This window comes from Microtus pennsylvanicus, chromosome 15 (genome assembly GCF_037038515.1).
Source record: "Microtus pennsylvanicus isolate mMicPen1 chromosome 15, mMicPen1.hap1, whole genome shotgun sequence".
In the NCBI taxonomy this organism is placed as follows: Eukaryota; Metazoa; Chordata; class Mammalia; order Rodentia; family Cricetidae; genus Microtus; species Microtus pennsylvanicus.
Window position 1 is genome coordinate 9,519,661 of NC_134593.1, and position 135,420 is coordinate 9,655,080.

General features: G+C 43.3%; 3 protein-coding genes and 1 non-coding gene across 4 annotated transcripts; 2 read left to right on the forward strand and 2 right to left on the reverse strand.

The window, feature by feature from the left end:
• Nucleotides 1–16,552: 16,552 nt before the first annotated feature.
• Nucleotides 16,553–33,032, reverse strand: Mapk1ip1l (mitogen-activated protein kinase 1 interacting protein 1 like). Its single transcript, XM_075949933.1, has 4 exons — nucleotides 32,897–33,032; nucleotides 25,366–25,388; nucleotides 23,496–24,188; nucleotides 16,553–19,189 (listed from the first exon to the last, which is right to left on the reverse strand). Exons 2-4 carry the CDS (start codon nucleotides 25,381–25,383, stop codon nucleotides 19,181–19,183), a joined length of 720 nt encoding a protein of 239 aa, XP_075806048.1. The 5' UTR covers nucleotides 25,384–25,388; nucleotides 32,897–33,032; the 3' UTR covers nucleotides 16,553–19,180.
• Nucleotides 33,033–41,458: 8,426 nt separating this feature from the next.
• Socs4 (suppressor of cytokine signaling 4) lies at nucleotides 41,459–53,959 on the reverse strand. The gene is made up of 2 exons (XM_075949934.1): nucleotides 53,827–53,959; nucleotides 41,459–42,996 (listed from the first exon to the last, which is right to left on the reverse strand). Exon 2 carries the CDS (start codon nucleotides 42,901–42,903, stop codon nucleotides 41,596–41,598), a length of 1,308 nt encoding a protein of 435 aa, XP_075806049.1. The 5' UTR covers nucleotides 42,904–42,996; nucleotides 53,827–53,959; the 3' UTR covers nucleotides 41,459–41,595.
• Nucleotides 53,960–54,158: 199 nt separating this feature from the next.
• On the forward strand, nucleotides 54,159–93,005 carry Wdhd1 (WD repeat and HMG-box DNA binding protein 1). The gene is made up of 25 exons (XM_075949482.1): nucleotides 54,159–54,495; nucleotides 59,174–59,285; nucleotides 60,880–61,031; nucleotides 61,805–61,916; nucleotides 62,081–62,131; nucleotides 63,113–63,208; nucleotides 66,235–66,327; nucleotides 68,050–68,156; nucleotides 68,610–68,751; nucleotides 70,848–71,058; nucleotides 72,082–72,263; nucleotides 73,958–74,142; nucleotides 75,698–75,939; nucleotides 76,876–77,013; nucleotides 78,579–78,735; nucleotides 81,759–81,873; nucleotides 82,486–82,617; nucleotides 86,324–86,541; nucleotides 86,638–86,753; nucleotides 87,103–87,156; nucleotides 88,680–88,723; nucleotides 89,018–89,188; nucleotides 89,341–89,468; nucleotides 90,455–90,593; nucleotides 92,194–93,005. Exons 1-25 carry the CDS (start codon nucleotides 54,419–54,421, stop codon nucleotides 92,383–92,385), a joined length of 3,366 nt encoding a protein of 1,121 aa, XP_075805597.1. The 5' UTR covers nucleotides 54,159–54,418; the 3' UTR covers nucleotides 92,386–93,005.
• Nucleotides 64,346–64,450, forward strand: LOC142836220 (U6 spliceosomal RNA). Its single transcript, XR_012908021.1, has one exon. It is a non-coding gene; the product is annotated as a U6 spliceosomal RNA (small nuclear RNA).
• Nucleotides 93,006–135,420: the final 42,415 nt, after the last annotated feature.

Consider the following 135,420-nt stretch of genomic DNA (forward strand, 5'->3'; position numbering starts at 1 on the left):
ATGTTGGTAGCAGACGTCTTTAATCTTTAATCGCAGCACTCTAGAGGCAGAGGCTGGCTGATGTCTGAGTTCCCAGCGTATACAAACATTCATCGCTAATGGACACCGGAGACAGCCATAAAGAGAGTGAGAGTCTATTTTTTGATAAGGGAAAGAACACAGAGCAAGCATCAGGCCCCAGATTTTTGGTCACCTCCCAGGCTTTGCTCACAGAAAGCCAAAGCAAACCACTCACCCTCTGCGTCTCCCCAGCTGTAAACTGGAAGTAATTAGTGCCGTCTCTCCTTGTTATGTGTGCGGAGCCCTCTGCAAGTACTCACATAGCACAAACGTAAGCTATCATTAACATGGAAGCTTTTAATTATCAATGAAAGCCAAGGGGCTACTGTCCTTGTGTGGGTTTCCATTTCTAATTAAGAAGCCAGATTAGATGTGGCAGCTTGGCTAAGCAGGGCTGCACTGCCTGGCACCACGGGGGAATTCCCACACACACCCTCAGTCTGAGCTAGAAGGTTCCTCTCTGTTTCTTCTTTCAGTTGCCAAATACTCCAGCTTTCTCCTTCCTCTAGTGCCAGCATGAGTTTGCTTAGACTGGAAAAGCCATCTGGCTGGGGTCTGCCTGGTTGGACCAACTGCATCTCTCTGGGAAAGAAAGCCGCAGGGCAGGGTTGGTCCATGCCTTCATGCACTATTAACGCAGTGACTCATTATTGCCCATGAGGTGCTTGGAGCAACAGTGAAATATCAAAGGTTATATGATACACTGAACCAAGAGTAATAAAAAATAATTAATTGTAAGCATCATCAACATCTCCTGAGATGTTGGTTCCCAGGAGGGTAGTTACAGGCAGGAGACAGCACCCCCTTCTGACCGGTGTTATACTTGCACGGCTGTGGCAGGGATTTGCAGCTCACTGGATTGGCTGACTTTTCCCTTGGGGACACCCAGCCGGAAGTTATTAGCAACCCTGAATAAACCATTTTTTTTGTTTCCTTCTGCCCTTTCCTCTTTAAGCAAGAAAACCTGTGACGGATAATTTCACGAATCAGCATGGATAGGCAATGGTGTCCAGCTGTTTGATCAAACACATCTGTCCATTGCTGTGAAGATATTTTATTTTAATTAATTAATTAAGTGGTTTCCATTATTCACTTTCATTCAATACCAGCCTATTGTAAAATAAAATGATCCATTTTCTATTATAAAAAAGAATTGCAACTATAACAACATACCTTAAATTGGAACAAAAACCATTCATTATGATGGTTTTATTGATGTTTGCTGCTGTTTGACACAGGGTCCCAAGTAACTGAGGATGACCATGAGCACCTGCTTTTCTTGCCTCCTTCTTCCCAGTCCTGGAAGTGCTAGCAAGCCCCAACAGACCCAGACAGTTTTTTTAAAAATAAGTTTAATTAGTTATTATGTACACAATGTTCTGTCTGCATGTAAGCCTGCAGGCCAGAGGAGGGCATCAGATCTCATTACAGATGGTTGTGAGTCACCATGTGGTTGCTGGGAATTGAACTCAGGACCTCTGGAAGAGCAGTCAGTGCTCTTAACCTCTGAGGCACCTCTCCAGCCCCAGTTTTTTTTTAATGGAATTGTGAAGAAAACAAAGCAAAACAACAAAACCCAGCAGCAACAGCACCCCTGAGGGACCAAAGCCGTAGGCACTGCGCACCCTTACCCAATACCTAGCTCCTGATGAGTGGCTGCCATGCACAGAGGGAAAGCTAGAGGGGAGGTTGAGCCCTGTGAAGACAAGAAAAGATGGACCACAAAGATGACCCTCAGGCTTGTCTGCTAACACTGCCCTCCAAAGCCAGAGTCCACGCCTGAAACGGCCCCTTTAAAGAAAGAAGCAAGGGTGTCCCAAGAGGAGGAGGGCGAAGCCGATGCTGACAGGGATGGCAGTAACCCTGCCCAACATGGAGATGCCACGCAGGCCAGGCACGCACAGAGGACGGGAGGTGCTGCAGATGCCAAGTGGAAGGTGTGCATTTTGAGGAAGTGCATAATGCTGGCTCCTAACCACATTTTAAATCCCAGTGTTACGTAAGCGTTGGGTTTCATTTTACCTTCCCCTAAGCTATGTTATGATGTCAGCATGCAGGACACTTCCTGGTATTATTTATTTATCTATTCGTTCATGTGTTATTTATTTATTTAAAGTAGCCCTAGGTCTGGCTGTCTTGGAATTTTCTGTATAGACCAGGCTGGCCTCGGACTCACAGAGATCCACCTGCCTCTGCCTCCAGAGTGCTGGGATTAAAGGTGTGCACCAAAAGCAGACCACTTTCTTAGTTTTTTTAGTGGAGGGGAAGTAGGTGCCTCTAACACAGTGGTTCCCGAGCTGGATAGGGAGGTTGGGGGAGGTGCCTTTCCTTACTAGTTTTGAGGTCCTGGTTCCCAGATAGGATCCCTGATGGCACATATATCCACGGTAGCCCAAACACCTTGTGGTGTGGGAAAACTCAGATCCAATTTTGTGTTCTTTTCTCAACTCCCTTAAACTCCGCTGGTCTTTGTGGTGGTTTGAATAAGAGAGTCCGCCATACCAGGTGCTGGTGGCACACACCTTTAGTCCCAGCACTCGGGAAGCAGAGGCAGGTAGATCTCCAGGAGTTCAAGGCCAGCCTGGTCTACACAGTGAGTTCTAGGACAGTCAAGGCTACACAGCGAGAGCCTAGCTCTCTCTCCTTTCCAAGCCCCCCCCAAAAGAAAAAGAATTCCCTCCATAGGTTCATATATCCGAATGCTTGGTCATCGAAGAGTGGCACAATTCAAGAAGGATTAGAAGGTGTGACATGCTGGAGGAAGTGTGTCACTGTTTCACAAGCCCACATCAGGCCCAGCCTCTTTCTCTACCTTCCAATCAGGGGCCGCTCTCAGAATTTCTCCAGCACCACCCCTGCCTGGACCACACTCCCCGTCATGATGATAATGGGCTAAATCTTTAAAATCGTTAACAAGCTCCAATTAAATGCCTTTTTAATAAGCGTTTCCTTGGTCATAGTGTCTCTTTATCTCCACAGAACAGTAAGTAAGGCAGACCTGATTTTCTAAATTTGGTTTTGTGTCAGGGGAAAGGGACCTGACCTTCGATATGACATCACTGAGATGGCATGCCTCAGAAGAGCAGCCATTCCCTGTCTAGATGACAGTGGACCTTCATAAGGATAACTGTCGTTATTTCATTTCCTGAAAGTCACGTAGCTGTGCAAAACGTTCAACAGCATGCTTGCCCTAAAACTGCCTCATCAGAGCACCAAATAATTTCATGGATTCCGTAGTGGATTCTTGGTGTTTGTGGTCTACACAGCAACGTCATTTGAACATTGTATGCTGTTGATGGCTGCCACCTACGTCTTACTTGAAATGCCATGATTGCTCAGGAAAGTCAACTTTAGTAAAGCTGAGTAGAGTTTGAAACAACATTTAAGTCAGTAAGTAGACTCTGAATCCAGCATTCTGCCCTCCACGATGACGGTGGGCCTCTTACAGTCAGTTGAAGGTCTTAGGACCGAAGACTGAGGCTTCCTGATGCAGAATTGCCTTAGGATGTTGGGATGAAACACTATGACCAAAGTGAGTTGGGGAGGAAAGTATTCATCATCACAGGAAGGCAGGGCAGGAACCTGGAGCCAGGAGTTACAGGAGCCACTGAACATGTGGGCTCTGTACGCATCTCAGGGCCTCCGTAAGGGCAACAAGTGCTCTTACCCGCTAAGCCAACCCTCCAAATCCTCCTCCTTTCATGTCTCTCTGTGTGTGGCTGTATTTAATTAGGGTTGCCTGCACAAGCTGGGTTGGGGCTATTTGCTTGAGTTGGGCAATATGCCACTGGCAACCCCTCTGAGGAACATGACTTTCGTGCTTGCTGAAATCTACACCAACAAACCCTAATCTATTTTCCCTGCTTGTGGAGGAATATTAAGGTGTGTGACTTATGTTTACACTGCATTTGTTTAACTCTGTGAAGCTGTGATTCTTTGCCTGTCTAAAACACCCGATGGTCTAATAAAGAGCTGAATGGCCAATAGTGAGGCAGGAGCAAGGATAGGCGGGGCTGGGAGGCAGAGAGGATAAGTAGGAGGAGCAATTAGAGAACAAGGGGAAGAGGCCACCCAGCCACCCAGACAGCCACCCAGACAGCCACCCAGCCAGGCACCCAGCCACCCAGCCAGCCACCCAGACAGCCAGACAGCCAGCCAGACAGCCACCCCGCCAGCCACCCACCCAGACAGCCACCCACCCAGACAGCCAGCCACCCAGCCAGTCAGCCACCCAGCCAGCCACAGAGTAAGAGTGATGTACAGAAGTACAGAAAGGAAAAAGCCCAGAGGCAAATGTTGTCAGGGATAATTTAAGAAAAGTTGGCAAGAAATAAGCCAAGCTAAGGCTGGACATTCGTGAGTAAGAATAAGCCTTTCTGTGATTATTTGGGAGCTGGGTGGAGGGAGCCTCAAGAGAATAAAGAGTAAATCAACCAACACCACCTGCTAAAAGTTATTATTCATTGCCTATTGGGCAAAAATATCAGGAAAAAGGTGGACATCTTTTGGATTCAGACAGACTCAATGTTGGCTTCCAAAGCTCTTCCTTCAGGCAAGTCACAAAAGCATCCTTGTTTGCGCTGTTCTGCAAAGACAGATGTCCGATGCCTTTTTGCCCATGGAGGTCTGTTGAAGTCTCATCTATAGTCTACGACCGTTCAGCTGGTGTTCCTAGGCATCGTCTGCTCTGCGCCCAGCCATGGCAGCTAAACTTGGGCCTCTCTCATGATGAGATCATGTGTCTATCAGGAGCCGTGGTGTGTGCAGAAAGCGATCCTGACTAACTAACTACTTTAACAGAGGCAAGAGTCACTAACAAAAGTCACCCAACAGCTTCAGTGTCAGCGCCTGCCCAAGCCCTTGCTCGTGGATCTCTCAGATATGTGCAAGGTAAAAGCAAGCTAAGTTGTTCTTAACTCTTCTCTCACAGTCTGCATTTTCTACGATGTCTATAATTAACTTTATCTATTAACTTTATAGTCATAAAAGGAGCTGCTAATATAAAGGCATCCAGAGTTAATGATTTTCTTTTTAGTTACCTGATGATGTTTTTCTTGTAGTCAGCATAGCTGCTGTGAGCATCCCACAGATTCCCATGGGTCTTTTTCTCCTTTGGGGAAACTGTAAGTTCAAGCACAAAGGAGCACGTGAGACCCAGGAGGAAGCCACCCAACATCTGGTTTGGCTTCTCCATTTTATAGACGAGGAAATGAGTACTTGGAATTATTGCCTGTTCTGTTGCTTTTGTTGCTGTTGCTGGTGTGTGTCTCTGTGTGGCTTTTAAAGACAGGGTAGTAGTGATACATAACCTTGGTTGGCCTCGAACTCACAGAGATCCACCTACCTCTGCCTCCTGAGTATTCTGATTAAAATTGTATGTTACTGTGCTTGGGTTGTTCAGCTGCTTTTGAATGCCTTTACCTCGGGCAGGGTGATGATTAATATTAACTCTCAACAGGGATCTAGAATTTTAAGAGTCATGTGGAATTGTCTCCACTAGGTTAAGCAAAGGAAGAGGACCCTCTGTAAATGTGGGGCCCGCCATTGCATGGCCTGGGTATGCTAGTATAATACTTTGCAGGAAAAGGAGGAGGGGAGTTGAGAACCAGCTTTGTCATTTCTCTCTGTTGACACCAAACGAAAGATGCCGCACCTTCCTGCCTCCATGCCTTCTCCACCATGATGGACTGTGTCTCCTCCAACTGTGAGCCAAAAAGTCCTTCGTGTCTGTCTTCATGCCTTCCTTCCTCCTCCTTTCTTCTCTTTTTGAGACAGGGCTTCTGTGTATTCCTAGATGTCCTGGAACTCACTTTGTAGACCAGGCTGGCATCAAAATCAGAGGCCCACCTGCTTCTGCCTCCTGAGTGCTGGGATCAGAAGTGTGTACCACTATGACACGCAGATGTAATTTTTTGGTTTTCCAAGACAAGGTTTCTCTATATAGCAGTCCTTATCTTTTATTGTAGTTCTTATATTAGAACTTAAGGTTATAAAGACTTTTCTATTTCCTCCTAGAAGTTTTACTTTTAGGTATATAATCCATTTTTAGTCTCTTTTTTCCCTTTTATTAATCATAACATTTTTAGTCTCTTAATTGTAATGCCTGCATTATGGGATGGAACGCGAGCTGGGAACTAGAATGGAGACTTAAAAACACACATAGACAGACAGACACAAGGACATGGGTCATCCTTGATACAAGAATGCCAACTTTATTGTGCTCCAGGCAAGCTTATATAGGGATTCTTAACTGATAGCCACCCCCCAGCTCTCAGGTTCTTTCAGCTGCAGGCCTCATCAGAACCCACTCTCTTTCCATCAAGGTCGTGTGCTCAGAGCAGCTACAGGCACAGGTAAACAAGTTGTTTTGCTGAGTTCACTCCAGCAGGCAAAGGGTCTGAGGCAGGCAAAGGGGCCAGGGGTCTGCAGCCCCCAACACTTAATATGTATCAAGTATAGATCAAAATTATTATTTTGCCCATAGGTATTAACATAGGGTTTTAACATTCGGAAAGATTGCTCTTTTGGGTGCACTGAAGTATGCCTATAATCCTAGCACTTGATTCAGGAGGATCTCAGGTTCTGGTATGAGGCTAGCTTAGCTGGATGAATCTGTGCACGGAAGTGCAACGCGGAGGCTAGAAGAGGGTGTCAGGCCTCCTGGAGGTGGAGTTCCAGTGCCGTAAATCCAGGGGCGCTGGGAACCCTGTTCAGGTCCTATGCCAGAAGAGTACCGGCTGTAAACTGCTGAGCTATCCCTGCGACCCGTCTGTTTTTCTTCAAAGTCTTTCTGTGTACCCTGACTTGCTCATCTGTCTGGCCTTGAAATGGTGATCCCCTCCCCCTACCTCTGCCTACAGAGTGCTGGAACGACAGGGACGGGCCACAAAGACCACCTTCTCTTTTCTGTTGCCCTTCCTCCTTTCATCTTGTCCTGGCCTGGCTCCTATCCCCCTGGCTTTAGCCTTAGTAAGAACTGGACTCCAGCTCGTCTCAGCTTCAGATTTTTAGCACTTTAGTCGGCCTGAGACTTGGATGAATAGTTCCTGCGTTTCCCAACCCCAGCAAGAAAGGATGGTGTAACTGCTTGTACGGCAGCTGCTGATTTTATGGGGATGCTGCAGGGAAAGCCGTAGGCAACGTGCCAGTCTCTGGTCTGTGTGGAATGCCCCCACTCAGGTCAAATGGCTCTGGTAGACTTGGTGGGTCCTTGGACAGAGCATCTGCCTGCTTGGTCACATCGCCCTAAAATCCACACCTGGACCTGTGCTTCCGGTCTATCCCTCCTATCTAACAGCACATGGATTTGATTCAGAGAACAAGGGCAAGGACTAAGCAGTTTAAAGTGTTCTCTCCCTGAAACGGGATTTTCTGAAGGGCCCATTCTGACCACCTCACTTCTGTGCGTGGAGGACTTGGTGAGAAAGTGTTAACATTGTTCAGAGGCTGTTTGACTGTTAGTGCCACAAGCAGTAGCTGAGCAATAGAGGGTCATCAGGTGAGTTTGTTTCCCACGCGAGTGACGTCACACCAGACAAGAGGCTCTGCTCTCACTTATTTCCCTGGCTCGACATTCTACAAGCCTGAGGCAGCAACACCCTCCAGGCCTCAGGAAGAGCTCACATAAAACCTGACATTCAGCGGGTCATGCGGCTCATTAACTCTCAGAACTCCACGCAGTTAGGGATTTGCTGCAGCCTGAGCTTTAGAAGCAGGACAAATGAAGGGTGTAATGCGCGGAGAGGCTCATTCAATGGCATTTATCCCGTTAGCAGGGAGACCAGGGGTTAAACCAGGCAGATGGTTCTGGCTGCGGTTTCTGTTTTCCTCCACTTACCTTAACACGGCAAAGAAAATCATCACCCCATTGTTTCCTGTGTTTGAGGGGCTACATCCAGTCTCTGGTCTCTCCAACACTAGGCCTGACAGGATGGACTGTTTCACAATGATCTCCCCGTTTGTCCAGGGCTGGGCGTGACAAACTGGATTATGACTCATTTATGCTCTGCCTGAAGAACATGTTTTGGTGGGTGGTAGTGGACACCAGGCTGAGGGAATCACTGGGGAGAAGACCTGCATGCTTATATTCTTAAATTCAACTGTTTTCTAAAGCAGTTAAATTTTCCCCCTCAAGACAGGGTTTCTTTTTTTTTAAAATATTTATTTATTATGTATACAATATTCTGTCTGTGTGTATGACTGCAGGCCAAAAGAGGGCGCCACACCCCATTACAGATGGTTGTGAGCCACCAAGTGGTTGCTGGGAATTGAACTCAGGACCTTTGGAAGAGCAGGCAATGCTCTTAACCTCTGAGCCATCTCTCCAGCTCCAAGACAGGGTTTCTCTGTGTAACTCTGGCTGTCCGGGAACTTGCTCTGTAGACCAGGATGACTTCGAACTCACAGAGATCCTCCTGCCTCTGCTGGGATTAAAGGCGTGTGCCACCAGTGCCTGGCTAAAGCAACTAAAGTAAAAGAACAATCCTAGGCATGGACTCAGGCTACTACTGCCTGCTCAACAGTCAGTCACTACTGAAGGTGTTTATTTGCCTTTTCAGTTCAAGAGAAATTGAGGCTTTGTGGTGTGACTTACTGTTTCTGGAGACAGGCTCTTGCTGTGTAAACCAGGCTGCCCTTGAATTAACGATCCTCCTAGATACTGGGATTGCAGATATGCACAGGTTCTTTTCAAAATTAAGTGTCCATATACTTTATTATGTGTGTGTATGGGTGCCTGTGCGACTCTATGACCCCAAGTGCCTGCAGATGTCACAAGAGGATACCAGGTCCACGGGACCAAAATCACAGATGGTTGTGAGCTGCCTGCCCTGTGCTGGGAACTCAATCTGGATCCTTGCAAGAGTGGCCAAGTGCTTTTAGCTGTTGGGTTATCATCTCTATCACCTCCACACGCTTTTTAAAATCATGCCAGGTGTACAGCCGCAACCCACTTGACGGCACATCACACCAAAGCCTTCAGGTCCTCTGTACTTCTCCCTGGCTGCAAACCTCTCCTCCCACTGCCGATGCTCAGCCTGTGAGAGGCTTCTCCTGACCAATCAGGTGTGATTTCTGAGCACCATCCATGAAAGGCCCTGGCAGCTAATGGATAGCCAGGCTTGGAGGAGCGTGGGGTGCCACTTTGCATGCAAATCAACATCATTGAGCTGCTTCTGATGTCACAGACACATGCAGTCTGCACTGAGAACAGATGTCATTCACTACACAGAGGTCTATGTGAACAATTAACCATTCTGGAATGTTCTACGAGCAGATGCTGCAGATAGGAAAGAGTAGAGAGCAAATGGTGGGTATGAAGGGGTCAACTGTGACAGCGACAGTAGCCTAAAGCAAAGCCAGTCGGCTTCCCACTGCCCCGGAACCGTGAGATAGCGGTGGCAGTCTGCTTCCCACTGCCCCGGAACCGTTAGATGGTCGCGGCAGTCTGCTTCCCACTGCCCCGGAACCGTGAGATAGCGGTGGCAGTCTGCGTCCCACTGCCCCGGAACCGTGAGATGGTCGCGGCAGTCTGCTTCCCCGTGTGTGAGAACGCTGCCCCGGAACCGTGAGATGGTCGCGGCAGTCTGCTTCCCCGTGTGTGAGAACGCTGCCCCGGTACCATGAGATGGTCGCGGCAGTCTGCTTCCCCGTGTGTGAGAACGCTGCCCCGGTACCATAAGATGGTCGCGGCAGTCTGCTTCCCCGTGTGTGAGAACGCTGCCCCGGAACCGTGAGATGGCCATGGCAGTCTGCTTCCCCGTGTGTGAGAACGCTGCCCCGGAACCGTGAGATGGCCGTGGCAGCGATAGGAATACAGCAGACAGCCTAAGGACTACATCAATGTGACAACTCAGACATTTGATTCTTCCTGAGGACCACAGGCTGTAGAGTTGACAAAGATGCTGAGGCAGCTAATGCCTTGCTGTTCCGGGCCACTGAGGGGTCCTGTGGAGTAACTCTGCGGCACCTCCCTTCTTCCTTCCAATTAAACTCTCAGGGCTGGAGGAAACGAGAGGCGATTTTACCGCACACTGGGCCTTATTTGCGTGTGGCAGCTACCAAAGGTCAGAACTGAGAACACAGGTGTTTTTGAGGAACGGACACCCAGTGAAATGAGAACTTCCTACCCAGCAGATTTCAAGCCACCCTTCTCTATAAGCTTGTCCATCCTAACACGTATGGCTTCCAATTCTGCGTCTCAACCGGAATATACTCTGCTAGTGAGTTATCAAGGAGAATGCGGCTGCAAAGCATGACTTGGTTATTTTCCCTCAGTTTTCTTTCTTTTTTTTAAAGATTTTTTTTATTATGTATACAACATTCCTTCCATGTATGCTTGCATGCCAGAAGAGGGCACCAGATCTCATTACAGATGGCCGTGAGCCACCATGTGGTTGCTGGGAATTGAACTCAGGACCTCTGGAAGAGCAGTCAGTGCTCTTAACCTCTGGGCCATCTCTCCAGCCCCTTTCCTCAGTTTTCTATGCAACAGAATGAATAGTATCCTAACTACTATATATGAAGTTCACTTTCTATGCTCATAAATGAGTTGGAAGGGCATTTTTTTCCCAAGGTGACCATGAAAACAGTCTACACTGGTTGTGTGGATTGTGTGTTTGTGAGAGGGAAAGAGAGAGAGAGAGCACATGCTACACTTAGGATAACCCTAAAACTCATTCTTTAAACAGGATACGTTCAGCTGGGCGGTGGTGGCGCACACTTTTAAACCCAGCACTTGGGAAGCAGAAGCAGGAGGATCTGAGTTCAAGACCAGCCTGGTCTACACAGTGAGCCCCTACCTTGAAAAAAAACAAAACTCAAGGCACCCCCGCCCCACCAAACAGGATCTTTTCTCCCTAGTACTGGGACCTGCAGCCAGGGCCTCACACATGTGAACTACAGGCCCAGCAAAAAGATGGCTTTGAGAATACAAAGCAGAGGTATAGGTGAATAACGAAGTTTTAAATTATTCCAGACAGGCATATATGATCACTTCCGTACAGTGCACTCTAGTTTTTAATCTAATATGATATGCAGCATATTAGATAGACATTACTTTGGTTATTCTAACGTAGCAGTGATCTCTGGCCAGAGGGAAGAATGTTCCACCTTTTTCTTCTCAAGTCTGTGGACACTGTCTTATGGATAAGCACAGGAAGTGACCAACTGTTCCAAATCTCCGCAAAGCTCAAAGTCTGAAATAAACTCAGCCTGTGTTTAGCAGTTATGTAGCTTACTGAATCAAAAAGGGTCGCCTTCTGGGTTCTGTCAGATTTGTATTACAGGGATCCCAATGTAGCTCTTCCTCATCCTTGGGTCACGAGAGATTTACACCGCACCCCCCAACCTTCTCAACCCCTTAGCTTTTTTTTTTTTTTTTTTTTTTCTTTTTTTTTTCGAGACAGGGTTTCTCTGTAGCTTTGGAGCCTGTCCTGGAACTAGTTCTTGTAGACCAGGCTGGCCTCGAACTCAGAGATCCGACTGCCTCTGCCTCCTGAAGGCTGGGATTAAAGGTATGTGCCACCACTACCCCGCTCCCCTTAGCTTCTTTGCAGCTTATACAAAGTCAAGACTTTAGTAGGGCCAGAAGCCTGGATATTCCAAGATTCTGTCACACCATTCCTAGGACCTGCAGTTAGGATTCAGGCAAACCCCAACCAGGAGCCAGTGAAGTAATGTACGACGTCAGTTTTCACAACTGAAAGTGGAAGTACGCACACTGTTTCGGCTTCTAATGGAACTGTTTTAAAGTTCTAGAATGATTAAGCCAAATTATTTTTCAAAAAAAAAAAAAAAGCTTAATAAAAATTGTTATTTAAACATTTGGGCAGTGTCAGTGTGTCATTCAGCAACCATTAAGATGTCTTAGTACGTCCTGTACTGGCGAGATTAAATGAAAAATCATCGAGCCATATGGCAGAACTGTCCTCTGTGGTCTACGTTCCATCCGCTAGGTCAACTTTGGCCTAGCCCTTAGCCCTGGATATCCACTGCGCTTCTAAAGACTGGTGACTATGGACGGGAACAAGTGGGTCTGACCCTTTGTTGCCTTTTATACGCTGTTCTCAGATGCACGTTTTAAAAGGCGTTCAACGCCGATACCTTTGAGCATTATTTGTCTTCACAGACACAGCTTTGGTTATAAATCGGCACTAGAGGCACCGCAACTCAGTATGCGCTTCAATACCAGTGCTTTCTATAATCAACGAAACCCAGAAAAGGGATGTGTGCAAGGTGTGCTACTCACTAAATACTAGATGGACTGACCTGCTGGGAGTTCTTCAAGACAGCTCTAGGCAGCCAAGGAAGGCAGCGACAGAACACAGAAACTCACCTCTGGAAAACAGCATCCTACTAGGACATAATCTTCAAACAGTCATGCCCAGGACTTTAATCCTGGTCCCACAACACAGGATCTGTGAGAGCCTTCATTTTCTCATCTATAAACAAGGCAAGAACCTTTTTGTCTTCACGTGCGGCGCTAAGTGGGATCCTGCATGTGAACTGCAGAGGTGGTGTTTCTCTTCCAAGGCGTTACAGTGACCAAAGGTTTGATTGGCAGGCAGAGAGCTACCATTGGCTCCCAGGATAGGAAGCAGAGCGTGAGGGTAGTATGGGAAGAAGCTCCAGACTCTGGTCTCTTCCCTGAAAAGCATCCCCAGAGCTTTGGCATCCATACAAGGTCCTCTAAGGACAACATGAAGACAGAATGGTGCATGGCAAACATCAAGTTAACTGTCTATGAAGGAATCATATGAAAGGTTAGTGCATAGCTGAGTGGCTAACCCAGCCGGCAGGCTGTCTCCCTGACAGGACTGCTGACTCCAGCCTTGAGGGATGGCCTTGGGGCTTTCCTCACTCCCCTTGCCCCCGACGGGGTTTCTCTGTAGCTTTGGAGCCTGTCCTGGAACTAGCTCTTGTAGACCAAGCTGGCCTTGAACTCTCAGAGATCCACCAGCCTCTGCCACCCCAGTGCTGGGATTAAAGGCGTATGCTACCACTGCCTGGCTTTTACCTCACTTCTGTTAAACTTGGATTCTTAGCTCTAAAGTAGCTTCCCTCTTCTTTTAACTGCTTATTTTTATGTGTCTGGTGCCCACGGAAGTCAGAAGAGGATATCAGAACACTTGAGACAGGAGTTACAGATGGTTCTGAGCTGCTACATGGGTGCTGGGAACTGAACTAGGCCCTCTAGATGGGCAATCAGAGCTCTTTAACTGTTGAGCTACCTCCAGCCCCCCAAAAGCTACCTTTAAAAACTACCTTAAACCATCTTTAAGCAATACTAGCCTAAATAACTGCTACATAAAATGACGCTTAAAAGAATACAAACACAGTAACGAACTTAAATTTCCCAGTGCCTTAAGGTTTGTGTGCATGCATTCGTGTGTAAATGTATGAGTGTCATGATGCGCACGTAGGTGTCAGAGGACAAGCTTGGATGTCCATCACCTTCCATCTTGAAAGTCTCTTGGGCCTAGCTGCTGCTGTGTGTCCCGGGGTAGCAGGCCCACAAGGTTCCAGGTATTCTACTGCATCCCAGTAGGTTCCATGAGATTACAGAGCATGCATTTCCACACTGCCTTTCTAGGTCCTAGGGATTCCAACTCGGATCCTCCTCATGCTTAGGTGGTGAGAGCTTTACCACCCCAACCCCCATTCTCAACCCCTTAGCGTCCTTACAGCTTATACAAAGTCAAGACTTCAGTGGGGCTAGAAAGCTGGATAGTCTAAGATTCTATCACACTGTGACTCCTAGGACCTGCAGTTAGGATTCAGGCAAATCTCAACCAGGAGTCAGGGTTCACAACCTAAACATATTCACTTTGCTCCCACTATGAAGAATTTATGGGCAAGTACTTCTTCCCACATCTATGGAACGCCAGCGCGCCACAGGGTATCAGGAAAAACAGCTTCATTCACTCAATTAAGAAAAGATATGTAAGGGCTGGAGGGACAGCCTGGTGACGAGGAGCGCTGGCTGCTCTTCCAGAGAACCCGAGTTTGATCCCCAGCACCCACATCAGGTCGTTCAGTTATAACTCTAGTTCAGGATCTGATGCTCTCTTCTGGCTTGCACAGGTATACACTCACGCAGGTACGAGCATACATATATATATAAAAGCAAATAAAACATGCAAATACCACAGAAATAAACTTCAGGGGATGGCTCCCATAGTTGTGGCACTAGATTCTACTGTGTGTCACGTGAACAAACGTGCTCATGCTAGGACTGAATCCTGCTCTGGACGTCTACTGCAGAGAGATGACCAGTCAGGAGTACTAGCACGGTGGTGAAGGGACCTGCCTGGCCAGGAAACTTAGCATGTGCTTGTTAGAGCAATGCCATCTCACAACAAGAAAGTCAGTCAACCACCTGGGCTCACCCCAGGGCGGTCTTACATTTCAATTTCACTATTTCTTAGCAGATTTCAGGTGGGCACTTTCAGGCATACACAATATCTGAAGTAACCCTAAAATTTAATTTAAAAGGTAAAGACTGCAATCTTTCCCCAAATTTTCATTCTCAGCTCACTCACACAGGAGCTGTAAGGCTGGCTAACTCCCATGACAGGGTCAACCTCATTAACCTTAATGTGACCCTCACCACGTGTGACAGTTTATAAGAGTGAGGGTGGCGGGCCGCAGGGTGGAGGATGATCCCCTGACTTCAGGAAGAGATAACCTGGTTACAGAGTGGCCTAGCCGTGGGGGCAGTCCTAGGCAATCAGGTGGAATTCCTGCAGGTCACATGCAAGCAGGAACTGCAGTCCCTTGCTTTCTTTAGGACTACAAACAGGAACTTAATGGGTCTAGACTTTGGGGAGAAGCCTAGAATTGGGCCCCAGGAAGAAAATACATGAAGAAACCATGAAATCATGAAAATAAGTTTTCCCTTCCTTTCCTTTCCTTCTTTCCTTCCTTTTCTTTTGAGACAAGAGTTTCTCTGTGTATCTCCGGCTGTCCTGGAACTCACTCTGTAGACCAGGCTGGCCTCGAACTCAGAGGTCCGCCTGCCTCTGCCTCCCGAGTGCTAGGATTAAAGGCGTGCGCCGCCACCACTACCCGGCGAAAGTAAATTTCTTAAAAAGGCTTTCAGGTATTACACACAAAAACTACTTTACATTAAAAATATCAAGTATCACATCCATAGCCGACTTCTAAATATAATTACTACTTCAAGCAACACTTGTCTTTGTTTGCAAATACAGGAGCAGGTGATAAAACCTCCGCTGCTTACAAAGTTCACAGTACCAATGTGTATGTCTCAAACCACAGGACAGGCAGCTGAAGTTAAATGCATAAGGCTGTAAAACACACCAAATTTATCAATATTCAATAAATGGAAAACCACAATCTCAAAAAAAGTGTTACAAAAAACCTTTATGGAGCACATATCAGTCAAATCTACTCAATGGCAACCAGCCCATGTCTGCCATGAGTGACAGGCTGGGCAAGCCCATTTATCCAGACAAGCAGAGGAAAACATCCTGCTACTTCCATACTTGAATAGTTGCACTGATCAGCACTACAATCTCGAAAGATATTCTTTGGCTTTTATTGTTGTTTTTTGAGACAGGGTTTCCCTGTATAACCCTGGCTGTCCTGGAAATCAGAGATTCCAATGCCTTTGCTTTGTAAATGCTGGGATTAAAGGTATGCACCACCACTACCCAGCTCTTGAAAGAAATTCATATATATATGAATATCTATGTACACACATTAACAAACCAGGGATATGCTTTAACATCAGCATTTGGTAAGCAGAGACAGGAAGATTTTTGTGAGTTCCTCATTTACATTAAAGAGCTCCAAGCTGAAGCTGAGTGGTGGTGGTGCACACCTTTAATCCCAGCACTTAGGAGACAGAGGCAGGCGGATCTGTGGGAGTAAAAGGCCAGCCTGGTCTACAAAGCAAGTGCCAGAACTGTTATACAGAGAAACGCTGTCTTGTGGGGAAAGGAAAAGGGGGTAAGGAGATGCGGGGCAAGGGGTAGGGAAAAAGCTCCAGGCTAGCCAAAGTTATAAAGTGAGACCCTAACAAAAAAGAAAAAGATCCAATGCCCCAGATCTCTTAATTACGTTTTATCAGGTGCCTGGTATGGGTGTGGCCAACTCTCCAGCACGGAGCCCATCACGGATGTGCACAGGGGACGGACTCAGTCCTCAGGCTACAGGTGTGCACACAATCCCAGTCCCCGTCACTATTACCCATCTTGTTTGGGCAGAATTCTGAAGATAAAGGGTGACATTTGCTCCTCTAAGATTGGTCTTCCCTAGGGCACCACTGCTCTCAGCAGCTCCTTCTGTTAGGCTTTCTCATCTCTAAAAGACAGTGTGAGGTGCATCATGTTTTCTAGAACATTCTGCTGCCTGCCCTCTCACCCTCTACTGGCAGTACGATGAACAGAGGCGGGAGTCCTTGGATAAAGAGGTGCACATGGTACACCTAAGACCTCAGCGTCAGAAACACTACTCTTGCACACACCTCGCTGTTTTTGCTGTATTTATTTAGACATTGTCAACCCACGTCAACAAATTGTCATTTGAACCAACCACTTATTGACAAATTGTTTTTTTTTTAGTTGACCAGTCCTGGCCCAGCATGGACTGTCCTGAAAACAGTATTATTCTTTTCTTGGGTTAAAACAAAAACATAAAACCTTTTCCAGATTCTTTTCCTCATTTGGCTACCTTTTGTTTTTTTATTTAATTTTGCTTTTCCTGTTTCTATCTAGAACCCAGAAATACTCTATCCTGAGGGCAACAGCAGAAATGTTCAGAAAAAAATAAAAATAACAGAAAATTCTGCTATCCCTTTGAAGTCTGCTCTTCCATTAGACAACAATAAATTCACTAAGTTCCCATTATCAGTCGGAAAGTCCATAAAGCAGGGGTTAAAATGGAAGTGCCGGCCATTGCACACCATGTGGGATGGACCATTAGATTCTCTTAAACGACACTCCCCAAAACATTATCATCAACACAACATACTAGTTGATGAACTTGGCAGCTGATAAGTATTGGCTTAAAATTTCATAGGTAGGCAGGGCAGTGACGGTATATTCCAGGGCCCAGGTGCCCAGACTGGCAGGGCGGGCTCCAGACCCAAGAAGCCCTGGGAGAAGAATCAGAAATTGTTTTGTGATTAAGCTTAATCCAATTATTATACCCAGTTCTGCCAAAATAACAAAACGTTCCTTTCAAAATTGCATTACACTCTAAGGACAGATTTCCCGCTCAGCCAGAGCTCTAGAAAACTGTTGGCACCGAATGCACCTAACGGTTATGAGGCTTTAATGCAGAAGATATCTTTGGTGAATCAATGTTTGAACCCACCTGGCAAAACTAGGGACATTTGAGGTCACCAGTCACTGCCACGGCACCCCTGCACACCCAGCACACGGTCAATGTGCTTCACCAGCTTTGCTGTGTGAAGCCAAAGACTCTAAAATCTGACCCAAAGCTGGACAAACCTGGAGCAGCAGAGCAGACGAAGGGAAGGTCCACACTGAGAAGCTAAAGCCCGCAACTACATCTGACAATCAGGAGCTCAGGCTGGGGCCGCGACCTCCCCATTATAAGGTTTTGAACCCACTAGGAGGCAAATACAGCATCTCTCTTCTTTCTCCCCAAGATAAGATTTCCCTGTGTAACTGTGACTGTCCTGAAACTTCCTTTGTAGACCTGGCTGGCCTCAAACTCACAGAGATCCGCTTGCCTCTGCCTCCCGAATGTTCCATCACCTCTGTACAGGAACCCTGTAAGTTGAGGTGGATGAGGGTCTGTCATACATGTGGGACTGACTGCTCACAGGCCTTGTAGCTACTGGGAGAGCTGCAGAGCAGACTGCCTTGCAGACTCACAGCATGTACCGGTACAAGAAATGTCCTTTAGAAAGGAACAGGTGTGCAGTCATGCACACAGAGCTAGATGGTTATGTGTCTGCCCGAGCCACCTGCCAAGCTCAGCGTCCTACACCTGGTCTATCCAGAGGTCTAACCATGGCTTTGCCAACTCAAGAGTTTTCCCTTTCAGTTATCTGGTACATTGAGGCCAAGAAACATGTATTACATGTGTGGAATCCTGCAATGACTCAAACCGGTTGTGGTTCAGTCACTGCAAGAATGTCATTTAGAATTTAGAGCACTTTCCACCTTAAAAAAAAAAATGGCATAAATGACCTTTATTTAGTCCCACCAGTAACCAGAACTGATAAGGAAATAACATGTTAAAAATGAACCACCTTTTGTAAATGCTTCCTAAGGAAAAAAGATTCATGGGTTCCACATTGTCATGAGGATCTTCCATCTCTGTGTAAGCCCCGGCAGTCACTAGTGAGAGGAAAGCTCCCAGCTTCACCTGCTGGCTTGGACAGCGGCTGGATTATGAGGTCCTGCAGTGATGGTCCAGCAGCTCGCTTCCTCATCTCCCTGCTGTCTTGTCCTGAGGCTGGGTTCAGAACACGGCAGTCTGACTCTATTAAACCCTAACTTGCCTAAGTACATTTGGCACCAACATTTTCCTAGAGCTGTCAGAGCAAGAAACCTGTCCTTCGAGCATGCTTTTGTGATAGGAACATTATCTTATTTTGACACAACTGAGTATAATGTTGGCTTAAACTTAGTAAACACATACACAATACATTTATGTAGCTAAAATATTAACAAGAGGCCCTGGTTTGTGTAGCTAGAGGACCTCAAAATGTTGAGTCATGTTTCAATTAAACGATTGTTTTCAGTTATATAGGTGTGAGGTGGGGATGATTATAAAAAATATTTGAATTACTTTGCCAATTAAGTTACATATTCTAACAATAATCCACTTCATTTTAGATTCTGAGGGTATAGTTATATTTTAAACAAACATTATCAAAAGTTATTCACTATACATAACCACATTAACCACACTTAAATGATTTGCTTTTACATTTTTATCTGATTGTACCCACATAACATTCTAGATATCCAAACACATGAAGCAGGAACTGTCTGAGGTACAAAAAGTTCATTCATGAGCGCCCTTTACCAACAGGGAAGCAGCCATTTGTATATACGCCTTCATGTGCATGTCCATGTACTTCAAAGAGCAACGCGCCACCTCTTCAGCCACTGCCAACTTAATGGTACTGCAACAGAAAAGGAGAAAAAAATCAACTTCTAGAATTGTGGGCGTGTCTCTGTGAAAACAATAACCAGCTGAACAGAACTGCTGGAACAGTCCAAGTAACCAAGAGTTTTGTGACCTCAATTTCTTCCTAACATAGACTTGTTCTTGGACCGTTTTTGTGTCTCTCCCAAAGGCACCCAACAGAAGTAAGTTTACTTCTGATCATTCATCACAATTGGCTATTGCTGTTTATATGCTTCTAAGGAAAAACATGTTTTTGCTGTGTTCAGTGTGCCCCGTCGTGCGAGGTTTGCACCTGTGTCTGGACACTTTATTCATGTGAATTCTCTTTTACATGATCAACTGTTTCTAGAGCTGACTGATGCCTCTACTATAATCATAGGAAAACGGCCCTCCAAATGGCCTGTGGAGGTAAAGTCAACCCCACAGGACTGAAAATTATGACCTCTAGCAAGATTAAACAAAGTGGCACAAAATTAAAATGTTTAAGTACAGAAGGCATAATAGTAGTCCCCAGCCTATGTTATGCTGTTCCCACTGCTCTGCAAGCTAACGAGACCCAGACTCTCAGGCCTCCTCACAGGAGCAACGGCTAATGCAAGGAACAGGAGAGCAGAGAGGAAAGGCACTGGGCCGAGTGATGGGGATGCCTGAATCTACTGGACCATAGGGGTCACTGAAAACACAACACCTCTCGAAACAACATGGCAATTCAGTAAGTCTGCCTGGACACCTCAATGGCCTTTTTAAAGAAAAGTTACAGACTCTTCACCAGTCAGAGAATACTTGGAGAATGGATACACAGAATCCTTTTTCTGCCAGAAAGCTCTTTAACTTTAGTTTTCCTGGCACTACCAGATCCTTCCTTGCAAAGCACATTTTCCTGTGACGCAGAAATTATGCAATTTTCTTCTGCTTTAAATTGCCAGTCACTGGGCACTATGATCATGGCTGCGATTTCCCCACTCCAATCTTTATCAATAACTCTGTATAAACTATGCTTCCTTTCGTGAAGAACTACTGCCACATAGGTCCCCAACAGCCCATAAGGGACACGGAAGGAGAATCGCAATCTCTTTAGGGCAAAGAAAAGCATAGCAGCTTTTATGAGTAGCAGCTTCTACTGAAAAGACAGATTGATTACCACGTGAAGCTGGCACAAGTGTTACTGGCTTGCTATTTTAATCCTCTAATTTTGCCTGAAGGGGGCCCTTAATCTGTTTCCCTGTTGTTGACTGGTATTGTCATTGTTCCTAGACAGCGTATTTCCGTCCTTATCAAATTTAGGTCAGCATTCCTTGGCCCCATGTTTTCCTTTATTGTGTTTAGGACATAAGCCAGGAGCGCCTTGATTCTGAGTATTGCCTTGTTTAAGGGCAGTTTGTACTGCCTCTCCAGAACAGGTCCATCAGCACTCACTGTGTGCGAATGCTAGCAGACTTCATGTGCAGCGGGACACCCACGCAGGCCCGTGTGACAAATGTGTGCCCCCTTACACTGCCATGGTCATACACTTGGAGTGAATCTCAGAGGTGAAAAGTGAATTATGGCAATGGATGTCCCTCACTTTGCTCTCGTGCCTCTGGTGTGGCACCTGCATGCTTGCATTGACAGATATTCTACATTTCTCCGGGCTGTACCTAAGCTTCAGAGAAGGCTTCTGTAGGATGCAGTGCTTACAAAATTGACAATGAATCAGTCTACAGTAATAAACCAAATTAACCATAAGGAATGAATATTAATCATATTACAGGCATTCTTTTTAAATCTCAAGGCCAGGGCATAAATGAAAGCAAACATAGAACATTAAGACAATTATTAAAAAAGAAAACAAGAGGAGCATCATATTCTTGCGCTTTCCTTATTTACTTCTAATTGTTTGTTTTTGTTTTGTTTTTCGAGACAGGGTTTCTCTGTAGCTTTGGAGCCTGTCCTGGAAACAGCTCTGTAGACCAGGCTGGCCTCGAATTCACAGAGATCCACCTGCCTCTGCCTCCCGAGTGCTGGGATTAAAGGTGTGCGCCACCATCGCCTGGCTTATTTGCATCTAATTTTTTAAAATTTATCCCAGAACATTCTACATTCTAAATTTTTAAAAGTTTACCTACAGAACACTCTAAACTGCCTTTAGATGGGCCTGTGTGGCTTATACAATTTGAGACTTGGAAGCCTGGCTGGCTGAAAAACATCACGAATGGGTAAGAGTCTGTCATTGCAGATGGATCCAAGTGAAACCTTGTGAATCCAGCCTTGGGGCATCAAAAATGAGGGCAGAGGGCCTCCAGCTAGACACCAATACATCAGAAGTCAAGTGCACCCACCTGGGCCACGTTAAGGCCCCTTGTACCATGGGAGAGGTTATTCTACAAAACACACAGAGCTCCATGTTGTCTGGGAATTTCTTCCTGGTGATGCTAGCTGCTTTGACCTGGGCATCATCTATGATGAGTGCCTCTGAGCACATGTATTGGTTTTATGTTTATCATTCTCCTTTCCCCCAACATTAGACTGGACAGATCCAGCTACTGTTATCTTTGCTAATGACTCTGAGTTTGCGCCTGGACCACAGGACAGAAACAGACTCATTCATTCATCTGATGAATGGCATTTAAGTTTTCCTAGGAATTTAAATCACTTTCTATTTGCATAGGACACCGTAACATTTGTGTTCCCATTGAAGTTCTACAAAATAACAGAACTACTAATTGTATGAGTCTCTTTTCAAGGTATTTTCTGGATTTTTCTGATCAACATAACATAACCAACAGTACTGGCCATGGTATGGATGCCTGTTCTTGGTGGCAGAGTATTACAGGCAATGCTTTTCACTGCTTAATATGAATATATTTGCAATTTGTTGGTTTATAGAACACTCATGCATCAAATGACAATTAGATTTATCTACGACATCGCAAAACAAAAGCACTCTGGATATGCCTCTATGGAAAAACACGCTTTTGCTGCGCGCAGCTCACTTACACATGTGGCTGGCTGCTGTATGCAGACTGCCCACCACGAGCAGATGTGACCACCACATGCGCCACTTGTCCCCCGCATGAGGTCTGTCTGCATGCAGTGGTAACAAGTGACAATCTGTAGGACTCAGCAGCAGTTCACACTGAGGAGGCCAGCCCTCAGTAGTTTATTTAAGGCATATTTAAGTAGAGCACAATTTAGTGAAAACTTTCCTGGTGAAAAATAACTCAAGCCCATGACAAAATGAGACTTAAGACAGGAGCACATAGAAACACTCTGGCATACAGATGGATCCTATAGATTGACAAGTTCACGATCAGGATCCAGTGTGGTCTTGGCCACACAGTGCAAAGGTCACCAGGCTATTAACCACATCTGCTCCCAGTCTTCTGAACAGGAAACAGGTTCTACATCTCCTCCTCAGAAGAGACAGCCCTGTGTGTTTAACATGTAACATTCCTGGTTCCCCTAGTGCTTATCTAAGAGCACAAGGACCTCTGTGCCCCACACAGATAATTAACATGTATAGTTATTAACTCTTTGTGGCTTAAAATAAACTTACTGTGTAATAAATCCAAACACCAAATTATGTTATTTGCTGTGCCATACTTCGCAAGAAAAAAAAATGGGGGGAAAATACATAGCAAGAAATTGCACTAATGAGATTTCGGAGGACATTTTAGTAAGACAGGGATTTAACTACTCTACAGAGAGATGTGCTTAGTTTAGCTATCTGGTGGGTTAGAGTTAACAGGTTGCTTTACAAGAATAGTGGCATAGTGCCAGGCTGAAAATTACTGGGGGTGGGGAGCAGACAGAGGTTGTGCACTCCTTTAATCCCAGCACTTAGAAGGCAGAGGCAGGAGGATCTGTGACTTTAAGGCCAGCCTGGTCTACAGAGTGAATACCAAAAGGCCAAAACCAACAAAAACCCAGGGAGAACAGTGCGAGATGGGCAATGTCTGTTATATGCTCATTGACCATGTTCCCTGCACCAATCCACATAGGCCTCTCCTCATGCTGCCGTTAAGTGGAACTGTAAATCAGCCCCCCCCCCTCGGCCCCGGTCCCCCAACACAGTCCATGATATGCATCTTTGTCATCTGAGGGTGCCGAGAGCACTCTGCATATCCTAACAGTCTTTAGGGATCTTTGATACCTTCCCTTTCTATTTTTAATGGCAGGAATACTTCTGTTCTTTAAAATGCTGCACCTGAACCTCAAATTTACTCAATTTATAGATTCATGACTATTTAAGTTTAGAAGTTCTCCAATGCTCCAGTGTCAATGTGACTCTGACTATTGTCAATAACAAGCTGAACACTTACGTGGGGGCCACCAGGCATTGGTGGAGCACCAGAAGGTCCAGAAGGCACTTGGTAGGGATTATTTGGAGTAGGATGGGGTCCTGGTGTGGGATACGATCCTGCAGGGCCAGGATACGGTGCTGGTGGTCCCCAGGCTCCTGGTGGCACAGTGCCCCATGGAACAGGCGGTGCTCCTGACATTGGAGGTGGAGCAGTGGGGTATGGCCCTGGAGGTCGATATGGCATATTAGGGTGCTGCCCCCCAATTCCTGGTGCCCAAGGTCCAGAAGACATAGATCCCCATGGACCTAAAGTACCAGCTGGATCTGTGGGTGCACCATATGGCCTAGGTAGCTCTGGAAGGGGCATATTTGGCGTAGCATATGGCCCTGTTGGGCCAGGGCCTGACACAGCAGGGGCTGAATAAGGACCACTAGGTGGGGGGCATGATGGTCCAGAAGGAGGAAAGGGTGCTGGGGGTCCGGCTGGTGGTCCGGTTGGAGGCATAGACGGATACATTCCTGTTGGCGCTGGTCCGAAAGGCACAGGAGAGGGCGCTGCACCGCTTGGCGGGAGTCCAGAGGGCACAGCAGGTAGAGCACTTGGGTTACTCCAAGGGTTGGAGCCTGGCCAGACTTGAGGAGATTGGCCGGCTTTTGCATTGCTCACAGCAGACGTTTTGGCAGACGATGGTTCAGGCAGCGCATCTGCCAACTGTAACACAAAACAGGTATGTCATATCTGTCCTATCCAGGGGCAAGTCAAACATGATGAAAATCCCACGCAAACTGGACACAGTAGCTGGGGATTAGTGGCACCTTCAAAGACTAAACTACTCTCCGGAGAAGCTTGAGGTATCTTGAACATTAACCTCACAGTGCAAACTCTCTAAAGCTCAACTCTTCTAACTACAGCAGCTCTACTGTGTTTTATTTCCGAGCAGCGGGAACAGGACAGGATCGATCTCTACACTCAACTCTTGACCTTTACTTTCTTAGTTTCAAAAACAGTTTTAGTGTTAAGTTCAGCATTAAATGAGGCAATTTACATAACACTGTAAATACAGTCAAAATAAAATACATTATTTTTGAGACAAGGTTTCATGTAGCCTAGGCGGACCCTGAACTTAATTTTATGTATGTGTGGTGTGCATGTTGTGTGGGTTCTCAACAGACACAGTTGTAGTCAGCTGAGAAAAGTGAACTCCAACTGAGGAAATGCTTCTATCAGATGGGCCTGTACGCAAAAGTATTGATTAATGCTCACCATGGGAGGTACCATCCCTGGGAAATATAACAAAGGAAGTTGAATGTGACTCAAAAAAGCGAGCCAGTGTTTCTCCATGGCTTATGTTCCAGTTCCTGCCTCCAGTTCCTGCCCTGGCTTCCCTTCACAATGCACTCACTATGAGCTGTCAGACGAGAGCAGGCTTCTCCATCCAAGGTGCTTTTGGTCATATTCTTATCACAGCAACATGAAAGTAAACTTGCCTTCATTAGTTTATACACATAACATGCATGCCTGGGGCTGGCAGGCAAAAGGGTGTTGGCCCCTAGCACTGGGGTACCCATGACATGCACTTATACATAAACATAAATAAAATGAAATGTGAAAACATAAAAACCAAAACAACACATATGCCTAACAAGTCCAGCAACTGAGCTGTCTTAGTTAGGACCCTGTAGGTTTGTTTAATTTATTTTTTAACTTTTTCACTATTTATAAGGAGCTAGGGTCTCAACTGTATAGCTCAGGCTTGCTTGGAACTCAGAACCTTCCTGCCCCAACCTCTCTAGGGCTGAGATTACAAGTATGCACCACCCTCTCTGGAAGGACTTTCCTTAAAACAAAAAATAAAATAAAATAAAAAAGTTAGCAAGGTTCAACTTACCGAAAATTCATCTGACATTTTTCCTAAAAAAAGAAAATGTCAAAATTAGTATTTTTATTTTTACACACACACACACACACACACACACACACACACACACACACACAGTTTTTAAAGACAGGATTTCTCTGCGTAACAGCCCTGGCTGTCCTGGAACTAGCTCTTGTAGACGAGGCTGGCCTCAAACTCACAAAGATCCACCTGCCTCTGACTCCTGAGTGCGGGGATTAAAGACGTGTGCCATCACTGCCCGGTTGTTTTTATATATTTTAAAAGGAATTTGTGTATACATATATTTTACTTACATGGAACCTTTCTCACTTATGTTTTCTTTTACATAGGAAAATTTTTCTAGTAAAACTGAGATAACCATACCAACTTCCTTCTTGTTAGGACTGCATGTTACCAGTGAGCTCTCAAACTTCTGGGTTCAAGAGATCCTGCATGGCCAAGAGACCCTTGGTAGAAACTCCTTCAGCCTCACACATGGGCAAGTGCATTCTTTCCAGCTCAGCTTAACTTACTATACATTCTGACTTGAGGGGGGCAGCAGAGTGGGGTGTACCTTATATTATCACAATCCATCACTGCGGGAAATCAGGCAGGAACCAAGGGTTATGAACTGAAGCAGAGGTCACAGACAAATGCTGTTTACTGGCTTGCTCAGCTTTTTAAGATTTTTTTTAAGATTATAATTAGATCAATTCCCCCTTCCCCGTTCTTCCTCCAAAGCCTCCCTTTCTTTTTTTTTTCTTTTTTTACTTTCTTGCTCTTTTCATAATCAATTATTGCGGTATATATATACGTACATACATATTCCTAACCATAACCTGCTCTGTCTGTATAATGCTGACTTTTGTGGTAGCATAGGTTCTTTTAAGCACTGGCACTACAAATATATACTTATTTTTTCTTAAGTCTATGTATAATCAAGAAAAAGCATCAGAAGTGGAATAGGGTCAAACATACAAGTTCGCCTAAATCTAACTGGTATAGCACACTTAGGCTGTAACCTTTAAACTTAAAAAAGAACACAAACAAAAACAAAACCCTCTGGATATTACTAAACCTTTATAACTTGCTTTAAACCATGACAGACTAACCAGCTTTAGAAATTCCAGGCCCAGTGCTGTTCACCTCCTGTGAATGATCTGCCAGCACTGGACGGGTCACCTACTCTACTGGTCAGCCACAGGGTTAGACACGGAATCCAGGGGAAAGTGCCCCAACCAACGCTTTGTTATTTTTTATTTTTCCTTGAGACTGGATTTTGTGTGAATCAGGCTGGCCTTGAACTTCTGATCCTCCTGCCACGATGACGCCTCGTTTATGTGGTGCCCCCACCCCTACCAATTTCCAAGTTGAAGTGTAATCAACAGTGGATAAAGTGCAAAGGTAGTGCTCACCTTAATCTCTGGCCACTACAAACAAGACACACTTCCATTCCTTTCTGGTTACCTGATCCCTGCTGTCACTTTCTGACCTGTTGGTCACTGACCCTTTGTGACTAGAAGACAACAGGTGTTCTTTTTCTCCTTATTTATTACCTAATCACCTACACCATTTTGTTAGATGCCAAGCACACTAGCTGTTATAGGAGACAAAAACTTTCTGGGAAGGTCCCTTTAACTCTCTTAAATGGTATTTATTAATGGTCTTCTGTTATGTAAATTAACTCATCTGTTGCAGGCTATGCAAGTCTCAAATGGCAGCAGTGTTTCTCCTGGTCTTCCTGTTCCTTCAGCCTTCTGATGGCAGACTTAACTGTGGCCTTTGAAGTGGTGATACAGGTCCAGGCCCTGCCAACCACTGTTTTTAGGCAGGAACCATAGTGTCAGATGCCAATGGCTCATCTCTTCATCCTGGTCTTCCCAAAGATAGAGCAGATGTACTTTGTGTGCTGGCTGATTTCAATTTTCTTCACCATTTTCCAGGAGGCAGCACAGTGGGCCCCGTCTTTCCCAACCTTGGTGTGTTTACCCATGTCACCGAAACTAGGCCCAAACCTGTAGAGCTGTCTCTACTTGTGATATCTCAATTTTATGACCAACAAAGACAACCACTTTGAGTATGTTTATGGTTTAATAAGTTTACTATTTCTCAATTCTTTTAAGTAGGGATTCATAACTAACCTAGTCCTTCTCAATTAATAGGGCAAGTTCCCTTTAAAAACACTGGGCTGTCACTGACACTAGTATTTACTGAAGGCTTACAGCGAACAGGGATGCTCTCTACAGTGCAGATTTTATTATCACCCCAGCTTACAGGTCAGCTTGTTTAAGCAGAGGGGTTCAAACACACGTGTGTGTAGCCTAACTCCAGCTGACCAGGCACTAGATGCGATCTGCTCACAGGTGCAGGGCAGTGCTGATGCGCAAGCTGCTCTCACACCTCACGGGGCAGCTACATTGTAAGCAGACACTTGTGCTAGCTCACACCTCACGGGGCAGCTACATTGTAAGCAGACACTTGTGCTAGCTCACACCTCACGGGGCACCTACATTGTAAGCAGACACTTGTGCTAGCTCACACCTCACGGGGCACCTCTACATTGTGAGCAGACACTTGTGCTAGCTCCATTGTAGTTTCTTCAGATGTTCCTGAATTTCATGGTTAATTTTTTTCAGGAATTTTTTTTTTGGGGGGGGGGGGATTGATAAATAAGAACACAACGCCAAGTATTTTGGTGAGAAATGCCTTAATGTCTATCGATGAACTGGGAGATAGCTGATGTGTTTAAAACATTAGATCTCGGGGGCTGGAGAGATGGCTCAGAGGTTAAGAGCACTGATTGCTCTTCCAGAGGTCCTGAGTTCAATTCCCAGCAACCACATGGTGGCTCACAACCATCTATAATGAGATCCGGTTCCCTCTTCTGGCATACAAACATACATGGAAGGAATGCATAATAAATAAACAAATCTTTAAAAAAAACATTAGATCTCACCCAAGAGCAAGGTATAGACATATGCTGATATTTACTTTCCTTTTTAGACAGGGTGGCATTGTTTCTAGGCTGGAACTGAATCGGTGCCTGCTCAAGCACTCTGAGTAGCCAGGACCTGCATGTGCTGCCACACCCACTGTGGGGTACCTTTCTTTTCAGGTTTCTAGCTCCTTTTCCTGGGGATATAAATAGTCTCCTTGAACCAGATTCTCTGACTGGTTACCTATATCTGAGCAGAGTACCACTTTTCAAGCTATGACATTAGTGATTACTTTATTCCCGAAAAGTCTTTCAGTTGAATCCATAGAGTTTCCAGGCAACAATTTTATTGCATTTTCCAATACTAACGGCTCCTTTCTCTTTTGCGACAACCAGGATTCAAATGACAGAAGGTTCAATAGTGACGGCGTACATGGACCTTGTTTTTAAACATCAGAAGCATTTTCAGGAGCATTAAGTATGATTATTGTTTTTAGTTTGAGATTTGGGGACAAACAAAACAAGAACCTATCAGCACTACTAACAACAAAAGCATACTAAAGAAGTTTCTGTTTATACTGTGTTGACACATGGTCCGAGAAGTCACAGGCAGCTTCTTCCTGTGACTGGACACTTTTTACTCAGGTGAATCCTCTTAATTCTCAGAGTATAAAATGTCTGAGACCCTGAAAAAATGTGAGCTATTGCACGGAGACTTTAGCCCACCTCAAATATGCATTTATTCTTTTCTCATATACTACAGCTCAACCAGTTTCCCTTCCTTCTCCTCCTCCCCCGCTCTCCCAAGATCCACTTCTCTGTTTCCCTTCAGAAAAGAGCAGGCCTCCCAGGGATATCAACCAAATACAGCACAAGAGTCACAGGAAGACGAGGCACCCTCATACAAGACAGCCCCCTGCTCCTACACAACCATATATGCAGAACGCCTAGGTCAGACCCATACAGGCTCCTGATTGTCACTTCAGTCTCTGTGAGCCCCTATGAGCCCTGGTTAGTTTATTCTGTGGGCCATGCTCTTGACCCCTCAGGTTCCTACATCCCCCCCCCCCCCCCCCGTGGGATTACCCAGCCCTACCTAATGTTTGGCTGCAGTTTACCTCATCTATGGGCTCCATCCTCCCAAATCCCACGGCCTCTAGAGCAGTGACAAGCACCTCCCAAAACAGGGGCCTGAAGTCACTACAAGATTAGAGAGTGGGATCCTGAGTGAGGTAAGCCAGACCCAAAAAGAGGAACATGGGATGTACTCACTCATATTTGGTTTCTAGCCATAAATAAAGGACATTGAGCCTATAATTCGTGATCCTAGAGAAGCTAAATAAGGAGAACCCCAAGAAAAACATATAAGCATCCTCCTGAATATTAACCTTCATCAGGCGATGAAAGGAGACAGAGACAGAGACCCACATTGGAGCACTGGACTGAAATCTCAAGGTCCAAATCAGGAGCAGAAGGAGAGGGAGCATGAGCAAGGAACTCAGGACCGCGAGGGGTGCACCCACACACTGAGACAATGGGGATGTTCTATCGGGAACTCACCAAGGCCAGCTGGCCTGGGTCTGAAAAAGCATGGGATAAAACCGGACTTGCTGAACATAGCGGACAATGAGGACTACTGAGAACTCAAGAACAATGGCAATGGGTTTTTGATCCTACTGCACGTACTGGCTTTGTGGGAGCCTAGGCAATTTGGATGCTCACCTTACTAGACCTGGATGGAGGTGGGTGGTCCTTGGACTTCCCACAGGGCAGGGAACCCTGACAGCTCTTTGGGCTAATGAGGGAGGGGGACTTGATTGGGGGAGGGGGAGGGAAATGGGAGGCGGTGGCGGGGAAGAGACAGAAATCTTTAATAAATAAATAAATTAAATAATAAAACAAAACAAAACGATTAGAGAGTGGGATGCTCACAGGAGGTAAGATAACAGGACAGAAATCAGGGCAGGCTCTGCCTGAAGCAGAGCTTGTGCATCACTTAAAGAAAGGAGGGGGCACAGTATGAGAATCCTAACTGTTAGGTTGCTGGCAGGAGTCCCTGGTCTCGAGAAGAAGCTTTAGGGGAAGGAGTACTGAGCAGAGACCCAAGAATAATGAGTAAGGTACACAAACTAGGGGAAAATCCCTGTCCAAGTCTGGGTCACCTGGGGAATTAATTCAGAGTGTCATCAAGATACTTAAGGAAGATAAGGAGAGTATTAATCTTGAGGAAGAGATGGGTAATTCCTTGAATGAATGTAAGGCGGGTGATTAAACCTTAAAATTGGTAAAAGGGGCAAAAAAGCAGATTTTCCCCATTCAGGCAAAATCAAAACTAAAAACAGTGCCACCATAACCATGCGTGTGTGACCCACAATAGTTCAGAGTGCAGATTCTGAACTAGAATCTATGTTAGCTTTTAATACTGGCTAATTTATCAGATTATATTCAGTTTTACAAGTAACTAAAGAAGCATGGAATGTTCTTGAGCATTTAAAAATGCCGAGTAGTTTCTTCCATAATTTACTCATATTTATTGGAACCCAAGTGTGGCTCACTGCTGGACTTGAGGGTAGTTAATCACACAGCCATTCTTGAGACATGCTGTGTCTGTAGTCTGGAACAAAAGTAAGGGAGTATTAGGTTAAAGACAGGCTCCAGGGTGAGAACAGTCTGTATACATCTGGGAGGGAGAATGAACAGTCTGTGGGAAAGCAGCAGCAGTTCAGACTGGTCGGAACACAGAAAGAAAGCAACAACTGATTTTAGGAGAGGCATCTAGACAAGGATCCATACACTTTACCGCTGACTTGAGTCAACTTCAGTGTCTTCGTGTATTTAGAACGAGCCCCTAATGCTACGTGGGAACTAAACAGGACTCCATCTGACCAAGCAACTAAAGCAATGCTTGGGAAATAGCAGACAAGCAACAAGCCAATGTTCCTTCTTGCTATTTTTAAATTAAAAAAAAATTTTTATGGGTTTGTTCACTAATGCAGGTTCCCAAGGAGGCTTCTGGGAATTTCCCAGAGGCAGTTGGGAGCTGCCTCGTGTGAACGCTAGAAACAGAAGACTTCCCTAAAACAGTGCCTGCTTTTAACTTGTTCTAACTCTCCACGCCCTCTTCTCTTTCACAACTGGTACACGGCACAAAGGTAGCGGGGTAGAGGCCTGCAGGGCCGCTGGTCAAATCCAGTTCGTTGAGTCTCATAAACGAGGGTAAGTGGGTATTTTCCAGAGATTTGCTGAGGCTTAATTAAATAAATCTGTAAATAATCACTGCCTGGCATAGTCAAAACCGGAATAAACGTTAGCTTTTACAACCGCTACAACATGACCACACACCTTTTCATCTATTTCCAAACTAGAAAGCTTAGAAAATGCAATCTCCTAAGCACCGCACAAAACTCACTGGGTGACAGAAGCTGACCTGAGACTACCCATTTCATTTCCCATCCACCCCCAGCTATAACCTCAATACCCGCTTTTCCCCTTCCCTCAAGCTTTGAGGATTGAATTTAGGGCCTCACAGCACTCAACTACAGGCCCAGACTGCACAAATATCATTACTGTACAGGCTGTACAAATATTAGCCCCCCGAGTCTTGGGGTGTCACCTCTCCTCTGAAATAACAGTCTATAAATTACAGAATCTGAAGATTGTTAATTCCTAAGCATACTGGCCCCAAGCAAGCCTCAACCTCAGTGAGAGAATGACGATGGACGTCGTGATTCCTTCTGTAATCAAAAGGAACATTCCAAACTTCTGCAACTGCATGAAAGTTCATGAAGCAAACCAGTTTGTCGGAGTGGCTCCTACACATCATGGCCAAGAAAACGACTCTTCCCCCCCTAAGAAATGCCACTACACAAAGACTTTCGATGGCGACCCCGGTAATGAGGGTTTGGCTTCAAAACAGGCCTTTGGCACAGCGGGGGCACACGTCTGTACTCCTGTAGTAGCCTGTAACATCGAGGATGGGGTCTGGTTTGAGGCAACACTAGGATTAGTGAAAACATTACTTTCGGTTTTAAAGGCAGAGAGAAGCGTTCTATCTGCGCCTAAATCTTCCACAGGGAGAACGTTACTCAGCCCTTGGCACATTCTGTCCCGGGCAGTCATTTAACGAATGGGTAATTACGAACTGCGAGAACCTTGTCACACAAAATTTTCAGGCGCCAGACCTTCCTTCCTGTAAAGGCAAATTCGGGTCTCCTCCACCGCGTTTGGAGTAGAAAGGAGTGGCTGGGATCCGGTGGTGGGGCGAGGGGTGAGGGGCGACAGACAAGACGCCCTTTAGGGCTAAGCGAACAAAGGGAACCCGGGATCCACCGGAGCGAAGGAGCCCCCCAGAGGGTCGCGCCGGCGGGAGCGTGGGGGAGGGTCGCCAGCTCCAGCCCTACTCCCCAAGTCCGGCATGACGTGGGCGTTCCCCCGGAACCGACAGGCGCACCATTAGAACCCTCGGTCGCCTGGTCTCCGGAGGATCCTCCGAAGCGTTCGGCCGCCGAAGGTTCGAGAGCCGCCAGGCCCCCGGGGCCCCGCTTCTTCACGCCGTCTCCCGCCTGCCCCGCGCCCCATCTCCCGTGGGCGCCGCAGCAGACTCACCCGGCGGGATCCGAGCCCTAGGCGCGGCACAGCAGCGGTGCTGAATCAAGAGAGATGAGCAGAGGCCTGAAGGACCAAGGCGGCACCGACGCGGCTCCTTCTGGAACCGGAAAGGGAAGTGCGGAGGCCCGCCTGGCTCCCCTTTATTTCCGCCTGCCCCGCCCAGCCGCCCGGCGCCCCCAGCTGGCAGTCCCGAGATTGCAAGCGGGCCCGCGTGGCTCCAGGAGCTTGGGTTGTTTTCCTGAGTTCAAAAAACCTGTTGGCCTGCTGGTGATGCGCAAAGCAAGCCCGTGACTAGAAGCAGATTTTGGACTCCCTACACTCAGCGGTTTTTGCAGCCAAATTCTAAGCTAGCAGTCATAGTCCAGCCAAAATTGAGGGTAAAAAGATAAGGGAAGGGGGGAAACGTTCCAAAGGTGTTGTGAATGAAAGCTTTTTTTTTTTTTTTTTTTTGGTTTTTCGAGACAGGGTTTCTCTGTCTGAATGCAATCTATGGCCGCAGAGACTAAGTGGCTAGTTGGAATTTCAGTGGCCTGGAAGATTGGAATGTTGCCATATGCTAATTAGCTTATCTTGGGCTAGCTCTAGCTCTCCAGAACAGCGGCTCTTCCTTGCTGTATTAGTTTAGCTGCAGTAGGCGACCTTGGTGGGTTGGAGCTTTGTGGCTCAGAGGGAAAGGGATCCTGGCAGTCAGGGGGTCAGGAAATACTGAGTGTTTCAGCTCCGTGGAAAAGTATTCTGGCAGTCAGGGGTCAGGGAATAGCACAGGTCACAGAAAGCGGATCAGTTTACAGCCCTGCTCTAGGGAAAGGTTTCCCCAGTCAGGCAAGAGAGGGCTTCCCCAGGGAAATTTTTACAGTTTTGTCTAGTATCCTGGAGAGTAACAACTTTGTTCTGCTAGGGAAAAGTTTCCCAGGGTAAGTGTTACAGCCCTGCTCCAGTGAAAGAAAGTCTTCACCTAAATCTCATTTAAGAGATTTATTAGGAGGAAAGAATCTAGGTGAGTTGTTGCCTCTGCTAGGGTGGAAGAAGGTGGCAGCAAACAGAACAGGTGCAGGACATGTGTGATATGATATGATACGATATGATAGCTTCTTAGGAGTGTTGTTTTTCCAAGACAAGATTTTCATGGTGGGGATTGGTCAGATTTCAGTCCCTTGAGCTCAGATTGGCTAATATTGTGCTCAGGGATTGGTGCTTTTCCCTGTACTGGTATTGGTTGAATTTTTGCTTAGTTACTGTTGTTGGTGGTGGTGGTGGAAGGGGGCAGCAGATTTGGCTCTGGTTATAGGGTCAAAGTCTGTTTCTTTCACTGGCTCTTTTTAGCTTTTTGGCTCTAATTTCCGGGCCAGGGCATATTTCTTTCATTAGCTCTGATTCTAGGGCCAGTGTTTCTTCAGTACTGGTTTCAGGGTCAGGGTGTATTTCTTTGGTTCTGGGTTTGTGACTAAAGTATTTCTTTCACTGGCTCTGGTTTCAGGACCAGGGGGGTTTCTTTGGCTGGCCCTTTTCAGTGCAACAGAGCTCATGTGGGAGGCTTATGGGGGGGGTGCAGAGGTCTGAAGGAGAGTAGAAGGAAAGAAAGACACAGGGGTGAGAAGGGCTTGCCTTTTATGAGGGGCTAGAGCACATGTGTCTAGGGAGAGTGCTCTACTTAGTGGCTATAGCAGCTAGTGTCACATCTTGGCTGTTTCTGCTGACACATCCTGTTAGGTCCCTCAGAGAAGACCAGTAAATGACTGGATAGTAACACTTGCCCACTCTATCAAAACTAACATCTTGTGACAGTAGATTGAAAACCTTTCAGAATGTACTAAGAGGCCACTAGCATCTCCTAGTACAAAAGCTAAGTATGTCATCAGATAGCATCTTAGACCTATAGAAAAACTTTATATACCGTCTCTCAAGTGTATCCACCCGTGTATTTTAAACTTGCTTTGATTTATGACTTTCTCTGTTCTGTAAAACTATAACTTTGTGATGCTGGTTCCAGTTGGAACATGGAACTTGAGGTAACCTAAATCTGTGTTTTGGGGCTATCATTGCTCAAAAATGGCTCCAGTATGAGTCATCTCTTAAGTCTTAAATTGAGAACACTGGTTCTTAACCTGTGCAATCACTTTGGTGTGTGTGTGGGGGGTGGGGAATGACCCTTTCACAGGGTTCTATATCAGATATTTACAATTCATAACAGCACCAAAATTATAGTTATGAAGTAGCAATGACAATAATTTTATGGTTGGGGGTCACCACAGCATGAAGTGGGTTGCAGCATTAGGAAGGCTGAGAACCACGGTCTTAAGACCTGTGGTTTTGGTACTGGCTTCTGTTTCTTGTGGATTCAAAACTAATATACCAGGAAGCAACATATCTGTAATTTTTAAGTTTTTCCTTTCCAGACTTCTTTTGATTTGAATATATATCAGGTCCCAATGAAACCCGGGACAAGTCTCACTCAGAACTTGTGGTTCTTCCCAGTACTTCTCATCCTGCCTCCTACCCTAAACCTCTCCAGCCCAGTGGCTGGGCTTCCCTTCCCCCAGCCTCTGGTACCTATATAACTCCTGCCATCTTGACGAAATACTCTTTTGGTCTCCTGCTCTTGGCCTTTTGGTCCTCGGTTCTTCTCTTGGTCCATTCCCCATGGTCCAGTTCAGTTTGTGTTGTGGAATAATCTTTTTATATACCGTGGAAATGTGTCTTTGCCAAGCGGCCTTCTGATTAGTTTACTAAGGAGTTGAATGGACAATAGCTGGACGGGAGAAGGATAGGCGGAACTTCTGAGCAGAGAGAAGATGAATCTAGGTGTGTGTGTGGGAAGCAGCATATGCAGGAGAGGTGAAAGCCATGAGCCATGTGACAGCACGTAGATGAACAGAAATGGGTTAAGTTAGAAGAGCTGGGTAGAAGCAAGCCTAAGCTAAGGCCAAGCTTTCATAAGTTTCTGTGCCATGATTTGGGGGCTGGCAGTTCAAGAAAGTCTGCTACAAGTTTAGACCCTTCCAGATGCCTCTGGAAATTCTCACCTTCGTATCTACAATAAAACCCCTTCCATCAACTAGGAACTAGGAATGATCATGTCCTCGTTTTCATTCAAAGGTAGAAATGCTTTTTAAATCAATTTTAAAAAGTGGAAATGTGGCTCAGTCGGTTAAGTGCTTGCTGTCCGAGCTTGGCTATCTGAGTTTGACCTCTGGAATGAAGGTAAAGGTAGAGATAAGTAACTCCATAAATTATCCTTTGACTTTGGCCCTCCCTGCCTTCCAGGTCCCAATAATAATAAAGAGCTGAAAAATAAAACCACAAGGCTAGGGCCAAGGTTTTGGATTAGCAGGTAAAGGTGATTGCCAGAAAATCCTGACCACTTGAATAGGATCACTTAAACCCATGTGAAACCTTAGATGCTGTGGCCAGCAGCTGTAACTCCAGCACTCCCCTGGTGAGGCTGGATGCAAACAAGGAGAGACCCTGTCTCAAAGTCAAACCACAAGAGAACCAGTCTGCAAAAAGTTGTGCTCTGACCCTCCTAAGTGTATCAAGGTATGCTCCTGAATTTAACACACGACACACATCTTAAAAACAAACAAACAAACAAGAACAACACTTTTGGATTTTATATATGAAGGTTTAATTAAGCAAAATTTTATTTAGCTTAAAAATTTTAAACTCACACACAAATGTTTGTCAAGATTAGAAAGTGGAGCTAGTATGGGTCACACACCATGACTGACAACATAGCCTTATTAAATCATTAGGCTCTGTATATTCAAGTATATATAGTTCATACTTGGCTAATACAAAACTGATCCAAGTTTTACAGCATGGCTCAAGTCTGAAAGCTTAGATTTGGTTTATAGCCATGGCAAAAATTATCTTTATTCCTGCAAATGTAATCAAATAAGGCGAACATCCGTTTACACAGACCTTATGAAAGGCAGGAGGAAATTGCAATCATCTAATTGTAGAGTTTGAACCACAGACCCAAATTGTTCTGTTATCTCCACTGTCAGATCAAGTCAAGAAGACCTATTACAGATTCAGTGAATGTGATTTTTGTATGCTCCACAAAGGTGCTATTTTGAGAACTGATCATTCTCGATTAGTACTAGCTACTTGCAAGTATTTTCAACTATGCTCCAAGGGACACCTCTTACTGAATGAACGTTCAGGAAACCAAGGGATAGGACCATTACCTACATTTCACAGGACAGTAAGACAAAAGAGGACTTAGGATTGACTAATCCCTTTACAACTATAACTAGAAACACTATCTCAGGGTTAGTTTTGTCATAGGCCCTTTCCTTTGGATAACTATTACTCCTTTTTTCTTTTCTTTTTTGTTGAGTCAGGCTCTCACTAGGTAGCCCTGGCCTGGAACTCACAGAGATCCACCTGCCTCTGCCTCCCAAATGCTGGGACTAAAGAAGGTGGGCACCACCACACCTGGCTAAATGAGCTTTTTTTTTTTATCATTGTTTTGTTTTCAGGATTGTCTTATAATTAAGTCTATAGTCTGTGAAATTTGCCCTGCCAAAATAAAAATATGCTTGTCTCCTGGATTCTGATTATAGTTAAAAGTGACAAATACTTTTAATGAAAGAGAGTAAGAGATCTCAAAACATCTGTCTCACAGGAAAGAAGTGCTCTGCTATGTGGGTCTATAAAACGACCAAACTCCAGAGACAGGAAGTTGATAATTTGATTTAGCTTAATGGCTTTAGCTCATGAATAAATGATAACGGCTTATTTGTTTTTCTTATAAAAAGATGAGTCTTATTTGCACATTTGTTCTACGTTTTAAAGGATTTCTAATCACTAAAACATTCTTTATCTTCTTTGTAATAAGTCAAAACATTAAGTGAAAGCCATTCTTTGACCACAGTTCACCATTAGCTGAAAGTCAGCAAAGAATACAGGCTTGTTCACCAAATCAATAAATCTAGCCACAGGCTGACTAAAAGCTTCCTCTAATATTCCTATCCGGTCTTCTTTAAATTAATATTCTCGCCATATAATTATTTAGGCCAATAACATGATTATGTATCAGAAAGATCACATATAAACATATAACTCTTCATAGAAAAACACCCAAGGAAACTAAAAAGAATGCATTCAGCATTATTGCAGGAATCACAGCATGACTCAAGATGTAGTTTAAACAATGAGCAGAAGGGTCTGTCCTGAAAAGCCTCAAGGGAGATGGAAAAGTCAAGTTCACCTCCTGGTTGTGCAAGATGATTCCCAAGGTAGTGGTCTAGAGAGCTATTAGTGAGAAAGTAGTTCCCTTTCACTGGCAAGGCATTTCCCTGAGATAATGCCTAAATTTTTAAATTTAATATTCTGATTCTTTTAGTTCCTTCTTCTCTCACAAATAAACTACACATTTCCACCATGCCGACTGCCTTTCTTTCTTTTTCGTTTTTGTTTTGAGGCGGTCTCATTATGTAGCCTGGCTGGCCTGGAACTATGTCGACCAGGTTGTTACTCAACTCTCAGGGACCTGCCTGCCTCTGTCTCCTGAGTGCTGGAATCAAAGGTGTGCGCATCAAGTCCTGCACTGGACACTTTTTCAGCTGTAACTGACACTATTCAAATGTTTCAAAAGTCAAGTTAAGAGTTACATTTCCATTTAATTTAGACTTCTTTGGGTACTTCATAAAATGTATTCATTTTTAGCTATTTAAGTCGTAAATACATTTTAACCTTTGTCATGAGTTAGTTTCTGAGTTCTGCTGTTCTTCACAAACACGGGAAAGCGGGTGATTTCTCTAGACCCCAGCTCCCTGTTTTTCTTGTCACTCTTTCTCCCTTCACAGGAGATAGTTCTCAAGTCCCTCCATGTCTCTACTGTCCAGTTTCTTTTCGTTGTAGTGCCAAAGGAAACACAAAACATTTTAGAGAAAAGGAGTCTCTCCTGTCCTCAGTTAATACACACTTCAAAGCTACACATATGGCAGTATTTTGAAAATATTGACAGCTGTTAATACCTTGAAATTGAAAAGAATAGAAGTCAGAGAAAATATATCATAAGCAATCAGTCTGAAGTATATTAAAAGATAATCAAATCTTGACTTTCATATAAACACTAATTTTACTAATTTTATAAATTTACTAATTTTATAAAGACATGATTATATTTTACTTTTCTTTATAAAACTACCTTTTAACAGAATAAGCTAGTCATCCCTTAGATAGTTCTGTACTGATAAAAAGTTACTTTTAAAAGAAAAATATTAAAAATAATTGTTTCACAGCAACAGGTCTACAAATTCTGATAAGGAGCTGTGAGCGTGAGTGGAGTCTTCCCACACTATAGATTCTGCCACCAGAGAAGGAGACTTAGGAAATGCTATACCAGTTAGTAAGAGGAGCATCATCTCAGCAACTACAAAAGTGCCATAGCAGAGGTGAGGTAGTCGGAGACTCCACTTCTAGGAAGGGCACCGTCTTCTTTAGAGGGTGTGTAGTCACCCCACAAGAGTCCACAGCCTGAGGCCCATTACATCTGTAAGAGGCATGTCTTGAGTGGCTACCTCTCACAGATCCAGACCATCTTTAGACTGCTAAGGAAAAAAATTCTAGAAGAGAATGGTAACAGATTTCCACACATGAATTTTGTAATGGTTGAAAAATTTGAAGCTATTAGGTTGGGTTTTTTTTTGGGGGGGGGTATTGAAACAGGGTCTCACTCTGTAGCCTAGGTTGTTCCAGAACACATGGGAATCCTCCTGCCTCAGTCTTCCAAGTTCTGGGAATACAGGGATGAACTACCATGACCAATAAAACAATACCGAAGAATGTTTTCTTTACATTAGCAGTCCTTCAAGATCAGAAAAAGTTTCTTTAACATATTATACAACAAGAATTAAGGGAAAAAAAATTTTTGAGACAAATTTTCCCCATACAGCTCTAACTGGCTTACATTTGCAGCAATATTCATCCCTCTGGTTCTTAAGTGCTGGGATGAGAGGTGTGCACCACTATACCAGCAAGAAACATTTGTTCTGACTTGGAATTTAGGAGTCAATGTTCTTTTAATACAGCCTGAAGCAAGTTTTCTAATCCAGCAGAACTAGCATCAAAAAAATCAATTACTAGCCAGGCGAAGTCATGCATATCTTTAATCCCAGTGCTTGTGAGGCAGAGGCTGGAGGATCTCTGTGAGTTCAAGGGCAGCCTGGTCTATGCAACAAGCTACAGGTCAGCCAGGGCTACACAGAGAAGCTCTATTTTAAACAAACAAAAATAAAATAATCTACACAACAACAAAAACCAAACAAATAAAAAAAAGCAACAAAAAAAAAGAAAGGAAATAAGGAAATGGAAAGCAAGAAAAAGAAACCTGTAATCCTGAAGCTCAGGCTGTCCAGTCCCCAATCGGAGGTCAGCCTAGGCTAATGGAGAGATACTGTCACTCTCACTCAGACACACACACACGAAATAAATAAAAACTACCACAGTATTTCAAAGGGGCAGACAGCCTACCACAAGACCTCCGGGCAATCTGTATAGGTCTGTCCCCGAGTAGATAAATAGGGCACAGATTGCTTGTCTTTCTTACTGGTCACTTCAGGCCAGTGATGGTCCTAAAATGCTGTGCTGCTCTTACAATCGTAAATGTGAAATATTATTTTGCCCTCCTGTCCAGTACGTTATGTCGTGAAGCTATTGCCATGTCTTCCCCTTTTTGAAGCCACGTAAAATACATGTTAGGTCTGAAGACAGAAATCATTATTTAGGCTGTGAAGACCAAAATGAATATTAAACTTCCTAAATATTGAACCATGTTTTTTGCTTGCATTTGTATTTAAGTTCAGTTTCAAATAATGAGAAACTATTCAGGTCTCTTTGTTACTGGTGGATATGGGAGCTGTTTAGAAACTATGTATTTCCCTTAGGAACCAGAGTTCCTAGGAAAGAGCTAAGTAGAAGTGACAGTCCACAAATTAATACAGAAAAACTCTAGCTGTCTTGGCAACTGGGAGTTTCTAATAATGCTATTTTATTTGTAAAGCTTCCGTAAGAAAGGAACGCAAGTTACATTATACCAGTCACCTCTTCCAGGCTGAGTGGCTGCTGTATTTGGATTTATTGATGATCCCGCTGTACTGCAGAACAAATGCACTTCTAGAACATAACATCTCTCTTTTCAATGGCCAAATTAAAAAACAAACAAACAACCTGTTTTAGGTAGTATTTAAAAAGAAGACACATTAAGTTTCATCTTCAACCATTTTAGTGCCTACCACTCCTATTTGCCATTACATTATCATGGACAGACTACAACACTCATCTTTACTGAAGAATTTTAAAATCAAAGTGGGAAAGGTAACTATTCTGCCATACAAGAATACCGATAGCATAGATTAGCAAAGCATTTCACATGCAGGGAAGAGCAGAAGATTATTTTTTAAAAAAAAATCACAATATTCAAATGCATTTGCAATGCCTTGAAATTTCAATATGCCCGGACCATATGTAAATTAAGGGGAAAATATACAATTTACACGGTAAAAAAAAAACACCCGCTTAAAAATATATAACAAGTGTATCATAAGAAAATAAACTAATCTGGAATTAAAATTTAGGGCAGTTTTATTTTGGATTCTAACTGCCTTTGTAGAAAAATTCAAAGAGGCATAAGAAAAATAAAAATAAATGAAAATCCACCTGCAAGTCCACACTCCTAGCCTTTCCCGTCACTGCTGCTCGGGCACACCAATCCTGAGTAACCTAACTTTGGACTTGTAATGGTATTCCTTCAGATATAGTTTCATAGGAGAAGGAATTGGAAGGGCATCGATGCCATCGTAAGTTGTACAATTACAAATAACTGTTCTGCAGATATGCTGCAAGGAGAAGGGGAAAGTCCGGATTAGTGGCGTGGATAAGAGTGGTTCAAAGAACATACAGGCACTTGGGTCCTTATAATGCTCTAGGAGCCCGGTAATGTCAGGAGAATGGAAGACACATGGGTCGTGGGCATCGAAGCTAAAGTTGTGATTCCACTGTTCAATTCTAGCATGAAGAGAACGACTATAGCGTCTAAAACTAACGGAGAATAGGTAATCTTCCTGTGCTGAGTCTCGAAGTAAAAAGGTGCCCTCTGGCTTTCCTTCCAGCAGAGCTTCGGCCGCGTATTTGTCCATAACGCCCCAGTAGCATGGGTTGTTGCTGATCTGAAGGAGGTCTGGTACAAGGCAGTGAACGTAATCCAGCTGGGGGTGGTGCTTGGGAGGTGCCTCCAACTGCAGGATTGCATCATCCATTTCCCACCTGGGCTTGTTTCTTTTTCTGGAGCTTGTGCACAGTGTTATGATCTCATCTTCTGAATCCATATCACTATCTTCAATGCTGTCATTTGTGACCAAGTTCATCAAAGAGCTAGCTATGTGACCATCTCTACACGAAGCACTGTTGGCAGTTATGACACAAGGCTGAACACTGGTATGTGAGAAACAGGGCATGTCTTCTTCCATGTTTCTTCGTTTTAGCTGAGCATCCCTCAGTTTACTCCCAGGTAAGTCTGTGCTCACCCATTCATCTGATTTTGGACCTACAGGACCAGTATGTCGTTTAATAAAATGCCACCTAAAGGCTAAATCTGATGGAGGTGGGAACGGGCACTTGTCTAGCATGAGCTCACCGATATGAATTTTCCTTTTAGATGGAAGCCCTGTAGAGTGCCGACCGCTGCAGTTCTTTATTGGAAAACACTGCCCCACAGCATCCTGCAGCTTCTGTTTAAGGGACCGGCCTAAAAATCTATGCCCACAGGAATTGTCTAAGTCCAAGTCAATGGGCGAGCAGCTGTCCCTTTCTTGGCTCCTTCGAGGAGCTCTGGCTTTCTCTTCAGGATCTATGGTCTCCCACTCAGAACAGCTCTCTGTCTTTCCGGACCAGGACAGCTTCCTTCCACTCCACACATAGCCATCCTTTCGGTCAGCGCTTCTACTGCGGCCTGCTTTAGGCCGGACATCTACGTTTTTACTATTATTTTCAGCCATTTTAAACAAATTACTTAAAACTCCCAGTGTTATAAATACCGCATTTTTAGCTTTTCTGACAGGAAGATTCTTCTGGGCGCTTTCTGGATGAATCTAAGAAAGAAAGAAGGAAGTCATTAGCAACCTGCTCACCTATTAGACACAAGGTGAAAGCAGTCAGTATGAAGGAGGGATGCATACTGCCAGGCAGCCCCAGGTGTCCTGTGCATTGCTCCACCACATTGGGATATATTTCCTCATACCAAGGAGGCAACATAATGGATTCCTTTCTCATAGCGGAATTTCAGTATGGTCCTCTCTCAGCCATAATACATGTTTGGATAGGAATAGTTCACAGTTTTGCAGTATACCTTGTACTTATTTATCCGTTCCCTATTTTTCTTTTACTGGTTTCCTGAGACAAAGTCTTGCAATGTAGCCTTGGCCGACCTGGAAAGCTCTGTACGACCCAGGCTGGCCTTAACTTTACAGCATTCCCTCTTCCCCCAATTGAATGCTAGAATTAAAGTCATGTGTCATCACATCTGACTTTCAGTTTCTTTTTCTTATTTCACAACACAATTTATTTCTCATAAATTCTGTGTGAGAAGAGATAGTTACAAATCTATGAGCTAGTAGTTAGAACTAATAACCTGTATTATTTCTTGTCTTGTTTCCATTTCTACTAATTAAAATATCAACAATTTCATGTTGAAAGTTTTAGAATCTATTAAGTAAACAATTACCACGGAGCAATAAGAATGCCAAGTACATACTTCTAAAAGAGTTTTGTCTATTAATTCCAGTAAGTAGTGACATCATTATCAGACTTTGCAGTTTTTAGAGGTATTCTCTTCATACATTCTTTTTAAAAAAAGATTTATTATTCATTATGTATACAGTGTTTTGCCTGCAGGCCAGAAGAGGGCACCAGATCTCATTATAGATGGTTGGTTATGAGCCACCATGTGGATGCTGGGAATTGAACTCAGGACTTCTGGAAGAGCAGTCAGTGCTCTTAACCAGTGAGCCATCTCTCCAGATCTACTCTAACATTCTTGATCATTTGAAAACAAGCAGGTAAATTTCATTGACTACACATACTAGAATTCATAATGAATTTATGCAAGTATTTCTAAAACATGTTTTTAGTCATTTTGAATTGTGTGCCATGAGCATGCAGGTACCCGAGGAAGCTGGAGAGTATCAGGTCTCCTGAAACTGCAGCCATAGGTGGTTGTGAGCCTGCTGGTGTGGGTGCTGGGAACCAAATGTAGGTCTGCTGCAAAACCAATAAATCCTCTTAACTTCTGGGCATCTCTCCAGCCTACCTAAGTGTTTGTAAGTGAAGCAAAAGTTAAGTCAGGAATTGAGAGGCAGGGTCCTATTTTTCTAAATATTTTCACATGAAAGCTGGACTTTGTATCAAAAAATCAGTCACACAACATGCTAATTATGATTAAGTTCCTTAATTTCAGAATATTAAAAACCTCAACAATCAAGTGGTTTGGTTAGAGACTAATACATTTCGAAATAAAATCCTAATTATTCCTAACTTTCCAAGCAATACTATACCAAGTGTTGTCTTTATCTTCAACAGTATTTTCCCCCTCAGAACAGAGGGACGAGTTTCCATAGTCAACGAGTGTGCTAAATAGTACATCATTCTAAAAACTTAGACTTCTAGAAGTAATGAAGATAGTTTGAGGACTCCTTAATGTAAAATCTGAAATGCTCCAAAAATGTCAAACTTTTAAAGGGTCAGCTGGTGTCACCAGTGGAAGATTCTACACCTGACTACGTGGTGGGCTGCAGGCAAAACACAGGCAAATTAAAAATGCGTGTAAAATTACTATCAGGCTATGTGAATAAGATATACATAAAACCTGAATGAATGGTTTTAGACTTGGGCTCTTCCACGAGATCTCATTACATATATGTAAAAATTCCAAAATCTGGGAAAATAAACAACATTTAAAAATGCTTCTGGTCCTAAGAATATCAGATAAAAGAAACTGAAGTAACCCTGAGAAGGAAAGCTTTACAAAAGACTACAGATAAAAGTGGTTCTCAGCACCACTGGGAAATAAAGGTAAGTTTCTTACTTTGAAGGAAAATGAGCCAAAGCATCAGAGAGAGGAGAAAATAAACCTTCTATTTATCAACAATCTTACTTGAATTATGGACAGGATATGTTCTAAAAGTGGGATGTAAAGTCTAAACCAGGAAGACATGCAGTCACGAGAGGGGGCTCTGGGAACAGACAGGAAGGACAGATGTCTACTGACACACAGTACAGACAATGCCAAGGTCAAAGATGGATGTTTGGAAAGATCGCTGAAAGAAGGATAAAGCAAATTAAAGATTAGATGACAGTTCTGAGGAGCTCAACTCCCATCCCTGCCCATGTGTGCTGAGGGCTGGACTCGGGCTTTGTTCCTGGTCGGAAAGCCCTACCACTGGACTACACCCCCAGCTCTCTTGTACTATGCAGCCCAGGTGGGATCCACCTCTCAATCCCCCTGCCTCCTGAATGCTAAGATTATAGGAAGATATCATTGTAGACTAAGGAACCCTAATTTTATAATTAAAGTGATTTTTGTTATATCAATGTGTGGACCAGAGTATCATGCAATTGTTACAGTTTTCAAAAAAGAAAGAAAATTTACCTTGCATTGTCGGTTTTCCTAAAAATTAAAATGTATGAAATTGATTATACGGCTGACAAAACTTTCATAACTCACTGTCATCTGTAACCTGATGCTACCCTGAAGGGGAAAGCGGGAGTCCTAATATGCTGGAGTCAGGCCTGCCCGCTCCATGTCTATTCACTTAGTGTAGTGTACTACATGTGTCTATATGATGAGGGGATGAATTTTTGAACTGTAATATTTGAAGTAAAAAAATCTTTGTTATATTGAGATATGAATATGAAAATTTTGTTAAAACTCCAGGGTTACAAGTTATCTCAAGAAACAGTATTTATAAATTAGTTGAGCTTTTGGGGCTGGAGAGATAGCTCAGTGGTTAAGGGCACTTGCTACTCTTCCAGATGACGAGAATCAGGCAGCAAGCTCACCAGGTGGCTCACAACTGCCTTACCTCTGGTTCCAGGGCATCTGACACCCTCTTCTTGCACCTGTGTCTCTCTCATACATATACAAAAATAAAAGTTTAAAATATTTTTAAAATAAGTAAGTTAAACTTTTAAGAAGAATCCAAATCAAATTTTCTTCTTTCATAAAATCACAAGTATTTTAATTTCACTTTTACTGAGCTAACAAGTGACTCTCCAAAACTACTCAGCAGATTTTTAATAGTTTACTCCATAGCATAGGTAACCTCTTAACAATTACTAGAATAGCCCTTTGCTGCAGTAAAATCATATTGGAAAAAGATAGTTGAGATGTCCAGATCATGTTGTAAAAGATATTCAGAATGTCCTCCACTGTATAGAAAGAATAACAATCCATCATGTGACCTGTGCATGGTGACACAAATGTAGGGGCAGGAGGATCAGGATTTGAAGCTTATCTTTGGGTACATAGTGAATTTGAAGCCAGCCAGTGCTGCATAAGAACCTGTCTTAAACAGTCAAACCAAACAATCAATGTACCATGTTAAAACAATAACAACAAAAAACCCTCTTGTATCTTCCCACTTAAAGACCTGGGAGGGATTTTTCTAATATTGTTCACAAGTCTCATTAGACTTGTGGTGCTTAGGATCAAACCTAGGTTTCACATATGCTCTTTTAATGAGGTACATCCCTATCATTCCAAATTCATTAAAAATTATTTATTTTTGAGTACAGTTTCACTATATAGCTTTGGCTAGCCTGGAACTCACTCTGCAGATCAGGTTAGTCTTGAACTCTCAGAGATCTGCCTGCCTCTGCCCACCAAATGATAGAATTAAAGTTGTGTGTTACTATGCCTGGCTCCAAATTCTTAAAAATATAAAAACTCAATCACACTGTTCTCAATAAAACTAACATGGCTTCTGGGGTGGTTTGAGTAAGAATGCCCCCCATGGCTCATATATTTAAATGCCAAATCAACAAAGAGTGGCATTATTTAAAAGGATTAGGAGGAATGGCCTTGATGGAGGAAGCGTGTCACTGGGGACAGGCGTTGAGGGCTCAAAAGTCCAAGCCAGGTCCCAGTGTCTCTCTTCCTGCAGTCAGCAGATCCAGAGGTAGAACTCAGCTATCTGTCTAGCACCGTGTCTGCCTACATGCCACCATGCTTCTTGCCAAGATGAACTAAACATGTGAACTGTAAGCCAGCCCCCAATTAAACGCTTTGTTTTTTAGGAGTTGCTGTGGTTATGGCGTCTGTTCACAGCAATGGAACACTGACTAACACAGCTCCAAATAGCCAGTCATTAGCTCTTGAAAATTTCCTCTGTTGTCACGATTATTACTCTTTACAAGGCTGAGGTCAGAACCCAGGCTCCATGCATGTTGGATAAGTACTCTACCCGAAGCTGATCCTTGGAATTTACCCAGCTTTGTCTAGAGAAAGAGGAGTTACGGAATGGCTGGGTGGCTCTACGGCAGTTCAGACAGGGCTGTGGAGAAACTCCCCTCCATCTCCCTTTATAAAGAAGAGAAAAGCCTCATTCGGGAGAAGCTGCTTTAGCTCTTGATCCAGTACTATTTTTTATGAATGGAGCCATGTTACCCACAGCCTTGGGAAATGAACAGTGACATTAAAAAACAAAAGGTTTTTCTTTCTTAATGAGGAAGAGGCAAAAGTTTAAAAACAAGTTTGTGTAAGCATTACTTCAAGAAAGCAAGTTTCCAGATTCAACTGGCATGATGTGATGAAAAAAAATCAATGCCCACATGCTGATTTCACTAATGAAAAAGATATAACTAATATTTCTATTGAGTAAGGCTAGGAAGGTAATTTTAACTCAAGAGTTTTATAGGAAATAAAAGTTAATCACAGGGTTAAACATCTGGAAAACGAATTTGTAGTCTCTATATTGCTGAATAATAGAGTATATTTTATATCTGTGAATGTATATTATTCATTGAACTACTTATGCCTACAATGCTGACAGACATTTAAGACTAGAATTCTAATTTCTAATACTAACCAAAAGTAAATTTGATGATCCAAAGAGTAATTCAACATACTATCCAATTCACAAATGCATTATAACCGTGACAGCAATTCAGTCCTGTGACCTTTCCTGCGAGTTTTGTGAATGCAAGTTTCCCTGCAGCACCCACTCCAGTCCCCAGAGCATACATATTAGAGCTCTATATTTAAGTTGGATGCTAAATAAACATTTAGGCTTCACAAGTTGGCTAGTGGACAACAGAGGAATTCCTCGGAATAGTATATCAAAAAAACGAAAACAGGTTGTATATGAGAAAAAAAAATTTTGAGATTGAAAAGTTATCATTCTTTAATTATCATTTCCCTAGTAATTTTTTTTGTTCTATAAAAAAATTGTAGTTATTTTCTAGTAAGTATTTAAAAGCATATCCTTGGCTGGGCGATGGTGGCGCACACCTTTAATCCCAGCACTCGGGAGGCAGAGGCAGGCGGATCTCTGTGAGTTCGAGACCAGCCTGGTCTACAGAGCTAGTTCCAGGACAGGCTCCAAAGCCACAGAGAAACCCTGTCTCGAAAAACCAAAAAAAAAAAAAAAAGCATATCCTTTAAAGAGTTAGCCAGTCAGGACTCACAAGGCTGAACTGGATGACAATTAAAAAACAAGCAAATAAACAAAAAGGAAAAGCCCAAATAAACCATTATCTTAATACTATTACTTTCATTTGCCCTTTCCTTCACTTCCTTCTACTTCCTTTCCGATCATAGCTTGGTCATGCTAGACTCTTTAATCTATATTCCACTAAACAAAAGTCCTAAAATTCTGTGTGGGAGGAAGTTTCAGTACAGTACTTTATTAGACTTCATGTGAGCACTGTTAATGTATATTTACAAAATGCTCAGATAGACTTTTTAACCTTCTTACTATAAATGTTAACTTATAGGAATCATTTTATTATGTCTACATCCATCAAAATCATATTGTACTCGATAAATACATGAAATTACTATTTGTCAAAATAAAACAATACAAATACTTATTCTGGGGGAATAGTTTGACAAGTGCTTGCTGGCAGACTACATCCCCATAAACAAAGTTCTTCAAAGGCCCTTCAGTAAAGAAATCTGCTTAAGACACAGATTCCTGCACTGACCACAAATCATTTTTATAGAACAGAATTTGGGAAACATTAAAACGAATGTATACTCCATGAGCTTATGAAACAAAGATAAAGAGATATATCTAAATATTTATCAACTGAAGTCAGCTACTCTATATAAAGGGCAAGCAGAGAACTAATGGCTGGAAGTCCATAGATGCAGGCAAGCCCAGGGAATAAATAGTTTAGCAACCTGGGACTTTTCTTGGGTTTGTGTTACACACCCCTATCTTCTATTAATGTGCTTGGTAGTTTAGGCTCCCCTTATCGTCAGAGCTATGAACATACCTTTCTCTGAACAATGCACCTACAACCTGCTAGCAATACAGGGGCCCCCACCAGCATCAAGCTACGCTTACAACCTTTTTCAGTCAGCTATACTTCCTGGTCCTGATCCAGTGTGAACTGACGTTAGGTACATGTGCAGTAAAGAAAAGGCTGTGTTAATTTTTAGAGAATCTCCTATTTACTATCTAATTATGCCTGTGCATAACTGGATGTGCATATGATTAAAGTTAGATGCATTATGGGAAGAAACATGTACCGTAGAAAAATGATTATATGACCTAATCCATCAATCAAAATAGGAAACCATCCTCATCATGCTCCCTTTTAACAAAAATCCTCTTTTCTCTTGAACCCATTGAAAAAAGCCCCAAATGATAACTGGGGCTCTTGAGTACCTTGGTTCATGAAGCCCACTGCTTCCTAACAATGCATTATGATCTTTTACATTGCTTTGTTTAAATAAAGTTTCCTTGCTACTTTTGCAAATACATGGGAGCTTCTATTTCAATTCCTTGAAGAAGGGACCAAGAATGAGGACTCTGGCCCTCAGCCCCTGACCACCACACAAAACCTGGCCTCCCCGAAGTAGAAGGAAGAACAACAGAATTTTAGAAACCAGAATATTTAAGATATCTTATTAAAACACTTTATGGAATAAATTGATGTATTTTCCTCCTAATTTGTAATTTCCAATTATAAAACGGTGTGTATTGATTAACATATGGAACATTCAATAAGCTTCAGAAGAGAAAGGAGCTACAGATCCCGGGTAGAGAACTGGACTAGCGTGCATCAGACTCCATGTTCAATCTCCAACACTGCAAAGCTCCAGAAAGTATAACTCTACCTTGGTTTTCTCACTTGTAAATCAGGACACATCTTTACACAGTTGTCATTAAAGTACACGAAAGCAACATTCAAAGAGATTAACAAAAATAAGGATCACTGAGAACTTTTCTAAAAATGAAAAAGTGGCAAAATTGAAGGTAAAAAAGGAAGGAGAGGCACCAATAGCTATGTATTTAAGGCTAGAAACTGCCCAAAAATATATCACGAAAAGCTGAGCATATACTAGACACAGTGGCACGTGTTTGAAATGCTAGCACTTGGGAGGTGGATGCAGGAATAGCAGGAGTTCAAGGTCAGCTAAGCTATGCAAGAGCCTGACATGACAAAACAAAACACCAAATAAATAAATCTGAAATTGAAAAAGCTCCAGTATTTCTAAAATATCATAATTATATGTGCATACATAAAGCACATTATTATTTAATTAAACATACTCCTTTACACAGCTGCTGCTGCTTCTTTCTTCTCCTCCTCTGCTTCTTCTTAAGATTTACTCATATGTTTGTGACTGAGTGCAGGTATGTGTGTGGAGGTACCCCCAGAAGCCGGCCATGTGCACATGTGTGGAGGTACCCCCAGAAGCCAGGTATGTGCACTACATGTGTGGAGGTACCCCCAGAAGCCGGCCATGTGCACCATATGTGTGGAGATACCCCCAGAAGCTGGCCAAGTGCACCACATGTGTGGAGGTACCCCCAGAAGCCAGAAGAGGGTTTCAGATCTTCTGGATCTGTGTGTGGCAACCATGTTCCAGTGGATGGTCCTATACTCATAAGTATATGGGTAACTCATTAGGCAATGGTGGGTCAAGGTGGGTCAAGGACACCAAGTTGAAAGAGGGTGGGGAGGTAGGGGTGGATTTGGGAGGAGTTGGGGGAACACTGAGGTGGTGGTGAATATGAGATCAAAGTATAATGTGTGAAATTCTCAAATTTATAAAAGTTTATCTGTCTTGCTATGAGAAGAGTCAATCTAGTACTGCCAAGGTATTATAAGAATCAAGTACCTGCTGTTTTCGGCTAGAGGAAGTAGGTGGCTAAAAGCAGAGGGACTTTGACTATATTCTCTTTTATATCTTATTGGGTTTCTACAAGTATTATTTATTCCCAGAATAAATGTTTTCACATTCATTCATAATACATTTAGAGAGATTAAAAAAAATTTTGTTTTTTTTCTCTAATATTTGGCTCTCAGCTATTGTCATCTCTTCCAGCCTCATCTTCCATAGTAATGATAATTTTTATATCAATTAAGTATTCTATTGGGAGACAGAGGCAGGCAGATCTTTGTGAGTTCGAGGCCAGCCTGGTCTACAAGAACTAGTTCCAGGACAGGCTACAAAGATACAGAGAAACCCTGTCTCAAAAGACAAAAACAAAAACAACAACAACAAAAAAGTATTCTATTAAAACAAAATTTTAGGGGCTGGACTGGAGAGATGGTTCAGTAGCTATAAATACTGGCTGTGCTTGCAAGGGACCCAAATTCAGATCCCAGAACCCATATCTTGCAGCTCACAATTGCCTGTTGCTCTCCAGGGGACTTGATGCTCTCCCCCCCCCCCCCACACGCACGCACGCACACGCACATCTCCCCCCACATTTTACAATTGAAAATAAAATCTTAAAAAATCTTATGTAGGCAATTCTGCTACAGTCTGTTGGATAACTGTGTAGGATTATATAACATTATTTATATAGATAATATTACCTTTGGTATATATCTATGTTTTCTCATCCTATTGCCCTTGAGATCAACGCTATTTGTGAACCTCAGGATATTAAAATGGTCACAGTAGGGCAAATTAACCTTCAGTGAAACTGGATCTCCAATCTTGGCATTGTTTTCTGCGAGTTCATTCAGATACCCACTCAAATGAGATATGCACTGGTAATAAATAATTCATTTGGGAAATTTTGGTACTCCTATCAGAATTATAGGTACACTGATTTATTTTTTTAAGTTATGATTTTTAGATAGCCTGACGATTTTGCAATACAGTACTTTAGTTATGCAAATTTCATTACTGCATTATCATTCTGTACATATTGCTTGAAGATCTACTGTCCTCAATCTGCCATAAACTTGCTGAAGGTAGGATTCAGTTTTAGAGGCATCTGGCGTGTGAAGGTTTTACAGGCTAATCCCCACTTTAAAGAAAACCACTAAATACCTAGAGTGCCTAACTAATAAATAACGTGAGGTCTTAACTGTTTTAGACCTCCATGAGTAACTTCTCTGCCCTTCCATAATTTGATGGAACTAAGTATCAAATCCATCCTGGAGGTGAGAAATCTGACATTCAGGAAAGACACACTCACACTCAAGGCCATACAATAGGTTAGAGATAAAATGAAAAACTAGAGCTGTCTAATCCTCAGGCTTAAGCTTATTCATCCTTGTGAGATCAGCAAAGGAAATATTGTCTTAACCTGTGAATAATGGCTTGATTGCTAGGGCAGAGAGAATGGGCAGGTATGCTGACACAGTTCACAGTTTTAAATACGGTATTACAGTTGTAAAAACGGTATTACAAATACTATAAAGTATTTACATCTATAGCTCTTGTTCCTCTTTGCAGTTTTCTGAGTGTTGAGGTCTGAATAGCATTACTCTGAAATCCCACTCTAATACAGTCAATATCTAAATGAGCATCCGCTCAACTTGAATCTCACACTATACCTAACAATTTTTATGGTCCGGTTACTTGGGCAAAAGAATTATAAATTGGTCCATATAAAAACTGAATAATTTCAAAATAAAACTAAGTTACTCAGAAACCATCATCTCAGATACCTGCATTCTTGTGGTACAACTGGTACAATTGGGATTTTCAAAAGAATCTCAGGTTCTTTTTGAGCCAACCACTCTTTCTTTCTATGCCTATACAAACCCGGGTGTCTACTTGGAACCCTAATTTTTACAAAATGTTACCAGAGCAAGAATATCACGGCGTGAATTAACTAAGCTTGTAAATTTTCGGAATGAATCCGGACGGAAGAACCGGGAAATATACTTCTACAACGGAAAAATGTCTCAGGTGAGAAAAGTGATTGGAACTGTATGGTGGGTACTACAAAAACTCTGAGAAATTCCGTAAGATAAATCCTAGTCCCCCTCCCACAAAATCATAGTTTTCAACAGAGACCAATTTACTAACATGGAGACCATGAAGAAACAAGAAAAGCATAAACTTGACGGGCTCAAGACGTTACTTAGCACAGGATGCGTTATGGGCTGCGAGGATGAAAAGAAGCGTCCAACAATATAAATGAGAACTCTCTTTCAGATCTAAATGCACGGTGGTAAACTCTGGGTGGGAACTAAATAGGAAATCCGAGTTAGCTCTCTTAAGCATTATTTAGCTAGAGCTACAAGAAACAAGAACGACTCCATCCTTCATCACGACAGAGATGACAAAGTGAGGGCACGAAGAATAAGGCTCGACAAGGTCCGTTTCTATCCCTGCCCCGGGGAGCTCGATCGGTTCGAGGAGCCGAATGTGGTTGCCTGGGAGGAGAGCCTGGAAGGGTGGGCGCCAGATCCCAGCCCTCACGGTCACCCTCCCCGCCTCTCACCTCTCTGGGTGCAGCTTAACTGGGGCTGTCCGAGCAACTGCCGCCATCACCATCGCCATCACTGAGCACTCGCTCAAGCGCGGAAGGCAGGCCCGGCCACTCCCGCTCCTCACGCAGCTCCCGCGAGGCGGATGCTCTCTGTCAGCCCCCGCCCCGCTCAGTCAGCCCGGCGTCCGACTCGCTTCTGTCTCCGCCTGCTCTCCGGGGACCGCCACCACTTCCGGGTTCAGTACCGCCCCAGCCACCGCTCTTGGCTTTGCGGCGGCGCGCCGCTGACGCCAGCACCCGGCGACCTCGGTCCGGACCTGCGCTGGGCGGCGGGCCGCGCATGCGCACAGGGCGAGCGCGCCTGAGCGCGGGAAGCTGCTCGCTACGGACTGCTCCTTCCTCAGCCCCGAAGCTGTTGCACCCCGCTGCTGCTTGCCCGCATTGCCTGAGCCTGCAGAGGAGAAGCTTGTCACCTCCCCGGCGGGTGGTGTGACAGACTCTCCTCCGTGACGTGCCGTTGCTCCTCGGGTGAGGGAAATAGGACTGCGTGGAGCGCACGAAAATACCAGTTCTTACAAAACGGATCAGTTAGGCAAAGGGAAAGATGCCGGCCACACAGAAGCCCATGAGGTACGGGCACACGGAAGGACACACCGACGTCTGTTTTGATGATTCTGGAAGGTAAGCGTCTCCGGAAATAAAAAAAAAAAACTAGCCAGGTGTGAATGTCAGCCGAGATGACCCAGGCGGAGGGAGAGAGGCAGGGATAAACAGAAGCGTCGGTTTCCTGAGTTATTTGCTTTCAACTGTCGTGGTAGTTCTAAATCTCAGGAAAGTTAAAAATCCTTTCCCCAGAGTAGCGTCTTCTCGCCACCCACAATTTCATTCGGTGTCACGTTCAGTTTTTGAGCTCGCTCACTGCATACTGCTTGTCAAATCGCTCATCCCGTCGGCAGTGGTAGCCTCTTTTGGCCTTAGTAATGTTATTTCTCTTTGTTCTCTTTCTTTCCCTTTTCTTTTTAACTTGCTGACTTCGAACTGACTTTCTTCTGTTTCTTTCTTAAACTGTTATTTTACTAGGGCGAGCCCTCCTTAGGAAAAAAAAAGGTATATTTGTTTTCTTTTGTTCGTGTCTGTTGTTGAGCTGCCCTGTGGGTGCTGGGAACCGAACCCAGGTCCTCTGAAAGAGCAGTCAGTGCTCATAGTCTCGAGCCATCTCTGCAGCCCCTTTTCTTCCCTTTTATCTTTCTGAATGCCGTTCCTGTCAAGTACTGTTAAGTTGTGTGGCTTCCAATGCCACCCCTCTCTGTTGGTCCATAAAAAAATATTTGTGAGCCTACTTTTCTGGGGGCTAGAGATAATGACAACAAGCCATGACTGTTCCCTTTATGGAAGTTAAGGTCTTCTGGGATTAATAGGCATCAGGCACAAATTAATTACAAAATAAATGTATATTTAGAAGTATGCTTAGCACTACTAAGTGATGAGCATATGGGCGGGAAGGCGATGTAGGTTAAAGGACAGAAAGTGTCTCGTAAGGGAGTGTCTTGAAATGAGCCCTGAGGGTTGAGTGGGTATTAAGCAATAATAAAGATAGGCCAGGGATATAGCTTAGTGGTAATACAGTCTCCAGCCACATGAAAAAGAAAGAAACAAGAAGTCTAAAGAGTTGGGGGCATGGCAGTAGAGTGGTAATGTTGGCATTCTGAGTATATTCAAAAGGCCAGTGGACCCAGGTGCCCTGCTTGCTTAAAAATTAAAAGTTATCTGTGCTATAATGTAAAGTAATGTGGAGATTCGTGAGATGGATATGCGAAGGTAGACGGGGTGTCTATGCAAGGCCTTCTGCTTTTAATCTTGTTTGGAGATAGGGAGATGACCAACCAGAATTCAGGGGGGCCTGCAATACCAGTGATTACGAGGTGGAAGCAGGGGATTCCCAGAGCAAGCAGGCTAGCTAGATTAGCTGAATTCATGAATTCCAGGTTCAGGAGAGACCCTGCCTCAGTGTTTAAGAGCTATAGAAGAAAACATCTGCCTTCATATGCTTGTGCCTGCACACGAACACACACACATGTGAACACACATAAACACAGGCGTACAAACAATATACATACACGCTTGCATGTCCACACATAAGAACCTGGGTTTTGTCCTCACAGTGGGAAGGCACTATGTTTGAAACAGTGCAGCTATTCGTAGAGAAGATGAATGGAGGATGACTTAGTAGGAGGCGCTTTTATTAGCTGACTAGCAGAAGTGAGCACTAGAGTGGAGGTCGGCCTGGAGAAAACAGGTGATCAGTAGGATGACTCAGTGGCTGAGGACAGAGAGAAAGGCGTCTGATCATGTCTGCATATCTGGATGTTACAGTTGAGGGACTTATGCTGTTATTTGTAGGTGCTGGGAATACTTGACACTTGAAGAAGAGCACGGTTTAGAGGGGGCAGGGAGTAGAGATTACCAGTTATCTTTTGGACAAGGTTAGTACAGGATTTCTTTCAGATGTTCAACTAGAAATGTAAAGAGAACATTTGGAAATCAGAAAAATGAGCTAGGGATAGAAATAGATGTATCTTTGCTTGATGTCTGTCAGTGTTGAGGACTAAAGTCTTGACTGGGAACATGAATGGATTTGTCAGCCTATGTACAGATATATCTGCTGCATTAGTTTAAATGAAGTCACCTAGAGAGGAATGAATGTCGTGGTCAGATTCACAAGTGAAGTGCAGGTAGGATGGAGAGTAAATGCGCTCAACAATAGATTCTTTTGCCGGGCGATGGTGGCGCACGCCTTTAATCCCAGCACTCGGGAGGCAGAGGCAGGCGGATCTCTGTGAGTTTGAGACCAGCTCTGGTCTACAGAGCTAGTTCCAGAACAGGCTCCAAAGCCACAGAGAAACCCTGTCTTGAAAAACCAAAAAAAAAAAAAAAAAAAAAAAAAAGATTCTTTTGCTGTCTGAGTAAAGCTGGAAGCAGTTGTTTGAAAGAAGAGGAGTTGGCGTGAGTCTAGGGAGAGGGAGAGTTGTTGGATGGACTAGGGAAACGTAGCTGGATTGAGGGCAGCACTAATACTTCCCTGGACTTAAAGCGAGAACAGACAATCTGGATGTGCATTCTTCAACTGCTCTAACAGTGCAAACTTGAAAATAGACGGGTTAACCAAACATGGGAGTGTTGTCGTGGGTACCAGAGTGATGGAGGGCCAGAAGGTCAATGAGAAGAAGACAGATATTAGTGACAGACCATGGGATCTAAGATAGATTAGAAGGGATTTGAGAATTTAAGGGAGTGAGAAAGAGAAGGTCGTCTCAATACATTGGGTTCTGGGCTGGGCATGATGGTGTATGCTTTTGATCCAGCGCTGGGGCAAAGTCAGGCAGACGTTTGTGAGCTTGAGACCGACTTGGTCTACCTAGTAAGTTCCAGGTCAACCAGAGTTACATGATAAGAGTGTCTCAAAAATAGATAAACAAGCAAATAAATAGTTCTGTTTTTCAGTACAATACAAATTGTATGAGGGGTTAGAGTGGTGTCTCAGTGGTTCGTAGCACCTCTTGCTCTTCCAGAGGACTTATAGATCTATTTCCCAGCACCCACATGACAGCTGACAGCCATCTGCAACTCTGGGATTTGATGCCCTTTTCTGGTCTTTGGACACCAGGCAGGCATATGGTGCACAGACTACATGCAGACAAAAGACTCATACACATCATATAAAATATTTTTTTTACTTGTTTGAGTTAGAATGCTAAGGGTAATAAGGTAAAATGTTAAGTGATTAGGACAGTGGAAGTTGAAATTATGAATCCGTTTCGATATTGTAGAGGTTAAGACAGTCTAAGCTTGTGACCGTGGAAGTGTGAGGTAGATGGCAGGGTCGTAGCTGGTGTGTCAGGAAGAAGTTTCATCATATTGAATTGAAAAACACAAACTATGGAGGGCACGGCATGGACTTCTGAAAGGCTTTATTGTACCACAAGTAGGTTCCCCTTTGTGGAATAGACTAATCCAAACAGCACTGGTTACCCCCATGACTGCCCTGCCACATATGTCCACACAAGTCATATAGCACAGGCTGGTCTCACACTTAATATGTAGCTGAGACCGACTCTGCCTCCCAAACACTGAGATCATAGTCAGTGCTATTACCCCAGCTGAGCACTTTCTTATGAACCTCTTCTGATTTTTCTGTTTAGGAATTAATCATTCTTTTCTCCTAAACATTCATCTTCTTTATTTCTTTCCTTCCTCCCCTTTCTCCCTCTTCCTCTTTTTTTAATTTATAATTTTTTTGGCCATTTGCCCTATACTGTTTTTATTTAATTTGCTGGTTTTTGTTTGTTTGTTTTTGTTTTTTGAGACAGGGTTTCTCTCTGTAGTTTTAGCTGTCCCGGAACTCGCTTTGTAGACCAGGCTGGCCTTGAACTCATGGAAATCCACCTGCCTCTGCCTCCTGAGTGCTGGGAATAAAGGCATGCATAACTACTGCCTGGCTAATTTGCAGTTTTATATGTAGCCAGGTAGGACATAAAAAAAAAAAAGAATGGGGCTGGAGAGATGGCTCAGTGGTTAAGAGCACTGACGCCTCTTCCAGAGGTCCTGGATTCAATTCCCAGCAGCCACATGGTGGCTCACAACCATCTGTACTGAGATCTGGTGCCCTCTTCTGGCCTGCAGGCATATATGCAGGCAGAACACTGCATACGCAATAAATAAATAAACAAACAAACAAACAAACAAAAGCACTTGGGAGATGAGAAGTTTGAAAAACAAGCTATAACAGATGCATCTAGTTATTTATTTGAATAATTATTTTGGGGTAGTTGAGCTCATATATTTATTCAACAGACATTTGCTATAGTTTGTGTCATATGTTGATTGGTACTGGGGATATATATGATGGATCAATGTGGAAATAGTCTCTTCATTATTACAAGGATTAATTTTATGCCAGGAAGAAACAAGGATTAATTTTATGCCAGGAAGAACTGTAGAGAACATTAAACTTATCTTCATTTTATAGAATGAGAAGTTAGCAGTCTGTTATTGATGTTTATCTGAAAAAAATGAGAAAAATATTCACTAATGTCTTGATTTTGTTTCAGAATATATAAATGTAGCATTCCAGCCGGGTGGTGGTGGCGCACACCTTTAATCCCAGCACTCGGGAGGCAGAGGCAGGCAGATCTCTGTGAGTTCTAGGCCAGCCTGGTCTACAAGAGCTAGTTCCAGGACAGGCTCCAAAGCTACAGAGAAACCCTGTCTCGAAAACAACAACAACAACAACAAAAAGTAGCATTCCATAAAGAGTATTCCTGAAACTGGGTGACATTTTCATGCTATTTGTCCTTCACAGTTTCATTGTGACTTGTGGAAGTGATGGTGATGTGAGGATGTGGGAAGATTTGGACGATGATGATCCCAAGTCTATTAATGTTGGAGAAAAGGCATTTTCATGTGCCTTGAAGGTACTTAACTCACTCGATGTGAAGTAATGCTGGCATGTGACTTCTATGTTTGGGTGAAAGATTATAGAAAAATATTAATTTCCCTTACTCTGTACTATATCTTTGGGGGAAGCACTTAGTTTTTTATTTTTTAAAAAAGATTTATTTTTAAATTATGTGTGTGTTTGCCCTTGCACATCGAATCTAGCAGAGGGCACCAGGTCCTTTGGGGCTAAAGTTACAGGTGGTTGTAAGCCGCCTTGCAGGCTGGGAACCTGGAACATTCAGGTTCTCTGGAAGAGCAATAACTGCTCTTAACTGCTAAGTCTGAGAGTGAAAATGTTTCTTAAAGAAGTTTTGAATATATTGCACGCATTTTTCTTTACCCCCCAACCCCCCATTTCTATGATTTGTTTCTTGAGAGAGGGTCTTCTTCTGCTACGACTGGCCTCAGACTCACTTAGCCAAGGGTGACCTTGAGCTCCTGTTCTTCGGAACCTGAACTGTTTGCATCTATCAAGTGGTGGGATCATAGGCTGCAGCACCGTGCTGGGTTTATGTAGTGCAGGGGGTCAAAGCCAAGGCTTTGTGCACGCCAGAGAGCATCCTACTAACCGAAATGTACAGCCCAGGACCACTGGAATAGCAAAAGTTGGAAGCAGTTGAGGAAATTCTCAGAGAATTTGTTTTATAATTTGATAGAGCCACAAAATAGATATACAACTATTAAAACAGGATAGCTTTTGTATATCTGCATCAGAAAAGATGTTTGTAATAAGTGAAAAATAGGAAAAGTTGTAGAAATATCTGTGTAGTATGATGCTTAAGGGTTTTAAATATACAAATGTATTTCATGGGTTTAGGAAAAAGTTAAAATGACATAACCTCAATATTAATAGATTACTTTATACGAGTAGAAAACTTTTTGCCCAGGGCACTTTTATATTGTGTTTTTTTTTTCTCCAGTAATAATCATGCATTGTGTTATTAACAGTGTATAAGGAAGGAAAACAAAGTGAGGATTATATATTAGTTTGCTAGCCCTGTGTAACATTGTACCACAAACTCGGTGGCTTAAAACCTAGAGCACTGTTGCTTCACAATCCAGGAGGCAGCACAGTTGACTCCCGCTGGTCTCTAAGGGAAGTAGTTCCTTATCTGTCTTCCAGCTGTCATTGCTGACTCCATCCATGTTTCCGTGTCCCTCCGTCTCAGCTGTGGGTCTGTGAGGCTTTATCTGTCCCAAAGGCCACGGGGCTGCCGCAGCGACTTTCTTTTGATGTCATCTTCTGCACGGAAACTGTTTTCTCTCATAACCTCTTGAGTCTCCTCGTGTTTATGATACATGGCATCCTTTAAAATATAACTTTTTCTTACCATATTAAAAAAATACAGGCTAAAGATTGGCTGGTGAAGATAGAATTAAGTTTTCTAAAGCTAGGAGATTTTTCTTACTAGTGTTTACTTTAGGCAAATAGTATGCTGATGAGTTCTCTCTAGACACGAACTACATTTATAAGGCTTTGCAGTTTTTACAGGATTTTTTATTATGAAGATACTGTTAACTGATTTGGATTTCTTATGCCAACATGGCTCACTTTTATTTTTCTTTAAGAACGGAAAGTTGGTCACTGCAGTTTCTAACAACACTGTCCAAGTCTACACGTTCCCTGAAGGAGTTCCGGATGGCATATTAACACGTTTCACTACAAATGCAAACCACGTGGTCTTCAATAGAGACGGCACTAAAATTGCTGCTGGGTCCAGGTAAGTTCAGCTCTCACACAGGGTTCCTAAGGGTGAGAGTTATAGGATACTGTCCACCTTTATTGTTGTTGCCAAGTCTTTAGTAAAGCATTTTGAGGACAAACTTGTGATTTAAAAAAAAAAACAATATATTGCCTCTAGTGCTGAAAAAGATCAGAGGAAGGTGATAACTTGTTAGAAATTTAAAAAATTATTTTTGGTAGAACCAAAATCCAGATTTCTGCAGAGTCAATCTTCTCTTCTCTCCCTCTTCTCCTTCCCTCCCTCTCCTCCCTCCCTCCCTCCCTCCCTCCCTCCCTCCCTCCCTCCCTCCCTCCCTCCCTCCCTCCCTCTCTCTGTGGTTGTTTGTTGGTTGAGACAGGCTTTTCCTGTGTAGTCCCTCTGTAGACCAGGATGGCCTCTACTGTGTTTAAAGGTATGCACCACCATACCTGGTTTCTGAATCTTTTAATTCTCCTTATAGGCGGGGGGGGGGACCAAAAAACCAACTTGTTGGATTGCTGAGATGCTGAGATGGGATGTTATAGAACTTTCTAAAATGGTTGCAACTGTTAAGCATATTAGCAATAATACCTTTGAAGTAGCTAGAGAAGCTGCGTAGGCAGTCCTTTTATTTTAACAAGGTAAGACGTTGAATGAAATGAAAGGTCAAGTTACTGAATGTGGGTGACACTCTGTTGTTATAACAGTGTTACAGCATTCGCTCTTGTTCTGAAATGCTCAAGCCAGACACTTTTGTGTTTACTCATGTGATTCCTCTTAACTGTTTGTAGTGATTTTCTGGTCAAAGTTGTGGACGTGATGGATAACAGCCAGCAGCAAGCATTCAGAGGACACGATGCCCCTGTTTTAAGTCTGTCTTTTGATCCTAAGGATATCTTTCTGGTAAGCCTTTCATTCCCTTTTCATTTTCTTCAATGTGTTTAAAGCTATGGGAGAATTGGTAGAAATATTTACCCTTTTGGTCAAAGGCTTGTTTTAACTCATTTGAACCAGTTTCTATGTGGTATGACTGTAATTATAGAGAAATACATTGTTTATTTCTGCAGGCATCATCTAGTTGTGATGGAACTGTCAGAGTGTGGAATGTTTCTGATCAGGTAAATTAGAAAATTTACTTTTAAAGCATTTTGCCCATTTCTATAATATTTCTGGTGTTATAGTATCTTATTGATCCAAGTAATTATTTATCTTTGTAATCTGTTCCCTTTGAGTAGCATTAAACATTGCTTTCATTATTCCAGGATAATCTTATATATACATAAATATGTTGAACATTAATTTCTTTTACACTAACTCATAGTAAAAGGGGCAATTAGGTCATTATATATTTAGAGGATAGCTACTCTGCCTGGGGCCTTGTATTAGATGTTGCTGATAGAGAAATAAATAAGACAGAAGCCACACTTGACTTGGAGAGTGACATAGAACCACACCTGGTACACGTTTTTTAAAACACTCTCTGGTTGGGCAGAAGGAACAGTGTGGTCTCCCTGAGGCAGTCAGTGGGTTTGTGACCATACACATACTATGGCTGATAAGGGAAGTATCCTTCACAGGTAGGCCTCAGTAGCCACAGTTCCTGCCTGAAGTCTTGAAGGAAGTAGTTCTGACTTTGATAACTTTGATGCCTTACTATTTTATGGCATACCTTTCAAGATTTATTTATTTTTGCTGACATGTTTAATTTATTGAAGGCCTTTTCTGGGCTTTTTGATTTGTGAGAGTCATGTTTGTTTAATGTGCACAGAGAGTGTTCCTGGGTAAAGTTTGTACTCTTCGTGTATCTGAAGGACTTAAAACAGAATAGGTAATTAGTTGTGACAGTTAAAATGTATTAAGTTGTATTTTCTCAAGACATAACAAATGGAAGAAACCACCTGTTAAATCTGTTTTACCTCAGTTTTGAGAGAAATTTTGTTTTGTTTTGTTTTGTTTTTCGAGACAGGGTTTCTCTGTGGCTTTGGAGCCTGTCCTGGAACTAGCTCTTGTAGACCAGGCTGGTCTCGAACTCACAGAGATCCGCCTGCCCTGAGAGAAATTTTGATGAAGAGGAGTAAATTTTCTTTTTTAAAAAACAGACATGTGCTATTAGTTGGCCAATCCTACAAAAGTGCAATGATGTTGTGAATGCCAGGTCCATCTGCAGACTCGCGTGGCAGCCTGGAGCCGGGAAAGTAAGCAACACTTTCAGTCCTTGTTAATTTTTAATGTGAGAAGTTTGGGTTTTTTTTATTATAATTTTATTTGTATTATATCATTTAGAACTCTAAGTCAAATAATACTGAAATGCTTCAAGAAATGTTTTAACTTTTAAAAATTTTATTGTGTATATGAATGTGATGTTTGGGTGTATGCATGCATGCCATAACATGCTTGCAGAGAGGACAGCGGACAATTTTTAAAAAGAATTTGAAAAGTTGGGGTGTGGACTGGCAAGATGGCTCTATGAGCAATAACACTTGCCAAGAGTATGAATACTCCCTTGGAATCTCATAAAAGTGAAAGGATAGATCTTTTCAAGTTATATGTTTACATGAATTATTCCTTTATTTTCCTATTCATTAATATTTAATTTAACAATTCTGAAACAGGATTATTTGCAGGGTTGCAGAGATATGGAAGTCTTTCTCAGAATAATGACTCAGTGCTGCTTTTAGGCATATTCTATAAGTATACTTATACCTGTGCACTACAGTATATGTATAACAAAAATTATACCGTCCAATGAGATTGCAAATGTCTTAGGGATTTATTTTTAGGCAACTGGTTAGATAAATGTTGGTAGTCCTGAAAGTAAGATTCTCTCTAACGATTAGAATGAGGACTATCTTCCGTGTTCTTATGAAATAGACTTTAAAATGTATTAAGTACAAACTATCAAACTACAAAGTAGTAACTATAGCTAGACTGTTAATGCTTATTAATAAAGACATCACTATACATGAATACTTATATATATTTACACACATGCATATATTTATGCATTTTTTGTTTTATTTTGGGAAGGGGCTCATGATCAAGCTGCTGTGTTGCTAGGGAAGACCTTAAACTCATGGTTCTGCATCTGAGTATTAGGATTACCGGCTCATGAATTTTTATAGTCTGCTTATATTTGCCATGATGAGTAGAACTGGTTCTGATTTGGAGAGACTTTCAGAACAGACCCTTCCTTTTGAGTCTTGAAGATAGTTTTCCTTTGACACAGGGCTATGTAGTCCAGAAGTCAGAAGTCTCCTGCCTCTTTCTGAATGCTGGCCTCCATGCTAACCACACTTAGCCTCCATGAGTTGAGTGAACACTTAAGAGTGTAAATTCACTTTGGTAGCATATTTACTAAAATTGGGATGATACAGAGAACTTTAGGATGGTCCTTATACAAGAATGACATGCATACTCATGAAGCATTCTATGTATTTTTTTTAAAATAATTCCATGATGATATCTTATATGCTACTTAAAAGTAAAATATGTTGTTAGATTTTTAATCAATTAATTTCTTTGTTTGCATGTTTTACTTGCATGCCTGGTGATTGAGTGGACCAGAAAAGGGCACTGAATCCCTTTGGGCTGGAGTTACAGATTGCTGTGAACTTCTGGGAATCAAACCCAGGCTCAGCAAGAGCAGCCAGTACCCTCAACTGCTGCACTCTCTTCAGCCCCACTTTTTTGTATTTTTTACTTTTATTTTAATTTTTTTTCAAGACAGGTTTTCTCTGCATAGCCTTGGTGGTCCCAGAATTCACTCTATAAACAGGCTGTCCTCGAAATCACAGAGATCCTCCGGTCCCCGGCTCCCAAGTGCTGGGATTAAGGGCATGCACCACCACTGCCCAGTTCAGTCTCACTCTATTAACCATTTTTTAAATATGGAAAAAAATGCTTGGGTCTTTTTTTTTTCTTGGAGGTGGTGTTGAGACAGGATTTCTCTGTATAGCTTTGGAGCCTGTCCTGGAACTCACTCTGTGGACCAGGTTGGCCTTGAACTCACAGACATCCACTGGCCTCTGCCTTCTAAGTGTTGGGATTAAAGGTGTGCGCTACCACCTGCCTAGTACACTTTTTGTTTTTTCAGTGTTTTGATAGTGCTGTTTTTTTTGTGGTTGCTTTTCTTCCTAAGCCCTGGAACTTGTGTAGTTAAAGCACATTCTTCCACCCAGCTTTCTCCCAGACCCTCCATGGTTTTATTTTTTTTCTACTTACCTGTTTCTTGGAAGAATAGACCAAACAAGAAGTTGATTTCATTTTCTTCTCAAGACATTAAAAGTTTTATAGAGCCAGTGAGATGCTCAACAGGTAAAGGTTCTTGCTGCCAGGTTTGGCTACCTGAATTTGATCCTCTAGACACACCTGGGAGAAGACCACCTGCTGCACATGCACACACACAAAATAAATTAATAAAAGTAAATGTAATTTTAAAAATTAAAAAAATTGAGGACTCTGACTTTATTTCCTAGCAAAAATTAGATGGATTTTTAGATATAAGAAGGGTAGATTCTGAGGCGGGAGAGATGGCTCAGCAATTTAGAACACTACCTGCTCTCTCAGAGGACCCAGCTTCAATACCCGGCAATTACAAAGTGGTTAACAGGCATCTGTAACTCCAGTTCCAGGGCATCCGACCCTCACCTCTGGCCTCCATGGGCATCAGGCATGTGAGTGGCACAGACATGCAAATAGATAAAATACACATACAATAAAATTAAATAAATCTTTAAAAAATACAGGAAAGTTAGTCTTTAGAAATAGACTAGCTTTTTTTCCCCCTGTGGTGGCACACATCTTTAATTCCAACACTCAGGAAGCAGAGGCCAGTGGGATGTCTTTATGCTGACAAGCCTGACAGCCTAAGTTTGAACCACAGAACCTAACTAGGTGGAAGAAGAGAACAGACTCCTACAGGTTGTCCTCTGGCCTCTCTGTGTGCACCGAGGTGGCTTGCTCTCTCTCACTCATACAAGCATGTTATTTATTATATGCAGTAGCTACTATGCTATTGCTTTGTTTTTCATTGAAAGTAATAGATGGATGGTCACTCTTTATTTTTTCTTATCAAAATTTCAAGTCATGTGATTTATTTTGAGTTTTATTAATAGGAATTGAAATTCAAATTTGCTCTTATATCTTGTGAGTTTACCTAGATTAGCTTTGCAATTAGCTCTGCAAATTGAATTTATGTAACTTTGTTTGTCTTTCCCAATAGTTATTAGCAGTTCCTGTGGAAAAATCTGTAAAGCTGTACAAAAGAGAAACTTGGACTAATCCATTTGATCTTTCAGATAGTTCTATCTCTCAGGTGGGTTGATAAGTGACTATGTCGTGGAACAGTAACTATAGCAAGAATTGAATGCATGCTCTACTAAAACAGTTGTCAGAGGAAGCATGTGGGCTAGAGAGATGACTCAGGGCTTAAGATCACAGCCTGTTTTCAGAGAACCCAGGCTTGATTCCCAGCACCTACATACATGGCAGCTCACAACCATAAGAAACTGTAGTTTCAGGGTGTCTGATGCCCTCTTGTGATACACAGGCAAACATTCAGGCAAAATCGCCATACATGTAAAAATAAATGGGTATATAAATAAATTTATAGAAAGTAAAGTTACCCTTAGCTTGATATTAGACTAAATTATTCTTGAATTTTTATTTTAAGTTTCAATAAGACTTGTGACTCTAGTCTCTAGAATTTTAGTTGATGAGAGATTGTTAGGTTTTTTTTTTTGTAGATTTATTTATTTTTAGGCAGGACCCGTCTTAGGGTTTCTGTTGCTGTGAAGAGACCATGACCACAGCCACTCTTGTAAAGGAAAACATTTACTTGGTATGGCCCACATTTTCAGTTTAGTCAGTTTAGTCAGTTACGGTCCTGGTGTGGCATGGTGGTGCGCAGGAGACACGGTGCTGGAAGGGTCTTACTGGGCGTGGCCTGAGTATATTTGAGACCGCAAAGCCCGCCTCCACGGTGACACACTTCCTCCACTCGCTTTGGGGGCTGTTTCTTTAAAACCGCCCCAGGGTCTCACCACATAGCCCTTTCTGCCTTAAGTTCTCTGTGCAGACCAGGCTAGTATTTAATTTATAGAAATCTACCCACCTTGCCAGGCGGTGGTGGCACATGCCATTAATCCCAGCACTCAAGAGGCAGAGGCAGGCGGATCTCTGAGTTCGAGGCCAGCTTGGTCTACAAGAGCTAGTTCCAGGACAGGTTCCAAAGCTGCAGAGAAACCTGTCTCAAAACAAACGAAAAAGAAAAAAGAAAAAAAGAAAAGAAATCCACCTGCCTCAGCCTCATTGGGATTAGAAATGTATGCCACCACGCCTGGCTAAATTTAATCTTTAAGTGTATGTTTTTGTTTTTTGTTTTTGTTATTTTTTGCCTATGTATAAGTGGGCTGTGTATTTGCCTCGTGCCTGAGGAGACCAGAAGAGGGCTGTGAACCCCTGGCACTGGAGTTCTGTATGGTTGTAAGCTGCCATGTGGGTGCTGAGAGCCAAGCCTGGTCCTATTCTAAAGCAGCCAGTGCTCCTAACCACTGAACCACCTCTCTAACACCTTGTTATTTTTCTTATCCTGTCTCTGTCTTTCATTTCCTCATTTCTATCAAATTTTAGGTCAAAAATTACTGATGTATATTCATTCACTATTTATACTTATGTATGTTTTTGCGGTTCAAGGCTTAGGGTAGCAACAGTTACTTGCTAATGTTCACCTCATTTACTGGTGTCTTTATTTGGTGGTGAGTCTTAGAGGGGATTCTTTTTTTTTCTCTTCAGGATGTTAACATTGTTTTATACTGTTACATTTCATTGTTAAGAATTAGGCAGGTACTAATTTCTTCTTGGCTAGCAAAACAACATATGCTAATAGCTGAAGATTATTTAAAAGGTTAAAAATAAGTACACTTTATTGCCATTTAAAATGTAATTAGAATAATATAGACTAGAGATTTAAAGCTATTTGGGGGTAATAAAGTGGGTAGTTTCTAAATATACATTATTATTAACTGTTTCTTTGTAGACACTCAATATAGTTACCTGGTCTCCCTGTGGGCAGTATTTGGCTGCAGGTACTATTAATGGCTTAATTGTAGTTTGGAATGTGGAAACCAAAGACTGCATGGAAAGGTACAATTTATTGTTTTTGTTTTATTAGAAAATATTTGCCCATTTTGACTGTTAATCAAAATGAAAATAGCTCTTAGATGATGAAAACCATTTAGTTTTTTAAATATTTATTTACTTACTCATTGTTTGTGTGTGTGCGTGCACACTGGAGAGAGCATGTGTGTTGCAGTGTACTGTAGAGCTAGAAGACATTGCATGAGTCAGTTCTCGCATCGTGAGGGTTCTGGAGGTCAAACTCGGGCTTGGTGACAAGAGTCCTTACACACTGAGCCATCTCCAGTACTGTGTAATTTCTTTATGTTCAAATTTACCTAGAAAGTAAAGAAATGTAGTTTTGATTTGGTTTTGGATGGTGCTGAAGATTGAATGCTTCTAGGCAAGGACTCTACTACTGAATCACATTCTCTAGTCCAGTGACTGTGACTTTAAAAGAGCCTACTTTTTCACTTTTAGGGTAAAACACGAGAAAGGTTATGCAGTTTGTGGCCTGGCCTGGCATCCTACCTGTGGTCGAATCTGTTACACTGATGTGGAAGGGAACCTTGGGATCCTGGAGAATGTTTGCGACCTCAGTGGCAAGGTGTCGAGCAGTAAGGTAAAATAGTGTGAACTGTGCTGGAACAGTTTTTCCATGTGTTTCTGCAGCGGTGTGGATTTAGGAAATAGAGTAAACCGCCTTATTTTCTTGTGAAATTACAGCTTTTGTTTCTATCTTAGATGTTCAGTAATCATCTGTAATAAAGCTATTTACATCTGTTCAACCTAAATTTCTCACGTATTTCACAAGGAAGCTTTGCTTGCTCCATTGAATGCTTTTCTAAATGATTTTCTTGTTTTTTTTCTTTTTTTATTACTTTGTAATTTTTTGTAAAATACTACTTTTGCATTTTGTATGAGAATTGTTAAATGTTTTAGAACTAAGACTTACGATTTAATAACTGAGCCTGATGGTGGTGGTGCACGCCTTTAATCCCAGCACTCAGGGAGGCAGAGGCAGGCAGATCTCCGTGAGTTTGATGCCAGCCTGGGCTACAGAGTGAGTTCTAGGACAGCTAGAGATAGGCAGAGAAACCCTGTTTCAAAAAACAACAAACAAATAAATAAAAAATAAGATTTAATTACCGAGACAGGTCTCAACTGGCTTATCAATCTTTTCTGCCCGGAATTAGCTCCGCTCTTCAAGCTTCATCTGGCTTCTCTGCTTGGTCCTCTGAGCTCCCAGCCTGCTCTGAGCTGGCAACCCTGGGTTCAAGGGTAAAGATGTTTCTCTCCCTGGCCCAGGTCTCAAATACAGGGAGTGTTTCTTTCTCTGACTCTGGGTTCAGAGTCAGAGTGCTCAGTGATTGGTTGGTTTCCTGGTCCAGTTGTCTCTTTTACCCTATACTTAAAAAGAACTGCATCCTATAAGAACATTCAAAGAAAGCACAATTTAAAATTCAAGCCCTCGGCTAGGCAGCTTGGCAGCACACACTGTTAGTCCCAGCTCTCAGAGACAGAGGCAGATCTTTGTGAGTTCGAGGCCAGCCTGGTCTACAGAACGAGTTCCTGGACAGCCAGGGCTACACAGAAATCGTGTCTCAAAAAACAAAAACAAAACAACAAAAATTCAGGGTCCTCATTGAATCACATGTGGACCCTGCCCACTTAAAGATTCATTTTGCATTGAAAATGTTACACCTTGAGAGAACATTCCGAGGTTTTCACAGAGGGGACTGTGATGTGAATTCATAGGAAGAATTTCCTTGATAGATAATTCCAGAGCGTTTGGAAAGGGCATCTTAAGTTACAGTGACCTTGCTCTTGTTCCTCCCAGTGTCACAGCTCTTCTCCCAAATTCCAGCTTTCTTCTGCAGGGTGGGTGCTGGCTTTCTCGTGGACTCCGTGTCCTTTCACGGTCTCTACATGTTATTGAGGAAATTGGGGTTCCCTTTTGTGGGTTCTTAGTTTTATTAATTAAACAAGTTAACATGGACTTAGGAGGGAGTTTGAGGACTATCTTATTAGAGTTGGAAAGGAAAACAATAGTGGGAACTCCCAGCAGTTGCTGGGAACCTCGAGGGAGATGTAGAAAAGAGTCAGGCCTTTAAGTTCGGCATGGAGGTCAGCAGGCAGCTGTGGGAGGTTGTGAGGGTGGTTGGGGGTCTGGGGAGCAGCCGAGTGAGCTGGAGTGTCAGGGGAAGGACCTTGTTCTTTAGCAGTGTCTGGAAAAGAGGTGCAGGGTGAGCGGGCCGACTTAGCAGTGCTACATGGTGATAGCACTTCAGGAAGCTTCCTGCAAATGGTGTTTGCTGACTGTCCCTGCATCTGGCCTGTCTCCAGAGTACACAGCACCTAAAGTCAGTGTATTGGCTAGTCACTTTAAATTATAGGAACATGCTTGGCAGAGTTTGAACATGTCTTTAGGAGACAGGTGTGTTTGGTTGTCTGTAGTCCCAGCACTTGCCAGGTAGAGGCAGCAAGATCACTCAGTGGCATAGTGAATTTGAGGCCAATATGGGATATATGGGACAGTGTCTCAAAAACCCAAAATCACAAAGAGGTTGCCTCTGGAAATCAAGGCTATACGTTTATGTGCAAGGAACTGGGTTTATCTCTGGCACCACATTAATAGCAAAAGAAAAAGAGCCTTCTTTTGCTTAATTGTGTTTTTCTACGTCATTTACTAATATGTTCTAATTTGATTTTTTCAAGGTGTCTAGTAGAGTGGAAAAGGATTACAATGATCTTTTTGATGGAGACGATACAAGTAGCGCTGGCGATTTTCTAAATGACAATGCGGTCGAGATGCCTTCTTTTTCAAAAGGAATCATAAATGATGAGGATGAGGACGATGACCTCATGCTGGCTGCGGATCGTCTCAGACGGAGAAGTCATGTCCTGGGAGATGATGAAAACTCAGCTGGTAGGAATTTGACTTTGTGCGTGTGATAATCCCCTTGCTATTAGTTTTCCAGATGTTATTAAAACTATCAGATGGCTTAATTAGTGTTTAGAACTGCATTCTAAATCCTATGTTAAAAAAAATTTCAAATCAGCCCTCTAAGTCTTTCTAACAAACTATAAGGTAAGTTATACTCCAAACAAATAGGAAATAATAGAGATGAACTCAATGATATTGACAACAGAAAAGTTAGAGAGAAGTCTAGCTCCAAGGATAGAGGCTCTTATGCCCAGCCTGAGCTTGATTTCCAGGTCCCGCAAGACAGCAGGCGAGAACTCACTTCCCAGTGTTACCCTCTGACCTCCACACGCATCATGCCGTATGCGTATTTGCACTCAAAGACACACAAAACTAAATTACAAACCTGGTCCAGCAAGATGGCTTATTGGGTATAAGTGCCTTCCTATTTAAGGCTAACAGTCTGGGTTCAGTCTCTGAGACCCACAACTATGCGGCGAACACTTTTACCACCGAACCGTCTCTACAGCCCCAGACTTTGAAGAAAATTATGTTTCTTGTGTGTTCTATGATTTGTGTGTGTGCATGTCACAGCATACATGGAGTTGGTTCTCTCCCTCTACCTTTCTGTGGATTCTCAGAATCAAAGTCAGGTTACCAGGTTTGCACGGCAAGAAGCTTTAATTGCTTAGTCATCTTGCTGATCCACCCAGAACGTCTTAAAAAAGAAATAGAAACTGATTTATAGAAATCAAGAATTGGCAAAATGAGTATTTTTACTGTAACTGGATGGTAGTTAACAATGCAGAGACTATTAACAGAGTTTGGTGTCGTTGCCTAGACTGACGTAAGGCACCGTGTGTTCTGTCTCCCTGGACATTTGCATCGTTGCTCCATTTCTTAACGTGCCGGAAGAGGCGAGTAGTGTGTCAGCCTGAGAAATGTAGGAACGCCCTCTGCTCTTCATAACGCTTTTCCTTTTCTAGGTTGTTAATTATGATTGTCTTATACTTCTTTGTTCTGTAGATGCAACAATGCTAAACACTGGTCTTCACAAAGAGGAAGGGGAAGATGACCAGGCTGGCAGTATTCATAATCTCCCCCTTACAAAATCCCAAAGGCCATTTTATGATGGGCCCATGCCAACGCCTCGACAGAAGCCATTCCAGCCCAGTTCTACACCCTTGCATCTCTCTCACAGATTCATGGTAAGCCTTCAGCTACACCTGACTTTCAAGTAATTCTTCAAGCATTGTTTCCCCTACAGTTTATTTGATAGATTCAAAAATAATTTTAAAAACCTTGCTTAAGTAGGCTAGAGCATTTGATTGATGTAATTTTATGGTAGGTTATTTCATGGTTAACTAAAAATTTTAATCTTATTTCAGTATTACTATTGAAAATTTTGTTAATTCTGTTTTGCAAAATAAAATAATAAAAATATGACTGTATGTCTTGTAATACTTGTTGGGATATTTCTAAACCTTATTCCTCAGAATTTCAATGAGTAGCCTAGTACTCACTATGTAGACCAGGTTGACCTCAAGTTTGTGATAGCCTCCTGCCCTTGCTTCCGGAGTACTAGGATTGTACTGTCATGTCTGGCTATATTTTTATGTAAAATATTATTTGGATTATAAAACACTTGTTGGAAGATGTTTTTATAACACTTTTTTTTTCCTTTTTGGTTTTTTGAGACAGGGTTTCTCTGTGTAACAATCCTGGCTGTCCTAGACTCACTCTGTAGACCAGGCTAGCCTCAAATTTGCAGAGATCCACCTGCATCTGCCTCCTGTGTGCTGGAATTAAAGGTGTGACCACCACTACCACCGCCGCCCAGTGAGCTTGTTCTTTTTTAAAACTAGTTAGTATCTTAGGGGCTCAGTAGTTATGAGTGCTGGCTAGATTCAATTGCCCAGCCAAAGTGGCAGCCCACAACTGTCTGTAATTCCAGTCTCAGGGAATTGAATATCTTCTTCTGACCTCTACAGTGGTACACAGACATTACACGCAGATTAAAAGCCCACACACATAAAACTTTTTAAATTTTTAAAAATTAGAATAGAGAACCTAATATCTTAGTATTTAAAACAAGGTATAACACAGTGAGCATTAAGATGTTTCTTGAATTGATTAATGAAAATATTAGCATTTGCTTCAAGTTTGAGAGCTTGAAAGTTCAGGATGTTTTTCTTTCTGCAAATGTTGTTAGATGTTTTTACCGAAGACCTGGTCTTGGCTTACATTTTAGTATAAATACAAAAGGAGGTATTTCATCATAAAACTTTGTTAATAATTCTCATCAAGCAATACATCTTAGTGTCAATATTTTATTTATAGCTATGTTAACATGCTCTTCTGGCTTTGGTGGCACCAGACATGAACATGGTGCATATACATACATGTAGGAAAAACACTCAAATACATTAAAAAGAAAGACTGACAGGACCAAGTGTGAGCCTGTAGTGTATGTACATCAGTAGAAGATAAACTTTCCAAATGGTACCAGTTTATGTTGTTTTACAGTTTGTATATTTATCTTGTAACCAGTTATTTGAATAGAAAAATAAATGTTGCATTTATATCTTTATTTGTGTAGAAGCTCAAAGTTTGAGGTATTTATTTTTAAGAATTTAATGGTTTGGATAAGTGCTTTTTCAATTGTGTTATGTAATTCTTAAAATGTTAAGTATTCCATTTGCTAATTGATTATGTGACTTTTTATAAAGGAAAAGAATAATTAGTCATTATAGCTCTGAAATTACCACTGTTTTCTGGAGCTGTGCTGAGTTAGATAAAATGTGGTAACTCTGGGTACAGATTGAGCTATTGTCCTTGGTCAGTGCTCTTGTAACATGGCCTTAGGAGTTTGTTTTTCTTAACTGGTCTTACGTATTCGTAGGTGTGGAACTCTGTTGGGATTATTCGTTGTTATAATGATGATCAGGACAGTGCCATAGATGTGGAATTCCACGACACCTCCATCCATCATGCAACACACCTATCAAACGCTTTCAACTACACAATGGGAACTCTTTCCCATGAAGCTGTTCTGTTGGCATGTGAAAGCACTGATGAATTAGCAAGGTATGGGGGGGGGAATCTGGCATTGTTGAACTGTGAGATCAAGCTGTGTCTTTCATACTATGGAATACCAGAAACTAGGCTTGGGTGTAAGCACCAGTACAGCTCAGAATATGTTTTGCTCTTAGTTGTCTCCTTGTTGCATCTTCTGCATATGAAAATGATAGGGTGTGACTTCTAATTCAAGAGAGATGAGATTATGTTTTATGTTGTCACTGCTATTACTATTAATAATGTAACATTCGTAGAATGTTCAGAAAATGCCAGTTCCCTAAGTTCCCCTGAATTCCCTTTAGAATTCTCCTAGAATTAATAATATGGCATGTATCCTTGACCTCGTTTTGTATGAACCCTCCTTTTCAATAATTTATATACAAGAAAATATAACCATACTTCAGGTTGATAAGTTGACAGATTGGTATATACTTGTGAGTAATTACTACTTCAAAGTATAGATTATTATTTATTATCTGAAAAAATGTTTATATTTCTTATAATTAATTCAGTGCTAGTCTTGTATTATTGCTGGCCTCAGTATTTTTGTTTGCTTTGTCATAGATTAGATTTGAAATCTTTCTTTGAAAAATAATTTTTTAAAAGGAAGATGACATCAAAATGTAGTATATAGCAAGTTTTTCTTTTTGGTTAGTGGATTGTTGACTAGTTTATGTGATTTGATAGGTAGACAGATATCACAGCTCTGTATATTTCCTTTTTATTTTAAAATTAGTATTCAGCCTCCTTTTATCAATAAAAAAAATACTAAAAAAAAAAATAAAATAAAATAAAATTAGTATTCAGAGAATCAGTATTTCTTCTGATACCAAATTTGGGTGCTGCCTGCATTCCGAATGCATAGAGAGAAGAGACAGGAAGTATATCAGCTTTTAGCCGTGTTAATAGTTTACTGGTGATATCTGATTGCTTTCTCTCTCTCTCTCTTTGGTCATACATGTTAATTTTTTTGTTAATGAGAACTGTTGCTTACATAGTTTTGATACTTTCTAACTTGTTTAAAGTCTTGGTTGTTGTTCTGTGTGCACCTTATGGAACAGACACTCTTGATGGCCCTTACCTCATATTTTACATTTAATATATTGTAAATATGTTCTTCTGTCTTTAAATATCCTTCAAAATATGAGTCATCAGATTTAATGTAAATTATTTTAAGTTTATCTCATGAGTTTGGGATGTAACACAGTCACAGAGTGTTTATCACCTTAAGGGCAGTGGTTGTATCCCTGGCACCAGACATGCACATAGGCAAGCTCTCCTCCCCCAAATGAACCTCATGATTATTTTCTTTAAAACCAATTGTAGTAATAAGATAAGAAAAATAAACTTTGCCATCATGGTTAGTTATATATAAAAATAGCACATAGCTGCACGCCTTTATCCCAGCACTCAGGAGCAGAGGCAGGCCGGTCTCTGAGTTTGAGGCCAGCCTGATCTGTAGAGCAAGTTGTAGAATAGCCAGGGCTACATGGACAAATCCTGTTTTGGGAAGTAAAAGAATATAAAAATTCAATTGTTTCTGGCTTGTTTTATTTATTTTTAGCAAGCTTCATTGCCTGCACTTCAGTTCTTGGGATTCAAGCAAGGAGTGGATAGTAGATATGCCTCAGAGTGAAGATATTGAAGCTATATGTCTTGGTCAAGGGTGGGCTGCTGCTGCTACTACTGCCTTGCTCCTTCGATTGTTTACTATTGGAGGCGTTCAGAAAGAAATCTTCTGCCTTCCTGGACCCGTGGTGTCAATGGCAGGACACGGAGAACAGCTTTGCATTGTTTACCATAGAGGTAGGTTTTCCTTGTCTTATATGATAATATAGCTTGAGTAAAATGGAAGCTACTTGAGCTGTTTCTGTTGTCACTGATCTCCTTTTGTTTCATTCCTCAGATAAGTGTCTTTGGTTAGACTGTGTCAGGATGCTTGACTGTAAGACTTGCTATCTTAGTCTTGTAAAATGAGGTGAATGAAGCCGGGCAGGGGTGGGGCATGTTTAGTCCCAGCACTTGGGAGCAGAGGCAGGGGATCTCTAAGAGCCAAGGCCAGCCTGGTCTGATAGGAGTTTTGGGACAGAGTATCCAACTATTTCTGAATGGCCCTGTTTTAGTTTCTTTTCCTGTTGCTGTGATACAGTACCTGAGTGGGGCGGTGGTGGCACATGCCTTTGATCTCAGCACTTGGGAGGCAGAGAGGCAGGTGGATCTCTGAGTTCGAGGCCAGCCTGGTCAACAGAGAACCCCAGGACAGCCAGGGCTACACAGAGAAACCCTGTCTTGAAAAACCAATAATAATAATGATAATGATGATAATGGTATAGAGCACGTGATATAAGCAACTCGAGGGAGAAAGAGTTTACTCTGGCACAGTCGGTCATGGTGGGGTGTAAAGGCAACCAGGTTTATTAAATTACCTGGTTACATTATATCCGTAGTCAGGAAGCAGAAAGTGATGGACGCGTGCGCTTAGTTCCCTTTCTACATTATATAGTCTAAGATCGTGACCAGGGAATGGTACCGATTATGTTCTCCACAGATGTGCTTGAGTGAACGAGTACCACTTCATACACAGTCGGTGTAGTTACATTAATCTGTTTCTAATGTATCAGAACGGTTCCTCATGTGGGTTAACTATAAAGATAGTACTGTTTTAAGACTGTGTTGTAAATTAATTCCAGAATATAATTTAGACTTGACTATGGCTGAATAACCTCTGGTGCATTTCTCTAGGTACAGGGTTTGATGGAGATCAGTGCCTTGGAGTTCAGCTGCTAGAGTTGGGGCAAAAGAAAAAACAGGTTCTGCATGGCGACCCTCTTCCTCTTACAAGGAAGTCCTACCTTGCGTGGCTGGGGTTTTCTGCTGAAGGCAAGAGCGTTTCCTTTCTTTATAATAAAGACATTTCAAGAAGAAAATAACTTTGTTATTTTAGTGTTTACTTAAAATACTGTTTATATTAAAATTTAATTATGTTATGTTAGCGATAGTTAGAGGTGGTTGTGCGCCACCTCTGTGTGCCCTGAGAACCAAACTGTAGTCCTCTGTAGGAGCAGCTAGTGCTCTCACCCAGTCAGCCATTTCTCTGACTCTGGAAAACTATGTTTCCTAGTATTTATTTGTTACATAGCAAGTAGAAGATACAGATCATTAATAAAATTGTGTCTTTTCCAATAAATTCTATACATAAGTTAGAAAGTTTCTAAAATTGTGTTTAATCTATGTGTGGCTCTTGAACACTTGAAATGTGGCCAGTCTGAATTGAGATATAGATATAGAATACTGAATTTTAAAGACTAGTATTAAAAAAGGGAATATCAAAAAACTGAGTATTTCATTTACATTGACTACATACATGTTAAGTCATAATATTTTGGCCATATATGATTAAATGCTAAAATTTTTTGTTTAAAAGTACTACATAAAGCTGGGTGATGGTGGTGCATACCTTTAATCCCAGCACTTAGGAGCAGAGGTGGGCAGATCTCTTTGAGTTCAATGCCAGCCTGGTTTACAAGAGCTAGTTCTAGGACAGCTAGGGCTGTTACATAGAGAAACCCTGTCTCGAAAAACAAAAACAAACAAGTACTATATATGAATAAAAGTTTCATTAATGGATCACATGATATTTCTCTTGGAGTTCTATTACTGACCTGTTACAATGGTTTATGACAGGTGCCTTATTTAAGCATCTGCTAGCTCTTTCAAGGACTTAAATATAGCTTACTAGGGATGTATGTCCTTCATTGGCCATTTGGTTTACTTGAAAACCTTGGTTCATCTTTAACTTATCAGCCATTTCTGTTGGAATGTTATTGTTTATTTATGCCGGAATAATACTGCTCCAAGTAGCCTCCATTTCTTTAGCTTTTCCTTTCCTCAAGTGCCAACTGGGTCTAGCACCTATGGAAATGATTGACGATAACAAAAGGGGTACATACGTTCTGAGGAGCAACAGTAGGTGGTCAGCAGTGATGTTCTCTCTTCCTAAGAATCACGTACCTGGGAGCTTTTGACAGAACAGTAATTAGACCATTAGAGAAAAGAGGCATAAAAACAGTACCAAAGCATCACCTTAGAGCAAGTGCTGATTATTGTATCTTTCGTAACCAGGAGATTTCAGATGTATGTTTGAACTTCTTAAAAAGTTGAATTGACATAAAAATAATTACTGTTATATCCCAGCAGGGGGCATAGTTTTCACTGAAACTGTTGTTTTTTTGTTTTTGTTTTTTAAAATAAATTTTAGTCAGAGTCAGGGTTTCTCTTCAGTTGGGTCTGTGTGGTAATGAAAATCTTGCAGAAAGCAACCCTGAATTATCTCCTCCACCTTTGCTTTTGAAATGAAAGTTGAATCCTTGGTGTGTATTTTTGGAAGTTTATTTAACAGTGCATAGCTGTGTTTTCAAGTGATTTCTTTGTCGTTGGTTGTTTAGGTACCCCCTGTTACGTGGATTCCGAAGGCTGTGTTCGGATGCTTAACCGAGGGCTTGGGAACACGTGGACTCCTGTCTGTAACATACGAGAGCACTGCAAAGGGAAATCTGATCACTACTGGGTGGTTGGGATCCATGAGCATCCCCAGCAGCTGAGGTGGGCTATCACAGAGTGTAGAACTGAGTCTGGCCTCTGGTTCAGGCCGTCCTCCCACCTCTGTCTCCTGAGTGCTGGGATCCACACTCACAGGGCTGTGCCTGGCTCCAGCTTCCTCTTGGTATGAGACTTCGTACGTGCATTTGTAGTGTATGTGCTGCCGAAGCGAGCACATCTACCAGTGTATTTATTTGCTTTTCATTTGCTAACTGCTGAAGGGAAAATTAAAATGTGGCCTATCTATATTATCGGGCTGTAGAAAGTTATAAATTACTGATACGTACTTATAATGTCATTGAACCTGGGAAACATTATGGTCTTAAAGGACTATATATTGTTTGATTCCACTTGCAAAATATCCAGAATAAGGTATCTCTAGAGACAGGAGTTCCTATATTCTATTCCTGGCATCTCTAGGCAGATCATGAGACAAGCAGGGGTGTTTGGGGTGGGCGTAGTCCACATTATGGGGATTTGAGAAGATAAAATACAGTCTTTTCAGACAATGCAAAATTGAATTTAATAGAAAACCATAAAGGTTTCAATGTTTATTTCTTTTTTTTTTTTTTTTTTTTTTTTTTTTTTTTTTTTTGGTTTTTCGAGACAGGGTTTCTCTGCGGCTTTGGAGCCTGTCCTGGAACTAGCTCTGTAGACCAGGCTGGTCTCGAACTCACAGAGATCCGCCTGCCTCTGCCTCCCAAGTGCTGGGATTAAAGGCGTGCGCCACCATCGCCCGGCTTCAATGTTTATTTCCATATTTGCCTATAATCTGCAGAATTCCATTGTTGATATATTTAGTATTATAAGCTATACTAATTAGCTGGGGATATGATTTAGTAGTAATACTTGCTTAACATGTAGGAGACACCCCGAATTTCATTTTCAGTACAGGGAAAAATGCTATTTTTTTTTTTTTAAAGAAAAATCTGGGTGTGGTGGCACAGCACTCAGGAGGCAGAAGCTGCTGGATCTCTGAGTTTGAATCAATCTGGTCTTCGAAGCAAGTTGCAGGTCTGTCAGGGTTACATAATGAGGCGCTGTGTTTTGTTGTGTTTTTGAGACTGCATTAGTTAACTTTTTAATTGGTGTTGTCCTTGGAAATTTCTTGTGTTTCCATTTCTGGACATAAAGCTATTAACAGGAGCTTATGAAACATTTGAACCCATGAGGGATTTTGCTAACCTCTCTAGTTACTAAAGTTAAGATGACTCATTTTGTTATTGAATGTTTCATCTTATTATTTGAGGCAGTGTAGACCAGGCTGGCCCAGAACTCAGAGAGCACCTGTTTTGCCTCTAAAGTACTAAGATTGAAGATGTGCTGTTCGCAACTGTAGCTGTAGCTCCAGGGGATCCAATGCAGTCTTCTAGCCTCCTGCCCAAGAGGCTAGAAGACTCCTTACACATTTGCACAAATCCACACTCGGCCATACTCGTAATTTAGAATAAAAATTTTGAATTTAGCAATGATTGTGGTTTTCTTGAAATTGAATCTCATGTAGCCCAAACTGAGCTCGGATCACCTTGTAATCATGGATAGCCTTGAACTCCTGCTTTCCGCTGCGCCGAGTGCTAGAACTGCAGGTCTGCGCCCACATTTAGGATAGTCGTACACATCTGAAACACTGAGGTGCTAAGAAGTCTGCCTTTGGGGGCTGGAGAAGTGGCTCCGCCATTGAGAGTTCTCTTACAGGGAACCTGGACTCTTGGATTTCCAGTGTTCATTCATATGGTGGCTCACAACCATCCATACTCCAGTTCCAGGGGACCCTCTTCTGAACTCCATGGACATGAAGGTGGTGTACATAATACTCATACACACAAAATAAATACAGCTTAAAAAAACAAACACTTACTCCAGGTGGTGGCTGTGCACACCTTTAATCCCAGCAATGAAAAGTTTGCTTATGAAAAATGTATTTCTACAAGCATGGTGGAGTTGGAGAATTGGGACTTCAGGGTCAGCCTGGGCTATGTGTTTGTGACTGTGGCTCAAAAACAGAAAGGAAAGAAGAAAGTGAAATTGTATTTAGTTTTGTGCATTGAGACAGGCTCTTTTCATACTTTCCTTGGTTTTATTCTGAAGAAACGGACTTTTCAGAGGTTGGATACTGCTCCTCAGTCATAGCTGCTGCTGCTTCCTCTTCCCCTCTTCTTTTTTTGAGAGCCTCGTGAGGATTTGAGACTGGCTGGCTTCAAACTCGTGGTTTTTGTGCCTCGGGCTCCCAAGTGCTGAGAGGATAACCGTGTGCCGCCGTCGTGTCTGTTCATTTACACTCATTAGAGGTGATTGTTTCCCTCTCTGTGGCTGGAGATCACTACAGACCTGAGAAGAAATCCTACAGCTTTCTTTCTGCGGTAGTCTCCTGCTGTGCTTAAGGAAACTTAACTGCCCTTGTACCAGAAAGATTCACTAAAACTTCTCAGGGCTTCGGTTTGCTCTTGGTGTTTGTGGTAAAGACGGTGTGGGTTGTTACTCTGGAAGGGCAGTGTGGTGTCAAGGTCCACGGCTCAGTCTCTGAGTCATGAGTCATGCCACCTGCCTGCCGTGTAGCCAGGTCACGCTGTCAGACTTAGGGATTTCCCCTCAGCTCTCAGACAGGATTGCTGGGAAGATGAGATGGTTTTGTTACGTAGTGCACATAGAAACATGTCACCAGTGAGTAGTGTCCATTGACTGTTAGCGGATAAAAATTAGTTTGTGTTTTTTATTTTTTGTTTTGAGATATTGTAGACAGTGTAGTTCTTGCTGTCCTGGAACTAACTCTGTAGATCAGATTGGCCTTGAACTAAACAGAGTTTCACCTGCCTCTGCCTCCTGAGTGCTGGGATTAAAGGCCCGCGCCACCTTATTTCTCCGGTGGACTTTTAGTAATAATAGGATTGTTTATAAGACATTTGAAATCTCCAGGCCTATTAGAATAGTATTACCGCTCATAGTTCCAAATTCCTGAAAAGTTTTTAGTTTAGCGGATTTTGTGATACTGTAGAACGTCTTTAAGGTGGAACTTTTTTCACTGACAGGTGCATCCCTTGTAAAGGTTCTCGGTTCCCTCCCACGCTTCCACGTCCCGCCGTGGCCATATTATCCTTTAAGCTTCCTTACTGTCAGACTGCCACAGAGAAAGGCCAAATGGAGGTATGTGGATGTCTTAATACTCTACATGTGATAGTTAATACCTGTGACAGAGGAGATTTAAGTCATCACAGTGGCCAGTGTTGAGTATTACTACACTATGATACTGCATTATAAATAATGCAGTGGGGCACTGCTTGTGATCCCACGGCCACCTGTGGTTGCTGCCACAGCTTCCAGGGCTCTCTGCTAAGGACTGGGTTATGACTGGGAGAGTAGTAGGGTCAGGTAAGCCTGCTGCACTCTGACCATAAACTCACCGGACTCTAGACCTAGCCCGTTGTTGTAAAAGACTTTTGAAACCTTGCAATTAGTCATTCGAGTTAGAAGGCAAGTCGTCTAGGAACTAGTTTTCCAAGTTCTCTGAGTACTAATATAAGAAATCACAGTCTTATACACATACACACATAGACACCTTTTTTTAAAAAAATAAAAACTAGACCATAAAGCTAAGCTATAATGCACATTGAAATTAGAGTTGTAAAATAAGTATATATACAAAGGAGTTTTTCAGAAAATATTTTAAAACCGGTATCTTAAGATGGATCTGATCCTTGAGGAGTGGGTTGAGTGTTAAGGGAATGGTAATTTGATGCACTTTGATCTGTTTTGCAGGAACAGTTTTGGCATTCGGTCCTGTTTCACAACTACCTTGATTACTTGGCTAAAAATGGTTATGAGTATGAAGAGAGCACTAAAAATCAGGCGGTAAAAGAGCAGCAAGAACTTCTGATGAAAATGCTTGCGGTGAGTAAAATATGCTGAAACAATGTTTAATTATTTTCTTAGCTTGAGATCCTTTTTTACTTTAAGGCGGGGTGTTTCTCTGTGTAGCCCTAGCAGTTCTGGAACTCACTCTGTAGACCAACCTGACCTCGAACTCACAGAGACCTGCCTGTCTCTGCCTCCTGAGTGATAGCCCTAGGTAATATTTCTTAAAGATACTTAAATAAACACTAAATTTACCATCTAGGATTCATAGATTTTATTTTTTCCCTTAAAGTTTCATCTCTCTCTTGATGGTACAGTTGAGATATTTGAAATGTTGCCCTGTAGCTAAGGCTATAGGTGGAGAGTAGGCTTTCCTGGTGCTCCACTCCAGCAGGTGCTCCGCTCCAGCAGGTGCTCCCCATGACTCGCAGTCTGAGAGCCATTGTGACTGCTGCTTGTCTGCGCCACAGCACAACCTTAGTTGTGGTCTGTTCTAGGTCTCCAGGGTTGGACAGCTTTAAGCATGTCCTTAGGCATTTGAATTTCCCAGCCTGTTGTCCTCACCACTGGCCAGGTTTGCTGTGCCTCGGGTTCTTCACTGCGTGTATTTTTGGAGCAGGGTCTCTTAAGGATTGTTGCCACCGTGGCAGGTTTGTTTGCTGGAAGGCATGTAATCCCATGTCTTTCCACTGGATGTCCATGTGTGTAATCCATGTCTTTCCACTGGATGTCCATGTGTGTAATCCCTTTCTTTCCACTGGATGTCTATGTGTGTAATCCCTTTCTTTCCACTGGATGTCTATGTGTGTAATCCCTTTCTTTCCACTGGATGTCTATGTGTGTAATCCCTTTCTTTCCACTGGATGTCTATGTGTGTAATCCCTTTCTTTCCACTGGATGTCTATGTGTGTAATCCCTTTCTTTCCACTGGATGTCCATGTGTGTAATCCCTTTCTTTCCACTGGATGTCTATGTGTGTAATCCCTTTCTTTCCACTGGATGTCTATGTGTGTAATCCCTTTCTTTCCACTGGATGTCCATGTGTGTAATCCATGTCTTTCCACTGGATGTCCATGTGTGTAATCCATGTCTTTCCACTGGATGTCCATGTGTGTAATCCCTTTCTTTCCACTGGATGTCTATGTGTGTAATCCCTTTCTTTCCACTGGATGTCTATGTGTGTAATCCCTTTCTTTCCACTGGATGTCTATGTGTGTAATCCATGTCTTTCCACTGGATGTCCATGTGTGTAATCCCTTTCTTTCCACTGGATGTCTATGTGTGTAATCCCTTTCTTTCCACTGGATGTCTATGTGTGTAATCCATGTCTTTCCACTGGATGTCTATGTGTGTAATCCATGTCTTTCCACTGGATGTCCATGTGTGTAATCCCTTTCTTTCCACTGGATGTCTATGTGTGTAATCCCTTTCTTTCCACTGGATGTCTATGTGTGTAATCCCTTTCTTTCCACTGGATGTCTATGTGTGTAATCCCTTTCTTTCCACTGGATGTCTATGTGTGTAATCCATGTCTTTCCACTGGATGTCCATGTGTGTAATCCCTTTCTTTCCACTGGATGTCTATGTGTGTAATCCCTTTCTTTCCACTGGATGTCTATGTGTGTAATCCCTTTCTTTCCACTGGATGTCTATGTGTGTAATCCATGTCTTTCCACTGGATGTCCATGTGTGTAATCCCTTTCTTTCCACTGGATGTCTATGTGTGTAATCCCTTTCTTTCCACTGGATGTCTATGTGTGTAATCCCTTTCTTTCCACTGGATGTCTATGTGTGTAATCCCTTTCTTTCCACTGGATGTCCATATGTGTAATCCCTTTCTTTCCACTGGATGTCCATGTGTGTAATCCCTTTCTTTCCACTGGATGTCTATGTGTGTAATCCCTTTCTTTCCACTGGATGTCTATGTGTGTAATCCCTTTCTTTCCACTGGATGTCTATGTGTGTAATCCCTTTCTTTCCACTGGATGTCCATGTGTGTAATCCCTTTCTTTCCACTGGATGTCCATGTGTGTAATCCCTTTCTTTCCACTGGATGTCTATGTGTGTAATCCCTTTCTTTCCACTGGATGTCCATGTGTGTAATCCCTTTCTTTCCACTGGATGTCTATGTGTGTAATCCCATGTCTTTCCACTGGATGTCTATGTGTGTAATCCATGTCTTTCCACTGGATGTGCACTGCTGACCTTTGAGGGAGAACTGCACTGCCCTCTGAGTCAGAGTTCCGCCTTGACCAGAAGTACTGCTCTAGGCTTACATACCAGCACTCTTGGGGAGGCTCAGGTGAATATGTAGAAATTCATGCTCATAGGTCAGGGGTTTAAATCGCAAAATGCTCCTGTACCGTGAGTTCCAAGACTTCTAGTGTCCTTCAGAGTATCAGGAGCTCATTTTGAGCTTGGGTTGTCATGTGCTGAATTTTCAGAATTCAAACCAAAAAGAAGAACTAGTATTTTCTAAGATATATTACATGAATGTTGTTCTTCCTCTTTGTCTTCCTTTTTAATGTTTATTTTTATTTTTTGCGAACGAGTACTTGTCTGCATGTGTGCATGTGTACCACCGTGTGAGTGCCTGGTGATCATAAAGGCCGGAGGAGGAGGAGGAGGAGGAGGAGGAGGAGGAGGAGGAGGAGGAGGAGGAGGAGGAGGAGGAGGAGGAACATTTGTTTAAGAGCAGCAAGTGTTCCTTGAAAGAACTGGAATTGACACAGGATACCCCAAGACCAAGTTCTCATCACCTAGGAGATTTATTTGCCCCAGAGGGTCAAAGGGCAAGGAATAAGAGACAAAGACAGGAGACAGAGGTTGAGGGAGAGGGGAAGGTATATTTGTCCTGGTGGGACAAAGGACCACCTCTGGATGGAAGGAGACAGTTGTGGCTCATAGTCAAATGTAAGTTTATCAGTGGAAAAAGGGAAGCTCTGTGTTAGGGTGAGTTGGTTTATTTTAATTGAGCGTGTTAATTAGGGTAGCCAAAAGGTGGGCTTTTGATTGCTAACCTTCAATACATTTTGATTGCTGTACCTTGGTAGTTAGGCTCAGAAAGAGGAAGTGGCAAAATAAGGGGCTAGACCTTGGTGACTAGCTTCAGAAATATAATCTGTGGTTTAGTGAGGAGGAGGAAAGGGCAAGGCCTGACAGCTGTGTTTGCCATGCGCAGGCCTTTATTCGTAACCACTGAGCCACCCCCCATTTGTATAACAGGCATAAGAACCGCACATGTTAATTTAGAGGTTGCATGGCTGTTTCTGGTGGCTGAAGATCGTAGACATGAAATCTTAAGGATGCCTACTTCTCCCATCCAAATTCACGTGGAAGCATCTGTTAGCCAGTTCTGAGCAAAGTAATAACCGGTCTTTGTTTTAATTCGCTCTTTAAAATTCTCTGCCCTATTGGGATTGATGGTGCTGGAAAAACTTAGGAGAACTACATTTGAATTTTGAAGGACAGCTGCCATCCAGTATAGCTAACACCTGAAATGTGTCGTGTCTCGGTGGATCTAAGCTGCTGTGGTAAATGCACTATTTTATTCATTTACGCCACTGAGAAATGCTGTGGGCGTCAGGCCAGCCCACCATGAATACAAGACGCTTTTCAGTTTTGTGGACGTGAGGCAGTGAGGCAGTGCACCCAGAAGACGTTCTGTTTGCCAGTCCCGCCAGCTTTTTGTTTTCCTAAGTTCTACTTAACCATGATTTGATTGTGTGATTCTCCCCATTAGCTTTCTTGTAAACTGGAACGAGAATTTCGCTGTGTGGAACTGGCCAGTCTAATGACTCAAAATGCTGTGAACTTAGCCATTAAGTATGCTTCTCGCTCTCGGAAATTAATATTGGCTCAAAAACTTAGTGAGCTCGCTGCAGAGAAGGCAGCTGAGTTGGCAGAAACCCAGACAGAAGAAGAGAAAGAAGAGGATTTCAGAAAGAAACTGAATGCTGGGTAAAAGAGCAACAGCTATTTGGTTTTTCTTTTACTGTCCTGGATATGAATTGGTCTTATGTTTGTCGCTTATGGAATCATTCTATTACTCTTCAGTTACAGTCATACCACTACAGAATGGAGTCAGCCACGGGTCAGAAATCAAGTCGAAGAAGACACTGAAGAAAGAGAAGAGACTGTTCCAGAAGAAAGGCCGGAGCCACACAACCACGGTGAGACATGTTTTCAAGTAGTGAAAGCTAAGGGGGCTCAGCAGGTGATGGCGCTTGCCGTGCCGTGCTGGCCACCTGAGTGCCACCTCCAGAGCACACCAAAAGGTAGATAGAGCTGCCTGTAGAAAGTTGTCCTCTGACCTCTATGTGCAGAGTGCTTTCCACAACAACAATAAGTTAAATAAATAAATAAAAGATGAAAGGCATCGTGAACATTGGCTTTTCCATGGTTGACTGAGGTAAATTAAATGTCCATGTTTTTTCAAGGTATCTCTGCTGTCTAGGTGTTGAATATCAAGGATGACTTCATTTTCCTCACTGACATTGTATTGTTTATTTTAATTAATAGGACAGAACTTACTCCAAAGTGCAAATTCACCTGATATTCCAGCTCTTAAATCAGGTGAGAAATCTGTGTAAACTTGGAGCATATAACAATGGTTGTAATCCAGTCAGAAGAGGCTAGGTACCAGAGAACGTTCTCATGGAACGCTGACGGCAGACACTAAGGATTTTTGTGGGTGGCAGCAGGGGCAGAGGAAACTACTTCTGAAGACTGCAGAAAAAGGATATAGGAGGTAAAAAGAACAGTTCAGTAGGGCCTTGCAGGGATAGGCAGCAGGCAAATGTTAACGATTTTCTAGATGGTGTTAAAAATCTCGGTCATCATTGTACGGTCCCTGGGAGACGGTAGCTCTAAGCAGAACAGAACCATCGCACACGATACTGAGGTGGGGCGGACATAAGACTGCTAGGGCAGCCGAGTGAGACTGAATAGTTTGGCTTGGGCAAGCGGTGGTGGTAGAAAGAAAAGCTAGCGTAGTTGAGGTGTTTCTAAAGTGAAGAACAGTATAGCATCAGAAACACTGGAGAAGCAAACAGGTTTATAGGGGAAGCTGGTGTGTTAACATTAGCTAAGTAGCTCACAGGGTTAGGTGTTTGCTTCAAAGACTCTTGGAATAAATCTGAAACCACTGGCAAAAGTAGAGCAGTGTATACCTCAGACATAGGTGAGCACACATTAGGGAGTTTGTAAAGCAAGAAGAACCAGGAGCCTCAGTTGAGCGACTTTCCAGCCTTTAAGCATCAAGTACAGGAGAGGAGAGGAAGCACTGAGAGGGAGACCACTGGTCCAGAGAGAAAGGGCCAGGTCTGGGATGGAATGGTCTAAAAAGTCAATGGGAACAAATACTGAAGGGAGAACCCAGTATATAGAAAGCATTGAGAGGTCAAATAAAGGCAGGCAGTAGCCACCACATTTGATCACATAGAAATGGGTTGGGGCTTTAGCTGTCGTGTAGGAGGGCTGGACCTTACACCGCTGTGTGGAGGATGTATGGGCAAGGAGGCGATGTTAGTGATGTCAGCGGGGTTGTAAGAGAAGATGGTAGTTGGAAGTTTAAAGAGTTTGTTTTGTTCTTGAGAGAGGCAGATGAAGGGGTAAATGTCAGAAGATGGGGAAAGAGGCATCAGTAGGTTGTTCCTTGGTAGGTGGGCGTGGGTGTCCACATTCAAGGGATTACTAACCTAAGCGCCATGTTACATGGTCACAGTGTGTCTCACAGCAGCAAATTGGGATAGTTCCCATCTAATGTTATTTTGTCTTGGAAGAAGGAAAGAGATCTGTGTTTGTTAGTTAGTTTAAAGTTCCATGGGGACCAGGTAAGGCAGCACACACCTTCAATACTAGCACTAGAGAGACAGAGACAGGAGATTGCTGTAAGTTTGAGGCCAGTCACTCAGACTTAGAGAGACTCTTGCCTTTAAAAAAACAAAAGAAAAAAAGAAAAGAAAAGGAGTTACACAGTACCTTTGTTTTCATATAATACAGATTAAAATATTCTGTTTAGTATTGTAAAAGTCAGAAGTTATCTTTAAAAAAAAAACAAAAACCAAACACTATTGAGAGTTTTCTTCTTATAATAGGTGCAGTTTTCTCTAGCAGCCAAGGACGGGTAAACCCCTTCAAGGTAACCAATGATGTTTTCTGTTTGAATAATATCATTAAAAGGTATTTCCAAATGACCTCCTTAGGCTCTGGGGGATTAAAGGCCTATCACTGCAGTCGCTTGCTTCTAGGTGTTCACCCCCAGTGCTGAGTGCTCATGATTTTGACAGCTGCTCCCTGTTTGTCTTTAGGGTGTGGTATTTGAGACAATATGCTTCAGTCTCAATCTGGGTTTACTCCATGAATTCATTTCCAAAAATCATACTACAATGGGGTTATTTTCTTTTTCAACTACAGTATGCTCTTTTCTCTTCAGGTGCTAGTCAATTCCAAAGAGCCAGCTGTATCAGTGAATTCAACACGTTCAACTAATATTTTAGACAATATGAACAAATCATCCAGGAAGCCCATCCCTCTCAATCGAGCAGCAAATAATGAAAAATCTCCAGTTATAAAGCCTCTTGTGCCCAAGCCAAAGTCTAAGCAGGTACTGCTTTGGTGGCCCTGTGCACTCTGGGGTAGAGGCCTGTGGTTTGTCTCTGCATGGCTAGGGAATGTGTTCCGTTCTGGGTTAGCCCCACAGTCTTCTTGAATGTTGGTGTGTGTGTCCCTAGACTCACACATCTGTTTGTTTCATAGGCATCTGCAGCTTCCTATTTCCAGAAAAGAGCTTCACAGGGCGATAAGACTGAGGAAGTAAAAGAAAATCCTAAAAATTCATCATCTGAAACTCCAGCTGCGTGCTCTCAAAACTCTGAAAACCAAAGGTCAGTGTACAGAGGAGCGTGAAGATGCCAGGCCCCAGCCGGGTGTGGTGGCACATCCCTTAATCCCAGCGCTTGGGAGGCCAGGGCACGCAGACCTCTGTGAGTTCAAGGCCAGGCAGGTCTACAAAGCAAGTTCTAGGACAGCCAGAGCTACTTTGTTTCAACATTAATTAATTAAAAATAAAAATTTTAGTTTTAATTCTCTTTGTCATTCAGGCTAATTATTTAGTGAGAAACAATGGAGCTAACAGATGGACTAAATACGGGGGTTCTGCTGTCAGAGTGCTTAACTATGGGGTCTCGGGTCCTACTCTTATTCTGTGATCTCTCTGAGCCTCAGTTGCCTGGTTTATCAGTTGGGATACTAATTATTTCTGAATCATAGGGTTTTGCTTTAAAGCAATGCACATAAAGCATTTAGGATGCATGACAGCAAGTGCTCAGAAACTTAAATATTTTCATTAAACCTTCTGATGACATAAACCATTTAAGTATACAAAAAGTGTAATAGAATTCAGTTAAATTTACAAGTGTGCTTTGTCAGTGTTTTCCCTAAAGATGGTACAGGAAGAACCCAGGTCAGTGGTGAGCGGGTGTGGAGATGGGAAGGGCTGAGAAGTCAGCAGGGTTTCAGATCGCTGCTTTGCTGAGTAACAAGCCCATGAATGACAGCTGGAGGAATTCTCAGGCCACGCGGCCTCAGCTCAGAGAGGTTGGAAACCTTGAACCTATAAACACACAAGAACTGAAAATGCAGAGTTTGTGTTTCTGCACTGACAGATGACTTGACCATGCAAAGGCTTCTCCACTAATGATCCTGCAGTGCCTAGGCTGTTGAAAGAAATATGGATATTATTTACTAGTATAGTGTGTCTCCCTTACTTTATGTGAGTCGTGAGTGGCTGGTTAGTTACTAGTTTCAAAGAGCATGTGACACTTTAAATAGTATATTTCGTGTAATTTTTTTCATATAATTATTACTTTAGGCCAAAGACCGGGTTCCAAATGTGGCTGGAAGAAAACAGAAGTCATATTTTGTGTGACAACCCTGACTTTTCAGATGAAGCAGACATAATAAAAGAGGGAATGATTCGATTTAGAGTATTGTCTGCTGAAGAGAGGAAGGTAAGGGCTGTTGTGTTGAGATGAGAGCTCGGTGGACTTCCCAGGTTTGAAAGCTTCTTAGGAAAATGCCGTCTCGGTGAAGAAGAAATTAGATGTGGGTGAATTTTGACAAACGGACTTGTTGTTACTGAGTATCCATGGATAATTTTAGAAGTTACCTCTGTAAATGTGTGTCCTTAGCTAGGGACCTACTCTCCCCAAAAGATGCTTTAGTTATGAACTGAAAGCAAAAGGATTAGTAAGCAAAAATGAATTTTATTTAAACTTTAAACTACTTTCAAGTCCATTAAAGTAGAAAAATTGTAATGCTATCTGCTCACATGAGAATATTTCCTTTTGCTGGAAAATCTTGGTGCTTCGGTCCAGCTTTCCCACAAAAATTAGGCTGGAATGTGGGTGGTGTGCCAATTAAACCTCAGGCTTTACTTCCTTGGGAGGCAGTGTGTAGTGTAGGCACCCCCGTGTAGACACTGGCTACTGAGTGGGTTTGTGAGTGACGGCGTTTCTAGCTGCATTTACAACCTTCTTAGCATTGCTGTTTTCCTGTACAAATTGACATGAATGAATTTATTATAAAAGAGAAAGAGACTTGACAAAATTTGTGATTGTGTATTTGTTGTTTTTTAATTTGGGGAGTTTTGTATTTCTGTGTATAGAATGTAGGGCTTCGTGAATGTTAGGTAAGCACTCGTCCACGGAACTACATTTTCATCCCATGATAGTGGCTTTGGGCATTATTTGATTTTGTGACAGGGCTGCTCTGTAGCCCTGACTGCCCTGGAACTCACTGTATAAGTAAGACCAGCCTCACATTCTGGGCAGTCTTTCTGCTTCTGTTGCCCTCATCCCCCATGTACTGAGTTTACATTGTTGAACCTAGTTGCTGATTACATTTTGTTTTAATTTTTTTTTAAAAAGTACATGTATGTGTATTTGCCTGTATGTATATGTGTGTATATATATGTATATATATATATGTATGTATATGTGTACACACACACACACATATATATATGTTTGTCCTTAGTGCCCAAGGAAAATACATTTTTCTTTGGTCCCCAGCCCTCAAGTATATATGGTTGTTGTTTGTTGAGCCAGTATCTAATTAATTATCCTAGACTCCCTTGAGTTCCTGACAGTCCTGTCTCAGCAGCCTCCCAAGTGTCCAGAATTACAAGTGTCTAGCACCACACCTATGTGGACATTACCTCAGTGAGTTGTGATTTGGACCCTGATGATTAGATAGGCTGAGCCTTTTTATGTGCCTGTTGGCCATTTCTGTGTATCTTGAGAATATTTGTGTAGAATCTATTGTGTATTTTTAACCTGACTGTTTGGAGTTTTGCTATTGAGTTTTCAAAGTTGCTAAAATATTATGGATACACAACCCTTATTCAGATGGTTAGTTTGCAAATATTTTCTCCCAGAGAATAAGAAATTTAAATCTGTCAACAATTAGAACCTTTAATGATAAACTTAAAAATTCAGTGCTAATTACTGTTCTGTATACAAGAATATTGCTCATGGAAGTAACTAGACCATTTTCATTCTATTTTTTCCTTCGTGCATAAAAATCTCTTCACCCAAATGTTTTACAAAGGCATGGACCAACAAGGCCAAGGGAGAGCTTGCCAGTGATGGAGCTGAAGCGAAGAAGCGAAAACGTGAGATCTGCGAGGCAGAAAACCTGGAGGAAGCAGCCAAGGAGAATCTGGATCTGTCTAAAAAGCAAAAAGCGTTAGATCTTTCTGCCAACCAGAAACTGTCAGCTTTTGCATTCAAGCAGGAATAAGGAATGGAAGAGTCAGGAAATACTCAAGCTTGGCTCTGGCTTTTGGTGGACCCTGGACTTGTTTTAGTCTTCAGGGAACGTGTTATTATCCTGTGTGTCTAGAGACAGTGCAGTGGGCGGGGGTTCAGCTTGGAGGTGGAGTGCTTGCCTAGCAGGCACAAAGCCCTGGGTTCTATTCTTAGTGCTGCAAAAACCAAACGGTAAGAGCGTAAGAGCTGTCTGTGTAGATCACTTGCCTTCCCCAGACAGAATTGTCATGATTGCAGTTACTGCCGGGGATGCCATCATGTCCCCGGGCAAGCCATTTTTACTGTTTCTTTAAAAATCATTAAAAGTCTCCATCTTAAGACCTCTGTGCATTACAGAACCTTCTAGGGTTTCCTTCCTCCATTATGTTTCGTAGTAGAAATGCCATGGTCATCAGCTTCCCAAGTGAGTTATTATGGATTACTTTCTTGTCAGCCTTACCTCGGGACTGTGGCTTTTAATATGGGCCCCAAAAGTGTAAATTTGTAAATGAGGTATGTTAATTTGTGTGCCTGGGAACTTTTTTAATGTATGGCTTTCTGTTGTTTGTACAGCCTGGGTCTTTTAAATAAATAAAACCTTCTCATTTGCACAGTGGTGTTTACATCGTCTTTCCGTGTCCCACCTTCTGCCACAGCATTTGCTCGGCTGAGAAAGGCCGAAGGCTTTACTCAGAGATTGTGGCTGTGTAAGCATCCGTGCTGCTGGGTGCTGCCTCCTTATCAGCAGCAGCAGGGCTCTGCTGAGTCTTTGGAAGCTCGATAAGGTGGTAGAGAAAAGGGAAGTGTCTAACTGCTCTTTTAAACAGGCAGTTTATTCTGTACATTTGGGGTGGTGCGTGCATGTGTTTGATGTGTGAGTGCAGGTTAAGGTGTCGTACCTTAGGTATCAGTCCTAGCCTCGGCTTTGCGTGAATTCTGCAATGGCCCCGTGAGCTGCTGGGGATTCTCCTATCTCTAGCTCTCATCTCACTAGAAGCCCTGGGACTGCAGTGTGTGCTGTGCTCAGCTGCACGTGGGTTCCGGGGACCTCAGCCGTCTCCTCGGTCCCTCACTTTGTCTGTTCTAAGCAGAGATTAGCAGGAACCAAAACACACAGCTAGAGTGTGAGTGTAGATCATAAGGTGAGGAGACTCACCGTCGGGGTAGTTTATAGGTGGAAAGGATCAAATAGATTGAAAATTCAGATGTACAGGAGCCAAAGGATAGTTCTTATCCCACAGTGACCAAGGTTAGGAAGGACACACTGCGGCTCAAGGACATGGGACATGATAAAGATTATGACCCAAAGCAACTTGGGGCACAAGGGTTTATTTGGTTTTACACCTTATAGGAGACCATGAAGGGAAGATGATGAAGAAACTCAAGGCAGGAGCCTAGAGGCAGGAACTGAAACAGACCATTAAACTTACCTGCTTACCCCCCATGACTTCAGCGTGTTTTCTTATGCCACCCAGGACTCTCTGCCCACAGTGGCTTGGTCCCGCTCACATCAGTCACATCATCAGAAAATACTACCCAGACTTGCTTACAGACCAATTTGAAGGGCACCTTTTCAATCGAGATTCCTTTTTGCAGGTGATCTAACTTGTGTCGAGTTGACAAGAAACTAAAGAGGACACATACCCTGGGTAGAGGCACTCCCGTGCTGAGCCGTGAGACCTACCCCGCTTTCATGTGGGAATGTCAGTGGCCCAGGCTTGTGAGGGTATTGTCAGGGAACTGTACCTGCTGTAATGGTAAGACAGCAAAAACGAGCCAGGTCACACCTGGAGGACTGGAGCTCATTGAGAGAACTACAGTTTACATGGCCTCATGGAGTGAATGCTGAGCCGTATGGCCAAGCATGGTGGTGCATGCCTTTAACCTCAGCACTGCAGAGCCTGGGGAATCTGTGTATGAAGCCATTCAGGGCTATATAGCAAGACCCTATTTCAAAAAATCTCAGGGTTGCATAGTAAGCTCTTGTCTCAACAAACAAAATAGAGGAAAAAAAGAAAAAAAATCAAATCCAAAGTATGTTGCTTTCCCATCTTCTGCCTCTCCCTTCCCCACACAAACTTTGCGGACAACTCGATCTCAAACATAATTGGGAGTATCTCTTCTTTTTTAAAAATTGTTTTTAGCCGGGCGGTGGTGGCACACGCCTTTAATCCCAGCACTCGGGAGGCAGAGGCAGGCGGATCTCTGTGAGTTCGAGACCAGCCTGGTCTACAAGAGCTAGTTCCAGGACAGGATCCAAAACCACAGAGAAACCCTGTCTTGAAAAACAAAAACAAACAACAAAAAAAATTGTTTCTATTTTATGTACATTTGTGTTTTGCCTGTTTTGTCTGTACGAGGGTGTTGGATCCCTGGGACTGAGTTACAGATAGCTGTGAGCTGCCATGTGGGTGCTGGGAATCGAACCCTGGTCCTCTTGAAGAGCAGTAGTGTTGTAGTGCTCTTAACCACTGAGCCATCTCTCTAGCTCCAGGGGGATTTATTCTTTGATATATGATCCTGTAGTAAGAAACTAACTGGCCTCACAGTATTTAGTATAAACTCATGTTCCATATAGGAAATGACAAAAACAAGTAGTCATTTTGAAACAACACAAGCCTGAAATTCAACGTGTGTCATTGCCACAAAAGGCAGAAGGTGTGGCTGATCTATTTTTTTCCTTAATCTTTGATGATAGTCTACAGAGAGAGAACATAGACAGAAAGTAGACAACAGTATAAAACATCCAGAAAAACCAATACTTTAGAAAAATCCCTGGTGAAAATGACGAAAAATAGAAAAGGAGAAATACAAATAAAAAATCTATGAGTGAAAAAGGAAATTATTAGCGATAAATGGTACAGATATGGGACCGGTGATGCTCAATTCATGTGTCAACTTGGCAAGGCTACAAGTGGTATTCAAACGCCAATCTGTGTTGTTCATGGAGCACGTTTAAAGCCAATAATTAAGAGACTGTATAAGGGAGAATGTTCTAGAAAATGGGAGGGGCTGGCTGGGTCACCAAGGACACCATCTCATGCCCACTATCTCGAGCCTGCTCTACTGGAAGAGCTGCCCTTGGACTCAGGTTTAGACCTGGGCTGCAACTCCTTTGCATAGAACCAGTTCTTCCTTACAATAGACCCATTCCCATCTCTATCTTAAACTGAAAGATGTACCATTACCAACCTTTCAGTGTCTGAAAGGTGATTTCAGAGCTAGGGTTTTTTTGTTTGTTAAACAAGCTTTCTTACTTTAATGGATTTAAATCTATTATCTGCCTATATTGAAAGTGGTTGAAAGGCAGACTGTTTTTACAGTAGTTGAAAGAACTTTCTTCCCAATTAGAAAATGACAGCTGGATGGTGGTAGCCTTTAATTCCAGCAGAGGCAGGTGCATCTGTGAGTTCGAGATCAGCCTGGTCTACAGAGCTAATTCCATGACAGTCAGGGCTGTCACCCTTTAATCCCAGCAGAGGCAGGTGCATCTGTGAGTTCGAGATCAGCCTGGTCTACAGAGCTTATTCCATGATAGGGCTATTACACAGAGAAACCTGCTTTGGAAAAAATAAAATGACCAAAGGATATGTGCCTTGTCCTGGGTTCAATCCCCAACACCACATAGAACCAGGTGTGGTACACACCTGTAATCCCAGCCCTTTTGAGGTAGAAACAGATCAAAAACAAGCAAATAAACAGAACGATACAGAACCCTACTAAGTGAGCTTGCTGTGTAACTTAGCATCTTCTGAACTTACCCCAGAGAAATTAATTTTAATTTATAAATTCTGATAGTCCAAAACCTATAATCTACTCATGCTTTTTGATACTAGTCATCTGAGTGAAGGTACCTCAGTTGTGGATTGCCTACCCCATATTGATTGGCCTGTGGGCATGTCGGTGGAATCTTGTTGTAGTAGTAGGGTCCAGCTCACTGTCTGCAGTGCCATTCCGAGGCAGAAGGGTCTTGGCTATCATCTTAGTTGCTTTTCTGTTGCTGTAACGAGACACTGTGACCAAAGCAACTTCATAGAGGAAACAATGTATCGGGGGCTAACAGTTTCAGAGGGCTAGAGTCTCTGACCGCCATGCCAGGGAGCATGGCAGCAAGCAGACAGGCATGGTGCTAGGGCAGAGGTTGAGAGCTCACACCTTAATCTGTAAACAGTGCAGAGAGCTAACTGGGAGTCTTGAAAGTTCAAAGCCCAGCCCCAGTGTCACACCTCCTCCAGCAAAGCCACACCTCCTAATCCTTCCCAAACAGTTGCACCAACCGGAGACCAAATATTCAAACATATGAGCCAATGGGGGCCATTCTCGTTCAAACCACAGTGATGTAAGAAAGTAGCTGGGCAAACCAGAGAAGAAGAAACCAGTAAACAGTTTTTCTCCATATTCTCTGCTTCAGCTCCTGCCTCCAGGTTTCTTCCTTGAGTTCCTCACTTGACTCCCTTGATGGCAGACAGTAACTTGTAAGCCACTCAGAGCCTTTCCTCCACCAAGTTGCTTTTAGCCAGCGTTTGATCACAGCAGCAGAAAGCACACTCAGGCACTAGGCAAACATCCCTCAGTGGGTGATTATTTAAACATGATGGTGTTTGCATGCAAGAGGATACCGTGCAACTAACTACAACAAACTCTGTACTATCAATGCCTTGTATAACCACAAGAATATTATACTGTGTGACAATCCCAGTCTCAAAGAATATATGCAATATAACAATCCAAAATAACCCAGGATTCTTTTTTTTCCCCAACCATGTACTTTATTTTATCTTGTCCCTATAACCTGTAATGCTACCAGATGAGTGGCTTCTTTTTACATAATAGGAGACCAAGGCCCAGAAATAGCAGCTAGCTGGATCAATCCCAGTGTCCTGTCTCTAGCTCAGTGTTCTTTAGCCACAGGCAGCTGTGACAGGGTTCTCAGCATGTGACTGATGGAGACCAGGTCATCCTGGCTCAAGAGGGCTGTGGTAGAGAGTGTCTGGGACCCCAAGCCTGTCAATGCTGAGACACTTAACCCAGGATTCTTAGAGAGATGGCTCAGTAGTGAAGAACACTTAAAGCTCTTTCAGAGGTCCTGAGTTCAGTTCCCAGGGTTCATGTAGGGTGGCTCACAACTTTCTGTACTGCCTGTAACTCCGCATACCATCTTCTGGACTCTGTGGGTACCTGTACATGCCTGTCTTATGTTTGCATGGACACAAACACACAAATAAAAACAACACAGGCACAAAAAAACCTAAAATGGTTAAAGAGTAAGGATGAGAAGGAAGATGGGGTGAAGGAGCAACAAGGGGGACCCTGTGATGACGCTGGATTCGTTTTTACTGAGTAGCATTGACAAAGCCACTTAGATTTATTTTGCTTGCGGTTTCAAAGGGCTCAATTCAAACTTTCTTTTCCCCATGTGGGGGCAGAATATCAGTAATGATGAACAGAGATGAACAGCAGAGAGAGGACCATAGGATTAGCTACGACCCTAAGGTCAAGTCTCTAGTGGCCCTTGTCTTCCACTAGGCCTCACCTAAAAAAACATTACAAAATAGGGGCTGGAGAGATGGCTCAGCAGTTTAGAGCTTCTTGCAGAGGACCCTAATTGGGTTTCCAGCACCCATATGATGGGTTACAACTGTCTGTAATTTCAAAGGATGGGATACCTCTTCTTACCTTTGGGGACATGAGGCACACATATGATGTGTGTGCATACATGCAGGCAAAACATTCATACCTGTAAATCTAAAAACACTTTTTGAAAATTACAGAATAGTACCCCCAGCTGGGGACCCCATTTTCCATCCCCACTGAAACCATAGCAGTAGTAGAGTGGGGTTCTTTTGATTAGGAGGGTGGCTGCAAGAGGCTGCACATGTAGAACTGCACACAGACACACCCTGCACAGACACAAAGGAGTCTATGCTGGTAAAATGGGGGTTCGATGGTTTGTAGCAGGTACTTTTTTGGTTTTGATATTGTGCTATAGCTGTTCAAGATTAATGCTGAGGAAGCCTGGTAGGGAGAGAATCGTTGGGAATGTCCTACATCCAATGATAAGAAGCCCTAATGTGGCTCTTTTAGCCTAGGGAAGGAAAGTTAGATTCTTTGTTTGTTTTTGTTTTTTTGAGACAGGGTTTCTCTGTAGCTTTGGAGCCTCTCCTGGAACTCGCTCTATAGACCAGGCTGGCCTCAAACTCACAGAGATCTGCCTGTCTCTGTCTCCCGAGTGCTGGGATTAAAGGCATGCAACACCATCGCCTGACTGAAAGTTAGATTCTTAAAAAAAAAAAAAAAAGAAGTTATGCCTTTAATCCCAGCACTTGGGAGGCAGAGGCCAGTGGATCTCTGTGAGTTCCAGATCAGCCTGGTCTACAGAGCTAGTTCCAGAACATCCAGTGCTGTTACAAAGGGAAACCCTGTTTCAAAAAACCAACCAACCAAACAAACAAAAACATTTTAAATTTAATTTTAATTTTTTATATTTATTTTATATGCATGAGTGTTTTGCCTGTTTGCATATGTGTGCACCACTTACATGTTTTTTGTCAGAAGAGGGCTTTGGAATGGCTGTAAACTGCATGTAGGTGCTGGGAATTGAACCCAGGTTCTCTGCAAGAGCAACAAGTGCTCTTAACTGCTGAATCATCTCTCCAGCCCCTACATTTATTCACTCTGTCACTCACTCATTCTCACGTTTGTGTGTATGTGTTTATATGTGGCTTGGAACGTGTTTAGGAAAGACACAACTTCTAGGAATTGGTTCTCTCCTTACCACCATATGGATTCCTTCCAGGGATCCAACTCAGGCCATCGAGCTTGGCAGCAGGCACCTTTATCCACTGAACCATTTTGCCAACTGAAAGAGAAGTAATTTTGATTTCACTTCCTTCACTGATTTTTTTTTTAATCCCCAGAATTACAGCAGTCATCTGAGTGAGAGAGTGGAGACACTGGCAACAGTCTGAGGATGATGATGGACAAATTTGCTAAGAGCTCAAAGCCTGAGTGCCCAAGCCACTCTTACAGCACTGTGTCCAGGGTACATGGTTCAAGCATTGACACTCGGCACTGGAGAGCAGGAGACTTGCTGCATGCCCCAGCCTCCCACAAACGGAATCAGATCTCTCCAGCAGCGAGGCAGATTTCCTGGGATTCTCATGTGCATCTAGCTATGAGAATCATTGATTTAAGCTGATTTTAATGAGTATCCAGTTTATAGCAGGGAAAAAGATTACCTGGGATAGCATCTTACTGAGGACATTTATTTTAAGAGAGAGAGAACATTGGGCCTTTGAGAATCGGAAAGATCAGAACCAGCTCATTTCCCCATTGGCTTTGGTTCAGCCATCTGTGGAACTTTCATAACATTGACATTAATTTCCACAATTCTTGGATGGCTGACTGGGACAAATGTACAGCAAAGTTGCAACGCTAAAATTAGAACCAGCCAAAATAACACAGAGACACAGTTTGGTCCTCTGCCTTGCTGGAGCTTCTCATTTGCCTTGTGAGTGGTAGTGTTTCTAGCAGGATGCTGGCAGCGGCCTCTGTCCTTTCCAAATGCTGGGCAACCAACCAAACCACCAAGAGATGCTGGCGTGAGGACCATTAGCTTCCGAAACATCTGTCATGGTTTTTCACATCTGCGCTTAGAGGATCATTGCAAACAACAGAGAAACAAGCAGACTTGGCCAGGTGGTGCTGGCGCACGCCTTAAATCCCAGCATCAGGAGGCAGAGGCAGGTAAGTTTGAGGCTAGCCTGCTCTACAGAGTGAGTTTCAGGCCAGCCAGAGATACACAGAGAAACCCTGTCCCCAAAACCAACCAACCAAGCAGCCAACAAACAACCATAAGAACTGTTTGTCATTCCAGTGTTTCCGATTTGACTGAAAACGCGAATCTCTTGCTGAGTTGCTGCCCAGTCACAACTTTTCCTTCGGCCCCTCTAGAGGCCCCATCAAGCAATTGGAAACAAATAAAAACTTACAAGGAAACCTACGTAATTAATAAAGAAGTGTAAAAGCAGGGAGGAGTGGGAAGATAGCCTTGTCTGGAATTCAATAAACTTAGGGAGACAAACAAGCAAACCAGAGCCAGTGAGCAAGGCCTCTTGACGCTAGCAGTCTGGATCAGTCCCTAATGTTGGTACAAAATGCAGATTGTGACTGAGCCAGTCTAAGGTGGGGCAAGAGAGCCTCGTGGCTAGCTCCTTGCAGGTGACACCACCAGAATTGTCTTGGTCAGCAGGCTACAAGCATGGTCTGCTTCTGGAACCTGAGAGGGACTAAAGGCGGAGAGGAGGGGGTGAGGCTAGGGTGGTGCTAGGGTAGAGGGGCTGGAGCCATGGAGATTCATAGCAGCTCTGATGTGGGGTCTGAAAACCCGTTCTCCACACAAGCACACAGGACACAGAAGTGACAAAGTTGCCTCCGGTCTGCTTTGTAGAAATCAGGTTCAGAGTTATTCATTCTTAATTTAAAAAAATCTAAACTTTCTGTGAAGCACCCCGACTTTGTCTTATTTTTGGCAGCAGATAGAAGGCTTCTGTGTTAAAGACAAGCAGATTTTCCTAGGAAGAACCAGGGTTGCGCATTCTGACGTTCCTGGGTTTCTGTCTGCTCACAGCGTTGAGGAGGAGGGAGCAAGCTGAGGTGACACATTCGCAGGTGCCAGATGCCCAGCTTGTGTTGAGGAGCTGAAGAACCATGAGGATTTGACCAAGGGGCTTAGACTGGCTAGTTTTATGACCGTTTGACAGAAGCTGGAGCCATCTGAGAGGAGGGAGCCACAGCTAAGAAAGTGCTTACCTAAAATGGGGCTGTGGGGTATTTTCTTAATTAGTGATTGGTGGGCGAGTGCCTAGCCCATTGTGGGTGGTGCCACCCCTGGGATGGTGGTCCTGGATCCTAAAAGAAAGCCGGCTGAGATAGACATGCTGGCCCTTAGTCCCAGCACTCGGAGGCAGAGACAGACAGGTCGGCTCTCTTGAATTTGAGGCCAGCCTGGTCTACAGAGAGTTCTAGGACAGTCGGGGCTATTATACTGACAAGCTCTGTCTCAGGGAGAAAAAAATAAATAAAAGGAGGGAAAGAGGAAGGGAAGGAGGAAGGGAGAGAGAGAGAAAGAGTCTGAGCAAACCATGAGGAGCAAGTCAGTAAGCAGCTCCTCTCCAAGGCCTCTGCATCACCTCCTGCCTACAGGTTCCTGCCATGTTTGAATTGCTATCTTGACTTCCTTTGATGATGAACAATTCACCTGGTGTGGTGGTTTGAGTGACAGTGACCCTTATAGGCTCATGTTGATGCACTGCATACATGCAGTGCCTTTAAAGGCCAGAAGAGGGCATTGGATCCCTGGGGATTGGAGTTACAGAGAATTGTGGGGGTGCTCGGAATTGAACCAGAGTCCTATGGAAGAGCAGCCAGTGCTTTTAACGACTGGGCTACACACACACACACACACACACACACACACACACACACACACACACACACATGTGCGCGCGCACAAAGCACAAGAAAGATGGGCTCATTGTTCTCTAGACAAATGGACTAGAAAGTGCCAGAAACTCACACATTCCTGTGCAGAGCAGAGCGATGCTCTGTGAATGCTGCTGTTCGTGCACAGGGGATAAGAAAATCTGTAAGTAGTTTCCCCAGCTTGGTCACACTTGCAGTCTTTCACAAGTTCTGGTCATCTGAAAATCCTATCCACGCTTTCCCAGCCTGTTCTTGGGCTGTGCCAGTCCTTGGCCTCACGTGCTTTTGAGAAACACTGTCGTCTTCAGTGCTGAACTGGGCTTTCCCCCTCAGCACGTTGTGTGCTCTAATAGAGTAGGCGTCATTCCCCCCACACAGCTGTTTCTCTTCTTCCTGCTTGGTGCGGTTATCAGCCCTTAGTTATTGTATAGATTGGTAATTTTTATAGAAGCATGTTCTTTCTCATACATAATACTTTTTCGTTGTTTGTTTGTTTGATACAGGGTTCCTCTGTGTAGCCCTGGTTGTCCTGGAACTCTCTCTGTAGACCAGGCTGGCCTCGAACTTAGGCATCTGCCTGCCTCTGCCTCCCAAATGCTGGAATTAAAGGTGTGCACCACCACCACCTGGCTTGTTTTTTTAATTTTAGAAATAACCTAGACATTTAATAATTATTACTAGATTTAGTATTATATAGCTTTATGATTTCAACAGGTTCGTGACACCAGGTGTAATAAATAAATATTTGGGTATCAATCTTTTCCCGGTTTATACATTCTTAACAATTGTCTGAGGTGCTTGTCGTACATGTTGAAACATTAAACAAAACAAGTAACTCTAATGCAACACCTTTTCCTACTCCATATATCTTTTAGCGATCTTTATTTAACTCTGTAAGTTGCTCGTGGATGCTCTGTTGGCCTGATGACACAGTGCTCTTTCTCACCTATGTGCCACGCCCACGTAACCTGCACATGCACACATAGTTTTAAAAACTTTTATTTAAATATATTAGCTGTAAATAATAATGGCTTTTTCCAAAAGTATTTTATTTATGTGTGTATTTATGCATACATATATGTGCAGTGCCCACAGAGGCCATAGGATCCATTGGGTCTCTCAGAGCTGGAATTACAGATGTTCGTGAGCCTCATGTGGGTGCTGGGATTTGAACTCTAGTCTAGTAGAGCAATGATGCTCTTAACCAGTGAGTCCGAGTGTAGCCCATAGCTTACTTCAGTATCGTATTTTCATACATACACACATCATGTGTTGTGATTACGTTCATATCCCTTGGGGACCCCTGCCCTGCCCCCTCCTGTCCCTTCCTCTTCCCAACTATCCCCCTCTTACTTTTTGAATGAAAAAATGAGGACATGACCTCTCCTAGGTATGACTGAGGAAAAGGTTTATTGTATATCTGTAGATATGAGGGAGAGAACAGCCAGAGGCATCTGGAATAGTTCAGATTGAACATGGTGAGCAGACTGAACCCAGCAAGAGAGAAGAGAGGAGGCAAGCAAAGCAAGAGAGATTCTGGAGTGGAGCTAGCCAGGAGCCAAAAGACAGAGAGAGTCAAGAGGCAGTGTAGCCATAATGGCTAAGATTATATAGGGATCAGAGAAGCTGGGGGCAGGGAGGTGAGTTCGGGGGCTGGAGAGATTTAGGACAATATGTGCATGCATGTATCTCTGTGCCAGGGTATATGTACCTGAGTGTAGGTACCTGTGGATGTCATGCATGTGTGTGCATGCATGTGTCTCTGTGTTGTGGTGGATGTACATAAATGTAGGTACCTGTGGAGGTCATACATGTGTGTGCATGCATGTATCTCTGTGCCGGGGTGTGTGTACATGAGTGTGGTACCTGTGGAGGTCAGAGGCATCAGATCCCTTTGGTGTCTGTGAACCACTAAGAGTAGTTACTGGGAACCAAACTCAAGTCTTTTGCAAGAGCAACAAGTGCTCTTAACCGCTGAACCATCTCTCCAGATCTATTATTAAGTGAATCTTTTTTTAAATTAATTAATTTATTTATTTTGTTTGTTTTTTGAAACGGGGTTTCTCTGTGTCACAGCTTTATGCCCTGAAACTAGCACTTGTAGACCTGGCTGACCTTGAACTCACAGAGATCCTCCTGCCTCTGCCTCCCAAGTGCTGAGATTTAAGGCATTTGTGCCACGACCTACCTAAGATTTCACCCAAGTTGCCAGGTATGATGGTATGTGCCTATAATCTTAGGACTAAGGCAAAGGGTTATTTTGAGATAAGATCATCCTGTGTTACAATATGGTGAGTCCAAGTCCAGCCTGGGCTACATAGCAAAAGAAAAAAAAGCTACAACAACAAAACATGTTCAGGCACTCCTGGGCTGGCTCTTCCTATGTAACTGAAGATGAGTTTGAAGTCTGGATCTGCCTGCCTCCGCCCTCTCGAGGGCTGGAATCACAAGCAGGCTGCTCTGCCCTGCTCGAGCGCCTGCTTCTAGGTTAGGAATGCCTATTTGTTTCTAAGTCAGCTTTGTTCCATGTAAATAATGTACAAACATAAGTGTGCAGCACACACAAACATGCCAAAACAGAAAACAAACACGGCACAGCTTTCATTTAAATTCATTTGTCTGTTTTCAAGTTGTGGAATTGGCAGCAGGAGGTGCAGCCGCCGGCTGTGCAGCCTAAGGCAGTTTAAAAGTGAAGTTCAAAATGTAAGTATAAAAAAAACTGAGCTGGCCGGGCATTGGCGGCTCACCCCTTTACTCCTGGCACTGGAGAGGCAGAGGCAGGAGGATCTCTGTGAGTTTGAGGCCAGCCTGGTCTACAGAGCGAGTTCCAGGACAGCCAGGGCTGCACAGAGAAACCCTGTCTCGAAGAACAACAAACAGAAAAGGAGATTAGGACTGTCAAATGTTCCCCATTAAGGGACTTGTAAAGCCCAGCTATTGCCAGCTAAATCACCTCAGTGTCTGAGCATCTGAAAGTTGGTACACCGTAATTATCAAACATGAATCCAGCAGGGCGGTGGTGGCGCACGCCTTTAATCCCAGCACGTGGGAGGCAGAGGCAGGCGGATCTCTGTGAGTTCGAGACCAGCCTGGTCTACAAGAGCTAGTTCCAGGACAGGCTCCAAAACCACAGAGAAACCCTGTCTCGAAAAACCAAAAAAAAAAAAAAAAAAAAAAAAAAACAAAAAACCAAAAAAACAAAACATGAATCCAGCAGGAACGTCAAAGGATTTTTCCTAGATACTTCCTTCTTGAATTGCTGTTTCTCATGTTCGCAGGGCTTCCACGTCTATGCTAACTCACGGAATGGATTTTGGATTGATTTAGGTAAGAATTTTGAAGGCAGCTTCCTCAGTTTTATCCCAAGTTTTACCTCTCGGGTTGGTCCTTCCTGCATATTGACTTTGTGAACATGTGTGTGTTCCAGACACTCCTGGGCATGTCTTACATATATCTTACCAGAGGAGCCAAAAAGGTTGCTTCTGATCCAAGAATTGGGTCTGCTATTTCAGGTCTTTCCTGTGAGGCCACTGTACACCCCGGGAAGTCCCCCTGGTCCCCCAAACTCTTGGATTGGAGGGAATGCGTGATCTGGTGCTCAGAGACCATCAATGCAAAACGAGATAAGGTTGCAATGGTAGAAAAGGCCTGTGGTGGTACCCGAGCCAGAAGGCGAATTCCAATGGATGGTCGTCTCTGGGCACCATGCTGGGTGCCCAAACTGCCAATGGAAAGTAATGACTGCTTTAAAGAAGACATTTTGAGGCCGGGCGGTGGTGGCACACGCCTTTAATCCCAGCACTCGGGAGGCAGAGGCAGGCGGATCTCTGTGAGTTCGAGACCAGCCTGGTCTACAAGAGCTAGTTCCAGGACAGGCTCCAAAACCACAGAGAAACCCTGTCTCAAAAAACCAAAGAAAAAAAAAATAAAGAAGACATTTTATGCTGAGTCAAACAAGGGTGACAATGGCCCAGACATTAGAATTCAAGTTGCCCTGAATGACGTGTTCTATCTGGAGAGGTGACACAAATGTCTCTTGTCACAAAACGAAAGAAAGTCCTAAGTGAATAATTTGCCAACATTGCAGCGGTGTGCTGGAACACCTGTAGGGACAGAAGGCAGGGGGCTTGCAGCAAAGCAGGGAAGGCTCTGCTGCGGCTGTACACCCTGCATTCTTGGCTTTAGGCTTGGCAGAGACTAGAAGTCTATCAAAGTTAGCCACACTTTCCAAGAAACTGCTCTGTTGGTTCTGAGATTGTTGGGTCAGATGCAAAAGTTCAAGGGCCTAAGACAATTAGCCAAGATAACTTTGGCACCTGACCTGTGCTGTCCCATCTTTCCACAACGGCCGTGTTCTAGTAAGCCAAGGCCAAGTTTTCTGCAGGAGCCTGAGTGTAGCTGTGGTTGCGTTTATTTAAAACAGTTTAAAAAGGTATACCCATTTATTTTGTGTGTGGGAGGCACATACATGTCACAGTGTCTGTAGAGGTCAGAGGGTAACTTATGGGAGTCGGGTCTCTCCTTTCCTATGTGGGTTTTAGGGGTCGAACTCGCGGCTGATGATAACTTGTGGGAGTCGGGTCTCTCCTTTCCTATGTGGGTCTTAGGAGTCGAACTTGCGGCTGATGATAACTTGTGGGAGTCGGGTCTCTCCTTTCCCTATGTGGGTCTTAGGGGTCGAACTCGCGGCTGATGATAACTTGTGGGAGTCGGGTCTCTCCTTTCCCTATGTGGGTCTTAGGGGTCGAACTCGCGGCTGATGATAACTTGTGGGAGTCGGGTCCCTCCTTTCCCTATGTGGGTCTTAGGAGTCGAACTCTGGCTTAGCAGTCATGCTTGCTTACCCATAGAGCTACCCTGCCTGCTCTTTAAAGGTTTCAATTGGCTGTTACTGTGTGTCTGTCCGTGTGCAGGCATGCCTGCCACGCTGCCCGTTGCCCATGTGGAGGCCACAGGATACCTTTATGGAGCGGATGCTCTCCTTCCACTTGTATGTGTGTTCTCAGATGTTGAACTCAGATCAACCAGGCTTGTGCAGCAAGTGACTTTACCCCCTGAGCCAGCTCACTAGAGCCAGGTACAGCTTCCTCAGAGAGCTTCATTTCCCTGCGATAATGGGTCAGAATGAAATCGGTCTAAACAGACTGTGTCCATGTAAAATGGCAGCTTCCAGAAATGGGGAAGTGCAAGGAATTCGAATACTAACATTCTTCACTTACAAAACAGGAGATCAGTTGGCTTCCTGCAGTGACTGGAGGAAATGTTAAGACTTCATGTGCTGATTGACATATTTGCCCTCAGAAGAGCTAAGAAAAGTGGTATTGGTATGGAAGTTAGAGGTGAGTAAGTGTGCTAAATTCCCATTGTTCATAGTAGTAAGTTAAAAGTCAGTTTGCTAAGTTAATTAGTAAGAAGTGGGAGCAAGGACATTGTGGTCACCACTGAAAGCCCAAACAGGAAGCGCTAGTTCAGAGCTGGTACCTTATGTGGCTGGAATGATGGCCCCACACTGGCTGCTCTTGGAGAGGACCTGGGTTCAGTCTCAACACTGCCATGGTGGCTTACAGCTACTTGGAACTCCAGTAACTGGAGATCTACCACCCTCTTCTGGTCTCAATGGACACTCAAAGACACATGAATACACACACACACACACACACACACACACACACTATTTTAAAAAGCAAACAAGAGCTGGTGCTTTAGAGGAGCAGAAGCAGGAATGGAACTGTGGCTTTCCGTCACAAGCTCCCTGTTCACACTGGTGCTCACACTGGAACTGTGGCTTTCTGTTACAAGCTCACTGTTCACACCGATGCTCACACTGGAACTGTGGCTTTCTGTTACAAGCTCCCTGTTCACACTGATGCTCACTCACACTGGAACTGTGGCTTTTCATTACAAGCTCCCTGTTCACACCAATGCTCACACTGGAACTGTGGCTTTCTGTTACAAGCTCACTGTTCACACCGATGCTCACACTGGAACTGTGGCTTTCCGTTACAAGCTCCCTGTTCACACTGATGCTCACTCACACTGGAACTGTGGCTTTTCATTACAAGCTCCCTGTTCACACCAATGCTCACACTGGAACTGTGGCTTTCTGTTACAAGCTCCCTCTTCACACTGATGCTCACACTGGAACTGTGGCTTTTCATTACAAGCTCCCTGTTCACACCAATGCTCACACTGGAACTGTGGCTTTTCATTACAAGCTCACTGTTCACACCGATGCTCACACTGGAACTGTGGCTTTCTGTTACAAGCTCCCTCTTCACACTGATGCTCACACTGGAACTGTGGCTTTCTGTTACAAGCTCCCTGTTCACACTGATGCTCACACTGGAACTGTGGCTTTCTGTTACAAGCTCCCTGTTCACACTGATGCTCACTCACACTGGAACTGTGGCTTTCTGTTCCAAGCTCATTGTTCACACTGGTGCTCACACTGGAACTGTGACTTTCAGTCACAAGCTCACTGTTTACACCAATGCTCACATTGATGCTTGACCACATGTGTGCATCACCTGAGTAGTAGTGAACATGCTTATATCATTTTATATGAATATATATTCTAACTATCCATGAGTACATATTTAAAAATCTATCTGAGGTGTGAGTTAGAGAGAACTGGTAGAGCAGGGAGTATCTCAGTTCCCATGAAGAGAAAACACATTGAGGTCTGGCGATACGGCTCACTCAGTAGTACAAACACTTTCCATGCAAGCCCAGGACCTGAGTTTGACCCTGAATCCTATATAAAGGTGGACGGAGCGAACCCATTTCCCATAATTCTCCACATGTGCTTCATAGCATGCACACTTACATACACCCACACCACATACCTAGGCACACACATATATACATATATACCTGTATACACATATGTACACACCTACATACCTACACACACCCTACACACCCATTCACACATATACCTACACACATACACATATACACACCCACACATTCCTACATGTACATATATATACCTACACAACATATTCACACACCTACACACATGTCTATACAGACACCCCACACTCACCTAACCATACACATAGGCACACACCTACACACATATACATACAGGATCCAACACCCCTCTACACCTATACACAAACACACATACCACAACACACACACTTACACATAAACATATCTACACACATACACACAAAATAATAAATAAAAGTAAATAATAAAAAACACATTAAGTTTATACACAGTACTAATTGACTTACAAGAAATAAACGAAGCAAGCATTAATGTTTGCAGAATCTGCATGTCATTACAAGTATGTGGAAATTTTTTTTCAAGTTTTCTTTAAATCTGAAGTTACAAATGTTAGTTCTTCTTCCCTTTTGGCACTGAGCATTTTACCATCTTGAAAACCAGAATAATCTGGTCATGCAAAGGAAGAGTCAGAGGGGAGAATGGGCTGCCCATAGCTGAGGACTGGCAGTGGCTGGATGAGGCCAGGAAGAGAGGGCTGGCGATTAGGCACTTGGTGCCAGCCCAGCTTTGGTGAGAGAGGTTTCTCTTTGCAGGGGACAACAGTTAATCCAGAGACTCAGAGCTGGCCAAAATGCTGGGAACAAGTGACCATTGAGTGCTCAGCCCTGGAGCAGACCTCCAGTTCACTCTCCCCATGACCCTGAGAATTGTGGAGAAGGGGGTGGAGAGAGTGCAAGAGCTGATAGGTGGTGAGGAACGCTGTGAAATGCTGTCTGCTGCAACATGGCAGGGCTGCTGCATTCAGGAGCTAACAGCAGTGTGGTTGCCTGCAAAAGATGGGTCTTATCAGGGGCAGAGATGGTGTCTTAGTCAGGGTTTCCATTGCTGTGAAGAGACGGCACGACCGTGACAACTCTTATAAAGGAAAACATTTAACTGGGAATGGCTTACAGTTTCAGAGGTTTAGTTCATTATCATCATGGCAGGGAGATGTAGGCAGACATGGTACTGGAGAAGGAGCTGAGAGTTCTGCATCTTGATCTGAAGGCAGCAGGAGACTGAGAGCCACTAGGCAGGCTTGAGCTTCTGAGACCCCTGGAAGCCACTTCTTGCAAGAAAGCCACGCCTACTCTAGCAAGACCACACTTCCTAATAGTGCCACGCCCTATGGGTCAAGCATTCAAACACATGAATCTGTGGGGGCTATTACTAATCAAACCACTACATAAGGGGTTCACAAGCTCCACCCTTCCTTTGTGGATCCCATTGGTGGTAAATGGTTGTAGGACAGAGGGAGTCATTTTCTTCATTGGTCTAGCCTAAGTTCCCATGTTCCAGCAAATAACCTTCCTCACCCTAAATCAACTTAGCAGATCAGGGCTGGAGAGATGGCTCAGCGGTTAAGAGCACCAGCTGCTCCTGTAGGGGACCCTGGTTCAGTTCCCACATCTACATAGTGGCTCATAATCCTTTGTAACTCCAGCTCCAGGGAGCTGACACCCCTTTCTGGCTTCCTCAGGCCTCAGATATGTGTCGTACACAGACACGTGTAAGCAAAACACTCAGACACATAAAATAAATCTTTAAAAAAAAACCAATAAAGCCGGGCGGTGGTGGCGCACGCCTTTAATCCCAGCACTCAGGAGGCAGAGGCAGGCGGATCTGTGTGAGTTCGAGACCAGCCTGGTCTACAAGAGCTAGTTCCAGGACAGGCTCCAAAACCACAGAGAAACCCTGTCTCAAAAAACCAAAAAAAAAAAAAAAAAAAAAAAAAACAAAAAACAAAAAACAAACAAACCAAAAAAAAAACAACAAAAAACTAACCAACCAACTCTGCAGGTCAGAAGACGATGAATGACATAAAAATAGAGAGGAGGGCTTACTGGGAAAAGAAGGAGTTCGTCAGGAGTGGGAGAGAGGGTAAAATACATCATATATATGGATGAGATAATCTGGGAATAGTAAATAAAATAAATTTAAAAACTTGCTTCACTGCCTTTTGGCTAAATAAAGTGAAAAACAACTTAGAGCCAATTTACATTTCAGAATCATGTTTGAAACAGTATTTAGACATGTTAGGACTAACAAAGCAGATGACATGCTTTTTGAGTGACCTGCCCATGTGTCATCTGCTAGAGCTTGAGACTGGCTGGAGGCTGAGAAGTTCAGGTCTTGCCCAGGGGCACTGAGTGAGCTGGGCAGTCAGAGGCGGTTTGTCGCCTGTCTGGAGCTCTTCCGAAGAGACGCTGGCAGTTTCTGACAGAGGCGAGCTTGGCACCACTGGCCAGCAGATAATGTTTTTTATTGATCGCATTCGGCGTGTTTCTTCAGGCTGCCCCTTTCCGTTGACTAATAGTATAAGCTAATTTGATAGCTGTTAGTGTAAGTTCAATACTTTCTTTCTCACTTGTTTTGACCAGTGATTAATCTTGTTGAAAACATACATTGCAGGGCTGAGGATGGCGTTTGGTGACTATTTGCTTCCCCAGCAATGGATCCTCAACACCACTGAACCAAGACCAAGCCAATTCCTCCGTTAGCAGTAGCAATTGCTGACTGCTTAGCAAGTGAGAGGCACTGGAACCATTGGAATGTGTGTGTGTGTGTGTGTGTGTGTGTGTGTGTGTACGCGCGCGCACGAATGTGTGTTTGCACTTATATATTAGAGTCTTATGTAGCCCAGGCTAGCTTCAAAATCACTGTGTAACACTAAAGATGATCTGGAAACTCTGATCCTCCTGTCTCTACCAACCGAGTGTTGAGATTACAGGCATGTGCCTGGTTTCTGGTTTATATCTGGTTTATACAGGATGGGGATCAAATTCAGGGCTCTATGCATGCTAGGCAAGCATTCTACTAAATGAGCTACTTTCTCAATCCAAGCAACCATTAAATTATTATCATTTTTCAGATAAAGAGTTTGCTTAGAAAGGCAAGGCCCGGCATATAGCTAAATGGTAAAGCACTTGTCTGGAATTTGTAAGACCCTGGGTTTGATCCCCAGCCCCACAAAGCCCACGATATTTGTAAGGAAGCCAGCGAGAACAGTGTTTCAATATTCTTGCTTCCTAACAGGAGACAGCCACGGCGCCGAGCTGGATTGGCTGGATCCTGAGGCCCCACTTCCTCAAGGAAGCAGCTACTTGGTTCAAATAGCTGGTGCACAAGATCTGGCAAGAGAAGCATTCCGCATTGCCCCTTGCCCCGCCTCCTGTCCCATCAGGCCTGTAGTGAGGTGCCCTACAGTGAGATACCACCCCAAGGTCCTAGCTGGGCAGGGGGTTTAGCCTGCAAAAACTCAGGGTGGCTGGTATCCATAAGAAAGTGGCTTGGGCTGGAGAGATGGCTCAGTGGTTAAGAGCATTGCCTGCTCTTCAAAAGGTCCTGAGTTCAATTCCCAGCAACCACATGGTGGCTCACAACCATCTGTAATAAGGTCTGGTGCCCTCTTCTGGCCTGCAGGAATACATGTAGATAAAATACTGTATACATAATAAATAAATAAATATTAAAAAAAAAAAGAAAGTGGCTTGCACCCCTGGCAGCTCTGTAGACCTAAGGAGCCGAAACCAGTCTACCGAATCACTCCCGGCCATGTGTCGTGTCTGAAGGAGAAGGGCTCCAAGTCCATACATTTCCCGGGGAAGCCGTCTGCTCCAAGAACGGAGGCAGTTCTGCTAGAGAACTCACACTGGCCACCCAGCCCACCTGAGAGGACCTGTGATGCCCTTCCCGAATGTCTTCCAAAGGGAGAAAACCGGACTCAGTGCCGAGGGAGAGAAATGGACTTTAGGCTTTTGCTAGCTTTGGGGCCTAGCTCGCTGGCATCCAAGCAAAAATGATAAAGGAAGCCAGGAAGCTGCAAAACAAGATGTTGAAAAGAAACAGCAATGCACTGTTGGACTAATAAATTTTCAGTAAAGCAAAAACAAAAAATGAAATAACAATACCCCCCTCCAAAACAAAACAAAACTATACTTTTCTTCAGAAAGATCAGAATTCACAACACACATAGCTAACAATTCCCTGTAAATCTGTCTCCAGAGGGTTGGTGTCCACCAGCACCTGCACACACACACACACACACACACACACACACACGCACAAAACAACAACAAAACTACCCTCTTATTTTATTTTTGGTTTTTCAAGACAGGGTTTCTCTGTGTAGCCTTGGCTGTCCTGGAAGACCTTTGTAAACCAGGCTGGCCTCGAACTCACAGAGATCCGTTTGCCTCCAGAGTGCTGGTATTAAAGGTGTGCGCCACCACTGCCTAGTTTGAAACTACCCTTTTTAAAAACTAGAAAGCTACATAGTTTTCTCAAGGTCAAATCGTTTATGATGTTCTCTTTATCTTAGATTTTTATAAATACAGAGTAAGGGAATGTGTCTTAATGCAAAAACTAAACTGTCTGTCTACACCTAGTACACATGCAGAATTCGGGTAGTCTCAGCGATTGTCCCAATGTGACAGGAAATGTTGGTCTCTGTGGCTATGGTGCTTTACCAAACTACCTGGGTAATAATAACAAGCTCTTCGTTACTCTGGAGACAGAGTCTCACTGTGTTTCCTTGGCTGGCCTGGAACAGGTCATGTAGACCAGGCTGGTCTAGAACTTCCAGAGAAGCACCTGCCTCTGCCTCTTGAGTGCTGGGTTTAAAGGTGTGAACCATCAAAACTGACAAAAGCCATTTTTAAAAACTGACTACATAAAGAACGTGTGGGCTCTATATACAGAGGAACAGTATCTGCCTCTAGAAAATAAGGAAATCTGTTTTAAAAAATGTTTTTATTGAGCTATATATTTTTCTCCGCTCCCCTCTCTTCCTCTCCCCTCCCCTTCTACCCTCTCCCATGGTCCCCATGGTCCCAATTTACTCAGGAGATCTTGTCTTTAGAAAATTAGGAAATCTTACCACTTGATACAGGTATGAAACCGGGGGTGATTCTGTTACGTGAAATAAGCCAGACACAGAAAGGAAGGAAGTCCCCCATGACCTCACTCATTGTGGAGATTTGAGCGAGAATGGCCCCTGGAGGCTCGTGCTTGAATACTTGATCCACAGTTGGAGAAACTTTGGGAAGGATTAAGATATGTGATCCCCAAAGGAGATGCCACCCACAGGTTGAGAACTGCTGATCTAAGGTGGGACTGCCTTCCTGGGGGTGTTCTGTTGGCCAGGTGATTGACCTGCCCGGATGCATTACCTTGTTTTGGATAGCTTGGAATGCTAGGATTCCCCCAGACCAGAGCGTTCATCCTTTTCACGGGTCTTCAGTGTTGCAGCGTTGGTTATAGCTGAACGGCAACAGTAAGTTCCCCAGGGCTGTCGCGTGGCTGCAGACTATAGATCCTAAAAGGCTCTAAGAAAGTTACGACAATTCTCACTATAAAGGAATAATACATGGACGGATGTGGTGGTGGTGCACACCTTCAATCCCAGCATTCCCAATGCAGAGACAAGCAGACCTCTGTGAGTTGTAGGCCAGCCTGATCTGCACAGTGAGTTCCAGGACAGCCAGGGCTGCATAGTGAGAAATAATACATGTCTAAGGGGAAGAAATAAGATATTCAAAGACATCTTGTTCATATGGTTTAAATGTTACACAATGTACACAAGCATTGAAATGTTCTACCTGTTTGATATGTACAAACGTTGTTTTTATATATTGGAGGATAAATTTAATTTATTTAAAATTTAATAATAAGACCAGGCATGGTGGTGCACATCTTTAATCCTAGCACTTGGGAGGCGGAGGCAGGTGGTTCTCTGTGCTTCTGAGGCCAGTCTGGTCCACACAGTAAGTTCTAGGACAGCCAAAACTACATAGTAAGACCCTGTCTCCAAAAATAAACAACAACAACAAAAACCAATCAACCAGTCAAACAAGCAATGCGTAAATGCAAAGTGACTGCCTTATGAAATATTTACAAAAATAAAAATAAAATAGAAACGAGACAGAAAGCTTTGTTGTGGTATGGGAAATATAACGGTGAAATGAAATGTAGATTATTAATGGAAGGTGATAAAGTAAGGGAAAATGTCTTGAGATAGGAAAACATTAAGAAGAACTAGAGCATGTGAGGCGTGGTGGGCTGTGGTATACACCTGTGATCGGAATGCTCTGCAGCAGGAAGCCGTGGTTTGAGGAATTCAAGGCCAGCCTGGGTGACACAGGAAGACCCTGTCCTCAACAACAACAACAAAAAAATCCCCAGACTAGGCTAACACAGATGACCGAGCATTCAGGGTAAAGGCTCTTGTCTCTTGTCTGGTGACCTAAGTTCAACCTCCTGCACCCATATAAGGAGAAAGGAAAGACCTGGCTCAGCAAAGCTGCTCCAGACTGTCACACACATGCTGTGGCGATGTGCCCTCTGCCTCAGGTCACACATGAACACATGCTAAAAAACTTAATAACTTAAAAAAAGAAAAGAGAAAACAGAAGTACAGTAAAATGACTGTAAAAGGTGAAATTATGGGAGGTTTAAATCTTATTAAGATAATTGTTATTTTTCCAGTAACAGCCTCTTATCAGGGGCCAGGGAAATGACTCAGAGAATGGCTCAGCTGATGGGCGGCTACCACCAGATGTGACAAAGAGTTCAATCCCTGGAGTCCATACAGTGAAAGGAGAGAACCAACTCTCAAATGTTATTCTCTCTCTCTCTCTCTCTCTCTCTCTTATTAAAATATGGTAAGCTTGTTTATCAATCCCAAATAAAGCCTGTACTTAGTGGCTAGCAGAGTAAATGTCCTGTCTGGAGGGATTCAAGCAGACATGCTTGCTTTCCTTTCCAATCAGATGTGGAAAGGATAAAGGGATTCTAGAATGAAGAATATATTTACACTTAAAACATGGAAAACTTATACCCTGTTTGCTAAATGTCTTGGCAATAACCTGAGTGTTATTTTATCTTAAAGCTGCATGCCAACCTGTCCGATGGGAAGAGAGAGAATGTCAGGGTAGACCCTGGTGCGGGAAAGCCGGAAGACTTCCTGGGGCCTTTGTGACTATCAGCAAATGAGTTTGAGGGTTCACAGGACTGCATCTCTTCCTTCTCATTGTAAGACCCTGGTGTGTGTGTGTGGGAAAATCTGAACACCTGCTCTATTTGCATGGTGCAAACTGTTGCGCTTCCAAGGGTCTACGGCAGCTCAGGAAGGACCCTTGGCTCAGCGTTATAAAATCCCAGGAGAGAGGCAGTGCATAAACATAACATTTGCTCATTTCCCTTAAGCAGGGATAATACTAATATTTATGGAGGCTTGCAAAGAGCCACTTGACGGAGGAGCCTGACTTGGTTTAAATCTGTGTTGCCGGGATACTCTGTCCCGAGGCAAACAACCGCATTGATCTCCAGGATATGGTGGCGCTAAGTAAGTGTGCAGACAGGTGCAGCCGCACAAACAGCGGTTAGCCTTTTGTTTTGTTTTTAAAGATCTTAGACCGAAAGGCTTTCTGCTGCTCTGTAATAAAGCCGATAGACGCCACAGAGGATGAGGAGAATACGAGATGTGTCTTTGTTGCGGGCATCCTAACCGTTACTGCTCGGGCACATTTACCAGAGCCTTTTTGTAGATGCTATTTCTTATTTTACAAGTCGTTTTCCCTCTCTACCAGTAAGAATATCGCAGCGCAGAGAAATGACATTTCTCCAAGGCCACAGAGTAAAGGACTTGGGAATCCCAGTCTGCAGGGCTTCAGTTTGAGCTCTTGACCTCAGCTTTGGGCTCTTTACCACCGTGGCCAAATGTTCGTATTTTTGTAGGCAGAAGAAAAACCAATTTTTTTGTAGTACTGGAGATTGAACACAGTGCTTCATCCCTGTCAAGCAGCTAAGCTATATCCTCAGCCAGAAGAAAATATTTTTAAATAAAATAAAATATGAGAAAATTCTCTTTTGGGCAGAAAGATGTTGATCATGGCTTTGAATTCCAGTTTTTTTCAGGGAGGGGGGCAGGGATCAGATGTATGTTTGCCAGGAAAAATGTTTTCTGGAGTTATCTGATACATTTTATGGGAAATATTTGTGGTTCCATTTAAGTTTCAAGTGTGTGGATGGCACACTTCAATTACGTACTCTTTTTTGTTTCTTTTTTTTTGGGTTTTTCGAGACAGGGTTTCTTTATGGCTTTGGAGCCTGTCCTGGCACTAGCTCTTGTAGACCAGGCTGGTCTCGAACTCACAGAGATCCGCCTGCCTCTGCCTCCCGAGTGCTGGGATTAAAGGCGTGCGCCACCACCGCCCGGCCAATTACGTACTCTTGACACACTGCAAAGGGAGGCAGCGTGGAGACCCCTAAAACAGGAACTGTCACACCCACTTGGTGGTTATGTGACCTTGAGGGATTCTCCCGGGCTGAGTGAGCTACACCTTTGTTCAAGGATTAGGATACCTAGATTGCAGGTGTGTCTGAGACATTTGAACTTCCACAATCTGGGGCTAAGATCCGCACTGTTTTTGAGTCGAGCTTAGCTAGACTCCAATACCTATTTGTTAAATCTCTCTCTCTCTCTCTCTCTCTCTCTCTCTCTCTCTCTCTCTCTCTCTGTGTGTGTGTGTGTGTGTGTGTGTGTGTGTGTGTGTGTGTGTGTGTGTGATGTACCAGAGTGGGGAGTTAGAGGCCTGCTTTGGGGTGGATGGAACACAGAATGGTCTTTGCTCTTCAGTCCCTCTGTTGGACATAGGAAATGCTCTTTGGCCAAGCCAGTCAGCTCTCGCAAGGCAAGCACTTCCACATGCTCTCTGAACTTGAATTCTTACTCAGCCTTATGGACTAAGAGCTTCTGTGACCCAGAGGGGCTCTTCCAGTCCAGAGCAGGTTTCCAAATGCATGGCAGGCCGGTTACTTGGCAACACACCATGGTTTCAGAGAGCGGGAGAAAATGAGAGGGAAGGGAGGAGGAAGGCAGAGAGTTTTAATGTTTTATTCTTTGACAATTTTATACATGAATATAATGAGTTTTCACCCCTACTACCCTCTCTTATCACCCTCCTCCTTCCTAGGAAGCCCCTACTATTTGATGCCCTCTTTCCTCACTGAGTTTAAATGTGGTGACTTGAATGAGCAAGAGTTGGGGTTTATTAATTGGAACACAGACAACTTGTCAGTGGCTATATCACTGAAGAAAGGGCACGCCTTCTCATGGCATCCTTCAGCTGCCCACGGTCTCTCATTGAGGGGTGGGGCATCATAAGCCCTTCATCCACGAATAAAGATTAAGTGGTAGCAGGTGTGGTGAAAGTTTGAATAGGTAACCACAGTTGCGGTGATGTTGTGAAGAGAATGGCCATGGCATCGTTTCACTCCTCCCCAGCTTCTGACTACTGAATTCCTCCAGGCCCTCTTTCTTGATGTCCCCAGAGTCACGGAGGGGTGATTGCAGCTGTCTTGTAAAGGGCCAGCCCTTCTCATCACTGTTCTCTGCGTTTCTACCATTGGGAGGCTACCATGGATCTTCCTCAGATCTCATACCCTCCAAGCCTCACACCAAAGCCCCAGTTCTCACTTAAATTTCATTCTTCTGGATTCTAAGTTTACACATCTTTGTTTAAAAAAGATTTTAAATTATGTGTATAAGTGCGTGTCTGTGTTTGCACATGCGTATGTGAGTGCCAGAGGCATTGAGTCCCCCAGGGCCGGGGCAACAGGTAATAGGGTTTTGGGAGTTGGATTTGATCCTCTGTAAGAGCAGTATTCACTCTTAACTACCGAACTATCTCTCCAGCCCTGGGTTTTAGTTCTTTCAATATAATTAATACTGTGCATGTCATAAAAGGTAAAAACCGATTTTGACATTGTAGAAGAAGAAAGAGGAAGCAGGTTCGTTAGTTAGAGAAGTTAGAGCAAGAAAATGGGATTGCTTGTGTGCACGTTGTTTTCATCTCTGTGACAAAACTCTGCCAAGCACCTCAGTGGGGAAGGGTTTCTCCTAGCTCATGGTTCCAGGGAAGCAGTCTCCTGTGGCAGGGGAGGCCAATGCTACAGCTTTATCCCAGGATACAGTCCGCTGTGGAAAGGGAGGCCCAATGCTATGGCTCTGCTTCAGCAGAAGTACAAGGCAGCTTGCTCATGTCTCAGTGGATTTAGAAGCAGACTGTCCTGCTAGAAGCAAAGGGGTACCTCATTCTATACGGATGTCAAAATTGCCTCTGTTCAGAGGCTACATGGGGAATATATACATTCATACTTATACACACATATATGTATATGCAAATATATAAGATATGGGGATATATGTGTGTAATAAGTATATGATGATATTTTATATGATTACATATTTAATAATTAGTAATAATTATTATTATTTTGGTTTTTCAAGAAAGGGTTTCTCTGTGTATTCCTGGCTGTCCTAAAACTTGCTCTGTAGACCAGGCTGGTCTCAAACACAGAGTCGCCTGCCTGTGCCTCCCAACTGCTGAGATTAAAGGCATGTGCTATTACCTCCCAGCGTGTGTGTGTGTGTGTGTGTGTGTGTGTGTGTGTGTGTGTGTGTGTGTTTGAGACAGGATTTTTCTGTAGCTTTGGAGCCTGTCTTGAAACTCTGCTTCCATGTGCTGGGATTAAAGGCATGCACCACCACTGACCAGCATAAATAAATATTTTTAAACCCACAAAGTCTTTATGGCATCCAATCAGTCAGCTTGTCAAACAGGGGCATTCCCCAAGAAGGCCCCGCTGGCCCTGCACCATGGACATCCTAGGGAAGAAGGAAGCACCGATACCACACAGACCCCTGCAGGTACCCCTACTTGCAGCTTGTATTCCAATAAGGGAGCTGTAGGAAGAGTAAATGGGAGGAGGGTCCAGGAGCACGCAGGACAAGGCCTCACCATCCAGCCTGGTTAGGCCTAGCACAGACTCCAGGCCTCAGAACAGCCAATGAACCAAGTGTGTAGCCCTGATCTCCCAGCTGGGCAGCATCTAGGGACACAGACAGTTGTAACAGTTCCTGAGGCTCACCTTCAGAGATCCCAGCACTGTTAGCAGACACTCCTGGCACACCCAGCCCTCCAGGCACGCACCTTGTAAATTCTACAATTCACCCAAACACAGCTGGACAGAGACCACGTTGGTGGGCCACTAGCAGGACCAGTCCTGCCATTACAGGGCTTATGTCCACCATTTTAACAGGATGACTTTGCAGTAGCGACAAATACATGCTCCGCCTGTGAAGGAGCAGAACAAACTCCATTTTAAGAAAGAACTCCATTTTAGGAGGGGGGGGCGGGAGGAGGAGGGGTGGTTAATGCAGCCCAGCAAAGTGATAAACATTCCCAAGAAACTGTGCTGGCCCTGGTCAAAGTGACCCCTCAAGGATGTCCAAACAACATCTGTTTACGTCTGTTTGCTTCAAACGTCCTTGTAGGTATCTGATTAACCACTGTTTTGAAATTCTTCTATACCCCAACCAACAAATCAGAAAGTTGTATATTTTTACCCAATCCCGAAACGCCAAGGCTTGTGCCACCCTGTCTTGTGGGTTTCCCCTTTAAAATCCCTTACCCTGAAGCCTCAGGGCTGGTTTCCTCTACTCTGTTGGTCTTGCTTGTGGGGCCCACGACAAGGGAATAATACCTGTAGTTGCATCTCCATAGGATACCTAAGCCCTCAGGCACTAGGGAGGTGGGGGTGGGGCGGGCAAGCCTGGCTGGAGAAGCAGCACCCGTACAGAATAAGCGGTCAATCCCACACTGGTTGCTGCATGCAATAGCTGCAGCAAGCCTGGCCATCTCCTGTGCAGCTTGGTCAACACCTCAGTGGGTGTTCGCGATCTATGGCTGCAAGACACAAGGTTCGGGGTTGTCTTTTCCAGGTTTCCCAGTCAGAAATACTACCATTTTAGAAATCAGATACTTTGCCTTTTTTATGTTCGTTTTTTGAAAAATTGAATTAGATATCTGAGCAGTCCTGCACTTTCTAGGAACAAGATGACTCTAAACAAATATGTATCACATTGGCATAAATTAGCAGATTCCTCAGACTTAGGAAAACATTTTGTGCTGTATAGTTAAAGCACAGAGAAGCTGTTGGGGCTTTGTGTCAACTGAAGCTGCATGTCAGGAGTTTGGCCAGGAGTTCCCTTTGTGAGTCAAACTTTTCCACAGATATTAAAATGTGAGAGCCAAAGTTACGTTTTAAGTTTTAATGACTACGCCTAAGAGATCCATGAAACAAAAAAATGCCTCTGATCTGCAAGCCCTTTGCCCAAGGACAGAAAGTTCCTGAAATGCTGGAGCTATTGTTTATGGGAGACAACAAGCCACTTGTGTTCACTCCCCTAAGTAAGCTTATGTGACCCATCTGCACCGGATGTACGGGAGGTTCACAGGCAGGAAATGTGTCAGGATGTATGCTTGCCCCTGATTGGACCTGATGGAAAATGCAATGAATTATTGGGTTTTCCTTCTTAAGCTGCTGCAAACTATGACTTGGGCCCATTTCTCAGGAATCTGGATATGGACCTGACTGGAGCTCTTCCACTTGGCCAGTATTTAAATAAAGCTTGCTTCGAATTTGGCTTTAAGTGGGAGTGGCCTTATTTTCTGGTCTTATTCTCCACCAAGAAGAAACTTTGAGATTTTGATGTAACATAGCAGAGAGGAAATGCTCATTTGAGTTAATATAGTATTCTTCTTAGAGGAGAGATATCTTTGGTAAGCAAAATATCACCTTAGGGTGAAAACTACATGATCATCAAGGCTGAGCCAGGCTGTGACCTTGTGATATGCTTTAAACTTATTAGACTTCTCTGCAGTGTGAATGTGTCCTTGATTTTACATAGAAGCAAAAGGGTTACAAACTAGCATAGGGTTGCATTTATAGTGTTTCTCTACAGTGGGAGTTGCTGCATGAGCGAAAGGGTTAGGAAGAGAAAAGGCTAACCTCTGTGTACAGTTGGTCACCCTGGAGATAAATGAAGCTTTTGCTTCTCTACTTGCATTCACCTCTGTTTCTCCAGGGTGAGCTGTGTCATGATTTCAAAGGCTCTATGAGATCTATCTCTACTGTGCCTTAGTAGATGTCTCTCAACGTATTGGAGACAGCTGAAGGCTTTCCCACGTTGTTCGCGTTCATAGGACTTCACTCTGGTGTGGGTTTTCGTGTTTTTGAGGGAGAGGACCATCTAAAGGCCTCCTCACAATTATTACATTCGTACTGTTCTTTCTGTCACCCTGATATTAACATGGCACACAGGGACAGACTGATGTGATGCTCTTCGTAAGGGTTGCAGGACCAAGGGCCAATTCTCCGCAGACATGGCAATCACAAAGTTTATTCCAGGGTGAAATTTCTGGTTCACAGCAAAGTCTTTATGTTGTCCTTACCATCTGCATATTGAAGGTAAGGGCCTGAACACCACCGGCTCAGTAAATTCTTTTATGTTTCTGAAGGAATGGGAATCCTCCAAGGAAGATGTCCAGGGCGGTTCTTGGGGATTGGGGTCTCGCTGTTTTTCTGCTCAGCAATCCTGAATTTGGGTTTGTGGTCTCCTGAGCACAGAAAGGCTAATATACTTCTAGTCTAGCCTTTGTACTCCTGTGCAGAGAAAGACCATGAGGCTGTAATTGAATTTATCAGCTCAGTATTGTCTGTCACCATCTGGCAACATAATATCTTGTAGGATGAACTATGCCCATGACCATCATAGCTTTAAGGGATCTGTAATGTGTAGGGTTTGTTGTTGTTGGTGGTGGTGTTTGTTTTCCTAGTCAAGACCAGGAACATGATTTCTTGAAGCAAAATTGAAAATCTTTTAGTAAAAGAAAAAAAGTTAAAAATATTTGATTGGGCATCTAGTATTGACGCCCACAAAGCAGAGGCCCACCTCACTCTTCAGCATCCCCGATGGGACGTCAGTGAATGGGACATTAAGATGCTTTCCTGAAAAAGCTATTGGATTATCACAAGTTTATATGGCTCTTTCTTGGTTCTGCTGGTAATATAGACATTTTCAATTTATTTAAGTTTCTTTCTCTGGTTATTCAACAAATTAGTAGGATTTAGAAAAAAAAATGTGTTAAAATTACTTCAGATCCATCACTGTCATGAGCGATGCCAAAAAATAATTACCAGGGGCCAAACATTTGAACAGCTTTAAACAAGGCATCAGATAAACTACAATTATATTCAGGGAAGAACTGCTTGATGTGTGACATTAAAATCAGTTCCCCAGGCAACTGGGAGGAAGCTTCATTCAATAACGAGAGAGCTTCCAGGAATCGCTAAAATCCTGCAGCACCTTTTCCATTTTTCATCGACAGTTAAATTACTACTTGAAAGCATTTGTTGACTAGAAAATAAATCTTCCATTCTTGGTAAACCAAAGATTCTCCACAAACAGCCGCTGTCTGATTGACAGGTCAGGCAGAGGGTGGAAGGCAGTCCCAGGTCAGGTGTGTGTGGCCTCACTATCAGTGGTTAGCTGGAGGCATCACTTTTTACACATAGGTGTCCACCTCTGTCTTCACGACTGCATCCCAGGCGAGAGCCTGACCACTGTCCTAATCAAACATAAGTTAGACAAGTCTTCTTGTTCAACTGTTTTATTGCACTTTGCCTGGGAATGTAGTATATGGACATTAGTAGTCAGTGTTATTCAGTGAAATGTATTTATACCTTCTGAGATATAATTCCCTGTTTCTTCAATCAGGGATCTTACTAAGTGTGTTAAAAACAAACAAAATCAAACAGAACCAAACTCATGGTACCGAGAGTCCAATTTCATCTTTCTGAAGTCCAAGGTGCTCTGAGACTTTTTGACATTGGCTTTTGATTTCACAGCTGCTCAGATTTCAGATTTTTACAGAGGACTCAGAGAAACTCATGCGGGTATTTCCAGCCCCCAAACCTTTGAAATATGAAACACCTCTGCCCTAATTATTGCAGATGAGAGATATTTAATACGGTGGTTAATTTTATGTCAACTTGACGCAAGCTAGGATCATTTGAGAAAAGGACCTCAACTGAGACAACATGGCCCCAGGATTAGCCTGTAGTCAAGTCTGCTAGACATCTTCTTGATAAGATTGACGTGAGAGGGTCCAATCCATGGTGGGAGTTGCCAAGCCTAGGTATGAGGTCTTGAGTAGCATAAGAAAGCAGGCTGAACAAACCATGAGAAACAAGTCAATAAACTTTTATAGTCTCTGCTTCAGTTCTGCCTTGAGTTCCAGTCCTGACTTCCTTCAGAGAGAGAGAGAGTATGATCTGAGAAGTGCAAGATAAAATCAACCCTTTCCTTCCCCAAGTTGCTTTTGATCATGGTGTTTTATCTCAGCAATGGAAACCTAAGAGAGAAATTGGTACCAGGATCATGGGGTATTTCTGTGCCAGACCTGACCATTTTGTTTGGAGAAAGACTGTAGAAATTTTTGGATCTTTCGGCAGGAGAAAACTGAATATTTGTAGCAGGTTTTCTTAGGCCACCAACCAGCTCCCAAACCATGACTCAGAGACTTCTTATTAGTTACGAATGCTTGGCTTTATCTTATGCTTATCCCACTAGCTCATATAAGTTAACCTGTTTCCCTGCATCTATGTTTTGCCTCCGGGCTTTTTACCTTTCTTTCTGTAGATCTTACTTTCACTGCTTCTTGTGTTGTGTCTGTCTGTCTGTCTGCTGCCTGGCTCTGGACCTGGGCATGTTCCCTCTTTTTCTTCCTTATTCTCTCCTCTTTCTTCTCTCTCAAGCTTAGATTTCTCCTCCTACTTATTCTCTCTGCCTACCAGCCCCACCTATCCCTCTCCTGCCTAGCTATTGGCCATTCAGCTTTTCATTAGACCAATCAGGTGCCTAAGGCAGGTAAGGCGCCACAAATGCAACACATCTTTCCATATTAGACAAATACAGCACAAACAAGCGTAACACACCTGCATATCAGTAACAAAGGCAGTAGAAACAAGTGCAGTGCACCTTCAAATAGTTAATATTCCACAGCACAGACAGATGTAACACATCTTTGCCTAGTTAAAATAATATTCTACAAGTTTCCAAAACCAAATAAACCATTCTATGCGAGCTTGGAAGATAAGAGTGCTAAGTGAAATGCAGATGATAGAGGTCTGATTTGTAAAGTTTCAGAGGGCAAAGTGTGATTGTTTTATGTGTGTTAAGAATCTGTGGTTTATCTGGACAGTGGTGGCACACACCTTTAATCCCAGCACTCAGGAGGCAGAAGCAGGTGAATCTCTATGAGTTCAAGGCCAGTCTGGTCTACAGAGCAAGTTCCAGGACAGCTAGGGTTACCCAGAGAAACCCTGTCTTGAAAAATAAACAAAACACAAAAAGAACCTGTGGTTTCTGGTCATCTGAAGACGAAGAATCAGACGTGATTAACAAGAGACTCACCCCACTGAAGGGAAACCTTTGCCTTGCTGAGACAATCTGTGTGAGTCTGCCCGGGCTGAAGGACAGCTTTACTGAGGTGAAATTTTCTGGGAAGTGTTTCCTCAGGGTTAGCACACAAAAGCTATAATCCAGAGGGGCAGCTGGACTTGGCAATGTGTTAATATTTCCTAGATGGCACCGGTTTTGAAGGCACGAAGAGGTCATGGAGAGTGGCTGAGGCTCAGCCCTGTGAGAGGTCAGGAGAGGCCGTTGGTGAAGGTGCAGCCTCCGGTGTAGAAGCCTTAGGAGGAAAAGGGTCTTGAAGTGAAGCTGAGACTTGGCACCATGCGGCAAGATCAGAATCCCTGAAGAGAGGCAGGGAGAGGCCTTTGGTGAGGGTGAAAGCTCGGTTGCAGTGAAGACCTCAGCATTTTTGAGATACCAATACCAGGGAATGACCACCAAGGACAGCAGCAGCTAAGGAGTAGAGCCAGTCTGAGCCTATGAGGCAGGCTGTATATGTTGTGGATGGCAGAACCAGAGAAGGTGCCCAGACCCTTTGGAGCTCATGGGATTGTGCCTGGCTACCAGAAGCCAAGCACTGAAAGTTTCACGCCGTTGATGTTTTGAAATCTGGTTTTGTTTTGCTTTGATTGTGACTGTGCCCTGGGTTTTTCCCTCCTGGAGTAAGAAAGTATTTAGTATGTTTTTGATCTTATAGTAGCCCACAGTTGAGAGAGAAGTTTGTCTGGGCTTTACATGATGATATTATCTCAGTATTAACTTGAGGTCTTGGGGATAAACAAGATTATGATACATGTTGTGTTTGTGTGTCAAGTTGTGTTGTTTAGTCTTATGTCAACTTGACACAAGCTGGAGTCATTTGGGAAGAGAGGTTCAATTGAGGAAAATACCTCTGAAAGATTAGCCCGTAGGCAAGTCTGTTCGGCATTTTCTTGGTCAATGATTCATGTGAGAGGACCCAGATCAGTGTGGGTGGTTTCAACCCTAGGCAAGTGGTTCTGACTTGTATAAGAAAGTAGGTTGAGTAAGCTACCAGGAGCAAGCCAGTAAGCATCATCCTTCCATGGTTCTGCTTCCGTTCTTATCCTTAGGGAGCTGTCTTGCGTTCCCGACCAACTTTCCTCCAGGATGGAGTGTGAGGTGAGAGCTTTAAGATAAGTAAACCCATCTTCCCCAAATTGCTTTGGATCACCGTGGCTGAAAGACACTTAAGGAAATGTTCAGCATCCTTAGTCATCAGAGAAATGCAAATCAAAACAACTCTGAGATTCCATCTTACACCTGTAAGAATGGCCAAGATCAAAAACACTGATGACAACTTATGTTGGAGAGGTTGTGGGGAAAAGGGAACACTTCTGCATTGCTGGTGGGAATGCAAGCTGGTACAGCCCCTTGGGATGTCAGTGTGGCAATTTCTCAGAAAATTAGGAAATAACCTTCCTCAAGACCCAGTAATACTCTTTTGAGTATATATCCAAAGGATGATCAATCGTACCACAAGGACATGTGCTCAACTATGTTCATAGCTGCATTGTTTGTCATAGCCAGAACCTGGAAACAACCTAAATGCCCTTCAACCAAAGAATGGATAAAGAAAGTGTGGTACATTTATGCAATGAAGTACTACACAGCAAAACAAAACAAACAAAAAAAACCCAAAACACCTTTAATCCCAGCACTCGGGAGGCAGAGGCAGGTGGATCTCTGTGAGTTCAAGGCCAGCCTGGTCTACAAGAGCTAGTTCCAGGACAGGAACCAAAAGCTACAGAGAAACCCTGTCTCGAAAAATAAAAAAAACAAAACAAACAAACAAACAAAAAACAAAAAAAAACCCCACAAACAAAAAACCAAAAAAACCAAAACAACAACAACAAAAAAACCCGACATCTTTAATTTTGCAGGCAAATGGATGGAGCTAGAAGACATCATTTTGAGTGAGGTAACCCAGAAACACAGTTATCACATGTACTCATAAGTGGTTTTTAAACATAAAGCAAAGAAAACCAGCCCGCAAATCACAATCCCAGAGAACCTAGATAACAATAAGGATCCTAAGAGAGACATACATAGATCTAATCTACATGGGTAGTAGAAAAAGACAAGATCTCCTGAGTAAATTTGGAGCATGGGGACCTCAGGAGAGGGTTAAAGGGGAGGGGGGAGGCAGGGAGGAGAGCAGAGAAAAATGTAAAGCTCAATAAAAATCAATTAAAAAAAAACTTAAGACACTCGAGTTAAATAAGCTCACTTCTTAGTTTAGCTTTGTTTGACTATTAGATATTGTTGTAGAATATTATTTTAAGGTGTGTTATTTTTTGTTTATGCTCTGGCACATTTGTTTAATGATGCAAAAAAAGATGTGTTTAATTAAATAACATCCACTTGCAGTCAGGAGGTTGGGTCAGAAACTAGCTGGTTGGAAGTTGTGGGGAGGAGCTAGGTGGAGAAGGGTATTTAAGGAGGGGCAAGGAGACAAACTGAGAATTTCCTGGGGGACTAGAAGAGGTGAGCTGCTTGCTCTTCAGCCTCTCTGGGGAGCAGAAGTCTACTCAACCTTTGAATCTTGAGTTCTTCAGAGGGATAGCGATGTAGATATGTTCCTGTTGTAGCTTTGAAAGAGTTGGTGCCTGAGGGAACAGACTTTTCTCAGGCCGCGGCTCTTGTGGCCTACCTGCTGCTGGCAGAGGCGGAGCCGCAGTTGCTGACTAGAGTAACTGTGCCTTAAAAGGCAGCAGCAAAAAAACAACAACGGGATGTTGATCCTGCTGTCTTGCTATCTTCCTGTCTTATGTCCGTGTTTGGGTAACGACTTATAGACCCCTTTGATGTTATTGAAAGTGACATGTTCACATTTTCCATCCCTATCTCCTGGCTCTGGTAGAGGTTAGCGCTTAAGCCTTTCTTCCACGAGGGATTGTGAAGGTCAGGACAGAGTTTAGCTATGGTGGAGTCCAAAGATAGCAACCATGTTGTTAATCATCCTTCTGAGATGTCTTCCGAGAAGTGTTTCTCCTGGAATAGGCAATGTTTGAATTTTGTCTATTCTTCCCTTGTGAAGGGATCATCTTCTGACGGACTCCTGACTCAGTATGGAGCCCATGTGTTTTCTCTTTCATTAACTCGGAACTTTTATTCTCTCCTATTCTCCCCCAAAGTTGCTCCATTCTCCTTCAGAAGAGAATATGGCCTCAGTTGAATCCTGAGGTTAGCATTTTAGGACCTGTTGACTCCACAGTCCTGCTCCTGGTATCAGGGTGAAATAAGGCCGGCTTTCTCGTGTACTGCTGTGATAAAGCACCATAATAACAGAAACTTTGGGAGGAAAGCATTTATTTCATTTGACAGCCTGCAGTCCATTATCCAGCGCAGTCAAGGCAGGAATATGGAGGCAGGAACTGAAGCAGAGACCATGGACAGGAGCTGCTAATTGGCTTGTTCCTCGTGACTTGTTTAACTTGCTGTCTTCTAGAATACCGGACCAGCTGCTAGGGGTGCCACTGCCCTCATAGGTCCTCACACATTAATTTTAATCATGAAAAAGCAGCACAGCCAATCTGATGGGGGCATTTTCTCACTCGAGCTTCCTCTCCCCTAATGACTCTAGTTTGGGTTAAACCGACATAAAACTAGCCGGCACAGGACCTTGCCAACGTGACCCGCAGTCTCCCCCAAAGCTTGACTTTCAAATATAGAGCCCTCAGCAAGTTTACCTGAAGACATTTGCATGTTTCTAACCATCAGTATCTAATGCTGCTTTGTCTGTTGCCTTGGCAGCTGACTATGTTGTCTCCCGAGTCTGGCCGCAATCAGTCTTTGACACCGTGTCTCTCTCTTATCTACCTCCTTCTGCCCTGTGCCCTAGAAATGATAGGAAGAAATAAGTTCCTTGGCCTTTTAGAAGAAAGAAATTACTAGACTGAGTAGAACCTGTTGCTGGGTCTCTTTCTGGGCTAGAAATATTGTTGTCATTACAATTCCTGTATATAAATGCTTACAGCTTGGTACTGAACTACCTTGTGCTAATGAAGTCTGTGGGACACACCTTTCCCAGTTAGTCTATGCCTCCATTTTCTCCCATTACTACTTAAAACCAATGCTGTCAATGGTTTACATTTTGCTACTAAACTGTTACATATTATTGCTGATGTCAAAGCTTCCTTCCCCGTATTGTCTTTGGGCACTGGCAGAAAGGCACTGCTGTTACCAAATGGTGCTTTGCCTGCTTCTTTGTATTTGATAGGATGCCTCAGTTGTAAAAGCAGAATTCTGGCAAGGTTAGCTGGCCCTGCTCAAACAGAAGTCAGTGGGTCAGCCTGTCTCCCAAGGTAGCCTGTCTCGATGGATCAGACAATACAAGCAGGGAGAAAAGCATGTCTGGACGTAGCCCCAGCAGTTGTATCCCAAACCTCCTAGAGAAACTCCAAGTCTCCCCCATCTCTTTCACAGACATCCCTTTCTTGTGGAAGAGAGTCTGTCCTTCAATGTTTGAAATACAGTCAAGTCTGTTGAGGTTGGTCTCTAGTCTCTTTTCTGCCTCCTGTCTCTTTAAGCTGCTTCAGAAACCTAACAGTGTACCAATCACTGAAATCACCCGTTTTGCAAAGGAGAGTTATACATGGGGTGCCAAATGTGAGGGGGGGGGAGCTCAAGTCTCAAATCCACCTCCCTAAGGACTGGAGTGTCTATGAGACTGATTGTGGGCGAGGGTATCAGGTAAGGAAGCCTTAAGGCTCAAATCCACCTCCCTGAGGACTGGAGTGTCTATGAGACTGATTGTGGGGGAGGGTATCAGGTAAGGAAGCTGAATGGTTGATGCTCTATATACAGAATCAAGCTGCATAGTTCTTCATAGGCTGCATACTCAGAATAGTGGCATAGTGCGCTCCAAGGGCACACAGTTACAGCCTCCCGCCAGAGTTGGCAAGGTGCTGTGTTGGTGAGTTTCGCCTAAAGTAAAAAACTTCCTCTGAGTTTCTGAAAAATCAGCTGTGTGTTGATAGTGCAAGGCACAAGTTTTATGAATCACACTTTGCACTGCTCCGAGGAAAATACCTGAGAGAAGGTGAAAGCGGAAAGATTGATTTTGTTCGTGTTTTTTGAGCTCCAGTCTGTGAGTGAAAGTTCCTGCAAAGAGCTGCCCCTTGTGCTGAGCCTTTTACAAGGCTGATTCAGCAGAACTGCAAGACTGGGATGTCTGGGGTGTTCCAAGTCCAGAGCCAAATTATCTCAGGCCATCTTTAATACACATTTATTTCCCGGCTCTGTGAGTGCCTTCACGTCTTTGTGACTATCCGGTACTGCCGTGGTCTGCAAGAAAATGGTTCCCAAAGGGAATGGCACGATTAGGAGGTGTGGCTTTGCTGGAGTAGGTGTGGCCTTGTTGGAAGAAGTGTGTCACTGTGGAGGTGGGCTTTGAGGTCTCCTAGGCCCTAGCTACTACCAGTGAGACAAACCACTTCCGTTGTCTGCAAGTCAAGATGCAGGACTCATAGCTCCTTCTCCAGCACCACGTCTGCCTGCGTGCTGCCATGTGCGCCATGATGATGACAGACTAAACATCCAGAAATGTAAGCCGTCCAGCTAAATGTTCTCATTTATAAAGGTTGCTGTGGTCATGGTGTCTCTTCACAGCAATAGAAACCCTAGCTATAGGTACATCCTTTGGAAGGTTTACGAACATCACTAAACCAACTAAAGGAATAAGAATGCAGTCAGATGGTATTTGAGGGGTACAGGTAAATTTTCCCCACTTTACTAAAACCTGCCTGTCCAGCACACCCATCAAAGCATTTTAAAAATGGGTTGATTTATGACCTTCCCTCAGTTTCTATAAAAACTTGATGGTATTGCTACTTCACTAAAGCATATTTGGGGATTATCTAAATCCGTGTTCCTAGGCCATGGCTATTCATATTTGCCCCAGAATAAATGATCTCTTGTGTTCCTTGGAGGCATGAGCAGTTTCTCTTGTCCGTTATTGCTCCAAGCACTTGGGTAGGACATCCAGGAGTGTGTGGCATGCGGCATTCTTCACTTTCCGGCTGACAGGAAGTAAAGGAAGAGAAAGATGCAAAAACTCCTGGTACAAGATACAGTGGGACCAAAGAATCCCAGTGATCTCTTCCTCCAGCGAGGCCTCCAGTCCTAACATTCCCACGGCCCCCGCTACACAGCGCCACCAGCTGGGGGCTGAGCACTCAGCACATCACCGGTGGGGGATAGTTTACCTTCAAACCATAGCAGAGGCACTTTCCACAGGGAGACTAGTGGCCCTGTAGGGCTTAACTGGCCTCTGAAAGCAAGAGAAACCAGAAGTTCACTCAGGCTCCTCCTGGCTTCCTGCCTTTATTTTACAGTATAGAGCACAAATCTCAAGACTCTGTGCTGGGAATTAGTGACAAAAGTGTTGAACTTGCTGGGCAGTGGTGGCGCACGCCTTTAATCCCAGCCCTCAGGAGGTTAAGGCAGGCAGGTCTTGGTGAGTTCGAGGCCAGCCAGGACTGTTATACAGAGAAACCCTGTCTTGGAAAAAAAAAGTTGATGATGCATCAAAAAAGAAAAGTTAATTTTTAGTATAAAACTTTCATTGGGAACTCTCTTTTAGAAATAATCTATTAGTTAATGTTTACAAATGTGATTTTTTTTTCTTTTAGGAAGACACAAGATTACTGCCCCCAGGCCGGGCAGTGGTGGTGCACGCCTTTAATCCCAACACTTGGGAGGCCGAGGCAGGCGGATCTCTGTGTTCAAGGCCAGCCTGGTCTACAAGAGCTAGTTCCAGGACAGGAACCAAAAGCTACAGAGAAACCCTGTCTCGAAAACTGGAGAGATGGCTCAGCGGTTAAGAGCATTGCCTGCTCTTCCAAAGGTCCTGAGTTCAATTCCCAGCAACCACATGGTGGCTCACAACCATCTGTAATAGGGTCTGGTGCTCTCTTCTGGCCTTCAGACATACACACAGAAAGAATATTGTATACATAATAAATAAATATTTTTTAAAAAAAAGAAAACTCCAAAAAAAAAAAAAAGATTACTGCCCTCAAACATGCCCTCAAACATTTTTTTTTTTTTTAAATTGCAAGCATCTCTATTTCCTCTACTTAAAAAGTATCTCCCCAGGGTTGAGGAGAAGCCTCAGTTCTTGGTAATGTTTGCTGTGCAAGCGTGAGGATCCGAGTTCAGATCCCCAGTGCTTATATAAAAGGTCAGGTGTGGCAGTGCGTACCTGTAATCCCAGAATAAAGAGCATGAAGACAGGAGGACTCTGGAATCCACTGGCTAGCGAGACTAGAATACCAGTTGATGAGTTCTAGGTTCAGTGAGTTTCCAAAACACAGGAAGAAGAAAAATAGAGGAAGCTTCCTGACATTGATCTGTTCCCCATGAATGCATACACTTGCTCACCTGAATGTGCGAAAACACACACACACACACACACATTTCCAATGGTATCTTTGTTTTTACTTGTTAAACATGTGAGTTATTTTTTTAAATGTGGCCTCTAGCTATGCTTGTAACAGTTTCTTGATTTATATTTGATATCTGATATATATGGGAATGTAGTAATTAGCTTTTAAAAGTTTCGCTGACATGCATGTTTCTTATATTCACACACACACACACATTTTTTTGGCAGTGTTCAGGATGGAGCGTAGGCCCAAGCATGCTAGGCCAATACTCTCCGTTTCTTCTGTTTTGTTTATTTATTTAGACAGGGCCTCATTTAGCCAAGGCTACTCTCAAAATCTCTGGGTAGCTGAAGATGATCTGGAACTCCCGATCCTACTGCCTCCACTTCCCTTGTGCCAACATGTCTGATTTACACAGCGCTGGGGGTAGAAACCTGGGCTTTCTATGTGTCAGGTCTTTATATGCCTCGTTTCTCCTGTTTTAGTGTTAGGTGACTCTGAGATTAAGGCATGTTCAGGCTTCTTTCCTGAATGTTTATTTGGAATAGATGCCCGATAAATATGAGTTACAAGCTACAGTAATAGACTTTATTAGCACAGGACAGTTCCAAGGGCTTATCTTCTGCTTGGTCCAGTCTTAGGCTTACTAATACCTGTTTATAAGTTGGAAAATCATCATAAGATACTCTTAAACACATAAGATACCAATTTGATTGTCTGATAAAATTCACCTTTGGAATTATAACATAATCCTTCCACTGAGCAAAGCTATTTATATATTTTTTTCCTCAATCTCAAAGAAAACAATCAAATCAAAGCATATGTTACTGGTTAAGAGTCCAGTCGAGCTGGGTGGTTGTGGCATAGTCCTAGTTCTTGGGAGGCAGAGTCAGGCAGACCTCTGAGTTCAAGGCCAGCCTGGTCTAAAGGGTGAGTTCCAGGTCAGCCAGGGTTACACAGAAATACCAGAAGAAGAAGAAAAAAAAAGTGCAGTTGATCAATAACATTTGTTTGTACCAACATCTGGGGAATGGACCTTGAAATTTGTCAGCCTCCTATTTCTCCACAAGACACAAATGTGTTGTCAATGAAAACACTCACTTTTTCACTTGCAAATCAATATTTCCAGGGTCAAAGTTCTGGCCACCTCAAATGTTAGCCAGCAGGAGGCTTACCACAGGCAGGAAGCTAGTCAGTAGGAAAGCAAGCAAGGCAGCGGTAAACTCAGCTGGTGACAAGAGGAACGTATTCTTGCTCTAAGGAGAAGCCTTAGGCCAGGCAGTGGTGGTGCACACCTTTAATCCCAGCACTTGGGTTGCAGAGGCAGGTGGATCTGTGAGTTCAAGGCCAGCCTGGTCTACAGAAACGACCTTGGGAAAGCGGTTAGGGAGACATTTTAGGCAGGAGATGGTTGATTGAGGACTAGTGAATGTCTTCTCGTGTCTGGAGGTTTGTGGCCAAATGACTCACAACTAAACTCATCCTAATTGCTGGTTGGAAGGTGGTTTTCAATCATGCGAATGTCAAGAACATAGGTGCCTACTTCGTCATCTACTCTTCTTTAAGAGATTTTTTTTATTATTTTTAATTATGTGTATGTGTCTGTGTGGGGGTCTGTGCATGTGATTGCTAGTGCCCATGGAGGGCAAAGGGATTTGGATATCATGGAGCTGGAGTTATAGATGGTTGTGAGCTGCCTGATGATGTGGTGGGAACCGAATTCAAGTCTTCTGGAAGAGCAGCAAGTGTTCTTAGCTGCTGAGCCATCACCCCTCTTGTCTGCTCATGTCACTGGTTTGCCAAGGAGCAGTTCCTGCCATTTCTCACCGTGTTAGGATAGAGGATGTAGCTGGCCGCCCCGTCCTCTTGCTGATCACCAGACTCAGGGTAATGGAAGAAAACAAGCTTCTCTAATCGTTGTGAGAGACAGGGTCAGGGGAGGTTAAAACAGTGGTGTAGGGATCTGGCAGCTTACAAGTACTCTATCTTCCTAGGCAGAGGGACTCCCTCTGTAACTCATGCCTTGACAGTGGGCAGAGGTCTCTAGAGTGGCAGCTGTGTGGCACACGTGTTAACCCTTGCACAAGTTTTTAATCGCAACTTCTCTAGCCTTCAAAGCAAGCCCAAGAGGTTGGGCACGTGTCTTTAATGCCATCACTTGAAAGTCAGGCAGACACTGTGAATTAAAGGCCTTCCTGGTGGTCTACATTGTGAATTCCAGGCCAGACAGATCTATGTAGTGAGACTGTTTCAAAAAGCAAAACCAAAGGATGACACCAACAGGCATGTGAACATGGACCGGGTGATGGTGGCGAATGAATGGGATGTCTTCATCACAAAGAATGCCAGATAACCAAGGTCCGCTGACACTGGAAGAGACTTCCCCAGGGAAGAGCACAGTAGTACCAAATGGCTGGCCCTGAAAACATAAACAGACACGTGACATTATACAGACTGGGCAGGCTGTACTTATTTATTTAGAAACACACACAGATGTGACAACTGTTAAAGAAAAAGAGGCTGTGAATTTGAAAGAGCAGGGTGGGGGGAAGATGTATGGGAAGGTTTGGAGGGAGGAAAGGGAAAGCAGAAATGAACTTAATTATAATCTCAAACAAAACAAAATAAAACAAAACTAAAAAGTAAATTAAAAAAGATGTTTTTTTAAAGAGCACTGGAGTTACTTATCTCCAGCTAATTTGCTCCACCCTTCCTGCCCCAGCAAGGTCACCTGTCAGTCCATCTTTCACAGGGCAACCAGACCACAACATTTTTGCGACCACGCCCCCTTTGCACTTCGAAAATGAGGTGGACC

What these genes read in the sequence shown, in the direction of transcription:
- Wdhd1 (XM_075949482.1), top strand. Translation starts at nt 54,419, where the DNA reads ATGCCGGCCACACAGAAGCCCATGAGGTACGGGCACACGGAAGGACAC. An exon ending in AAAATTGCTGCTGGGTCCAG is followed by an intron (nt 61,032 to 61,804) that starts GTAAGTTCAGCT and finishes AACTGTTTGTAG; the next exon opens with TGATTTTCTGGTCAAAGTTG. An exon ending in GGCAGCCTGGAGCCGGGAAA is followed by an intron (nt 63,209 to 66,234) that starts GTAAGCAACACT and finishes CTTTCCCAATAG; the next exon opens with TTATTAGCAGTTCCTGTGGA.
- Socs4 (XM_075949934.1), bottom strand. Translation starts at nt 42,903, where the DNA reads ATGGCTGAAAATAATAGTAAAAACGTAGATGTCCGGCCTAAAGCAGGC.